Source organism: Genypterus blacodes, unplaced genomic scaffold (genome assembly GCF_046128005.1).
Source record: "Genypterus blacodes isolate CSIRO-AG114 ecotype Tasmania unplaced genomic scaffold, CSIRO-AGI_Gbla_v1 ptg000098l_1, whole genome shotgun sequence".
In the NCBI taxonomy this organism is placed as follows: domain Eukaryota; kingdom Metazoa; phylum Chordata; class Actinopteri; order Ophidiiformes; family Ophidiidae; genus Genypterus; species Genypterus blacodes.
The window spans coordinates 1168600-1310261 of record NW_027466902.1 but is presented as its reverse complement, the minus strand read 5'-3'; the positions used below and the strand labels follow the sequence as shown (position 1 = coordinate 1310261).

General features: G+C 43.7%; 8 protein-coding genes across 25 annotated transcripts; 2 read left to right on the top strand and 6 right to left on the bottom strand.

Moving 5' to 3' along the window:
- Window positions 1-5137: 5137 nt before the first annotated feature.
- scyl1 (SCY1-like, kinase-like 1) lies at window positions 5138-13081 on the top strand. Its single transcript, XM_076159554.1, has 18 exons — window positions 5138-5364; window positions 5890-6030; window positions 6829-6951; window positions 7101-7330; window positions 7433-7523; window positions 7770-7925; window positions 8112-8270; window positions 8714-8821; window positions 9074-9187; window positions 9292-9447; window positions 9585-9773; window positions 9887-9962; window positions 10063-10260; window positions 10365-10513; window positions 10630-10719; window positions 10917-11258; window positions 11453-11531; window positions 11829-13081. The coding sequence occupies exons 1-18, from the start codon at window positions 5257-5259 to the stop codon at window positions 11951-11953; spliced, it is 2634 nt and encodes an 877-aa protein (XP_076015669.1). The 5' UTR covers window positions 5138-5256; the 3' UTR covers window positions 11954-13081.
- A 1160-nt stretch (window positions 13082-14241) lies between these two features.
- LOC143008027 (phospholipase A and acyltransferase 3-like) lies at window positions 14242-22064 on the bottom strand. 5 transcript variants are annotated; one of them, XM_076159568.1, is made up of 5 exons: window positions 22026-22064; window positions 15731-15797; window positions 15361-15454; window positions 14734-14987; window positions 14242-14656 (listed from the first exon to the last, which is right to left on the bottom strand). In XM_076159568.1, exons 2-5 carry the CDS (start codon window positions 15743-15745, stop codon window positions 14537-14539), a joined length of 483 nt encoding a protein of 160 aa, XP_076015683.1. In that variant the 5' UTR covers window positions 15746-15797; window positions 22026-22064; the 3' UTR covers window positions 14242-14536. The 5 variants fall into 5 exon arrangements, with proteins under 5 accessions (XP_076015683.1, XP_076015682.1, XP_076015684.1 ...); XM_076159567.1 differs by lacking the exon at window positions 22026-22064 and adding an exon at window positions 21116-21352 and having other exon boundaries at window positions 15731-15788; XM_076159569.1 differs by lacking the exon at window positions 22026-22064 and adding an exon at window positions 17237-17579 and having other exon boundaries at window positions 14734-14981.
- Window positions 18774-27990, bottom strand: LOC143008026 (phospholipase A and acyltransferase 3-like). Of its 6 annotated transcripts, none has more exons than XM_076159560.1 (5): window positions 27621-27990; window positions 26541-26607; window positions 26171-26264; window positions 25544-25797; window positions 25056-25467 (listed from the first exon to the last, which is right to left on the bottom strand). In XM_076159560.1, the coding sequence occupies exons 2-5, from the start codon at window positions 26553-26555 to the stop codon at window positions 25345-25347; spliced, it is 486 nt and encodes a 161-aa protein (XP_076015675.1). In that variant the 5' UTR covers window positions 26556-26607; window positions 27621-27990; the 3' UTR covers window positions 25056-25344. The 6 variants fall into 6 exon arrangements, with proteins under 6 accessions (XP_076015679.1, XP_076015680.1, XP_076015675.1 ...); XM_076159559.1 differs by having other exon boundaries at window positions 26541-26914; window positions 27621-27989; XM_076159564.1 differs by lacking the exons at window positions 25056-25467; window positions 25544-25797; window positions 27621-27990 and adding exons at window positions 18774-19309; window positions 19456-19706 and having other exon boundaries at window positions 26541-27446.
- Window positions 27991-30651: 2661 nt separating this feature from the next.
- LOC143008041 (phospholipase A and acyltransferase 3-like) lies at window positions 30652-33742 on the bottom strand. 4 transcript variants are annotated; one of them, XM_076159593.1, is made up of 5 exons: window positions 33507-33742; window positions 32023-32089; window positions 31654-31747; window positions 31018-31271; window positions 30652-30940 (listed from the first exon to the last, which is right to left on the bottom strand). In XM_076159593.1, exons 2-5 carry the CDS (start codon window positions 32035-32037, stop codon window positions 30830-30832), a joined length of 474 nt encoding a protein of 157 aa, XP_076015708.1. In that variant the 5' UTR covers window positions 32038-32089; window positions 33507-33742; the 3' UTR covers window positions 30652-30829. The 4 variants fall into 4 exon arrangements, with proteins under 4 accessions (XP_076015708.1, XP_076015707.1, XP_076015710.1 ...); XM_076159592.1 differs by having other exon boundaries at window positions 32023-32080; XM_076159595.1 differs by having other exon boundaries at window positions 30652-30925; window positions 32023-32080.
- Window positions 33743-33870: 128 nt separating this feature from the next.
- Window positions 33871-36694, bottom strand: LOC143008040 (phospholipase A and acyltransferase 3-like). 4 transcript variants are annotated; one of them, XM_076159589.1, is made up of 5 exons: window positions 36611-36694; window positions 36230-36312; window positions 35565-35673; window positions 34927-35195; window positions 33871-34730 (listed from the first exon to the last, which is right to left on the bottom strand). In XM_076159589.1, the coding sequence occupies exons 2-5, from the start codon at window positions 36242-36244 to the stop codon at window positions 34608-34610; spliced, it is 516 nt and encodes a 171-aa protein (XP_076015704.1). In that variant the 5' UTR covers window positions 36245-36312; window positions 36611-36694; the 3' UTR covers window positions 33871-34607. The 4 variants fall into 4 exon arrangements, with proteins under 4 accessions (XP_076015704.1, XP_076015706.1, XP_076015705.1 ...); XM_076159591.1 differs by having other exon boundaries at window positions 36230-36309; window positions 36611-36671; XM_076159590.1 differs by having other exon boundaries at window positions 36230-36309; window positions 36550-36654.
- Window positions 36695-37444: 750 nt separating this feature from the next.
- Window positions 37445-42008, top strand: ints5 (integrator complex subunit 5). The gene is made up of 4 exons (XM_076159671.1): window positions 37445-37673; window positions 38257-38509; window positions 38731-40707; window positions 40844-42008. The coding sequence occupies exons 1-4, from the start codon at window positions 37579-37581 to the stop codon at window positions 41564-41566; spliced, it is 3048 nt and encodes a 1015-aa protein (XP_076015786.1). The 5' UTR covers window positions 37445-37578; the 3' UTR covers window positions 41567-42008.
- A 954-nt stretch (window positions 42009-42962) lies between these two features.
- Window positions 42963-48099, bottom strand: pmt (phosphoethanolamine methyltransferase). Of its 2 annotated transcripts, none has more exons than XM_076159607.1 (12): window positions 47943-48099; window positions 46448-46619; window positions 46153-46308; window positions 45645-45781; window positions 45262-45413; window positions 44910-45098; window positions 44670-44759; window positions 44483-44572; window positions 44181-44303; window positions 43962-44093; window positions 43625-43741; window positions 42963-43525 (listed from the first exon to the last, which is right to left on the bottom strand). In XM_076159607.1, the coding sequence occupies exons 1-12, from the start codon at window positions 47950-47952 to the stop codon at window positions 43415-43417; spliced, it is 1479 nt and encodes a 492-aa protein (XP_076015722.1). In that variant the 5' UTR covers window positions 47953-48099; the 3' UTR covers window positions 42963-43414. The 2 variants fall into 2 exon arrangements, with proteins under 2 accessions (XP_076015722.1, XP_076015723.1); XM_076159608.1 differs by having other exon boundaries at window positions 48046-48070.
- Window positions 48100-68772: 20673 nt separating this feature from the next.
- On the bottom strand, window positions 68773-136747 carry mid2 (midline 2). 2 transcript variants are annotated; one of them, XM_076159632.1, is made up of 11 exons: window positions 136445-136747; window positions 117265-118121; window positions 97861-97926; window positions 96628-96723; window positions 90457-90564; window positions 87176-87324; window positions 86024-86151; window positions 85562-85705; window positions 80714-80875; window positions 71757-71964; window positions 68773-71412 (listed from the first exon to the last, which is right to left on the bottom strand). In XM_076159632.1, the coding sequence occupies exons 2-11, from the start codon at window positions 118063-118065 to the stop codon at window positions 70992-70994; spliced, it is 2283 nt and encodes a 760-aa protein (XP_076015747.1). In that variant the 5' UTR covers window positions 118066-118121; window positions 136445-136747; the 3' UTR covers window positions 68773-70991. The 2 variants fall into 2 exon arrangements, with proteins under 2 accessions (XP_076015747.1, XP_076015748.1); XM_076159633.1 differs by lacking the exon at window positions 97861-97926 and having other exon boundaries at window positions 136445-136746.
- Window positions 136748-141662: the final 4915 nt, after the last annotated feature.

Sequence of the window (141662 nt, the reverse complement as noted above, 5' to 3'; positions counted from 1 at the left end):
TCCGGTCCCCTGTGCTCCGGTCCCCTGTGCGGCCGATGGATGAGTGTATGCAGCAGCCTTTTGGTGCAACGACAGCGCCCCCCCGTGGTACAGAGCAGCGACATCTGCCTTTTGTAATTGGTCAGTGAGTTTAATGCATGAAGTGTACATGTGGGTGTAACTATCCTGTACAGTGTTAAAGCATTAACTATACAGTGTTAACAACCAAACCAAATTTAATGCCAATGGTAATTAGTGGCTGGAAACCTTTGTGAGGGTGGGGGGGAATTGTAAAACGTGTGTCGAGTCTCTCTTTTCACAGGCCTTCCTCTTAAGCCAGCCGCCGAAAGAATCCCTCCATAGCTGCTGATAATCGATACGAGTTGAGCCCACCATGTTAACTATAGCACTTGGGATTGGAGTCGCGTGCATCTACTGATTTAAGAGATGTAGGAAGGTATTTCATGCTTTTTAAGTATGACAACTCCATCAGTTTCCCATTCTACATGTTTTAAAAGGGGCTCCTGTACATCTTTTGGAAATAAGGGGGGTGGGCTGGGGGGTGTTAATCAGTTTTTTCCTAGACTTCACAGCTCCATGTTATCCAACGCAAGAAACCCCAAACCGCTTCCTACGCAAGAGACCCCAAACCGCTTCAATAGGAAATGACCGGCCGTGCCCAACCGGACGCGAGCGGACATTTTGCCTTGCAGCGTAAACTTCCACATATGTAGCAAGAAGCTCTTTTCCCAGGGAGTGTGGTAACCAGTCTCTTTAATAGAAGTCATTGCAAATTTGAGCACACTTCACGTTGCATTTGTGGGGTTTTGGGAGGGGCTGTGTATTTGTCACTCTTGCAGATTAAGTTAAATGGCCTACTCCTCAAACGTAAATCTCCATTGAGGTCCTCACCTACAATCCATACGGGAGGAATCCTTCGCGCTCAGGCTTGTGGTATTTAAATGCTTCCTTCTGGAAAATTGCCCAAATTAATCAGTCATGCAGTTGTATTTGTAGTAGATTGTCTTAATGGCTGTAATCTTGTAGTCCTTGAAAGGCGTTTTATGTAGGGGTGGGTATTGTGTGGGAGAGGCTTTTTCCTTTGCATTTTTCAGTGTGCTGTGTCCTGTGTGCTTTCCAATGCCCGAGACCATCAGGAACTCTTCTAACTCATTGTATGTACAAGTTTCCTTGCACATCAAACATCACGTAAGGTCGCTAAATGTGTTCACGTTTTTCTTTAACATTCACTGTTTGGCAAAATGTCTCCATTGCAAATTCCTTTGCAATTAGTTACCATGCCTTGTATTGACAATACAATGAGTGAACTATCTGTAAAGGATTTTAATTATTGCATAATAAATGCATAGCCTGTTGTGATTGAATAGTTTTGGTATGCATTTGTTCTTTTGGGGGGTTGTTTTGGGAAGCTTTTCTTGTGCTTTTTCAGGTGTGATTAAAGCTGGGAGCTTTGTAGAGCATGGATGTGACCTGGGCTCGCTTGACAGCCTTTCAGAGCGGAAATTGAAGGCAGATAAGTCGATTCCATCAAATACTGATGTGTGAATTCAGAAAGTTCAACCCCAGAGGGGGGTCACTTATCTTTGTAATGGGCTCAGATGCCCCGATTGGTCTTGACATGAAAGCATCTTGCTATTCTTGACTGTAGAGATTGCAACGCTGCTCTTTCTTACAAGAAAATCTTGTGATAACACGAAGATTTGATGGACCCTCATTGATTCTGATGTTATCTTCAGTAAAGCATTTGGGTAAGGATAACAATAGTCAGTTCTATGATACTGTGGGGAACGGGTTTAGGGGTGTCTCTTGTTTGCCTCTTTGCTCTTGCAGAATTGCACAACTCCAAAGAAGAATTCATTCCACCTACACGGGAACGATCGTCCCCTGTGAAATCAACCCAGCTCACAGTTGAACAAATGGAGTCAGGTTTTCGCTGTCTAAAGTGATTATTTGAGCCCTCAGCTACTAGCCCTTGTGCAACTGTGCAAGTGGCAGGTTGATCACTGATTTGTTACATGAAATAATTCACAAATGCGCAACTGTGCAGTGTCAAAGGAAATTGTTAGTAGCTGAGGAAAGCTGTGCATAGTGCAGCCGTAATTTGGTCTAAAATTGCAGCGCAAATGTGTTGCCTTGGTGTTTTTTGTTGTACGTTGTTGTTGGGGCGTATCCCTGCACTTCTCTCTCTTCACAGAAATCAATGTGCAAGACTGGTTCGAGCACAAGTGAAGTCTTCTAACCTGGAGCACGTAGTAAGATGTTGGCTTCATGTATCAAATTAAACTTCTGCAATGTTGTAGTTTGCCAAAATGGACATCTTGGAACTGGCTTTATGTTAACCTAAAAATCAGTAACATTGAACAATGCTTTACTGGCACATTCTTCTCGGGGCCACAGAGCCCTGTTGCTTGGCATCTTAACAACTTGAGATGAGTAGAACGAATCCTTTGAGTTTTGTGTGGTGGGTGTGTGTGTGTGTTTTGTAGGTCACTCTTTGTTTCAGATCATTCCCGTCTGTCAACTGCGATTTCTCCTGCCTCTGAATGCAAAGCCATCTGTGGATGCTGTCAGCGAATATGAGTGTGGCCCCTGAATGACGTACCATCCCCTTGTGCGCTTGAGCTTAGATCTGATCCCCGACGTCCTTCGCAGAAGCCCCGCTCTCTGTGTTGTCTTGTGTGCATCTCTTTCCCTTTTGGTTTCTCAGGTCAAATTTCACAGCCTAAAAATCTTAATTTGGCGTCTGGGATGTCCTAACTGTGTGGAACACTGAGAATCCTGTCACATTAAGATCAAGAGCTGCAAGCTTGTCTCGCTAATACTGCATCACTTCCGTCTCATGGGTGCAAGTTAAGTGATTACGGTTTCCTTTTTTCTTTTAACAAAACATGGCTTTAGTGTGTAACTCAACGTTCTGCATGCACATGCGCTCTGCATAACATTTTGATTACATAATACACAGCATAATGTTCATAAGTCCTTGTCAAACATTGCAGTAGATTTGGTTGGGGAGATCAGGGGGGGGGCAACACTGTTCTTTCTTCCTTTCAGATTTCTCATTCAGCTTGTCACGCTACTGAGCCAGGACACTTAACGTCTGCAAGGAATCATGGGACTTGGTATATCCGACCTCTAGGGCGATCTCGCAAAATCTTCTCAGTTATTGAGCATCACAAAAGAAGAGTAGCCTGCTGTCGTATACGCTGCTACGTCGGTATCGGTAAACAAACGAATCATATTGGATGAGTAATGGAAATTCGTATGTGGTTATGTGGGAGGGGGGGGGGGGTTTAAATTGTCCTATTTTCTTTCCATTACAGCTGTAGACTTAACTGCCCCGCTTGACCGATCGTTTGACCAGTGAGTCCTGGTGAACGGCGTGCTTGGGGGGAAAAGCTGCTTTTAACTGTCAGCCAGAGAAGCTGGTGTCATGGCCTTCAAATGATCGAGTAAAGGATATGATGGAATCAAAACAGTCGTGTACCAATGCAGTGTCGTACTGGGAAATGCTGGGGTTTGGGGAAACCGCTTGTCTTTTTCTCTAGTTTCAGCCTCGAGACCCAAGTGAATTCAACAGGTGGTGACAGACAAATAGAACAGCCAGGCGTTGCAGGGGTTTTCTTTTCCTGGAGGAACAAACTTCAGGGTCTGTTCCTCCAGGTTTTGCTTTTTGCCCTTAATTACAGCAACAACAAAAAAGCAAAAGACTCCGGTGTCGGCACTCCTGACTTTGTTGGGACAGGGTTCAATTCCCTGCGGTGTCTTGCTTTTTTCCAGTTTGCTGAGTGGGGATCATTTTGTAGTAATTCTAGTGTATGTTTGCTGTACATCTTTTCAGCGTTTCTAAGTCCTGTCCTCCAAAATTCTAAGTCCTGTATCACTCGGTTGCAATATTAAACCATTAAATAGATTGTGGGCGTTGTATCACTTCTGAACAGGATGTCCTGGAATATAATGGTGTTGGTGAGGAAATTGGCAATAAAGTTTTTCCCCTCACAAACCTTGTCTTGCTCTGTTCATTCTTACATAGAAACTCATTGCTTTCCTATAGGAATCACACTTCATCACTTTATACCACTCCTAATGTTTCTGTTTTGGCCTTTTAAATCTCTTATTCAAGTAAATGTGCACAATATTCTATGAAAATGCACATGCAGGATTTGATATGCAGACAGACCTCAAATAACTGGTGTCCTGGTCAAATGTTGTGTAATCTCTAATGAATAAAAGGCACAATTGATGATCAATGAGGTAATGGACTCCAGTTAAAATTTGTATTTGATAAATGAATTCCTGACAGTGGTCACCATTTTGCACTAGGAATCCCACACATTACCCAGACAATGATATTATCACATACCAACACACATGTCTGGATTGAATGACTCAGAACCCTCCTTATACGTTTAGCTGCATTTTATTCAGCATTTTTGTCATTGAAGGATTTGCCTTCTCCAGCTAGACGCATTTTGCTTGTGACTACTCCACAATTGAATAAATTAGTACAGCTGATGGCCTCATTTATTATATAAAAAACCCACATATAAGTTGAGTAATGTAAATCCAAAAAAATTAAGTAGAAAGAGAACAAGCTAAATGACAAGAGGGAAAACATATTTTTTAACAGTGAGGAAAACTTATTGAGCAGAACAATAAGCAACAGAAACACCAGATATGTGCCAGGACTTAAAAAAAAAAAAACTTTTGCTACAATCATGGAACAAATTTGGAGATGTATCTGTAACCTGTGCAGTTTGGTGGAAGTGTGTCAGGAGATAACAAGAGACTTTGCATTATTAAGGTTAACAGGCTTGTGAATTGAGCCTGACAAGGAAAGTTCCTGCATTTCCATTAGTTGGAGGAAGAAGTCAAAAGGTTTATTTTGTCTTTTCTAAATGTCGGTGATGATACTAAAGGTCCGGAAACAATTTATCAGTGTGAAGTCATGACCCAGAATTCTGGATTGATGAAGATAAATAATCCCTTTCAAACAGGCTGCTGAATTTTACATGTCCAGTTTTAGAGCCACTGATAAAAAATAAAAATAAACACATTTAAAAGGCCGTGAACTGTATTCACTGGGCGGGGTTATCTCTGGTATCTCTTTAACTGGTGTCAACCCTTTGCGGAACCAATTTGAACAAACAAGGTTTTTTACGGAACCATTTACCGCCCGTCCCAGTAGCTAGCTAGGTATCACTTCAGTGTTTTTCTGCTTGTGTGTCGATACTTGATGAGGTGTGGAGCAAAGGGGAGATGTGGTCCTTTTTTGCCAGGGATCCTGTCAAAGACTTTGCTTATGAAATCCTACCAGACACCCAGGAAAAGTCCGGATTATGGACCCTTCACCGGGGGAAGCGAAAGGTAAAGAGATGCAGCAGACCCCCCCACTCCCGCTAGCTTGTTAGCTCGCTCCGGTTACGCGGCCTGCAGTTAGCCTTCTAACGTCAGCGTCCGTTTAATGTGTGTGTGAGCTGTTTTGTCATTTATTCGGTGTGTGTGTTCCTTTATCGTTAATGTCGCTGAATCGAACACACCAAATGCAATTATGTCACTTTTGTTGAGGCCGACGAAGTGTGAGCTCGGGCTTTGTTTACTCCGGGCGACAGACACGCATTTCTCGCCACGTCACCTCCCTTTAATCGAGTAAACGTCTGTTAATACAACGGTTAATAAACTAACGCCTCGTGAAATTAATAATGTCATTAATAACACTAACAACTACTGTCTTCATAATTTCATCTGTCTTTATTGAACTGTGCACTGTCGGATTCACTACAGACATCATGTGTAACAACTGAGATCATGTCGATTCGATTCTATTCGGTTAGTCGATTAAGTTTGATTATCCTACTTATGACGCGTTTCCATCCTGTCCTCTGTCTGCAGGCCAGTGGAGAGCCTGTGTCCGTGTTTGTGTACGAGGTTTCTCAGGGATCAGAGCAGCAGACTCAGCTGGCAAAAGCTGCTTTCAAACGCATGAAGACCCTGCGACATCCCAACATCCTGGCTTACGTAGATGGACTGGAGGTCAGTGAGTGTGTTAGTACACTTGAGTACACATTTCACGTCTCAATTGTGTGATTTGTGTCTCATTTCCATCTGTTCTTCTCTCCATCTTTGGCTTTTTCAGATAGAGGTAAGTTTGAACAAGCGACTGTAGGATTTAAGTGTTCAGGGTTTCATGTGTGTACAGTAGATGCACTTACTAGAAACAAGTTATGGGACATTTTGGAGAGCGTTTTTGATACAGAAAGAGGGGGTGGAGAGAGAGAGAGAGAAATGAAAGAGATGTTGATTGGGACAGGAGAGAAGAGAAGCTGAGAGATAGAAGGGAGAACTGGAACCCTGAAGAGAACAAGGCAATGTAATGAAAAAGTAAATTAAACAAACAGTGCGACAGCAGAGAGCCACGGCTGCTGAAGATTGTGTAAAAATGTCACGGTAGTGTGGACGCCGAGTCCTGGATGACATCAGGAGTGTCGGTTCGATGCGATAAAGAAACTGTTTGGTGTTCAAGTATTCAATCATTGCTCTGCAGTAGCCTGTAGATCTGTGAAATGGGAAAGACATGGATGCCATTTCTGGTAGAACTTGGAACGACTAGAGCTGACGTGTGAAAAACACACACACATATGAAATGGATGCAACTGTGCTGAGTACACTGCATCGGATATTCTTTTGCTAGAAGTAGTTTTTTGCACGAAAATGTTCATAATACAGGAAAAAAAGTACGTAGTCTTTCAACCTCACTTGAGAGTTTGTAAAAAGAAGAAAAGCCAACACCGTGACAAAATGGTAGTTAAGTTGTTTGTGTTTGTTTGACAGACAGAGAAGAGCCTGTACCTGGTGACTGAGCAGGTGACGCCCCTGGCAGCACACCTGAAGGCCCAGACTGAGAAGGGTGGAGCCGGGGAGCTGGAGGTCTCCTGGGGACTTCACCAGATAGTGGTGAGGGGAAGGATTTACGCACAGTTGATGCTTGTTTTGGATGTAACCACAGCCTGAGCCTTTTTCTCAAATTCTTCCACTGTAAGCTCTCTTCTCCTCCTCTCGTCTCACCGTTTTCCTCACTTCTGCTTCTTGCCTGCTTCCCACAGAAAGCCCTGAGTTTCCTTGTCAACGACTGCCACCTGCTCCACAACAATTTGGGGGTGTGGGCTGTTTTTGTGGACCGCGCCGGGGAGTGGAAGCTGGGAGCCTTGGACCATGTGGCCCCAGAGCAGGGCGACCCGAGCGGAGTCTCACTGCCAGCCCCCAAAGCAGTTTACCCAGACATGGAGAAATACGACCCACCGGAATCGCCAAACGGCAACAATGGAGAGAAATGGTGAGAGAGAGAACTGTGGAAAGGAAAGGATCAGAGGGAGATGGGAGAGGAGCAGGTCAGACTAAATGGATGCTTTTGTGTGTGTGTGTGTGTGTTTTGCAGGGCAGGGGAGGTGTGGCGGCTAGGCTGCCTGATCTGGGAGGTGTTCAACGGGTCGCTGCCACGCGCTGCCACACTCCGCTCACTGGGAAAGGTACGTCACTACAGAGAGTGCAGCGCTATTACATCGTCATTGGTTCTGTCGTATATTTGCTCGTCCACATTCAAAGGACAATTAAGGACTTTGCCGTGTTTTTAAGATTTAGTCTAGTTATCAGCAAAGGAGGATCTGCTAGTATTCCACATTTGAAACCGTTAGAGCGTGAATTGAACCTACAGTTGTTTGAGTGGAGCTGCAGTTGAATGGAAACGCAGGTTGTGCTTTGCCGTCTGTCCACAGATCCCCAAGGCCCTGGTCCCCCACTACTGTGAGTTGGTCGGGGCCAATCCCCGAGCTCGGCCCAACCCTGCCCGGTTCCTTCAGAATTGCAGAGCTCCCAGTGGCTTCCTCAGCAACAGCTTTGTGGAGAGCAACCTTTTCCTGGAAGAGATCCAGGTCCAACAGACTCAAAGTCATGACTGAAACATGCTTTTGTAAAGTCATAATTTCTTGTTTCTTAATCTATAACCCAACCTAGTCAACTTGTCAAAACGAGACACGGAAAACTGCACCGACTATTGTGTAAGTCGTTACTTGATCTGACGGTACGTGGTAGTAACGTAGAGCAACATGCATTTCCAGATCAAGGAGCCAGCCGAGAAGCAGCAGTTCTTCCAGGATCTAAGTGACAACCTGGACTCGTTCCCTGAGGACTTCTGTAAACACAAAGTCCTGCCGCAGCTGCTCACGGCCTTCGAATTTGGAAATGCCGGCGCCGTCGTCCTCACGCCACTCTTCAAGGTGAATCTTAAGCAGTTGTCACATCATAAAGAAAGTCAATTATATATCATTCAATCTCTTAACCTTTCCAGCAAACAAACCTGCCTCTGTAGTGCCTCCTACATTACATTACATTACATTACGAGCATGTGGCAGACGCTTTTATCCAAAGCGACTTACATGACATTACCACCCTTCGCAGAGGGGGGAGCAATTGAGGGTTCGGTGCCTTGCTCAGGGGCACCTCGGCAGGGGCTCGAACCGGTGACCCTCCGGTTCCCAAGCGGAAGCACTACCCACTGAGCCACTGCCTCCCTTATTATAAATAAATAATTGGGGAAAACGTCTGAGCCCACAAAATAGCACTGTTACGGGGGTTTGCTACCTCATTATGATTATGATGGAGCCATTCGAAGAGCAGGCTGACACATCTTTCCCTCTCGCACTCTTTGTTTGTTTGCCAGGTTGGAAAGTTCCTGTCAGCAGAAGAATACCAACAGAAGATCATCCCCGTCATCGTAAAGATGTTCTCCTCCACAGACCGAGCCATGAGGATACGGCTGCTGCAACAGGTACTCGCCACGCGAAGGCTTCCACCTCCCGTGCAGCAGAACAGACGAGCCCACTTCTGTGAAGCTAACCAACTGAAAAGACGAAAGACCAAATGATCCGGATGCTTTTGTTCCTAACTTCTAATACTTAGTTGGAAATGAGTAGCATGGTACAGAATTAAGAGTTTTCAGTGACGTGATGAGCCGAGAAAGAAGAAATTGACATTATGCACCCGTCTGCTTGTGTGCGTCTTCTCTCTGTCGCCCTCTCAGATGGAGCAGTTCATTCAGTATCTGAACGAGGCTGCAGTGAATTCCCAGATTTTCCCTCATGTTGTACACGGCTTCACAGACACCAACCCTGCCATCAGAGAACAGACCGTGAAGGTAGTTTGCACGCTCTGTAACAAACAGCGCCGCACGGCAGGAGACCTGTGTGCCGTAGCCGTTAACTGGCTTCTCTTTTTCGCTTTTCATCCGTCGCCCTGCAGTCTATGCTGCTGCTGGCCCCCAAGCTGAACGAGACCAACCTGAACCAGGAGCTGATGCGCCACTTTGCCAGGCTACAGGCCAGAGACGAACAAGGTCCAATACGCTGCAACACCACCGTCTGTCTGGGCAAGATCGCCTCTTACCTCAACACCGGGGTAACGCACACTTTCACTTCACCATTCACACTGCGTTAACTTGTGATGCAGGTTTTTTACAAACATTCTATAAATTCCACTTGACGGTTTTGTACTTGTGCCTCTTTCTTTCTCCGGTCACCCCTCTCTCTCTACAGGCTCGACAGCGGGTCCTGATTTCCGCCTTCTCGCGAGCCACGAAGGACCCTTTCCCGGCCTCGCGCTCCGCTGGTGTGCTGGGGTTCGCCGCCACACACAACTACTACAGTGTCACAGAAATCGCCGCCCGCATCCTGCCCACCCTGTGTGCAATCACCGTCGACCCCGATAAGAGCGTGAGGGACCAGGTAAGCATGAAGACTTTTGTTCACATGGAGTATCTCGTGGCCTTAACATTCAAAGTGATTTGTCAGGGGAAATTTGCTCAGCCCGTGTTCTCCCACCCTCTTCCCTGTGTCAGGCATTCAAAGCTATCAGAAGTTTCCTTTCCAAACTGGAGACGGTGTCAGAAGACCCGACCAAGCTGGCTGAAATAGGTATGCAGTATCAGTTATGGCGTACCGCATACGAATACAAACCGAGTTGGTTTCTGCTGAGTGTAATTTACTCACCTTGATGTTGTTTCCTGCGCTGCAGAGAAGGATGTTGCGTCGTGCGCTCAGCCCGCCGGCGCCTCTTCCAGCTGGACCGGCTGGGCGGTGACCGGTATGTCGTCGCTGACCTCTAAACTGATCCGCAACGCTCCGGGAGCAGAAGGGGAAGCACCAGCCGAGAACAACGGCCCTGCACATGCAACCACCCCCACGAGTGCCGCTGATGGAGCAGCTGCACCAGGTGTGTAGCGTGCGTAGGGTAGTAATCATCATCATCAGCCTCCCACTGACATGACCAGTATAGAAGTAAATAAACCAATATTGTCAAATGTTTTTCTCTCTCAGCTGCTGAAGCTAAAACCCCACAGGCCTCTCCGGCTCAGGACACTGCCGCGAGCAGAGCCGACCAATCGCAGGCTGTCCAAGTGACCGACAACGCTGACGAACCAATAGGAGAGCGCTGGGATGAAGAGGAAGACTGGGGAAGCTTGGAGGTTTGATTTCTGCGCTTTTGATTGACATGCTCATGATTCTCTTATTTAAAAGGACATTTTTCTAGAGGTTACATTTCAGTTTCCATAAACTGTTTCTGCTTTTCTTTTAAACTAAGGATCCAGAGAAAACTCGCACAGAGCCGGACGGCTGGAACACTGACTGGTCGGGGATGGCGTTGTCCAAAAAGAAGGCCAATGACCGAGGAGTATGCACTGTTTGGCTTGGATCCATCTTGTAGTATTTCCATTACAGCTGCTAATATTGCTCACATTGTTCGTGGTCTTACTGCTGTGACTAAATATGGTAGTTCCACTGTAGGCTCAGGTAACAGACCAGATATCTGCTTGTTGAATGGGCCATTTTGGGCCATTTCAAACCTTCCTGGTCTCCCCCTACACGTAGGCGGGCCGGTCTTCCTCTTCTGTGGCGGCGAAAAAGCAGAGCTCTGACTGGAGCAGTTCAGGCTGGGATGCGGATGACAGCTGGTCCAACGAGAAGGAGGGCCCGAGTCAGAGCTCTGCGGGCGAAGAAGGCTGGGGTAACGACTGGGCGGAGGAGGAAGAGGCTGCTGGGGAGGAGGCGGTGGCGGCCGATAAGACGCTCCAGCCCCTGCCTGACGGGGTGCGGTTAGCCAGCGAGTACGACTGGGACAGCAGCAGCAGCACAGCCAAGGGGCCCAGTCAGAGTCAAAATGACCTGTTCGCCAGCGTATCCCAGAGAAACACTGCCAGCACCGCCGCCACGGTGAGGATACGGACAAATAAGACGAAGGATATTTGCTATGTTGCGTTACGTGATAAGATTAAAATTGGATTTCAATTAATAAAAACGAGGCAATGAATCCATGTAAAACAAAAATGCATGTGTAACCAAATATGTCTTGGTCCCAGCACATTTAGTGTGTGTGTGTGTGTGTGTGTGTTTTCTTCCCCCGTCAGGCTGGTGATGGCTGGGGCTTGGAGCCAGCAGGGGACTGGGGTGCAGAGGAGAGCTGGGAGTCTGTGGATGAAAACCAGGGTAAGTCTCTCAGCGTAATGTCTTCACACTACAAGACAAGAATCCAGTCTTCCTTTCATTTTTGTTAGTCTGCCACAAAAATCCCAAGATTGTAGCCAACTCACGGCGCCTTCACGTCAACGACTCTCTCCACCTAGCAATGTGCGTTTGTTAGACTCGTCCCAGCTCACACTCGCCTTGTTTGACATGTGGCAGACTGTGTCTTCAGGCGTGCGCAGGTCTCTGATTGACACTGAAGACTTATAGCATGTTTGGCCATTATATAACACATGGCTGTGCTTTTTAATGGTCAACCAGGTCTCAGCAAGGCCGAGCTGTCAAAGAAGAAACGAGACGAGAGGAGAAAGGAACTGGAGGCTAAACGGGCAGAGCGCAAGGCTGCTAAGGGTCCTCTGAAACTGGGCGCACGCAAACTGGACTGAGTGGGACGGAACGAAAGCAACGAGAGTGAGGGACAATGAGGGCAGTGACTTGAACCTGAGACAGACATGGAGGTTTGACATTCCACAAGTAGAGAGAGGAGAAGATGGCAATGCTGTGATCCGGCCTCGAGGGGAGGCTGCTTGCTGGTTGAGCAGAGGGAAACTGTGTTGGTCCTCAATGTATGATAGTCGGCCACAGGGGGGCGGCAGAGCTGAATGAGTTCATCCAGAAAAGGTTTGGGGAAACGCAGAAATGGAATGGTCAAAATGAAACGGAGCCAGGAAGCCAAACAGAGAAGCACTTCCTGTAGTGGAAGGAAGTGCCCCCCCCTACACACACACAACAAACACACACACACACACACACTCTTTTTTTATACATAACTTGCACAGTTGCAGTTGTACACTAAATGTATATAAACGGAGCGTCTTATCTTAAAATGATATGAGGACATAACACATTTTTAAATGGATATATATATATCAGAATTTCACAATCAAAGATTTATTACACTCTCTTACAAACACACACACACACACACTCGAAGAATCAAGACTTTGCTGAAATCAGTCCATGCGTACACTTGTGTGTACTTATGTGGTCAAACAAAAACGTTCCATAACAATTTTAAATGTGTTCAGTTTACTTTGCTCATTGGCACCACAGTACTGTATTTTAAGTTGCTTTTCCTGTCAGTCATTAGGTGTGTGTGGCTGTGGTGGACGGTTCATAGAATGAAATTTGTTTTAAAATGAAAGGTGTCGACGGTCGTCTCATGCCTTTTTACTCAGCAATCCCACAATTTCAAATAAAACCCATCAAAAGTGATCCGAGGAAAGATTTACCATCAATAATGTTTAGTGAAATATGAATGGATAAGTTCATCCTCCTTTATTTGTGCCTTTATTTGATTACAGATATGATTTTGTAGATGCAACTCTGTCTGCAGTTACAGCAGTGTGATGAATTCCAACCTTCACGTCTATGGCGGCTTTGGTCGGGGGGGGGGGGAGGAAGGAAGGCTGCAAGGGCTTGAGTGAGCAGAGGAAGGTTGGAAGCATTATTTTACAGACAAATCATGTGTAGCATGTGAGCTATTCTGGAAATAAAATTTTTATTAATAAACACATTTCAATTTCTTCCTTGAATGTAAATGGCGCGTGTGTCGGGAAGACTTCTGTCTCCTGAATCATCGGTCAATATCCCAGGCTTTGTTGTTGTGTGGCTCGAGGAGCGCAGAGGACAATTACCAAGCTGCTAAACGGAACGCCCTTTCATTTCTGCATCATCCTGTGGTAGAGAAACCTTCCTCGGGCCAAATGCAGTTAGATCCCCTGTCCGAATGTTTATCTCGTAAAGCAATTGGCTTGAATTCCATTTCCTCACTCCTATTGAGGCTCTCAAACTAGGTTCCTCATCACATTTCCTCTAGACTTTTCCTGTTTCTCTGGACACCAGTGTTACACCTAACATCGCCATTACAGTGTGATCATATGTGGCGTTAAGCAGGACTTCTGTTTCTTGACTCCCAATTAAGGTTTTGAATCAATTTGTATAATTGAGATCAATCCTAAAAGTAATTTGAAAAAGTTATTAGTTATTTGTCTTTATTGCGTCATTGGATAAATACTGTTTTGGTTTGATCACAATGGTTTCTGGAGTTTAAATCTTACCTCAAGTAAAAGGACTTCTTGTTGTCATATTCATGTGTGTTTGAATTTGATCTGAAAAGTCACATTTTAAAAAGCATCCATGATTTGTCTAAATTTATGTCATCACTCTGGCATTAAATTTGGTTCACAGAACTTTGAATTGTGAAGGATTCAAAACTCCATTTAGTTTGAAACACATTCAGTGACAATTCATTATTAACTGAATAGATAAACAGCATAAATAAGCACATCATGAACTGTCGTGAGTGTGTTTTCCCAAAAAGTATCCATGAGGTAATATTCTCCATATCGAGGTTATTGTAGTCCTGAATCCACAGCATGAAATTCTGCAGCTCTGTGAAGAACTGGGATATTTTACTGATTTCTGAGGAAGATCATTGATATTTACTAAGCTTCACTGGTTTCATTAACCAATGGAGAAGAAGGAACCTCTCTTTCATTCGCCTCTCTCAAGGTTTCTTCCTTTCTCCTTATATGTTTGAGTTTTTCCTCGTCTTCCTATGAGCTTTGTGCTTGGTCGGGAACCTCCTGTTGTGTGGGCCCGTGAAGCCCTTTGCGTAGTTGTTTGTGATATTGTGTATGGTGTCAGGAAAGAAAGACAAGCTAACATAAAGTAGTGCAAAAACTTTTTTTGGTGGTTTTATTCTTCAGAAAAGCAACAGTGCATTCTGTTACAATAATCACAAAAGGCTTCTGTGATCGTCTTAGGACTGATGGATTTGAGTACAGTTTTCAAGTTCAATTGATTCATATATTTTGATCAATATAAAATCATCCATCCATTCTTTCATCTTACGGACGGGAAGGGGCAGACGCTGCTGTACTGGCCAGGGATGGGACAGACCCCATCAGTGTCGATGAGGCAGACACTGCTGCACTTCCCAGGGATGAGGCAGACCCCATCAGTGGCTATGGGGAAGACGCTGCACTTCCCAGGGATGAGGCAAACACTGCTGCACTTCCCAGGGGCCCCATCAGCCCAGCCAATACAACCTTCTTTACACCATCAACCACCTGCAAAGTGACCTTCTGGGTTAAAATAATCCACAAATGTGAGACAGATAGCTCTTGTAGCCAGGAAATGTACATCTTAAGTGTCCACTTACCTGCTGAGACACAGCCCTGCCATAGCGCATCTGGGTGGCAAAATGCTCACAGTTGTAAGTGGTGAGATTATATGTCACCGTCTCGCCCACCCAGGACAAGGCATCCTGCACAATCTGTGCAGCTGTACGAGGTTTGTTCTGTAGACCCTGGTCATTGTTGACTCTCCAGAAAGATTTCCCGCACACATCTTTAAGATGCTCTCGCCTCACTTCTCCCTCCGTGTCAGTCATCGCGTTGGTTACATCTACTTCAGCTAAAAATAAGATGATTGATAAGGCAAGAATGTTGAGATTTGTTAGACAGCTGTGCTGAAAATTACATCATCTTTAATGTTATGTCTCTAAGTGATAATCTTTAGTTTTGCAGGGGTTTTTGAACATCCAATGGGAGTTGGGGATACTAATGGCGGGTTGGCGAACGATAACTCCCATAGCAACTGTTGCAGCAAGGTGATCAGGTGTCACTCATTGACATGACAATTCATTCATTGCTGTGTCACCTATTGGGCTGGATACTAGTGGGATGAATTTTGTTCTTCAATAATGATCCATGGTGTTCTGCTTCAGGATTGGTCAGTATTTTGCATCACATGTTAGTCATGACAGATGAGTGAAGGAGTGACTTACTAAGTGCTACCAAGTGAACAACTTCACCATTTCCAATACACACAGCCCAGTGCTTGAACCTGACACGGTCGATTTCTATCAGGTCACCAGGCATCTGGGAGGAAAATAAAACAACAGTTTGGTTTCATTAGAAATTGTACAGTTTTTGTAAACAAAGCTGTCTACTTGACTTGACTATGACTGAGACTCACACAAGCATGTTACAGATAAAGGTACAGTTTAACCAAAGCCAAACATTTAGTTGTTTTCCCATGAACTGCTTTATTTATTTGGATTGGAAACAAATCTGTATTCTATAATTGCATATATAGATGTTGTATTGGTAATATAAAACAATTATCATATGAACTCTTTGAAATATTTTACCAACCAGAGGCTGATCCATAGCAGTTAAATTTGATTTCAACTTTCCAGAGAACTCTCAGCACCTAGAGGAACTAACAAAACAAAAAAAATTAAACAAAACATGACTTCCAATCCGTTTAATGAATTATCAAGATACTACAAAGTATTTCTGCTAAACAAATGGAAGAAGGTAATCAGGTAGACTTTGGCCTTGGTACTGGTAAGAACATATGAAAACTATGAATCTCAGCATTGTAGATTTCTTCTTTATTCTGTTTCCAACTTGTGATGTTTTTCTTCTTATCACTCTGGTCGGGAATGACAACAACATGACACAGTTTTTCAACTTTCCAGTACAGCTCGGCCTGGGGAGAGCATCTGCATATAGAAGTCATCCACCTACAACCAAAGCCTTCAGTGAGTCAAACACATCTCCCTGATGTGAGAGAGTAATAACTTGTGCCATTATCAATAATCCTTGACACTATTGTGCTATTTACTAGCACAGTAAGGGCGTGTGCATGTAGACGCTGAGTCGTTTAGAAACTTAAACTAGCACAAACACATAACTGCTTTGGGCTCATATATGACAGTAAATTGCAACATTTACATCAATGTAAATTGATTGAAATTACACTTTAGTACATTCCAAAATGTGTCCTTTTCTTTATAATTCAGTAGACTAGCAGAAATTTTGTAGTAAAATCTCCACTGGTTAGTGAAGTACTGGCACAGGATGGAGTCTATCATCATATTCCCCATTGCATTAATGGATTAGTTCAGATAATGTAACATTGACTAAAACGGTTAAAAACCAACACTATAATAACATCTTCATCAACCGTGTAAGAATCCTCAGCACAAATAAACTTCAAAGAAAGGAAACAATAACATGTCCGAAGAATTTCTATCTTTTCTGCTTCAAACATTTCCCTTTCTGCGTGAATGAGACGTTTAGGAAACTTCAGATTTCAGATAAATTCTTTGGTATTTATTGTGGTTGAGAGAACTCATTTAATACAGAAAGTGAAAGATAAGTTGTGCCTTTGTTAAGAATTCCCGAGACTTCCATGAAACTGCAATTCTGGTTTGGTTACTGAGGACAATAGACAAAGAAAAGCACCAATTATCTTTCACTTTCTGTAAAATATGAATCATTACTTAAAGTATAGCAGTTATGCGTTTATTCTTGTACTAGTTTCAGTTTCTAAATGACTTAAGTATACATAGTTAGAATACTATTTATATGATTTCATGAAATCCCCGAAAGGGCGGGGTCGGGAATTTTCCTGATGTGTCTGTAAAGCCCTTTGAGACATTGTATGTGATATTGGGCTGTACAAGTAAAACTGACTTGACTTAATAATTACATGTACAAAGATGTATTAAATGTACATTTCTCAATTTCCACTCTCAGCTTTAAGAGATCACCACTACAGACGGAAGGCAAACAACTTACTTATCATAGCAATCATATCATACAAAGTCTTACTTATCATAGCATGAATTCAAGCACTCAACCTTCCCTTACCGTAAACTCAGACGATGTGTGTGTGTTTGCAGCAGCTTTCCAAAGTCATTTAACTACTATCTGAGGAAAGAGGGTCTCCCACAGAACACATGCTTGTGGGTGTAAAACTGAAACAGAACTTTTAGTCCTCCTCTCTCTCTCTTCCGCGTAACCGTAATCGTAACAAGGTGGCCTCACTCCTATAAATCTGGTAGAGATCGCCATAGCAACAACCCTGTGACTGTGCGCTTCGAAATTTGCGGAGCTGACCTAACCCAACGCCCAGACGTTCCACACCCCTGCTTTAGGGAATAAACTGAGTAATGGGACATTGTGAAGTTTCCCGTAACTGTTCACTCACTGCCACGTCAAATGCTTGATCCCAAAGAAAGACCGCCCCCAAAAGTTGAAACTTGAAACTGGAATTTAAAGTGTAATGGAAAATGACTGTCCAAGCGTAGCATTAGTCTGTTAAGAGTACAAGGCAGAACTTTGAATGATTTAGGATTCAAAACTTCTCTGTGATTGAAACCCTTCAGTTTGAAAAGCATTCATAATGAACTGAACAAAGAAACAAAAACAATCATAAAGCCATAAAGCCCTTTGAGGAGTTGATTGTGATATTGTGCTCTACAAATAAACTTATTTACTCAGATATTTGACTTTTTTCCTAACAAATGACCAGGACAATGAAACATATTGAAAGGAATACAGTTTGTTCTTGCCTTGTCATTTAAAGAAATAAAGTTTAACATAAAATAGTGAACAAACCGCAAAGCCACAGTGCGTTCTGTTGCAAAAAAACACAAAAGGCTTATGTGATCATGTTAGAGCTGATGGATTTTAATACACATTTAATACACATTTTTCAAGTTCAAATGTTCATTCATCCACACTCTAAAAACAAAAGCATTGGCTCAACAAAAAAAATTAACGCAACAGTTTGCATCAATCTTTTTGAGTTACTACAACTTCTAATGAAATTATGTTTAACCAACAAACTACATTGAGTTAGGGGAATTAGCATTTCCGCTACAATCAAACGTATTTTAATTACCGCTTACTTAATAATTGGTAGCATTAACACAAGTTTTAAAGTTGATTACTCAAAAAATGTAGTTGCATCAACTAGTTTTTCCAAACTGTAAGTTGTATCACAATAGTAACCAAAGTCCAATTTACAATACAAATATCTCACCTAACATAGACATAAAAGCAACATTGGATGAAATGAGCAAATGAATTTGGATTACACAATGTAGTTGACAGTTACACAAATAAGCAATCAATCATGATTTTCCTCCCCACAGCACAAATGAAAAGCCCTCTCTAGCTGAGCAGATTTGTCAAATGAAACTTTATCATTCTTCACTGTTATGCTAAAATAAAGGGTTGGATGGCCAAATTACACTGCTAAATATGACTAGCGTTAGCTACATATAGTAGTACAACATATTCAATCAACTGTATTAGCAGGTGTAGCCTAACGTCTGTGCATGGGTCCACTATTGGTCATATTACAATTGAGAATATGCCCAAATACATTGCTTTAGTAGAATTTATTTGTAAATGAAATTATAGTCACCTTGAAAATGTCCTTTGTTACTTATTTCTTTAGCTACAGGTCCTCTAACACACAGTCTTAACTGTCTGAATCTCCAGGCATGTTACGTGGGGGGGAGGGGACTTGAACTCAAGGTGGAGAAAAATTAAGTTACCAAGCCAATTTCATTAAGTTACTACAACTTCAATTTTGTTTTGAATCAATTAACGCAGAAATTTGAGTCTAAATTACACACAATATTAAGTTGATGTAATTACCAACATTATTATGTAAACACAACTCATCAAAATAATGTTTGCAACTTAAAAAATTGATCTAAATCAATAAATTAGAATTTTTATCTTGCAACCATGCATCTAATTAATTGGTGGTAAAAGGTCCCCTGAATTACTTTTTAGAGTGCATATAAAATCATCCATCCATTCTTTTTACTTTTTTTTCCCCAATTGTGACCCTGCCATAGCTGAGAAAGACCCCACAACTGACGCTCCCAACAGGACTTTTCCAACGCCCTTTGCAGCCTCAACAACCTGCAAAGTGAAATCACACACATAGAATCTTAAATAACAAAATTTGGAAGGTGATGATCTTACATTAACATCTCCACTAATGTAAGACAGATCTCTCTGAGCTCTCTTTGCCAGGAAATGTACTTCTTAATCAAGTGTCCACTTACCTGCTGAGACTCTGCCGTGCCATAGCGCACCTCGTTGGCAAAGTGCTCACAGTTGTTACTGGTGAGATTATATGTCACCTTGCCCTCCCGGGACAAAGCAGTCTCCACAATCTTTGCAGGTGGGTGAGGTGTGTCTCTATCGTCTCGGCTGTTGTTGACTTTCCAGGTATCGTTTCCGACCACATGTTTAAGACTCTCTCGCCTCACTCCTCCCTCCATGTCAGACATCATCTGACTCGGACCTGGATGGCCTGAAAAAATAAGGTGTTTAATGAGGCAAGAATGATTTGATTTGTTTGACAGCTGTAATAATCATCTGTAATATTATGATCCATGATGTTCTGCTCCAGGAGTCACTATTTTGCATCACACGGCCATGGTCGATTTCTATCAGGTCACCAGGTTTTGGTTTCTTAGGAGGAAGAAAACAGTTTGGTTTCGTTAGAAATTGTACATTTTTTGTTTACCTGACTCGACTATGACAGAGTCACACAAGCACAAGCATGCTACAGATAAAAGTACAGTTTCAGTTCTTGCTTCCTATTGGAGTCGTTGTTAATTTGAGATTTGTTTCACACTTTAACACCCCTGGTGTCATAACCTGTCAAAGTTGTAATTAAGTGTTTCATTATCATCAAACTGGACTTCACTTGTTAGTTGTTATTGAAATATTTGACTTACCTGAGACTGGGCCATAGCAGTTAAGTTTGATTTCCACTTTCCTGAGAACTCTCAGCACCTAGAGGAACAAACAAAACAAAATATCACTTTGACCAATTCAAAGAATGAATGAAGTAAGTAAGTTAGGACCTCGACATCTAAACAAATCGCTATTCTGACAGGCTTGCTTGCAGTCTTCAAAGGGCATCACAAAGTTCCAGTCAAGCGGATGGTTGGTTGACCTGTTGGTGCTGCTTGTGAGTGGACCATGACAAAGGAGGTAGATATCTTTAGGGTTTTGACACCTGCATGCGTGCCATTGATCCATGTGATAGTAAATTATCTTTTAAAATATTTGTAAATCACACTATTTAGATCAATTCTTACTTGATTATTGTTGTTCTTCTACGCTTCTTTACCCTTATTTACTCTCCAATGTTTCCTTAATGCAAAGTAATTCATCTTCTACAGAAAGTGAAAGATAACTGGTGGTGGGTTTGCTTGTCACTGAGTCTATTGTCCTCAGTAACTGATGAACCAGAATTTCAGGCTTATGAAAATCTCTGGAATTCCTGGCAAAGGTTGGTAATCACACTATTTTTTCGTGCTGAGGATGCTTGCAGGGTCGGTGAAGATATTATCATTTTGTTGGTTCTAAACCGTTTTTTTTTGCTCTACTTTCAGTTTCTATATGACTCTCAGCACTTGCAAGTACATAGTTAATGGTCATTTATATGAATTCATTATATTCCTGAAAGTTGTTTATCTGCACAAGAATTCTGAATGATATGTTCAAAGATGTCAAAAAGGTACATTTAATTTTGAATGCACATTTTACATGTTCATCTCAGTTGACAATGTTGAACCATTTATCTCCACCAACAGCTTTAGGAGGTCATTACTAAAGAAAGAAGGCAAACAACTTACTTATCATAGCAATCAATATCATACAAACTCTTTCCTATCATAGCATGGGTTCTAACACTCAACCATCACTTACCGTAATGTCAGACGATGTGTGTGTGCAGCAGCTACACAAAGTGTGTCTGGGTAACTTCCTCGCCTCCTGTTTTCAACTTTACTTTGAGTCTGCTGGTGGGTGGGGCCATGTACAATAACGAAGCATGAACAAGACACATCCTTTAGACTTGAGGCTTTGTTTCATAGTAGTGTTGTTAATACAGAGCATTTGTAAGATTTCCTAAACGCTCTGCACCATAATGTACACAGACATTATGATTGATTCACTGACATTCATTACTTCTCAGTGATTAAGCTGGAGTGAAAACAACAAAAAAGGTTAGGGTGTCTCTGCGTGTGTATAAGGTGAAACTTGAAACTATAACCAAAATGTAGACCCTGGTCATTGTTGACTCTCCAGAAAGATTTCCCGCACACAACTTTAAGATGCTCTCGCCTCACTTCTCCCACCGTGCCAGTTATCGTGTTGGTTACACCTACTTCAGCTATAATTATAATTCAGTAGACTAGCAGAAATTTTGTAGTAAAATCTCCACTGGTTAGTGAAGTACTGGCACAGGATGGAGTTTATCATCATACTCCCCATTGCATTAATGGATTAGTTCAGATAATGTAACATTGACCAAAACGGTTAAAAACCAACACTATGATAACATCTTCATCAACCGTGTAAGAATCCTCAGCACAAATAAACTTCAAAGAAAGGAAACAATAACATGTCCGAAGAATTTCTATCTTTTCTGCTTCAAACATTTCCCTTTCTGCGTGAATGAGACGTTTAGGAAACTTCAGATTTAGGATAAATTCTTTGTTATTTATTGTGGTTGAGAGAACTCATTTAAACAATTATTACTTACTTATTATAGCAATCATATCATACAAAGTCTTACTTATCATAGCATGGATTCAAACACTCAACCTTCACTTACCATAAGCTCAGACGATGTGTGTGTGTTTGCAGCAGCTTCACAAAGTAATTTAACTACTATCTGAGGAAAGAGGGTCTCCCACAGAACACATGCTTGTGGGTGTAAACCGGAAACAGAACTTTTCGTCCTCTTTCTCTCTGCTTCTGCTTTCTTCCTCTCCTGTCAAATCCCTACATGGTCATGTTATCACACGGCCTCACTAGTATCACTATGGTAGAGAACACAACAACGCTATGATACACAGCCCAAGTGTACAGTCTTTCTTTCCCTTTGCCCTTCCTTTCTCGTTTCTTTCCTTATTCCTAAAGGGATTCAAAAAAAAACAATTTCAAACTGTTTTCCTGTATTTTTGTATGGTAGCCACACAAACACTTGACCGAAATGATACATTTATGCTTTTTGGATGTGCAGCTGTGGTCAACTGGGGTGAGAGAAGTGACAGTTGCAGGGCAGATTAGAGCAGGGCGTTACCCGGTAAAGAGTGTGAGACTGTTTTTGGTCTGATGAAGAGGAGGACTGGGGAAGCTTATATTTGGGTGTGGGATTTTTCCTCCTTACAGTTCTTGACCCCAATGTGATGCTCCACTGAGGCGCTCTGAAAATGATTTGGAAATTTTCTTTTCATCCTGCGTGAATAGATGAGTCTGTTTATATTTTGTTTGTACAGTGACGAAGGGAAGCTTATATTCATTAGGCTATAAGAGAGCAGAACGGATCAACATATCCTGAAAGTAGTTTATGTCTGACTTACAAAAGAATGACTCTGAATATTGTTATTGTCACATCCGTATGTATTTTAATTTGATCTGTAAAGCAAAATATAAAAAGCATGAAGCAAGAATTTATATTATCACTCTGGCACTAAATTTGGTAGACAGAACTTTAATTGGATTCAAAAACTTCTCTGTGAATGAAACCCTTCAGTTTGAAAAGCTTTCATAATGAACTGAACAAAGAAACAAAAACAATCATAAAGCCATAAAGCCCTTTGAGGAGTTGATTGTGATATTGTGCTCTACAAATAAACTTATTTACTCAGATATTTGACTTTTTTCCTAACAAATGACCAGGGCAATGAAACATATTGAAAGGAATACAGTTTGTTCTTGCCTTGTCATTTAAAGAAATAGGTTTAACATAAAATAGTGAACAAACCGCAAAGCCACAGTGCGTTCTGTTGCAAAAAACACAAAGGGCTTATGTGATCATCTTAGAGCTGAAAGATTTTAATACATATTTTCCAAGTTCCACTGGTTCATATATGCATATAACATCATCCATCCATTCTTATCACTTTTTTCCCCCCACTTGTAACCTAGCCTGAGCTGAGACAGACCCCAGAGCCGACACTCCAAACAGGATTATTCCAACGCCGCCTTGCAGCCTTAACCACCTGCAAAGTGAAACCACAGATCTAGAATCTTAAATAAGAACATTGGGAAGGTGATGATCTTACATTAACATCCCCACGAATATAAGACAGATAGCTCTCTTTGCCAAGAAAGCAATGAGGGTGGAGAAGGAGAGCGAAAGCACTGAGGGACAATGAGGGCAGTGGCTTGAACCTGAGACAGACATGGAGGTTTGACATTCCACAAGTAGAGAGAGGAGAAGATGGCAATGCTGTGATCCGGCCTCGAGGGGAGGCTGCTTGCTGGTTGAGCAGAGGGAAACTGTGTTGGTCCTCAATGTATGATAGTCGGCCACGGGGGGGCGGCAGAGCTGAATGAGTTCATCCAGAAAAGGTTTGGGGAAGTGCAGGAAGGCTGCACGGGCTTGAGTGAGCAGAGGCAGGTTGGAAGCATTATTTTACATATAATCATGTGAAGCATGTGAGCTATTCTGGAAATAAAATTTTTATTAAGAAACACATTTCAATTTCTTCCTTGAATGTAAATGTTGCGTGTGTAGGGAAGACTTCTGTCTCCTGAATCATCGGTCAAAATCCCAGGCTTTGTTGTTGTGTGGCTCGAGGAACGCAGAGGACAATTACCAAGCTGCTAAACGGAACGCCCTTTCATTTCTGCATCATCCTGTGGTAGAGAAACCTTCCTCGGGCCAAATGCAGTTAGATCCCCTGTCCGAATGTTTATCTCGTAAAGCAATTGGCTTGAATTCCATTTCCTCACTCCTATTGAGGCTCTCAAACTAGGTTCCTCATCACATTTCCTCTAGACTTTTCCTGTTTCTCTGGACACCAGTGTTACACCTAACATCGCCATTACAGTGTGATCATATGTGGCGTTAAGCAGGACTTCTGTTTCTTGACTCCCAATTAAGGTTTTGAATCAATTTGTATAATTGAGATCAATCCTAAAAGTAATTTGAAAAAGTTATCAGTTATTTGTCTTTATTGCGTCATTGGATAAATACTGTTTTGGTTTGATCACAATGGTTTCTGGAGTTTACATCTTACCTCAAGTAAAAGGACTTCTTGTTGTCATATTCATGTGTGTTTGAATTTGATCTGTAAAGTCACATTTTAAAAAGCATCCATGATTTGTCTAAATTTATGTCATCACTCTGGCATTAAATTTGGTTCACAAAACTTTGAATTGTGAAGGATTCAAAACTCCATTTAGTTTGAAACACATTCAGTGACAATTCATTATTAACTGAATAGATAAACAGCATAAATAAGCACATCATGAACTGTCGTGAGTGTGTTTTCCCAAAAAGTATCCATGAGGTAATATTCTCCATATCGAGGTTATAGTAGTCCTGAATCCACAGCATGAAATTCTGCAGCTTTGTGAAGAACTGAGATATTTTACTGATTTCTGAGGAAGATCATTGATATTTACTAAGCTTCACTGGTTTCATTAACCAATGGAGAAGAAGGAACCTCTCTTTCATTCGCCTCTCTCAAGGTTTCTTCCTTTCTCCTTATATGTTTGAGTTTTTCCTCGTCTTCCTATGAGCTTTGTGCTGGGTCGGGAACCTCCTGTTGTGTGGGCCCGTGAAGCCCTTTGCGTAGTTGTTTGCGATATTGTGTATGGTGTCAGGAAAGAAAGACAAGCTAACATAAAGTAGTGCAAAAACTTTTTTTGGTGGTTTTATTCTTCAGAAAAGCAACAGTGCATTCTGTTACAATAATCACAAAAGGCTTCTGTGATCGTCTTAGGTCTGATGGATTTGAGTACAGTTTTCAAGTTGAATTGATTCATATATTTTGATCAATATAAAATCATCCATCCATTCTTTCATCTTACGGACGGGAAGGGGCAGACGCTGCTGTACTTGCCAGGGATGGGACAGACCCCATCAGTGTCGAGGCAGACACTGCACTTCCCAGGGATGTGACAGACCCCATCAGTGGCTATGGGGAAGACGCTGCACTTCCCAGGGATGAGGCAGACACTGCTGCACTTCCCAGGGGCCCCATCAGCCCAGCCCATAATCCAACCTTCTTTACACTATCAACCACCTGCAAAGTGACCTTCTGGGTTAAAATAATCCACAAATGTGAGACAGATAGCTCTTGTAGCCAGGAAATGTACATTTAAGTGTCCACTTACCTGCTGAGACACAGCCCTGCCATAGCGCATCTGGGTGGCAAAATGCTCACAGTTGTAAGTGGCGAGATTATATGTCACCGTCTCGTCCACCCAGGACAAGGCATCCTGCACAATCTGTGCAGCTGTACGAGGTTTGTTCTGTAGACCCTGGTCATTGTTGACTCTCCAGAAAGATTTCCCGCACACATCTTTAAGATGCTCTCGCCTCACTTCTCCCTCCGTGTCAGTCATCGCGTTGGTTACATCTACTTCAGCTAAAAATAAGATGATTGATAAGGCAAGAATGTTGAGATTTGTTAGACAGCTGTGCTGAATATTACATCATCTTTAATGTTATGTCTCTAAGTGATAATCTTTAGTTTTGCAGGGGTTTTTGAACATCCAATGGGAGTTGGGGATACTAATGGCGGGTTGGCGAACGATAACTCCCATAGCAACTGTTGCAGCAAGGTGATCAGGTGTCACTCATTGACATGACAATTCATTCATTGCTGTGTCACCTATTGGGCTGGATACTAGTGGGATGAATTTTGTTCTTCAATAATGATCCATGGTGTTCTGCTTCAGGATTGGTCAGTATTTTGCATCACATGTTAGTCATGACAGATGAGTGAAGGAGTGACTTACTAAGTGCTACCAAGTGAACAACTTCACCATTTCCAATACACACAGCCCAGTGCTTGAACCTGACACGGTCGATTTCTATCAGGTCACCAGGCATCTGGGAGGAAAATAAAACAACAGTTTGGTTTCATTAGAAATTGTACAGTTTTTGTAAACAAAGCTGTCTACTTGACTTGACTATGACTGAGACTCACACAAGCATGTTACAGATAAAGGTACAGTTTAACCAAAGCCAAACATTTAGTTGTTTTCCCATGAACTGCTTTATTTATTTGGATTGGAAACAAATCTGTATTCTATAATTGCATATATAGATGTTGTATTAGTAATATAAAACAATTATCATATGAACTCTTTGAAATATTTTACCAACCAGAGGCTGATCCATAGCAGTTAAATTTGATTTCAACTTTCCAGAGAACTCTCAGCACCTAGAGGAACTAACAAAACAAAAAAAATTAAACAAAACATGACTTCCAATCCGTTTAATGAATTATCAAGATACTACAAAGTATTTCTGCTAAACAAATGGAAGAAGGTAATCAGGTAGACTTTGGCCTTGGTACTGGTAAGAACATATGAAAACTATGAATCTCAGCATTGTAGATTTCTTCTTTATTCTGTTTCCAACTAGTGATGTTTTTCTTCTTATCACTCTGGTCGGGAATGACAACAACATGACACAGTTTTTCAACTTTCCAGTACAGCTCGGCCTGGGGAGAGCATCTGCATATAGAAGTCATCCACCTACAACCAAAGCCTTCAGTGAGTCAAACACATCTCCCTGATGTGAGAGAGTAATAACTTGTGCCATTATCAATAATCCTTGACACTATTGTGCTATTTACTAGCACAGTAAGGGCGTGTGCATGTAGACGCTGAGTCATTTAGAAACTTAAACTAGCACAAACACATAACTGCTTTGGGCTCATATATGACAGTAAATTGCAACATTTACATCAATGTAAATTGATTGAAATTACACTTTAGTACATTCCAAAATGTGTCCTTTTCTTTATAATTCAGTAGACTAGCAGAAATTTTGTAGTAAAATCTCCACTGGTTAGTGAAGTACTGGCACAGGATGGAGTCTATCATCATATTCCCCATTGCATTAATGGATTAGTTCAGATAATGTAACATTGACCAAAACGGTTAAAAACCAACACTATAATAACATCTTCATCAACCGTGTAAGAATCCTCAGCACAAATAAACTTCAAAGAAAGGAAACAATAACATGTCCGAAGAATTTCTATCTTTTCTGCTTCAAACATTTCCCTTTCTGCGTGAATGAGACGTTTAGGAAACTTCAGATTTAGGATAAATTCTTTGGTATTTATTGTGGTTGAGAGAACTCATTTAAACAATTATTACTTACTTATTATAGCAATCATATCATACAAACTCTTACTTATCATAGCATGGATTCAAACACTCAACCTTCACTTACCATAAGCTCAGACGATGTGTGTGTGTTTGCAGCAGCTTCACAAAGTCATTTAACTACTATCTGAGGAAAGAGGGTCTCCCACAGAACACATGCTTGTGGGTGTAAACCAGAAACAGAACTTTTCGTCCTCTTTCTCTCTGCTTCTGCTTTCTTCCTCTCCTGTCAAATCCCTACATGGTCATGTTATCACACGGCCTCACTAGTATCACTATGGTAGAGAACACAACAACGCTATGATACACAGCCCAAGTGTACAGTCTTTCTTTCCCTTTGCCCTTCCTTTCTCGTTTCTTTCCTTATTCCTAAAGGGATTAAAAAAAAAACAATTTCAAACTGTTTTCCTGTATTTTTGTATGGTAGCCACACAAACACTTGACCGAAATGATACATTTATGCTTTTTGGATGTGCAGCTGGGGTCAACTGGGGTGAGAGAAGTGACAGTTGCAGGGCAGATTAGAGCAGGGCGTTACCCGGTAAAGAGTGTGAGACTGTTTTTGGTCTGATAAAGAGGAGGACTGGGGAAGCTTATATTTGGGTGTGGGATTTTTCCTCCTTACAGTTCTTGACCCCAATGTGATGCTCCACTGAGGCGCTCTGAAAATGATTTGGAAATTTTCTTTTCATCCTGCGTGAATAGATGAGTCTGTTTATATTTTGTTTGTACAGTGACGAAAGGAAGCTTATATTCATTAGGCTATAAGAGAGCAGAACGGATCAACATATCCTGAAAGTAGTTTATGTCTGACTTACAAAAGAATGACTCTGAATATTGTTATTGTCACATCCGTATGTATTTTAATTTGATCTGTAAAGCAAAATATAAAAAGCATGAAGCAAGAATTTATATTATCACTCTGGCACTAAATTTGGTAGACAGAACTTTAATTGGATTCAAAAACTTCTCTTTGAATGAAACCCTTCAGTTTGAAAAGCTTTCATAATGAACTGAACAAAGAAACAAAAACAATCATAAAGCCATAAAGCCCTTTGAGGAGTTGATTGTGATATTGTGCTCTACAAATAAACTTATTTACTCAGATATTTGACTTTTTTCCTAACAAATGACCAGGGCAATGAAACATATTGAAAGGAATACAGTTTGTTCTTGCCTTGTCATTTAAAGAAATAAAGTTTAACATAAAATAGTGAACAAACCGCAAAGCCACAGTGCATTCTGTTGCAAAAAACACAAAGGGCTTATGTGATCATCTTAGAGCTGAAAGATTTTAATACATATTTTCCAAGTTCCACTGGTTCATATATGCATATAACATGATCCATCCATTCTTATCACTTTTTTCCCCCCACTTGTAACCTAGCCTGAGCTGAGACAGACCCCAGAGCCGACACTCCAAACAGGATTATTCCAACGCCGCCTTGCAGCCTTAACCACCTGCAAAGTGAAACCACAATTCTAGAATCTTAAATAAGAACATTGGGAAGGTGATGATCTTACATTAACATCCCCTAGAATATAAGACAGATAGCTCTCTTTGCCAAGAAAGCAATGAGGGTGGAGAAGGAGAGCGAAAGCACTGAGGGACAATGAGGGCAGTGGCTTGAACCTGAGACAGACATGGAGGTTTGACATTCCACAAGTAGAGAGAGGAGAAGATGGCAATGCTGTGATCCGGCCTCGAGGGGAGGCTGCTTGCTGGTTGAGCAGAGGGAAACTGTGTTGGTCCTCAATGTATGATAGTCGGCCACGGGGGGGCGGCAGAGCTGAATGAGTTCATCCAGAAAAGGTTTGGGGAAGTGCAGGAAGGCTGCACGGGCTTGAGTGAGCAGAGGAAGGTTGGAAGCATTATTTTACATATAATCATGTGAAGCATGTGAGCTATTCTGGAAATAAAATTTTTATTAATAAACACATTTCAATTTCTTCCTTGAATGTAAATGTTGCGTGTGTAGGGAAGACTTCTGTCTCCTGAATCATCGGTCAAAATCCCAGGCTTTGTTGTTGTGTGGCTCGAGGAGCGCAGAGGACAATTACCAAGCTGCTAAACGGAACGCCCTTTCATTTCTGCATCATCCTGTGGTAGAGAAACCTTCCTCGGGCCAAATGCAGTTAGATCCCCTGTCCGAATGTTTATCTCGTAAAGCAATTGGCTTGAATTCCATTTCCTCACTCCTATTGAGGCTCTCAAACTAGGTTCCTCATCACATTTCCTCTAGACTTTTCCTGTTTCTCTGGACACCAGTGTTACACCTAACATCGCCATTACAGTGTGATCATATGTGGCGTTAAGCAGGACTTCTGTTTCTTGACTCCCAATTAAGGTTTTGAATCAATTTGTATAATTGAGATCAATCCTAAAAGTAATTTGAAAAAGTTATCAGTTATTTGTCTTTATTGCGTCATTGGATAAATACTGTTTTGGTTTGATCACAATGGTTTCTGGAGTTTACATCTTACCTCAAGTAAAAGGACTTCTTGTTGTCATATTCATGTGTGTTTGAATTTGATCTGTAAAGTCACATTTTAAAAAGCATCCATGATTTGTCTAAATTTATGTCATCACTGTGGCATTAAATTTGGTTCACAAAACTTTGAATTGTGAAGGATTCAAAACTCCATTTAGTTTGAAACACATTCAGTGACAATTCATTATTAACTGAATAGATAAACAGCATAAATAAGCACATCATGAACTGTCGTGAGTGTGTTTTCCCAAAAAGTATCCATGAGGTAATATTCTCCATATCGAGGTTATAGTAGTCCTGAATCCACAGCATGAAATTCTGCAGCTTTGTGAAGAACTGAGATATTTTACTGATTTCTGAGGAAGATCATTGATATTTACTAAGCTTCACTGGTTTCATTAACCAATGGAGAAGAAGGAACCTCTCTTTCATTCGCCTCTCTCAAGGTTTCTTCCTTTCTCCTTATATGTTTGAGTTTTTCCTCGTCTTCCTATGAGCTTTGTGCTGGGTCGGGAACCTCCTGTTGTGTGGGCCCGTGAAGCCCTTTGCGTAGTTGTTTGTGATATTGTGTATGGTGTCAGGAAAGAAAGACGAGCTAACATAAAGTAGTGCAAAAACTTTTTTTGGTGGTTTTATTCTTCAGAAAAGCAACAGTGCATTCTGTTTCAATAATCACAAAAGGCTTCTGTGATCGTCTTAGGACTGATGGATTTGAGTAAATTTTTCAAGTTGAATTGATTCATATATTTTGATCAATATAAAATCATCCATCCATTCTTTCATCTTACGGACGGGAAGGGGCAGACGCCGCTGAACCCAGGGCTGCGACAGACCCCACCAGCCCAGCCAATAATCCAACCTTCTTTACACCATCAACCACCTGCAAAGTGACCTTCTGGGTTAAAATAATCCACAAATGTGAGACAGATAGCTCTTGTAGCCAGGAAATGTACATCTTAAGTGTCCACTTACCTGCTGAGACACAGCCCTGCCATAGCGCATCTTGGTGGCAAAATGCTCACAGTTGTAAGTGGCGAGATTATATGTCACCGTCTCGCCCACCCAGGACAAGGCATCCTGCACAATCTGTGCAGCTGTACGAGGTTTGATCTGTAGACCCTGGTCATTGTTGACTCTCCAGAAAGATTTCCCGCACACATCTTTAAGATGCTCTCGCCTCACTTCTCCCTCCGTGTCAGTCATCGGGTTGGTTACACCTACTTCAGCTAAAAATAAGATGATTGATAAGGCAAGAATGTTGAGATTTGTTAGACAGCTGTGCTGAATATTACATCATCTTTAATGTTATGTCTCTAAGTGATAATCTTTAGTTTTGCAGGGGTTTTTGAACATCCAATGGGAGTTGGGGATACTAATGGTGGGTTGGCGAATGATAACTCCCATAGCAACTGTTGCAGCAAGGTGATCAGGTGTCACTCATTGACATGACAGTTGACACCTGTGTGTCATTGCTGTGTCACCTATTGGGCTGCATACTAGTGGGATGAATTTTGTTCTTCAATAATGATCCATGGTGTTCTGCTTCAGGATTGGTCAGTATTTTGCATCACATGTTAGTTATGACAGATGAGTGAAGGAGTGACTTACTAAGTGCTACCAAGTGTGCAACTTCACCGTTTCCAATACACACAGCCCAGTGCTTGTAGCTGACACGGTCGATTTCTATCAGGTCACCAGGCATCTGGGAGGAAAATAAAACAACAGTTTGGTTTCATTAGAAATTGTACATTTCTGTAAACAAAGCTGTCTACTTGACTTGACTATGACTGAGACTCACACAAGCATGTTACAGATAAAGGTACAGTTTAACCAAAGCCAAACATTTAGTTGTTTTCCCATGAACTGCTTTATTTATTTGGATTGGAAACAAATCTGTATTCTATAATTGCATATATAGATGTTGTATTAGTAATATAAAACAATTATCATATGAACTCTTTGAAATATTTTACCAACCAGAGGCTGATCCATAGCAGTTAAATTTGATTTCAACTTTCCAGAGAACTCTCAGCACCTAGAGGAACTAACAAAACAAAATATCACTTTGACCAATTCAAAGAATGAATGAAGTAAGTAAGTTAGGACCTCGACATCTAAACAAATCGCTATTCTGACAGGCTTGCTTGTTGTACACGCTGTAGAAGCAGAGTCTCAGTATGACATCATGTAGGGGGTCTTGACCCATCAGGATTTGTGTTAACATGGTGGTTGAGTGGCTAAAGTGCAGCAGTCTTCAAAGGGCATCACAAAGTTCCAGTCAAGCGGATGGTTGGTTGACCTGTTGGTGCTGCTTGTGAGTGGACCATGACAAAGGAGGTAGATATCTTAAGGGTTTTGACACCTGCATGTGTGCCATTGATCCATGTGATAGTAAATTATCTTTTAAAATATTTGTAAATCACACTATTTAGATCAATTCTTACTTGATTATTGTTGTTTTTCTACGCTTCTTTACCCTTATTTACTCTCCAATGTTTCCTTAATGCAAAGTAATTCATCTTCTACAGAAAGTGAAAGATAACTGGTGGTGGGTTTGCTTGTCACTGAGTCTATTGTCCTCAGTAATTGATGAACCAGAATTTCAGGCTTATGAAAATCTCTGGAATTCCTGGCAAAGGTTGGTAATCGAACTATTTTTTCGTGCTGAGGATGCTTGCAGGGTTGGTGAAGATATTATCATTTTGTTGGTTCTTAACCGTTTTGATCACTGAACTAAGCCACTAATGCATTGGGGATATGATGATATACTCTTTACTCTGCCAGGAGACTAACAGAACTAGTGGTTAATGACGTACTGGCACAATGTACAGTTAATCATCACCACATTCCTCTTTGCATTAGTCAGAATCTCTGTCAATCAAAGTCTAGTCGAGCCTAGAATCATAAACCTGAAATTCTGGTTCAGGAGTTACATGCACAATAATCTGAGAGACAAATAGAGCCTCCAGTTTGACTTCCTGTAAAAGATGGATCATTAAGTAAATGGCACATTTTGGCAAGTAACTAGGGGTAATAGGTGAAGAACCAGCAGTAATGAAATAAGATTGATTATTTACAATTATTTAAATGTTGAGATTGACTAACCACAGATCCCAAAGCAATTACATTTTTGCTCTACTTTCAGTTTCTATATGACTCTCAGCACTTGCAAGTACATAGTTAATGGTCATTTATATGAATTCATTATATTCCTGAAAGTTGTTTATCTGCACAAGAATTCTGAATGATATGTTCAAAGATGTCAAAAAGGTACATTTAATTTTGAATGCACATTTTACATGTTCATCTCAGTTGACAATGTTGAACCATTTATCTCCACCAACAGCTTTAGGAGGTCATTACTAAAGAAAGAAGGCAAACAACTTACTTATCATAGCAATCAATATCATACAAACTCTTTCCTATCATAGCATGGGTTCTAACACTCAACCATCACTTACCGTAATGTCAGACGATGTGTGTGTGCAGCAGCTACACAAAGTGTGTCTGGGTAACTTCCTCGCCTCCTGTTTTCAACTTTACTTTGAGTCTGCTGGTGGGTGGGGCCATGTACAATAACGAAGCATGAACAAGACACATCCTTTAGACTTGAGGCTTTGTTTCATAGTAGTGTTGTTAATACAGAGCATTTGTAAGATTTCCTAAACGCTCTGCACCATAATGTACACAGACATTATGATTGATTCACTGACATTCATTACTTCTCAGTGATTAAGCTGGAGTGAAAACAACAAAAAAGGTTGGGGTGTCTCTGCGTGTGTGTAAGGTGAAACTTGAAACTATAACCAAAATCTCCCATTAAGATTCACATAAATTCTTCTTTATTCAAAACAAGTACAACCATCAGCGGAAGATAGGATTATAAATTCTCATTAAACCATCATGTTATCACATTTGATAAGTTAATAACAAGGGTCTGAAACTCGATCTACCAAGACACGTCAAACACAATTGTTTAATGACATTAACTTGATATTAAATCCCATAGCCTTTCTTTGAGGCATAATATATCAATATTTGATGGTTTTTTGTTAGATCGCTTGTTGTAAATGTGATGCTGGTCAGCTGCAATACCCTTTGATTTTGTTTTACGATGTTAATATTATCTCATAATTATCAGCTGCTGTCCTATTTCCACATATTTATTATCCAGTCAAGGCATTATGAAGGGAGCCCAACACAGTGAGGCCCATTTAGTCACAATCAAGAATCCTACCATAACATTTACCCTGAATTCCATATTTAAACATGTCGTTTTGGCACAATGGATTTTACACGATGGAATCCTTGATACGTCTTCTATTGCATTGGTGCTCGTATGTGTTGTTTGTATACATTTTAAAAAGGCATGAAAAACATCAGGTTTTTGTCTCAGTTGTATCGGCAAGAAAAAACTTCATCAAAACCTCCAGCCACTAAATCACTAATGCTCACACGTGACTTGAGCCGGCTGTGCTACCGTGACTGTGAGTGGTTCAGTGTCAGTCATGTTATGCTGGTGGTGTTAATCAAGCCACTGAGCAGACGACCCTGGAAATCCATCACTGCTTGTTCTTCCTGTCTTTATCCTTGCCTCCAAACAGAGCTCCTATTAGAGCCACCAAGCCCAAACCCACGGCTGCAGCCACCGCCGCCACTGCCGCTACTTCTCCTGCCTTGCACACCTGTAGGGACACACATAATTAATTTAGACTGGTGAATCACAATGAGGACTGGGTGAATACAGCTTCATTTAAGCCTCCTGTTTCATTTTCAGATGACATCACAAAAGATATTTTTCCAAGCGCATTTATGGATTCTTATCAGGATCTAATGGAAATTTCAGCAAATTCTCTATGAAGTATACTTAAAAAGTCCTACCTGTCGAGACTCAGCTTTGCCATAGCGCATCTCATTGGAAAAGTGCTCACAGTTGTCCCGGAAGACACAGTAGGGCACCTCCTTGCCCACCATTGCACGGGCGTCCCTCACAATGTCCTCAGCGGGGCGCGGCTCGTACTTCTTGTCCAGGCTGTTGTTGATTTCCCACTTGTTGGTTCCGACCACATCCCACAGTTCCTGTCGCCTCACCAAAGCTTTCTCAGTTATGACAGACATCATGCTGCTGGAGCCTGCACCTGCAACCTCAGCTGAAGATGAAATGGAAAAAGAATTATGTTTCTACTTTTTAATCCCTATAGGGAAATTCATCCTCAGCATTTGACCCCTACTAACTACTAGGGGTGCTCTGGCTGGGGACCAAATCCAGATCTACAGTCCAGAGGGGGGGACTCAAGGGCACTGGCAGGAGCATTTACCTAACAGACATGTTTTGATAGTGAAACTGGAGTGGCTGGACGAAACACAGAGGGGCCTTATGTGTCATGTCCAGGGGTTTACTGAGTTTTGTGAATAATAATTTTGCCCTAATGGGTATTAGAAGAGTTAGGATGAGGTACAAATGTTGTTATGTTGTCAGAGGGATTAGCTCTGAATGGTTTTGTGAGGCAGTGACTTACAAGGGGGTACCATGTGAACAACGAAGCCATCGCCAATATACACAGCCCAGTGCTGATAGGACCCACGGAAGATTTCTATCAAGTCCCCAGGCTCTGGCTTCTCATCATACTTGGATTGAAAGAAAGAGAAAATAAATGCCTGACTGAACAGCAGATTGCAGAACATTTGATTTGACTAGGCTCTCTGACATAATCACAACTCAAACTAATTGTATGAGGGGCTGCTCAGGATTTAAATAGACACTCACACATACATGCATTATACTTACATACTAGATATATGAAATGCTTAAATTCATACAAGTATCTGAAACACTCATTCACATCTGAATACAAAAATCTGAATTACAAAAATAGAAAAAGTTTAGATACATGTGCAAGTGTTTCACATGTCTTTGTATAAAAGATTCAAATGTGTATGTTTGCGTTTTTCAGTTACATGTATGTGTGCTCTTACATGTAGGTGTGCGCGCTTCTCACGTGATTTACGAGACATTCTTTGTGGTTGAATATGTAGGTGTAACTTGTATATATTGTGATCAGTCTGCAGTCGTAATTGACAATCGCAATGACGTCATTGATGCCACCTGCACGCGGAGTCGGTTTTCAGCGCCTGAGTAAAGTATGTTGTAAGTGCCGTGAGTAAGTGATAAGGAATTTCTTACCAATGTTGGAGCCATCAGTGTGTTGTCGTCTTCAAGGTTTCCCTCTTTCTAAACGACACAGCGCCTGGGAGAGATCTTTTCTACTAGATAAAGAACAACAGAACAGCATGTTTATGAAGGAGAAATTGTTCTTACACATGGTCGATGAATGAGGACAGTGTCTAAATACATCAGAGCACACAACAGTTGAATTGTCACGAGTTTTTCCGACATTTCTCAGCCATTACAAACAAACAACCTCTACCCTGAGCGGTCAACATTACCAGCATGGCTTCAGTCAGCTTCACTAAACATCACTAAACAATGGAGGATGATCATACCTTTAGGATGGTGTTACAGTTGAACTATCGTTAAGTTTTAAGAGTGTCGTTTTTATTTTACCTTTTCAATGCTTAATGGAGAGCTTTGACAACACGAAAGAGACCGCGCCCCCAAATGTTACCGGCCACAGATCAGCTGATGGTGTAACGTCAACACTGCCCCCGAAAGCAAGCCTTCAGAATAAAATGAACGCACTCGCAGCTAATTTAATAAAACCACAACGTCAAAATCATGTTGCCAACTATGAGGTCGCCGGTAATTATGTCATGATGAATCATAGAAATCGGCTATATGACTGTTTCAATTCAGTCAGCTGTGTGTGTGCCTTAATTAAGTAAGAATCGGGACGTCTCGCCAGTGTATATGCATTTATTTTGTAATTCCAGTGTGTAGTTAATTGGTTGTGGAGTTTATTGTAATCCTGTACAGTTTTATTTTGTACATCTGTTTTACAAAAAACAAAACATTTGTTCATGAAAAACGTTGAGTTTGTAGGTATAATTTTATTTCCTCGTGTACATATGTATTCCTTCATGTACATACACTTCTACTTGCATTTCTCCAGATTCATTGCACATACCTGAACATTGTTGATTTTGTTTCTCTTATTTTTTATTCTATTACTAAAATGTACTAAATATATAATGTACTACATATATATATATATATATATATATTTCAATAATACAGGCGTAATATAAAATACTGTGCACTTCATTGCAGCACAGTGAATTCTTAGAATGTTTAAAAATACTTGGTTAATAAAGTAATGTTCACAATAGTTAATAATTCTGATTCTGACGGCTGTCCAGTAGATATGTAGACTTTAACAGTCAGTGCCACTAGATGTCGCCCGTGTCATCTTTGTTGGCCCTCTTTCTGAAACAGCGAAGAAGAAATCAACTTCCGGCTTTGGAGCGCCCTTTTGGTATTTTGTCCCGAAATTTGACAGAAAACACAACAATACGCTGCCATATTCATTCGTGCCGAAGGCCAAAGTGAAGAGGTGGATTTAATGTGACGTATTGATGTTGAAGGACCAAGCGATGTCTGTGGTGTTTGACGGGAGTCCTGTGAAAGCGATGCAGAGCTCACACACTCACACACCGCACAGTGCTCTGAGGTGAGAGGCTGGAGACAAAGTCAGCTCCACATGTCTTACATTTTCTTACATTTATGTGTTGTTTAAAGCTTATGCACCCATACAAATAAAAAAATACTTTAAAATTAACTTTTTTATAGTTTAGTTGACGAGAAGGCTGTGCACAAGAAGCTACAGATACTTTATTTGTAGTCGATGTGTAATGGGTGTTTTGTTTTGCCGGGTAGATTATAAAATGGCAATTCATAATTCACTCAATAGACTCGAATATCGAGAAGACAAAGAGAAACGGTAGGTCTGAAGCTGTAACCAGCACATACGGTGTATTTATAGAGAAATGATCACAATATTTAATTATATGTAAAAATTGCCAAGTCCCAGTAGAGGCACTGGACAATTAATCCACATTAAAAATGTATATTTAGAAATAAAACCTTAAAAACAATGGGAATTAAATTCATAAAAGTAAGTTAAAGATTAAGACCAAATAATAATATTAAATGTATCAGCAAAAGCTAGATAAAAAATGTAAAATGTGTAAAAAAAACAAACAAAAAAACCCAAAACAAAACATCTTCCTGCTTTCCCCCTCTCTCCCCTTCAGCACACAGGAGCTGTCCCAGGAGATCAAGTCGTTCATCAGTGGCGTGGACACCGTTCAGGGACGCAAACTCAGCGTCCGGGAACACGCCCGATGTGCCGTGCGCCTGCTGCGCTCCGTCCCGGCCTGTCGAGGTGCAGTGCTGGAGCATCTGAGGGGTGTGTACGATGAACACGTCTCTGCCTTTCTCCACAACCTGGAGACTGAGGGGGAAGCCAGGAGTGGGGGCGGCTCTAACCTGGAGGACATCATACAGGTGAGACGACATGGATAATATTAAAAAGTCCTCAGTTATAGAGGATATTCAGTATATTTATTTATTCATACCGAGTAATACAGAGCACTTGCTTTTAAATGTTTTCACACCAATACAAGGTTTTCTGTATTTAAATGGCACCATGATCATAAGCTCTAAAGTTGACATATTATGATACAGGATCACAGTTTTATTCTGTTTTTATTCTTGACTCTCTTTAGGAGGTTCATGGCGTGCTGTCTGAGTTCATCCGCCTCAATCCCCGGGCCTGGGCCCCTCTGGTTTCTGCCTGGGCGGTGGACTTACTGGGCCAGCTCAGCAGCAAGCATGCCGGCCGCAGGGTGGCTCCCCACTCCTCCAGCCTGAACGAGCTGCTCCAGCTGTGGATGTCCTGCGCTGCCACTCGTTCGTTGATGGAAGCCTATTCCCAGTGTTTGGCCGCCATGTTGGCATGGTGCCCTGACGCCTGTGTGGATGCGTTGCTGGACACCTCGGTGCAGCACTCACCTCATTTTGACTGGGTAGTCGCTCACATTGGTTCCGCTTTCCCAGGGACCATCATCAGCCGAGTCCTGGCCTGTGGCCTCAAGGACTTCTGCTCCCATGGAACGAAGGAGCAAAGTCTAGCAGCAATGGGAGGGGATAAAGGCAGCAGAGTGCCCAAAATCGGCTCAGTGGTGGGAATCCTAGGTCACCTTGCTGCACACCACTCAGACAGCATCCGGAAAGAGCTTCTCAGGATGTTCCAGGAGAGCCTGAGCCCATCCAGCCCTCTCTCTCCAACTTCATCCTCGTCCTCCTCCTGGGAGAGTTCCCCTCAGCTCCGTCGAGCTGCAGTACCATTTCTGGTCCAGCTGGCTGCGCTGTCTCCTAACCTCTTCAGCGCTGTATCTGCAGAGCTGGTGGAGCTGCTTAGGCCCCCTGTCCTGCTCCAGCTGCAGGCCTTGCTGCAGGGCCTCCCCAGGGACGAGCTGGACAACATGCTGGGGCTAGTTGTTCACCTTATTAGCCAGAGCCCAGCAGGTGGGGCCCGGGTTCTCCGCTTTCTGGCAGACACAGCGACCCCGGCCTCAGTCATCATTTCTGGCCCTACACCCTCCCCGCATGAAGGAGTCAGAGAAGCCTGCGACCGGTTACTCCAGATGCTACTTCTGCATCTCCATAAGCTGGTCTACAACCGCTCAGATGTGGAGAGCAATCCCCATCACAATGCCTCCTCCCAGCCACAGAGGGTCATCCCCTTTCTGGAGGAGCTGCAGAGTCACATAGCGGAGCTGTGTGCTGAAACGTTGAGGCTCGAGAGAAAGCGCCACCTCTGGCTGCACCAGCTGCTGTGTCTTCTGTCGGTGTACGGCGGCCCCAGTGTGGCAACAGAGGCCCTTTGTCAATTGCTCACCCAGGCACGCAACCCAGAAGAGCTAGCTTTGGCCTGGCAGCTCCACAACACGCTCTCTTCTTGCTTGGCGGGTCTCATTCCCGCAGCTGTAGTCCGTTGTGTGGCCCAGATCCACACTCATACCTTGGGGCCGCGGCAGCTGAGGCAACTGCTACTTAATCTGGCCGCTGCCATCCAGAGCCAGGATGAGGACAGAAGAGGAGCAGGAGTTGCTCAGTCCTCCATGGCCATCCAGGTGGGATCAACAGTTTCAGCACACCTCCATGATTTCGGTCCACTCCTCCTTCACGGTGACCCGGCCGTGTCCCACGCTGCGGTCCGTCTTCTATCTTCAAGCCCCCTCCCTCGCGCTTCCTCCCCAGCTCACCTGCTCTTGCTCTCCCGTGCAGCGGTCACTCACTTCTTCCTGACTCTTCGGAGGAGAGGAGAAGTGGGGAAGGTGGGCAGAGATGGGGGCCAAGCAACCGAGGCGGTGAACTGTTCGGTCCTGCTCCTGTCCCGTTTTGCGGCCTACTCTTCCCTGACTCTGAAGGCAGTGCTGCAACAGCTGGTTGAGGGAGCGCTGCATAAAGGCAACGCTGACCTGTTTGGAGGGCAGATTGCTGACATGGCAGGTGACTCGCTACTCTGTCCTTCCCCTTCTCCTGACCTCGGAGCCTCCCTAATGGATATCAATTTCCAGTTTGGTACCACCGTCAACTTTTCTGGCAGTGTATGGTCTGTGTTTCATGCCGGAATTATTGGCAAGGGGTTGAAGGTCCGCGGTACTACACCACTAACTGACCCATCTGGGGTCATCCAGGTGAGTCGCACAATTTGTATGCGGTCGATCACAGTTTGAAGCTAAACAGAGTTGTTTTTTTTTTATTATGGGTGGGCTTGAAAGAACAACAGAGCATAACGTAACATTTCCCACCATCATCATTTTCTCTCTACAGAATGTCCAGACTCTGTTGGCTGTGATCGTCCAGAGCTGCAGTTACTGTGGTCTCAACAGCTCCATCAACGGTTCGCGACATCCACAGTCCGATTCCGACGAGCCACCAGCCATCAACGCAGAGGCAGCCAAGATTGTCGCAGTCACACTGGTGGAAGGTGTGTGTCCGGATGTGGCCAACGGAGAGCTGTCATGGCCACCAGAGGAACATGCTCGCACCACCGTGGAGCGAGACATTCACATTCGCCGTTGCTTCGAGGCTCACCCTGTCCTCTTCCCTCTGCTTCACGTGGTGGCTGCTGGACGCCCGGCTCTGTGCTACTGCTCAGCGGTGCTCAGAGGCCTCCTGGCCACTCTGCTGGCCCACTGGGAGGCGTCCAGAGAGGTTTTGGCCACAGACTCACAGTGGCACCTACAGGCCTCCTGCCTCCTGGTGTCCTGCATGGGAGAAGGCCAGCTCCTGCCGCCAGTCCTCGCAAATGTCCACGAGGCTTTCCCTTACCTCACACCCTTCGAAGTGAGGCTTTTACTAGTGGCTGTGTGGGAATACGTGAGGGGCAATGGGCCTATGCCACAGAAGTTTGTCTTCAGTTCAGAGAAGGGACTCTTCTGCAGGGATTTCTCACGGGACGGAGATGTGTCAAGATATGTGGCACCAATTCACAGTGTCCTACATAAAAACATTGATAGATTGGGACACCTGTGCTGGAGGTTCCAGCTCTGAGATGCAGAGGGAAGAAAACTGAGAAGAGCAGGATGAAAGGGGCTAAAGACGGTCCAATAGACAGGATAGACAGTTGTATTGCTCCATGAATGGACTGCAACAAGATGCTGTCACTGTACTTAAGTTTCATACAAGTATACCAGTGTGTAAGTGTGTTTACCTTTTTGTACCATTCGGTTTTTTCACTTGATACTTTTCTAAGTATTTTTCTGTGAGAATGATAAAAAGGACAAACACATGTATGATATGTTGATAGAGTATTTGTCCCAAAATACAGCCCATACATAATTCGAAGTGTTAAGTCTGTATAGTTTTAGTATTGCCATAGATTGTCCTCTCAGATTAAATGGAATAAGATTGCTGCAGTGTTAAAATCATGCCTTCTAACTCTTGTTATATGAGCAAACTGTTGTTTAAACCACTTCACAAAATAAATATTTGGTCCTGAACTGTGTATTATGTCAGATTTTACATTATACAGTGGTTCTCAAAGCTTCTGAAGCAAGTTTCACTGATGAGTAAACCTAGACCTCTGAATACCAACACACCAAACAACTCCAAGAAGAAGAGTCACAGAAAAATCTTGCAGACATCTGTGTTGTACTGAACCAGCACGGGATGAACACACAAAGCTACCTACATCCAGATATCTTGGAAGTACATGAGATGGGTTGGACTTTTTTTAAAATATCTAACCTATTATGATTAGAGTTTGCAAATTATTAAGACCAGACTAATCTACCATAATAACATGACTCCTATTTTCGTGATTGTCTCTACAAATGTATCTTGTCATCTGGTGGACCACAAGCGCTGCTTCAAGTACCAGCGGAACCAGGAATTTCCTGAAGAAAACTCCAGAATGTAACCTGCAACAGTCTCAGCTTCTTCAGAGTGTGATGTGTCATAATGACTTGGATGGTGATAATGTGAACAGGATCACCAACGTTATGCCTCTCTAGATTGCTCGTAATACAATAGCAGTGTAGAGAGAGTAGTCCTGGGACTACTTACTAACGTACATAATAACGTCGTCCTTCAGAGCTGGAAATTGACGACAAGCAGTGATTAGTTTGGCGTGGGCGTCTAATTTGTCATTGCTTTGTCACACTGATTGGGCATTAAGAACTCCACTGTCCAGGCTCCTGCACAGTGAAAGGTATTTGCCTCAAAACTATCTCAAATGTGGCAAAGTGTGTGTACAGCATTATTTGCTACTGCAATTTCACATTCACATTGTATATGCAATTTGAAAGATTGTTCCATTTCATTGTTACAGCTGTTAGCAGTGTTTGATACCTGTTGATTACAAGCCGGAGGCGTCACAATAAGTTCATGTTCAGCGCTGGCAAGAAACAACACAAGAAACTACACCAGCCAACTGTGTGCAGACATGTTGATAGTAATCGAGGCAGTTTATTTAGATGAGTAGTGAATGTAATGCTGAGCAACCAGCCTTACCAGAACCATGGCACCCCTGCACTCCATTGGCGCTGTCACAGGTGGGTGAAATTCCAAATCAAACATCAATATTACAAAAAAACATTTCAAACAGACCAAATTGTAATATTTATGAGTCTCATTAAAGAAACGTTAGGGAGAAAACACATTTGTGGAAGCCTGAAGCAATGTAGGGATGGGAGTGTGATTCAATACTTTAAGAATCACTGTGACAAATATTGTTTACAGCTTTGATGTCTTACTGGATGATGAGTGATATTACACTGATACAAGTAGATACTTCAGACTGTATTGTTAAACATTACAACAAAGGCACTGTGTGGTGTAACAAGGCAGAGAGCGTCCCCTCTCCTATCTGCTCATCCTCTCTGTCCCTCATGCAGTCTCTCAGTCTCTCGTTGCGTAGAAGAGTCCCCATCGCTGGTCACCAGTGTTGCAGCGTGCCAGTTTTTCTCTCCAACCGTTTTCGATTGCTGTGTAGTCTTCCTCAGAAAACTCCTGCAGACAACAGAGTGTCGTTTTTTCTTAGTCATTGTTTGTTTAGAATCTGTATAATCTGTATATCAGTATAATTTAGGTGTCTGTGTGTGTTCTAACCTCAATAAACTGATCCTTGAGGGCCTCTGCTCGCTGCAGCTCTGTCTGAATCACTTCTATAAACTGAGCCGTCCGGTCCTCTGCCCGCACGTTGCAGAAACCTGCCTGCTCAATAAACTACAGGATGAGAGAGAAGGTGCGTAAATTCAGGGGAAATATTTGAGGTTGATTAAAAGTTGGAAGACTAAACAGCAAAAAACAGGCAAAGGAGAAAACTCTTGAGTGTGACAGCAGTGACTTTGATGCCAATTATCTCATCATGATTGCACAGACAGACAGTTGGCTGATCTTACCATAGTCCCTTGGCAGAATGTTACGTAATGAGGCTGTGTGTTACCTTGCCATACTGTGGTGGTGTGTAGAGGATGTAGCCTCTCTGTTTGACGTAGGTCTGGAACTGAGGCGTCCATGGCTTCTCTCCGCAGCAGTAGTCACTGATCAGCAGCTTTCCCCCTGGCTTCAACCATGACTGCACGAAAAGGGCAAGCAGACAAAGATGATGACAACGAGACGAGAACGGAGTCACAGCATGAGATGAAAATGGAAAGACACTCACATGGAAGCGTGTGAACATGGCCAGCTTGTCGTCTATGTGCAGGATGGTGTCTCTGCTGTAGATCACATCAAAAGAACCCTCCGGAAACAACCTCTTGGTGGCGTCTGCAACCTCAAAGTGGACCTAAAGTAGAGGATTTATTAATCAAACCATCTCCTTGAATCAATTCAAAGGTAAACCCAAAACAGAGAGATGGTTTCACAGATGTTGCAAAATATCGATTGTTGACATTATTGCAAACTGATAAATAACTCACGCAAGTTTTATGGAAATATTATAAAGAATGGAGGCTTTGGACGTACTGATGGCAGCTTCTCAGCAGTCGCCCTCTCTATGGCGATGTCCACCATGTTCTCAGATAGGTCCAAGCCAAGCACCTCCACGCCAAATGTCTAAAATGTGACATCATCATAATAAGGGATCATTTGGAACTACAAATCCATTTCCTGGAAAAAATGCAATGTGGATATGTCATATTTGGGGTTTTACCTTTGCCATGTAAAAGTCACCTCCACCGATGCCGCAGCCAATGTCCAGGACCCTCTGACCGGGCTTCAGGTTCAGCAGGTCCACAAACTCCTGTTAGTACAACGAAATTTGTTGAACAAAACCTTGTCAGGTCTTCCAGGGTTCAGCCTGAGTATTAAGGCTAGAATAAAGCAATGTTAAGTACAGGGAAGCTCCTCAGGCTTTGCCCAATGTTTGCTGCTGTCTGTACTGTATTCCTACCTTAGTGGTGCTTGGCCCTCCTGTGCTGACGTAACCAGCCCCGAACATCTTCTCGTAGCGTAGGATCCCACGGCGGGTGTACTGCTGGTTGTCCAAGAACTGCTGGAAGGTGGTAAAACTGCCCTGTGTGGCTGAGGAGCGGGGAGACTTCTCCAGCAGCCAGCAGATCTGATTCAGATTGTTTTTCATCTTTAAAGGGAAAGAAAAGATGAAGGTGTGAGGTGGACAGGAGCAAGGGAAGAATGGAGGACAACGATAAGACTGTACAGTGTGATAGATGCAGGACAGAAATGGTCTCACTCACACGGAGAAGACATTTAATTTTCTCCTATGTGATCACAAATAATGATACCTTAACATAGGTCAGAACCTTTTTCGTCAGCACAATGTCGAAGCCAAACTTTTCCGCCCCTTCCGCCTCCTCCACCTGCACCGATGTCATCAGGTGGCTGTACTGCCCTTGGTTGCGGTAATAGGTGGGGTTGAAGTCCCTCTTACAATCACCTTCGAGGAAAGCGTAGAGTTGAACGGCTGTATCTCTTACTCTTTATTTAACCTTGACCCTGCGTCCTCATATGTGGACATTACATTTTTCCTTCCGTACACCTGTTGTCCTCATATCTGGACATTTTCTACTGCCCCCTAGTGGTATAAATACCACTTTGGGTCACTAGAACTAAGTTGCTCATAGGGCCAAAATTCCTGAAACTTGTTTGACTGATGGAAGCTGAGTACCTGACTGGTGGTTGCAAGACTCCCTGAAGAAAAGAAAGCCGCCAGGCCTCAGCCAGCACAGCATGTTCTCTGTGAGGGCCTTCAGCTCCTTGTCGCTCAGGTACATCAGGAGCCAGTTGGAGAAAATAACATCGAGGCTGCCAGGGACCATAAAAGAGATCAGCCATCTTGGTTGAACATTAAGAGGTGAAATGCTGAGTGACTAATTAAAGGAAAACTGGTAGCAGAAGTAATACATGAACATATATAACAGCAATCCATTCAAAACAACTGTGGAAGAAATGTTTACATACCACTGTGGTTGTTTTGTCCATGTAGCTATCATAAGCACACAACAAGGTGCACAAATCAAGTTGCAACTGTTTGATCTGTTGTCTGTGCTGTGCTGTAACGTGTCTCTCTCAGTACACAACTTCAGGGTCACGCTAGTTGATGACCTCATCTCTATGTAAAAGCTACAAAACCAAAAAAAAAAAAGACAGAGCAGAAAAGTAATATCTTAGCACACCTGTTGTTGGGGACATCCAGCTTTGTGACATCGGCTTGGATGAAGGCAGCATTGCTATGGTGACCGTTCTCCTCTCTGTTCTTCTGCACAAAGCTCTCCATGAAGTCCACGGCTGTCACGTGTTCGGCTTTGCACAACAGTTCGCTGGTGAAGCGGCTGGAGAAGCACATGGGAGTGTCTTGTTGTAAAATCTTCAGTTTGAGCAATTACCAAACATAGACAAACACACACACACACACACACACACACACACACACACACACACACACACACACACACAAACACACACACACACCCAATTCCAGCTCCCAGTTCCAGCACCCTTTTCCCTGTCAGGCTGGGCAGCAGGGACAGGATCTCCGGCAGCTCGTGCAGGGTCAGCTGTCTGGCGTGCGAGTCCAGCATCATCTCCTCCACTGTGGCGGCCTTGGAATGTTCCTTCCAAAACTCTGTCATGTCGGTTCGAACTGTCAGACAGACAGGTTTCCAAAAATGTATCAAGTGGAAAGAGACCAAGTGTGTAAAGTACTACGTCACCTACAAGATGCCAACTACAAAGCTAGACAAATGTAAAGAGGACATATGGGCCTCTCAGTTGTCTTCTGAAGCAGTTTTGAAACCTTTTGGCATCTATTGAGCATGAAAAGATACTGACATGCATGTAAAATGTAATGTGTAAGAGTATGTCAGAGTATGCAGTATGCAGCGTGCACATGGGAAACATTCGGAAAAAAAAGGTTCGACACCTAAATACACACACACAGGCTGGAATAACTTCAGTAACGTTGTCGTTGGTTCCTGCAGACAATCAGGACTTCATGCTTTCATGCCCCATACATAAGATTCAAACAGGTGCATTTGCTGTAGGGTAAGTAAGTCTGTATTTCTGGTTCCTGGCTTCTCCTTGCTGCACGCCTTGTTCTAATAACAGCTCAGTTTTACAGACACACCTCGATTTGATATGAATATTTGATGTGACTACTGCTTTAAGCATATGCAGTGTTAAGATAATAATGAGATCATGTGTGAAGAAGAATCTCCAGAATGCCTCATAACTGCATGCTCATAGTCATGTCAAATGCTTTCTTCAATGAAAATATTCACAAAGATGATAATAAAGTAGAATGCCTCTAATGGGATGAGACCAAAATGAGCCATAACATGACTCTGGTTACTGCTTTAACTTTTAACTGACTTAAATATCTGCTGCCATCAACATCGCGAAATGATTATGTGAGATGTCAACATATTTCAATCAAGAGCCTGATAAACAACATTGGGAGCATCTACAGAGGTTTTGCTCTTTAAGTCAAGAATAAGGTCTGTTGGCCAGTATAGTAATATTGTGGTAATGCCACTTTAAGAGCTTAATAACACATTTAAATTTTTTTATCTAATTATCTCCGTAATCAGAAGACGAGAAACAGAAAATAGTATTTCATTTCAAAATGTACGTTTTCCAATAAATAGAAAAAGGGAAGTTCTCTGTCACCAGTCTGCAAGGAGCTTTGAAACAGCGTGAGTCACCTCAAGCCTGCAGCCAATCAGAAAATGCAAGGCAGGACGGGGTTCACACGTCCCAGACCACACAGGAAACAGCAGCGCGGCACTTTATCATACATGCATGTGCGCTGCAGGGCTCACTGACAGCTGACAGTAAATTCCAGCACAGCATTCACGGCAGAATGATCACAAAAAGCACTTAGCAGCCTCAAACAAGCAACAAACCCAAACTTAAGTTCTGTGACGTCAATCTAATCAAAAATCGCCCCTTTTTTTATTAGTCATACCTTTCTCCATGGTGATCTTTAGTTGATTTGTATTGATTGAAAAATGAATCAACCACTTCAAAAGCCCATGCGGTTAATTATGCGGGCGTTATAACAGATTCACCCTCCTGTGGCAGGACGCAGGTTCCAGGCCGCGGTGCTTAAATACCGGGACGTGGCGCAGAGGAGGTGGTTGCAAGGTGCGGATCGAACCATTGGGATAGGCCCAATGGAACGTAGGGGGTGTGTGTGTGTCGGGACAAGGGTTTGTAGATCAACACACGCACGCACACAGGCACACGCACACGCAAATATGCACACACGCTGTAGACTTATTTCATCATTTCGCACACAGGTAACACAGCTGCTGTGATTTGAGGTTTTGGTCTGTTTGGATTTGAAATGGCTCTAAATTGTGTATTTCGTGTGTGTGTGTGTTTGCGTGTGTGTGTGTGTGTGTGTGTGTGTGTGTGTGTGTGTGTGTGTTTGCGCGCGTGTGTGTGTGTGTGTGTGTGTGTGTGTGTGGGGGGCTCATCTCGGCTCATTTTTGTGCTGACACGTGGGAAATGTGCCGATTGCGCAACAATGTAGTTACAAACAGTGCTGCTCGTTCCGTTTCTGTTGGAGCACAGCGGCAGGGAGCGAAAACAGTTACACAGCTCATCACATCACAGCTTTGATGTGTAATCTGTTATTAGAAAGTTTACACGAGGTGTTGGAAATCATATCAGTTAGACACACAATTAAACAAAAAAAAAAGGGAACAAAATGTCTCAATGAAATCAAAAAAGAAAAGTCCAAGTTCAAATCCTTTCTCCTGGGTCATAACATTCTCTTAGCACTTAGTAATTAAGATTGGATGAACAAAGTATAAATCCAAAACATTTTCCCAGGCCCGAACAGCCCTGTGGCAGAGATGTTGTGTGCAGATAGACACGATACAAAGCAACAACTCTCTGCTCTTATATGGTGCAAACACAACACTGCAATAAAACGTTGCGTTCTTAGAAGAATTAAGCAACAATTGATCCAGATTCAAGAGTTAAGGCTCAATATGTGTTAACTCCATCGTGTTGTGAGACCTCCTGTATGTTACCTAGAAGTGTTTCCAAGGTGATAAAGAAATCAATTACTCCTTCAATGATGGATATTTGTGTGGTTTACACTGGAGCAAGAAGCTTGGCATAATGTGAAAATCTGCTGTTTTACTGTATATTGTTTTGGTATTTATTGTATGACATTAAGCCTAAATATGCTAAAATTGGATATAATCGTTTTAATTATCATTATTGCAGATGAATGTCTACTTAAATTCAACATTTAGGTCTGCAGTGGCATGATCATCTCTTCTGAGGGGGCTGTCTAGCTGCCTCAGGGTCTGGACGGCTTATACAGGGCAATGTCAGCGGAGCACGTGTTGGATGATGCAATATGACAACACTCCAAAACACACAAGAAAAACCAACAACGAACTGGTCGGGGAAAAAAAAAGAACTTCGTGTTCAAAATCTTAACCGTAACCGAAGTGAGAGGAGAACACCTCATGCATGACATCACTCAAAATATGAACGTCCAGGACAAAGTCTTCATATTTAATTTATTCGCAATGCATTTGATGTTTTTACGACTTGGATGAACATTTAATGTGCGTTGAAGAAATGTAGGTTTACTACAACTTTCTAATGTTCTAGGAGGGAGACACAAAAAAGACAGAGATCAGACGAAAGCAGAAGGCAGTCATGTCAATATGTAACCGTCATTGTAGTTCAACTTTGCACTGTTCCAGCGAAACCATGTGCAAAGTTCATCGTCAGGTCGGCCAGATGGAGGCAAACGGGGATTTCCGAGTATTTATGTAATAAAACTGACTGACACTGACCATAGTGTGGATGGTCATTCAGATATGTTGATCTCATGCCTCATCTCATGTCATGTAATCTCCATTTGTGAATAGTAGCATGATGGTGGTTATCCGATTATTGTTGTGAAATAGATGTGTAACTTGACTATGTGAAGCTGAATGGATGACCGATGCGATGACTGAGCCAACCAAAAACACATTTTGAACATTTCTTATTAACTGGACCAGGTTTCTTGACTTTCTTGAAGGTTAAAGTAGTAAATCCTGGAGGTAAACGCTGCTGCATCCGCCAAACCGAAGATAGAGAGCTGAATTCATGTTGCGGCTAAAAAATGTTTTTAGATGTGGTGCAGGGTAGTCACACTCATCCTGCAAATGCTGAAAGGCAGAAGGAGCCCATATTTGACAGGAGTATCCACCATCCCAAATCAATATCTAACAGAGTGTGTGGACAATGTGCACATGGGAAGGCAGATAGGGGAAATGATAGACCGAAAGAAATGGTAGAGATATGAAATTGGATTTAAAAAACAAAACAAAAGTAAATATCAAACTCAACACCCAAAGTCAAAACTAGGTCTGAGATACAGGAATCAAGACTATGAAGTAGAACACAATTAATTAGGAAAGGAGTGGATGGGGAGAGTGGATGGGTTAGTAATGGGAGGCAGGTGTGCAGAGTGGGAAGGTGAGATGAATGAGCCGTAATCAGCACAGAGCCATGGAGGCATAGTCAGCCATGACATCATCTGCATTCCAGTGCTACTTTGTGTTTGGAGTGTGTAGTTATGTGGCACCGGGGGCAGAATGAACCACACAGAGAATGTGCTGACGTGGTTTTGTACAACCAGCAGGGGGCGCACCACACCTATGGCCACTTGGTATAGACAACAAAACCTCACTTGGATATCAAAAGTAAGCAATTGAATATCTAAAATGTGTGGATATGTGCTCTGTTTATAAAGATACAGCCCTCCAAACCTGTCCAGATAACAGTTGAAAACAATTCCAGTCTTGTCCAGTAGATGTCAGTAAATGCACACAGACTGAATGCAGCAGTCTGTCTAGTAGTGGATGAGTGAGGGCTTGCTAAAGTTCATGTGGCGCTTTCAAAACAAACCAGTTTCATTGCGCCACTCAACAGGGCTACACAGTGTCGCCCTCTGCTGGGAGGTAGAGATCCTAACAGACTGTAGAGCACAAAGGCTGTTGCCAGTTTTCAGCAAATGTATCAGTAGTTGCTAGTTCATTGTGCCACATAAAGCAACTACATCCTGTTATTATTCTAGACTTTAATTTTTGTTTGGGTAATGGGACAACTTCTGCTTCTTTTTTTTTTTATAATTCAACTCTCTATTCACTGTTTTAGAAACAAAGGCTGTGGAGGATCAGACGTGTTTTATCTGGAACTCATGCATTTGTTACCATGAATGTAGGTGTGGTGAGACTGCTGTAATCGTCGATGAATATTCATGAGGCCTTTTATGTTGAGACAGTTTGTTTGGTTTTGTGCGTAGCTCTGCTCCAGAATTAGGACCTTCCCCCGAGACACAAGGGTATTTTTGTCCATTTCAGAAACAGGTTCGCCTAACCGAAAAACACAGGGAAAATGTCTGAGTGTCTGAGTGCTGCTGCTCCTATGGAGGGGGGGAGGGGGGAACTAAAATGTTGTGTTGTTTGTGTCTACGGTCGGATGAAATAAACAAAGACGTATTAAGCATGCTTGGTCCCATGGAGAAAATAAAGTAATTGTACTTCACTTGAACTGGAGTGCAGATGGGTCATCACCAGAGGACAAAAACATCTTTGCACATAAATGTTTAATTGAATTCTCGCAGACAACATCTCAGTTCTTCCAGGTTTCATATTCCCACGTGAGAAGGAAGGAAGCAGGAATGAAACATTAGCACGGAGAGCGAGTCAGAGAGGGAGAGAGAGAGAGCGAGAGAGAGAGAGAGAGAGAGAGAACATGTAACATTTATTGATTTCACCACTGGGGGTGAATTTCACATAGTGATTAAAGAGCATGTATGGGAATATACAGTACATCAGGCCCAACACTGCTCTCAAAACTCCATTTATCCTCTGTATCACAAGCTGTTCTGGGTCTCTATATATGCAATGGTTCAGCATGGTGCCTACACTTAATCATCACATCTAATCCTCCGTCGACGCATCCATCCATCCATCAGGCAATCCTTCCATCCATCCACAGCCCTGGGCTCTGGAGGCTCTGTGGCCTCAATATAGATTGCTCCCTGCATGAAGGCTCCGTGGCATCCATCCTTCTTTAAATCCCCTGTTTCTCATCTGGCAAAGACAAATTGGAGGCCAAATGAAGTTGTCAATATTCACTAATGCTTCCAGGAGAACGCTCTCTCTCTCACTTCAGCGCTCTGTTTGATGCACGTCATGTCATGCGTGAGTGTGGCTCAGACGGTGCGCTCCGAGATGTTGCTCAACTTTTCTGGAGAGTGCCATTAAAAGAAATGAATTTAAGGCCATTTTCTAGGCTCACTTAAGCTTTTTCGCTATGTACATCAGGGAATCTAATGAGGAGAAACAAATTAGACAGTGCCACCGCCTCGATCCATATGGGAGGGGATTTCTTTTCGAATCGAAACTATAGACCGACATCAGGCAGAACATGGTAAACACGCTTGGCTCTGGGCAACGTGTTAGAAGTGCAGTAACTTCACTGGACTCAGTCTATAATGCAAGACATTCTCTGTAGATTAGAAGTGGTGACCTCATTGAACCTGCTGGTGGGCAGAGCAGCTTGAGGCAGAATCGTGCCTACAGCGGTTCAACACCAGCATGTACTCGGCATGTACTTTTTACGTCTGTGGTTGTGTGACTGATGAAGAAGAGTGACCAGCTTGTAAGTGTATAAAGAAAAATTCAACTATTCATGAAGGAAAGAGTTGATTCATACCGTAACATTGTGGCCGTATTTGCTTCTCAAATACTGACACGTAAAACCAAACATGAATTTTGCACCCAACTGATGCAACCCGTGAGGTTCTATCAGGGTCAACGGTAGCAAGCAGAGGTGCAGTAGTGGGAATGTGTGTTGGGGGAAAAAAAGAGGCAGAAGTGTGAAGGCTGGTATGCTTTGTGAGCAGGATTCGATGCGTGGAATAGGTCTACCTGCTGCCGTTAATACGCACCGGACTAATCCGGCACTGTGGGATTTACACCATAGAAGGTGTGTGGCTGCGAGTGGGAGATTGTTGGTTCAAATGATGAGGAACAGCGTTGTAACGGGGCGACGTGAATACATCCGGCAGCAACGACTGTCAAGGTCCCCTTGAAAAAAAGTTACATGTAAAATATTCTTGTGGAATTTCTCAGTGAGCACCGGAATATATAATGTGGCAGCTAAGAATGTGAAGGAGAGACACGAGGAGGATCCCTGCTCCGTCTGTTCATTGGGTTTGATTGTGAAACCAAAATTGGAAAATGAATGGACTTGTGTCATTAAGTCTGGCAAATATAATAGAATAAAAGTCAAGATACTGGCACTCTAGATTCCACTAATTTACATTTAAAATGTGTAGGTATAAATAGAATTCCAACCATATTTCTACAAACCACTTTCTGTAAATTCCGTTTTGTTTCAGAAATGGAAATCCTATGAAAGGAAGGAAAATGTAATTACTCCAGGGAGCAGTGAGGCAGTGGCTCAGTGGGTAGTGCTACCGCTTGGGAACCGGAGGGTCGCCGGTTCGAGCCCCTGCTGAGGTGCCCCTGAGCAAGGCATCAAACCCTCAAGTGCTCCCCCCTCTGCGAAGGGTGGTAATGTAATGTAAGTCGCTTTGGATAAAAGCGTCTGCCAAATGATCGTAATGAGCAGTAGGGAAATACCCTGCAGCATTTTGTATTTGGAAAACAAAACATTTCTTCATAATCAAAAAGTCTGGAAACGTTATGTCCCTCAGATTTCCATAATCTCTATTTACACTCACAGTGATGGAGCTGGTAGGTACAGGTCATCACTGCTTTGTCCGGGGAGTTCGAATGCTAAATTCAATTTGCTGTTGTTGAGTACGTTTTTCATGTCAATCAACCGGGATGGCAGATACGGGATCCAAAAAATGTGCCAAAATATGCTTAACTATGCACAATACCACTGAAAATATATCAAACATGATTTTGGCTGACATGGGGGAAAGTATTGAATTTGGAAAACTGTCACAATCCAATCCATTTCCTTTAGTGACATTTCAAGCTTAAAGTATTATGACGTGACGAGGGTTCAATGACTGGTTAGGTTGACTTAAGTCCAACATCTCCACATTTGTAGAATAATTCTGCTGAATATTTATCAGCGCAGCATGAAGTAAAGCTTTAATTAAAAGCTTAGGGAGCAAAAGCCCTCAGACAAAAACACAATGGCCTTTCACTGCTGGATTTCAATAGAACAAATGAGATTCAGTGAGAGTGGGCGTATAGTAAAGCCACAACGCTGCTAGAAAATTAGAAAGTCTGTTCTTTCAAACACATCGATAATGTTACCTGCAGGTGCAAACGCGTCACAGGCTCTAAATTGGCCTGGATATCAATGGCGTTGCTTCAGTACTGATGTAGAATGCGTGGAAAAACACAGAAATTCTCAATTGTAATAACCTGCTTTAGGTCTTTGCGATCACAGATGCAGGCCAGGGCCACCGGGGCAAAAGTAATTACACAATCTGTTTAGGTGTCACCGAACATAATTTCTGCGGTCGCTCAGACATGAAGGAGACCTTGAGGTGTTTGTGTGCCTACCTGCGCATGTGTTTGTGTGTATTTTGCTCTGCTTGCATGCATACCTGTGTGTGTGTGGATGTGTTTATCCTCCCCGATTGGACCTGGTTAGCTGTCACAGTGTGGAACTGTAATAAGTATTGAAAGACTTTGTTGCAGATGCCCTTGCAAATAAGCTGGGTCAACGACACGCATATGCTACGGCTGCAGAGGATACGAGACGAGATGGACTCATTATACCAGTTAGACTGCATCTATGGATTAGTTTTAATTATCACAACAAATCCAAGCCTAAATATGTTGATGTGTTTGGAATATTACTCACAGTAAACCTACTACTGTTAAAGCTCATAATCCAAAAAGTGGTATTACTTTCAAAGTACATGGGGGAGATTTATGACTATGATTTCCCTCTTTGGGCCGCGGGGATTAAATGTGGACCGCACGCAATCTCTCCCTTTATGTGACAATCAATTTTTATCGCGTGTGTAGGAAATCTTTGTCACTCACAATTTATCAGTTCTCAATTTTTTAATCACATTTTCCCTGAGCAGTCGGATGAATTATTGCCTTTTATTGCAATTTATGGCCACTGAGAAAGTTTTGTACCAACAAACTGTAGCCTATACAGACGCAAGTTAAACGGCGTTGATCTCAATGTTCCCATAGATTCAAGGATAAAGTGCTCTCTCTCTCTCTCTCTCTCTCTCTCTCTCTCTCTCTCTCTCTCTCTCTCTCTCTCTCTCCTCTCTCTCTCTCTCCCTCTCAGACTAATGGCAGTTTTGAGTCGGGCTGCATTTCAGTGACATCAGACAGTGAGAAATGCGGGGCCGTGTTTTGATAAGAGGCAATGATAAAAAGCATTCTGTGTATTCCACCAGCAAACAAGCAAAGTGCTGCTATAATGTTGTTGTGGCCGACACACTGCCATAGCAATTCTGAACCTCGGTGATATTTCCACCTAACCTTTTTTAGGATTCATTTTAGATTAAAAAAGCAAAATCGGTGCACATAGGCCTGACATTTAAAAGCTGCCGCTGACCTGGACGCCGACTGCTTCTCCTGTTTTCTCCTTTCCTATGGTACGAGCCAGAACTCCTGCAGATTCTGTGTGGAAAAAGAACTTGGAGTCAGATATAAATCAGAATCCTCATTTAATCATTTCTATGTCTCCATCAGCTCTGAGATCAGTAGCTACCCTTGAGGTTTATTCCTGCCCACCGCCTCTCCACCTCCAGCATCTCTAACAGTATCAGTGTCGCTCTAACCCCGACGGCGGGCGAGCATCTAATCCCACTGAAGGCCCCACCAGGTCGGCAGAGTCGACTGTTTCCTGTAAATCACAGGGATCAACTAGGGATAGGGAGAGAGCTTTCCAAAAATGTTCCAGAGGGAGAGAAACAGACAGAGAAAAGAAAAGACGGTAAAAGATGAAAAGACGAGGATATGCTCAAGCATCAGGTAACGTCAATAAGTGAGCGTCGGATGGATTTAGGAGTCTTAGAAAGTTAATTGCGCTCCTGTGCTATGTCTGTGTATCGATGATGTCTTTCAAGTATGTGAGTTTGTAGCACCTGTGTGTAGATGGTAGAGGTGTGTGTTTTGTACGTAAGGATACATTGCACGTTCCTGCAGAGGCTTTGCAGGGCCTCAGTCCAAACCCAGAGAGACAGTTTAGTCACTGAAAACAATGGAAACACAACATATAGTCCAGACTTCTGCAGTCTTTGGAGCGATTGTTTCACGAGCCTTCGGGGCTGCTGCCCGGGTGATAAACCTACTCTCCAACTTTTACGACGCCCATTCCATCTAAACCCAACTTAAAGCATTTTATTGCTCGGTGCAATGCTGCAACCAAAGAAAAAAAGGAAAAAAAAAAACGCTGCAAGGTCCGTCTAAGTCACGGCCTCCTTTGAGATAAACCTTTAATTGGACAGCGCCATAAAAAGACGTCATGCTTTGCTTTGCCGTAAATAACGCGACATCTAATCTAAAGACCTTGATGACACAGCAAACTGTTCGGTACCAACAAATAATATTTACACCTGCTTTCCAAACCCTTTTTCTGACTCTGCTAAACCTTTGGATGGAACTTTAGTGAAATTGAATCTGACCTCTTATCAATAATGTCACATTCTTCAGTGCCACAGCAGGGGAGTAGTATTGTAAAAAAAGATGCAGGTGTCAAAGGTCGAGGTGTGTATGATTACGACCCATCCCATCAAATATTATTGGGTTGGTGATTTGATTTCTTGCATTTACTGCACTCAAAATCTTTGATGGCACCCTTGGGTGGCTGGGGGAGTGTTTGTCGTCATTGCAGAACATGGCAATCCAGGTGGTGTCATGACATGTTGAGGTCATTTTGGAACTGTAGGATGAAGAAATGAAGTTTAAAGCAGCAGCAGCAACTGGAAAACTGTTTATGCAGAGAAGAAGAGAGGCCAACACCTATTAACAAATGACCTTTCGGCAGACAAATCTCTATCTCTCGCTTTCTCTAACGCTCGCTCTCTAACGCTCGCTCTCTCGCTCGCTCTCTCTCCATTGTGAGAGCAGAAATAGCCGATGATGAGTACATAATGCATAAAAATGTTAAAGTAGACAAAACTGCCACTTCAGTCTGAAAATGTGACCTTTAAATTTCCATTTTTCCACAGGGCTGCACAGTGCTGCTCGGTGAATACTTTTCTCCATTACATGCAAAAACCGCAGGGAGTTAAACTTCTAATATTAGCTGTGTGTTTTAGAGTAAATTTGAATTTGCATTTTGCGGTGTGACTGTCCTCGGGCCCTTTGAGAGAGGTGTGAGGTGACAAAGGCCAATGTATTCTGTACTAGATGAGCAGAAACACTTCTTACTGGGGACAAACTGCATCATCTCCCGCTGCAAAGAAGTACAAAGTGTGCGTAGTGTGTAGTAACTGATAACATAGATAACACAGTAAACATTTTGATGGCGTTGGAGCTGAGCAGCATTGTTTTGCAGAGATATTTATTTAGATTAGTAGACATTTTTATGATATTTTTACATGGCAAGTCTCAGAAATAAAGAAATATATTGTAAAAATGCAGAAACTGGAAAGAAATAAAGACCAAGCACGTCAATGATTCCTTCACATTTAATTGAATTGAATCCAAGTATCTAAATGTTCTACCGCTAACTGCATCTCAAGCCTGGCAAACTGTACTAAAGTCTCGTGTTACTCATATATTCACATATTCCGCAGCTTTACTGACATTTGCTGCCATCATCTTTTACGTCTCGTCGTTATGTAACAAACTTTTCCATATTATGCCATCAATATAACCACATCTGCGTCAACATGGTGCTCTTCACTCCACAGACGCAACAGAACAGATTGGTGTTCAGAGCAAACACAATTTATATGAGTGTGTGTGAAGAATACAAGAGCTGTGTGTCATAAAAAAACAACAATTTTAAGCATCTGTGGCTTACAAAGTGTCATCATATATGCAACATGTGTCAGATTCACCATTCAAATGATTCTTCTGATTCTTCTTTCTGAAAAAAAAAAGGAATCCAAATGGCATGCAGGATATTTAGCCATGCCGTCAAATGACTGTAGAGTTTCAATGCATCATGATTTGATGCTTTTGTGGCAAAGTAAACAGTGACGCCCCGGGCCAGTGAAACATGATTTCTGACTCGTATATCAGTGACGCAGCTTTAATTCAGCCCACAGGAGGGTCGAGGCCAAAGCTGTGAGTCGTATATTCCTATATTGCGAGCTCTTAATTGATTTTGGCCTGCAGACAGAGCTTTAGATCAGGTATTGATTACCTGACCTACCTGTAAACTACAGCTCTCTGTGTGTGTGTGTGTGGTTGTGTGTGTGTGTGTGTTTCCCACTTCTAACTGAGAAGCTTCCAAGGAAAAGTTTTCAGATGCTGCTCAGATATTGAATGTGTTTATCACAGACATGGTGGTTTGATATACACATCAGCGTCACCTGGTTCTCATCCTGCACCACAGTAGGACGAAGGCCTGGATGTAGGAGAATAGAATCCATGATGTTAGAGAGGTTGTGTCACTGATAAGTAAAATAGATGGGAAATCATTTATTTTGCATTAAATTCATGTTTACGATTGTAATTCAATTAAGGGGTTGACATACGGCGAACATCATTGCCCGGTTTGATCAATTTTATGCACTTTAATCAGATGTAGATGAAAATCCTTTATATCCTTTATATCTCAGTAAAGAAAGGACACATTAACTCCAAAAGGAAACAATTCCCTGCATAATGAAAAGGCAAATAGCTTTCGAAAGTGCAAGGGAATAAAGTTCATGTGATGAATGCAGCAGCAGAATGGAGAAAGTGGAGACAGTGTAAGTTTTCAGGGTCTTTTCTGACAGCAGTAGAAATTTTGTTGAGCGTTGACCACATCACCATAAGCAGTACAGGGCCAAACCCAAAGCAGCAGCAGCAGCAGCAGCAGAAACAACAGCAGAGTCCAGGGCATGAGCTCGACCAACAAGACCCGACAGTGGCCTGGAGGGGGGGGAGATACGCTCCCAATTGAATGTGATGCTTGCAGGAGTTGGAGGAGGAAGGGGACGAGGAGGAGGAAGATGTGAAGAGAGTATGCAATCTACAGCGACTTAACAATATGGAGCATAGGACATCTTCATCTGCAACATATGAGATTATTACATCAACTGGTACATGTGAGTGTGCACACATACTGTACACACACACACACACACAGCGCAACGCGACATGACCTAGCCGCGTGTGGCTTTGAGAGTTGGCACGTTGTTTTTTCCTGCAGGGCGCTCGCAGCACATGTTGTCCTCCGGAATGCAACCATAAAACTAATTTCCCTTGACTTGTCAGGCCACATTATGTTAATTAGCAGAGAGGAATCATTTGAGCAAATCATTTCTGATATTTGAGTTGCCATCATACTTTCAGTTCAAATTGTTTTTAAAGTGTATTACAAGGAAACAAAACAAGGGACTTAGAAACTTAGAAGCTCATGCATTAACAGAGAAGTGACAATAATGCGAAAAGAAAATTGTGGGATTTTATATTTTCTTTCTTGCTGTGACCTTAATGCAGAATCAAGAGTATAAAATGTGTTTTCTCTTCAGATTACAATGGTTTCGTGATCGTCACACATTCTAGGTCACTTACCTTTAACCTGACCTCTGCCTCTAAATAGCATTTGCATCCTGTGGGAGTTTACAACAACACGCTGCAGAGAAACAGTGAAAGTAGAACTGAAAAATATACGGTATGCATTATGCAGTGTGTGTATCAGTAAAGTGAAAACTGCATTAGTGGAAGTGGTCTCTGAGGCTTACGTATTATGTCACTGTCTGCTGTCCTAAAGAAAATCCTGCTCATGTATGTTTTGCTTCGCTCCTTCATCATCCTCACAGTCTGCTCATTCACATGTTGCAGCATCAAGCGCTTTACACACACTCGTGAGAATACTAAGCAAAGGTGTCACAAACTGGCAAAGGAGACACACTTAATTCAAAAGGGAAACGGCCAAGCGCAAAAGAATAAGAGAGCAACTGTAAAAATGTGTGTGTGCCGTATTAATTGTGCCAAAGAGTGGAAGAGTGTGAAGCGTGGTGCGGGGGAGTTTCATGATGTGACATAACAACAACCCACAAATAAGGAGAAGTGTTTGAGTATGAAGCGAAAAGCTGGCACACACACACACACACACTGGCTACTTACCATCATATGCAGCACCGCTCATAGTTGGCAATGAAAACAGTAGGATACAAAATAGAACATCATTTATTCATGCATACATTAAGACAGTGGAGTGGATTGAAGTTTCCCTTTTTTATTTCCATTTAAATAGTATTATGTAACTCATTGTGAAAGCATATCCAGTCTGCTCGAGCGTATGAGAGCTCTGGTGAAGATGAGACCACTAAATGGCATCAATGATGGGAGGCAGCTGGGCTAAATGGTCCAAAAACAAATCAAACAAACCCGTCTTAGAATTTCAGGAGTGCTGATGACTTGCACTTTAATGTCTACACTGCCTGGGCTGCAGCAGGAGTGTGTGTTGGAGAAGTGAGTAGCTTCCCTTTTTGATGTGTGTGACGTGTGAGCGATGTCAAGGATGTCAGCAGGTCAGCGGGTCAGATCTCTCTCCCCGTGATCTTGATGCCCTCCTTTGCGCAGACTCTGTGATCAAAGAACCTCTCACTGACTCTGCTTCCATCTGTGCCAGTGGACCAACACATTTTTCTAAACAATATAAAATAGATTTTCTCCGAAACAGAATAAATCCATAAAACACGTTTAAAAATAATGAGCAACAATCAAAGACAGAAAAACAACAAACACAAATTCTGACCTGAAACTGAGTTATAAGTATTCAATGTCATCAAGGTGATTATTATGTTTTGGCAAATTGCACCTTGACTGATTATAGACTTACAGGTTTACTCACAGTTTCTCTCTCTGGAGCGACATCACATCCCACTCCCACTGCCTCCAACCTCATGCAGGTCCCAGTATAAACCACAGCCAATCAAAACACTCCCTCACAGTCACATTCATCCTTTCAGTTTCTGTCCCACTGAAGTTAACATCAAACTCCAGCTCCTCAAACTCATCAGAGAGGTTTTGATCGAACAGACAGATTGGCATTAGGTGGTTATTACTCATTAATAACACCGCCACTTTCTCCGCTCCAGCCTGTTATTTACTGTAAGTACTGCACCCATTGATTCATCTGTCCACCCTTTTTTCTACACCTCCTCATTTTCTCCCCAACTGCCAGCCTCCGGATCGCTATGCAATCTCAATCCTAAATCTCAGCGCTTCTCCATCTCCGATAAAATCGCCCTTTCTTCACACAGATGGGTTATGATTGACGGGAAATATGTTGCAGAGATCTCGCAGGTCATGGGGTGGGGGGGGAGGGGATGGGGGTGGGGGGCATTAGATACATGACTCACACTCGTATTGTGACATTTTAATGTTGGCTACGTTGAAATGTCAGCTCAATCACGGGCCCGCTTCCTCACCCCCACAGGCAGATTAGCAGAGAGGTACCATTTCACATTGTATCAGATAATCCTACATGTAATCTATACGTACCCTGCTGGTCTAATGTCCACAAACACAATGATACTTCTGGACCTTGTAGCTTGATTGTAGTCGAGCTGAACAAATGAGGTGGAACTTCGGGTGGCAAAATGTCTATTTCTATTCAGCTGTGTTTAACTAGTCAATATTTAAAGTCGATGCGGTGAACAATCCACCAGGCAGGGCAGAACTTTCAAGAGCAGGTTCATTATGATCAGAGTAAGAGGTTTCTCTATTTATAGGACATCAAAGGTAGATGTGTGTGTGTGTGTGTGTGTGTGTGAGAGAGAGAGAGGGGGGCATTGATGTAAAGCTGCCTGAGCACAACAACATCATCCCTGCTCGCACGACTCCTGCTGTTTGCGTCTCGCTGTGCAAGAAAAAGAGAGCGAGAGTGAGCAAACAAAAGTGTGGAGGCTGTAAATTACATGAAGGAGAAACATCTCACGACAGTTTGGCTTGGGTTTCTATATGCGTTCCCATTTTTCCACCGTATATTATTTACTTTAGGATAAACACTGGCAGACTTGACGTGTTGCTGTCATATGTTTGCCTTTAATGGAGTCCCAAATGAGACGGCAAATCTGGAGGAAGTGCTCACACCGAGCCGAGCAGCAGCTGGTGTGAAACTTTTGTTTTTCTGTAGAATATAGACATACACGGAAACAGACAGGCGCGTGTTGTCTTGTTCTTGTTATTAAAATGAAACAATGACAACAACTTATCTGCACAGTGACGTGTACAAAGTGTGAGAAATTTCAAAATAAGAGCTGGAAAGACCAAATAATAATAAGCAAATAAGAATTTAGTTTATTTAATCAGTGTTCCTCTTGAAATCAGGTCTGGACGGGAGCTGCAGAGTTGAACAAACTGGCTTTGACCTTTTTTTTAACCCATTACATGCTGTATATTCCATATATGTGTTAATAAAATGGTCCAGTAGGGGGCCACGTCATGCGATCTTGCTTGTGACCAGCAGCCATTACCTGCCGCTGTACGATACTCTTTCATCTAACACTTAGACTTAGACTTATACGCAAGTAAATTCCAATCCTCTTTGAGTGGATGGTCATGTTTTGAAAGCTTTAACGCTGATGACATCATTGCTCACGGTTAGCATTCACTATTACTGCCCTGCTCTCATACTGTCACCTTATTAGTCAACATCTATAATCCAGACAAGGCAGACACGCCGGTCAAGGACGGTTATTTATATTGCGAGCTGTATCCAATTAAGTCAACATGTCATCCTGAAACTGTCCCCCAGCTAATGGGGTTCCATCAGCATGAAAGACGGCTTGATAAATATCAAAGGGTACAAAAGACAACAGCAGAGACATCTTGATATTAACGATAATACAGAGGATCGTTTAGATGGAGATGGCTGTTCTCAAACAGCTTTGCCTGGATCAAAGAGTCAACATGGTTCACTTAACCAAATTATCAAGCCGCATTAATTTTGATGAGGATCCCTCCCTGGAGGTTGAGTTGTTGGGAGTTTAAGCAATCAATCACAATCTATTCACTGACGTTGTGATTATGATCCTGGTCCTACTGAGGCCTAACAACAGACTTCTTGCAGTTTTCTTGCTGCTGCTCGGTTAAAACTCTTCTGTGTACATTTCTGAAATCTGTCTTCAACGATTTTCAGGCCAAGGACCCCCCAAACTCACGGAGAGATGGAGCAGGGACCCCCTACTATATACTGTATATTGTATAAAATTGTGTTTTATATCAAACTGGGCCTAATGCCATGTATAAACATAGCTACCCTGTTATTGTGCATTCAATTCTAAGCTATTCAGTGACGTGCAGTGAGGTTCGCAGTGAGGTTCGTGGCTTGAGAGGCACTGACTCTTTCAAAGTCAGAATTACAAATATATGAATTCAACAGAGAGAAATGCGCTCCCTCAAATGCGATAAATTCAACCACATCTAGATGTAGTGGTTGAATGAAGATTTGGTTGAATTTGCCCCAAATTTGCAGCAATTGATCCTAGTGCCATCCAGATGATGTGGTTGAATTTCTAGAGGTCTCGCTCCTACCTTGAAGATAGAGGCCTTTCACAGAAATTACCCATTTTGTCTATGGTTACTATGAAGTGCCATATAGATGATACCATTGCAGCCTGGAGGCTGTGTCTGCAATGTCTTTTAGCCCTCTCACTCCTCTCATGTGCAAGATATGGGCTTTTCAAGTTTTCTCTTGTTTTCGAAAACGATGACCGCAGGGTAAACTTTTTCCGAATTTTCTCAATATTCCCCAATTTACCCCAAATTGATGCCATTGCAGCCTGGATGCTATTTTGGCCCTCTCACTCCTTCCTTTTCCAAGATATGGGCTTTTCTGGTTTTCTCTAGTTTAAGAAATCAATGACCAACCAATGGTCAACTTTTGCCCAATGTTGGAATTATGTTGATGTGTATTTAAAGGATCTTGGACAAGGAAGAAGCTAGAGAGCTAAAAAATCCACACTGGGGGCACGAGGATTCATTCACATGAGATGGAAGAAAATTTAAATTTTGCTCATTTTTTCAGAGGAGGTAAGGGGGGACCCTTATCCAATTTGAAGTTTTTTGAACGGGCCATATCTTGGCCTAGGAAACACACAAAAAGCCAAAAATTCACACACAACATCCCCATGGCAACAGGATTTTGGGGTGCAAGTTTGGAGTAATTTTGACAATTTTGACCCAATTCCAATTCCTTTAAAAGCCCATATCTTGGACAAGGAAGAAGCTAGAGAGCTAAAAAACACACAGCCTCTGGGGATTAATTGGCATGAGTTTGAAGAAAATTTTCAAATTTTGGTAATTTTTTCAGAAGAGGTAAGGGAGGCAGTTTCAACAAGGCAGGGTCAACTTTTTTCGAATATTTTCAATATTCCCCAACTTGCCCCAAATTCACACAAATTGATGCCATTTCTGCCTGAATGCTGCGTCTGACATGTTAGCTCTCTATCTCCTTCATTGTCCAAGATATGGGCTTTTCCAGTTTTCTGTAGTTTCAACAAACGATGACCCGCCGGTCAACGTTTTTCGAAAATTTTCAATATTCCCCAATCTGCCCCAAATTCACACAAATTGATGCCATTTCTGCCTGGATGCTGCCTCTGGGACCCTTATCCAATTTGAAGTTTTTTGGACGGGCCATATCTTGGCCAAGGAAACACACAAAAAGCCAAAAATTCCCACACAACATCCTCAGGGCACCACGATTCGTTGGTGCAAGTTTGGAGTAATTTTGACAATTTTGACCAAATTCCAATTCATTCATGAAAAAAATTTTTAATTAAAAAATATAAGAAATTGTGTTTTCAACCACAAATTTCAAGACCCCCCTGCATTACCTCCCCGGACCCCCTGTAGAAGACTTCTGCTTTAGTCCACAGCATCTCACAGAGGTTCTTTTGTACAGTGAGAGGATCATTCAACAATGCTCTGTGATCATTGACCATTCATCCTTCATTTGTAAAATTAGTACTTTTGCATTTCAGCCTTAAAAAAAACTTCAACAGAGGAAAAGTGAAATCTTTGGGGTTGTTTGGGCCAAAAAACAGGATTTGGAAATCTAGAAATAGCACATGGCATATTCACTGTGACTGAATATGCAATGATTCATACTCTCACATTTCCCAGTGAGCATATTTCTCCTGTGTATTTCCTCAACCCATTTACTCGTGTAAGTGGAAGGTAGAGAAGGATGAAGGCCTCCTCTGAGTCGCTCTCCACTTTAGTGAAGACAGATTGTTTCACCCTGACAGAATCGCTCCGTCTTGGCGACGGCTTGATCAAACCAGAGCCTGCCCTCCATAAGTAGAGCTGCAAACTTACACCGGCGGTAAGTGTTGTAGATAGATTTGAATTGATCCAATCATTTTCTCTCCTTTGGACGTTGCTTCTAAACCAATAGTGAAATAAGAGACACATACCACGCCTCTAGAATCATAATTTTTGTTACGCCTCAGGCGAAACAGACAGCAGGGAGAGTGCAACTGAACAAGTGAAGAGAGGGCCATTATATATTTGGAGATTCAATTATGGACGTGGAGCTCTCATTCATCCTCCCATGTTCCAACCCGAGTCTTAAAGATATTCTCCCCGAGTGTGTGTCAATGTGTCCATGATGGGAACATTATCTCCATAAATCTGACCTCCCGTCACCGCGGAGTGAAAGATGAAGCAGCAGAGATCCCCGCCGAGATCCTTTCCAAAGCACCGGGACGTATCGCTCTCTTTCAGCAGGACCATTGTGGCTCCGGGGCTCTATGAGACGCCACCGGGGCAGGTGATTGATTCCCTCCTCTGGGATTAATCTAGATAGAGACTGTGTGTGTGTGTGTGTGTGTGTGTGTGTGTGTGTGTGTGTGTGTGGGGGGGGGGGGGGTTGTCTGATAGAGACTTGTGTGATCTACAGCTTGTTTAGGTCCTCATTTCCCAGAGTTCATAGCACTCCTCCATCAATTCGCAGACAGGCAGCCAAGGTTTTTCTCTCTCTAGCCGCGGCAGTCTCTGGGGGAAGATAAAGACTTCCTCTGTCTGCCTCAGTACATTATCATCACTGTGATCTGTGCTCTTTGTTTGTATTATCTTCTCTCCATTCTGTTGATTAGATGCTGTTGCTTTTTTTTTTTTTTAATGCCTCGTGTACTCGAGCAGAAAATGGATCTCTTCCTCGCGCTGAGGTTAAATAGGTCAAAAATAAGCAAACAACCTTATTACCAGGAATGCAACCACCCGCGTGCATATGCAGGCAAAGGGCTTTACTGTGCACGGATTGGGCTAACTTGCACGTCCACACACACACAAACACAGACACACACAGTCCAACTCTCCCGTTTTACTAAAGGGAGCCTTCTAATTCAGTCAGACGCAACTGAAGTGGGCTGTCTTTCTCAAAACAGATGGCGGTAAAAAAGAAGCTTTTTGATATCACTCCACTGTGGGCAGGTCGGTGCAGCTGGAGCAGGTGCACGTCGATAAAACAAGCCAGGGCTGGAGGCAGATTCGCAGTTCATTACATCCAGCTGTGCATCCATAGCTTTGACAGAACTAAACAGCTACGACACCTCTCTGATGAACACAGATGGTCGACTACCACCGAAGACAAATGTGGTTGGAATCCATAGAGGGGGCCTTAGCGTTGTGTGGTGAGGGGAGCAGTAATGACAGAGTTTTATGTTTTATCATGACTGGCTCGTAGGCCATGATAAATAAATAGGGAGAAACGCAAAGAATTCTAACAGAAGTGCGCGTTAAGCCAGTGAAATCGGCGGCGTGTGTGTTGTGTGAAGAATATGGTGGATGAGAGCGCTTGGAAGCTATAAAACAAAAGAAACCAGGCGTATAAGGAAGAAAGAAATAAAGAAATAAGAAATTCCAATTCCATTAGAAGGGAGAGTTGCAGTGATGTGACAGAGAGGATCCACGCATATCTTTGTGAAGCGTCTGGTGCTGATGTTATTGGAATATGACCACCTAGTCCCCGGTGGAGACAGCTCTGTGTCAAACTGGAACTCCTGGACCACATCACCGCCTCCTACTTGTGATGAAAATAGCAGATAGAGAGCAAGTGAATTTGACTGACATCATTTATGGGTTACAACAGTATTTCTCCCAGGAAAAGAGCCCACAGCAGTGCGTCGAGTCAAACTTTGCCAAAATGACGTAATCTGCTGTGTTTTTAAATGTGTTTGGATGTGAAACACAGCGATCGGCGAGGGGAACTGCAGGCCAAGGCTAGGAGTGAAACCATGTCGAGTTTCAGCATAATTAGAGTGTTGTTGTATGCTACATTAGAGGCTTCAGTGACAAATGACTTAACGAGCTACACAGGGAGTCCTAATTATTCCGCAATTAGAAATGTAATTACGGGCTGCTCCGATGGCTCCAGCGCTATCTGGCTAGCCGTGCGGGCCGGCAGAGACAGAGTGAACTTCAGATTTAGCTGCCAGCTAATCTGTCACATGTGGAAGGGAAGATTACCCTCCAATCAGAGCCTCACTAAATAAAATTGTGGACTGCGCTGAACGGTTCCAGCTCTGTTATCCATCACTGCTGAGACACACTGGTTTAAAATCTCCTACAGGCACAAAAAACGCCTTTTGGGTCTATTTGTCTGCTCAACTGTGTCCATCCAGTGTCAGACGACTCTTCAGCAGAATGTTCTTCCTTGATTAGATCATCACGCTGTACCTGTTTATGGATTTCTCCCAATCTCTGCTGTGTGAGATAAAATAAACAACGATACTGATGGCGGTAATTTGGAACCGAAGAGTTGATGAAGCTGTAATCCATCACAGGGTTACATCACCGGGGTTACATTTACTGTATCTCCCTTGACGACGCAATCTGTCCTATCACACAGGGATCTGAAGGCAACATCAATTGGTGTTTCCAAACTCTTTGGCGTGAAAGGGTGAATCCGCGTCCTTAGGGAGATCATAAGCTTTGTTCGTACTATCCAAGGTCATAGGATTCAGTGTCTTGTCATTGCAGGACAGATTCACAGCTCACTACAGGCATTAAAGCGTCAATATACTATACTTACTGCAAACTTGATTTAGGTGAAGAGTGAAGATCGATCCTCGTCCTTTAAAAGAAGCCCAACACAACCAGTGAGCGTATCGTCCATTGTTTTTGTGCTCAGTGTGCATGCCAGGCGGTGCTGGAGCTCCACAGCAATGAGCCGCGGTAGAGCTCAGAGGGTAAGGAACCTCTCTGAAGACACCCGGAACCCTTCTGAGGTTGGAGTCTTCAGGGCGCATATTGGTCTCCACACTGGAAGAAGAACTGTGATGGTAATTTATGGATCTTCACTGCACAAACTCCGAGATATCCTGAAAATGGAATATTCCAGTTTCCATCCTTTGTACTTTGTGAGCGAATTAGAAAGAAATAAAAGGCAGCCCAGGCAACACGACACAAACAATTTGGGATCAGACTTTTTTAATTGGACTTAAATTCACATAAATAACATTGGTTCGTATATATTTTGTATATTATACAATTTTATATAATATATATTTCCCCCCCCCGCCCCACCTATAATTTACATTCCTCGCTAAAGTTATCTTTGCTATATCTATTGAAACAGAAAGCCTTGCGGGAATGCAATGCTGCTTTTTTTTGTGCTGTTTATTTAGGTCCAAATACCAAAAAGGAGAGGAGGCCAGTAAAAAAAAAAAAAAAATCTTCCAAGGTAACACAAATGGAAAAGCAAAACCCAGAAGCTACTGCATGGCCTCTAAGATACTACACGGCACTACGAGGAGTGGAAATCATTCACCGTATATATATATATTGTTTTACTGTATTGATCTGTGACACTGAAAAAAGAAAGACCACTGCAAACGAGCTGATATGCTTAGCGATGAGAATTGCGTGTCTGAATGTTCTTGTCACCGCTTATTTTCTGTAAAGCAAAGAAAAGAAAGGAGGAAATATGCAATCTGCAGTAAAACCCCCACATGAGATATGGAGAGAGTTCTGAAATTCGCCGCGAGGTCACGTAATCATGCAGTGACCCCCCGGGGCTGCAGATGAGTTGAGCTTGTCAGTTCGGATCACAAATCAACGCGCGGCCATTTCTAGCGTGTGGCTGACGTTATTCACCAGGATGTCAGGGAGTCGGGGACCCGTGGATCATCTGTGCTGTCTGAGCTCTGTAGGCGATCGATGAGAGAATCGATTAATCACGACTGCAGCCGCCATATTTTCTGCTTTATTCTTGTGTTTTTTATTTTGTCTCCCTCTTTTCGCCGACTCGTCTTGAATCGATGTCGGCTTGCAGCGATTTGAAGGATTTGTAATTCGTTCTCAGGCTTTTTTACAGGTCAAATCCAACAAACACCAATCTTGCATTTCCGTCAAACAAAACGTCACGTGTCACTGTACGCCCCCTCCCCGTCCCCCCTCGCTCTGTTCCCTCCCTAAAGCGTCTTCATCCCTTCAAACACTTTGATTGTCTGAGTATCGAATTCGAGAGACGGTGTCGACCGGCACGAGGCCTTCAAATCTCAAACTAAGATCAGGAAACCCTGGAATCTGGCCCAGCCTCAGCTTTTACTTCGACGAATGCGGCGTTTGAGGTCAGGCGGGATGAAAGTTCATCGCGATGAGGATTTGGCTTCATGCACTATCACAACGAGGTCAGCCGGAAAACAAAACCCTGACAAGTATGTGTGTTTGCTGGTACGTGTGTGTGTGAATGTGTGTGTGTGTGTTTGTGTGTGTTAACAAATCACAGAGAGAAACACAACCATGCCATGACATTGCAACACACAGACAGCAAGTTAAAGTGTTAACCCCCTCCTTCCCTGAATCATCAACATAGTGAACTGATGTAAGCTCATGATTAAAAAATAAACCTAAAATCACATAAATATCATCTTCATCCCTTTTTAGTTAAATTTACTTTATGCTATAGAAAAGAGCAAACGGGGAGCAATAGTGAGTTGGGATTACTCTGCAGTAGTGCTAGTTGTCACATTCCCTCGCCATCGTCATCACCCTGACACATCCTTCATTCTCAGCGAGGGGGGAATGACGTTAAAGAAAAAGTGCGTCATGAACACGTTGAGATTAATAGTAAGTAAACCATCTTGTCTTCTCATAAATAATCAACACGTTTTCCTCTAATATTCAATAAACCTCTTATTATACAAGCTGAGTAGTCAACATGATGCAAGTCTTGCCTCCCACCACCTTCCTTCCCTGTTTGTCGGCCTGGGAGGAGCGCCGCGCTTCCGGCCATTAGGAAGCCGAGACCCGTTGAGGAAAAAGAGAGGTCGCAGGGTCAAATCTAGGAGAGAGGCTGAGGAAAGGACGAGTTTGTCACAGCCGGTCTCAGCGACGTAAAAACGAAGTTATCATACGTGAGCGATCTTCATAATTGCCGTTGACGTTTTTTTACTTTGCAAAACCACTTTTTTATTTTTAGTTGCTTAGTCTTGTTAATTGCATGCACAAAATGCATCCACACGCTATTGTTTGGAACTCTGAAATGCTGCGACAAAAACGTTCCCTCCTTTGCTCTTCCGCCTAGGGTCAAAAAGAGGAAGATAAATTAAAAGGGGAGACCGCAACTGGCCGGGGAAGCCAGGAGTCCGGCCCTGCCCAGTGACAGACCAAAGCCGTCTTCCTCAGGAGACCTTGTTCCATTCACCGATGGACTCTAAAAGCAAAGGATGGCTTCAGAGTGAACGGACAGACACTTTCCAGACCGCTGTGCATATTTCCAACACTTTCCATATCTATAAGAAAGTAACTAGTTCACACTCAAACAGTATTCCGCCACTGCGACGCTGTCCATCAGCTCCAAATCAAGCTGCAGTCAGGTGTCCACTGTCAGGCCATCAGTGGGCCTTTGCTCAGTGCAACGTCTTCAACCCGGTCAAGTATGGAGACTCCTGGCGGCAGAGGCCCATCTGCTGCTGCTGCAGCTCTTGATCTGGTGACAAGCTATCAACAAAGTCGGGGACGGGAAGCCCTGAGAGGATCATGACTGACTTGTTCCAAATCATGAAAGTGGGAACAACCGGGAGGAGGAAGGAGATGTCGAAGGTGTGAATGTGCTGGGAGTTCATGGCGTCGTAGAAAGACAGCGTGTTGTTGTCGTAGTCCAGCAGGACGCCCAGGCGTCTCAGCTGCAAGCTGGCCTCCACCAGGAGCTCCTTACCGTCGTGGCGCACCACAAAGTTGTTGTTGCAGCGCGAGAACACCCATGAGGATGAGTTCTTACCGCTCCATTCGTTTTTTGGGGCAGACTTGTAAGCCACGCCGACGGCATACCTGTGAGGGAGAGGACATTTTGGAATGCATTAGTGAAGTGAAACCGGTGTCTTAATGAATTGACTTGCTGAGTCAAGCAACCTCATGCTGAGGACGCGCAAGATAAGGACAGGCCCTGAGGGTCCTTCCTGCATAAGAGGGTCGACTCTACAGCCAATTAGTGAAAAGAATATAATTAGGATAAAGTGTGTGTGTGTGTGTGTGTCTGTGGAGTTTTAATCAAGGCTGTTATGAACTCGAATCCAAAGAAGGTTCTGATGCTGGGTTACACTTATACAAGGCACTCCTTCATCACTCATGTGTGTGTGTGTGTGTGTGTGCGTGTGTGTGTGTGTGCGTCTCACCATGTGGATGCTCCCAGCAGCACCTCCCAGTAGTGACACCCACTGTCAATAAAGACGTTGCCTGCGGCGCCGTAGGATCCCGTGCCACTGAAGCGCTCGGGGGTGTGGCTCTTCTTCAGCGAGCTCTCGTCCTTCTCCATGGTCAGGCAGTCGTTGGACAGCCGCAGCTTCTTGTGGGCCGTCTTTGGGTCCAGCTTGAAGGGCTGACCTGGGAGAAGAAAGAACGTGGGTTATTATTCATTTACATTATCATCATCATCATTTTTGCTTGTAGTACCAATCTAAAGTATTACAAACTAGTTCAGAGACATGAAAGTGTTGGTTTAGTCGTAGTTTGTTGCTTCAGCAATGGTACAGTATCAAAAATGAACAAGGTATTTTTGAAGTGAAACTCCTGCTGTGATGCGTTCAAGGGTAGAAACGGCAGAAGATGACACAAACATCAAGACGTGAAAGAGGAGAATCAGAATACAGAAACAGGAGGAAGGTTAGAAATGCAGCAAACAGAGAATTCACAGCAGAAGGAATCCTGGAGAAACTATAAACTTCAAAGCAGTTTGGCGTTTGGTGAAAGTGTTCGGTGAATGACGGGAGCCGCCCCGGTGTTCTCCTCTGCGTCTTCCATCAAACAGACTCGGAAATTAGCTGAAGAAATCGCCTCCACTTCAACAACAGCAGCCAGCAGTTAGGCCATTTAGTGGAAATGCTGCTGTCTGGACGCAACAATTCAATTTGTAGAGACACCTGCTATTTGGACGTAATGGCTGGAGAACTGAGACGGCAAAACAAGGTGAGTGACAGAGGAAGGAGTGAGGAGGAGAATGACTCCAGAGGATAGAATGAGGCTGGTGTGGAACATTTCTCATCTCTATCTCTCTCTGTGTGTGTCTGTGTGTGTGTGTGTTTTGGTTACTTGGAGGTCATCCACGTCCCGCCCAGGCCTGACATTTAACTCTGACACCTCTCATCTCGTCTCTCAGCCTCCCTGAGCCTCGCATGGCTTAATGAGCAACACAATGACGACCCCCAACTCCTCTCCCTCCGCAACCCCCCCCTTATCTGCCCTTCCCTTCGTCTCTCTTCGCCCAGTTCTCTTTCTCATCCTCTCTATCCTTTCTCCCCTCTCGCACGCTCCGTTCCAATAATCGTCATGGCGAGTGTGTGTTACTGCATGTGGATATAAGACGATGAGGCCAATGTGCTGCTGGCAGCCAATTACATTAATGCGCTCTCTTCTTTGAACTGCTTATCACTGCCAGCGCAGCCATTTCCAAACACTGGGGCTTTGTCATGTCTTTCCAGGGGAAGGCTCCTGAGAGCCTGGGCCGGGCCCGAGGTTGGGGAACGAACGAAACGGGCTAAGGACAAACACGCGTACACAAACACTATCCGCTCAGTCCTTCACACAAGTAGACCTCAGTGGCAAAGTGGAAACGCTGAAAATGAGCAGGATACTTGTAAATGGAAACTGTGCACATCACCACTGTCAAGCATTTTACTCTGTGCTGCTTTTGAAGAGGCTGAATGCCGCTTCATCTTACATTTAATTCCAATGCATTCCAAGGTCAGGTTATTTTCTTATTCTTTATTTCTTAATGGCAGCTGAACGTACCTGTGTCACATCGCCCAGCTGCTGTATCTTGTATCACTAAGAGCAGCTTGCCAGTCATCCTAACTCCCTGCAAACTGGCATTGCAGACACAACATTAACATAGCATCCTAAAAGCTGTCCTGGAATTCTGTATTTTGCATCTCACAACTAATGGAAATGTGCAATTGCGATTTTTCAGGGCGGTCCGATCACCAAGGTGCGGCTTTGTGTCATGTCACGATCTTTCTGTTAACAATACATTATCTCCTACATATAATATACAATACAACAAACAATTCAACGAAATCTGTGATCTCCATGAGCGTGCTGGTATTTGCCTCGAGTGCTGTATTGGATTGGACGGCAGTCGGAGCTAAATGTGAATAATGTTGGCGCTTATTGCTGGCAAAGTGTAAAGAACCAATCTGCAGAGTGAGATAACAGCTAGAATGGAGTCAAGTTTAAAATAAAGAAGATGTGTAGCTGGATTTTTATCAGCAAAACCTAATTAACATTAATTCCACCAGTTGCCTGACTGCTTCTGTGGCCAAAGTGCTCTCTGCATGCTGCTGTGAGCGCCGCTCCACTTAGAAATAAAACCGTATTATACTTTATTCTGCTATTCAAATGAATTGCACGTCTTTATTCTCTTCTCCCGAATACAACCTTGTACATGAAGGAGTCGTGGGGCTTTGAGGAGTCGTGGGAGGTTTGAGTGTTTGTCTCGTTACGTGCAACAGACAGACATTTACACACATTGAACTCACAAACACATGGTTAGATTCAAGCAGCATCTCACACAGATTGCAACTTGTTACTGTGCTGACTGCTGAAATACTAATTAGAGATGATTGCAAACGTCTGATGAGGTGATAACTGTCCTCTTTCTTCCTGCCTTGAAGCTCGGCATTATTACAAACCGAGAAGACTTTAATGGAAACGTGTAAAGCACAAAAAGAAGCAGCGTCAGGAATAAAGAGAGAGGGAACAAAGCGGCGAGCGATGGGGGAAGTGTAAAACGGGATATTCGGGTCCTTGGTCAGTTGAAAGACTTAAACGAGGTGAGTAATCGACTTTATTTCCACATTTCCCTTGCCTTACATTTTTGCTCAGGGTTATACTGAGCTGCCCATCTAATGAAAGTTATCAATGCGACTGCTTAACTGATAAGTAAGCGAATGTGAAATAGAGACGCTGCTTCCCGTCCATTCCTCTCTACGCCCACGTAACACACGCTAATTATTCCATCCCATTAAAATGCACCACGGGATGCTGCACGGCTTCTAATCGCCTGAACCATATGTAACATGTAAGTCAACCACGCTGACAGACTGTGGGTGAAAACATGAGATTTTACACTGATTGGACTCGGAATTCATTAATCATTTAGATGCACAGTAATTACAACTTCCAACTCGTATCGCATCTCATCCCTCAGCGACTTTCCAGAACACACCCAGATAATCAGAAAAACTCTTCTTTCCTCTATTAAAGGAAACAAGTTAAGTTAACAAGTCTTGTTCCTCTCCGAATTCACACTCTAATGAACTCGGCGATGTGCTGACACCGATGTTAGCTCGGCGAAAGTGTTGTTGGGGTCCACTTAATAGTTCTTTGTGGTTAAGGAAGCGCTTGGGAAAGTAAGTTGTCATTGGTTCATTAGAGTAAAATCGAGGAAAAGAAAGTTTACTTAGGTTTCCCCTTTAACAGTCACACAGAGATTGCTGGTGTGTTTATCAACTGATCATGTCAATGTGAGCAAGATCGTGGTTTGTTTCAGGGAGTTTTTGGGTTCTTCCTAAATCCTGGCCTGTGTCCGGCACATTAACCACACCTATCCTCCTTTTCTTCCCTCCCGCTCCTTCTCGTCAGTTACTCTCCGCATTCCTCTCTACCATCAGCTCCTCTTCCGTCCTCTCCTCTCCACCTCCCAGTGTTTACTTCAGGGGCGATGTGCTAACTTGAGGGCTGTCATAAGAATGCATGTTGGGTAAATATTATTGCAGGTCTTTTCACACGAAGTAAAGATGTATGTGTACCCCTGGGGCGCCTTGATAGGATATTTTCAGCTTTAACTGCTTACACAATGTAGCGACCGGAATCAGGGAATTGCACACATTCAAGCACTCGCTGCTCACACACACACACACACACACAGCTGCCGCCTTTAAGAGCGCCAATCACCCTGTTCAGAATATCTTTTATTTTGACACACACAATATGCATAATCCAAATTTACCAACAGCTAAAACAGAACTGCTACACAAAGACATATTTAAGCCTGGATTATTGCCGTTCTGGGTTTTCTGTTTTATATCATGTAGCAGCACGAAATTAAAAATGTAAACAATGAATGTTGATGATTGAGGCTTTGCCCTTATTGGAGAGGAGTAAATGTGAAACAAAGGCGCTGCTGTTTTGAGCAGATTGTGCCAAACATGCTCAAAAGATAGGAATGATTCTTTATAGCACCCTTTAAAAATAACATTTAAGAGTCCTGGAGCCCTGCTGTGTGTGTACAATTAAGTGAAAATAGAAAGACACAGCATGCTGCTTCGCTCGTTTCCAGCAAAGCAAAAAGGGTTCTGGAATGCAGCGAAAGCTTTGATTGGTCCTTTGCCTCCATAACACATTTAAACGTACCTGCCTTAACGAATGGTTGGATATAGACACAAAGTGTGACTTCAAAGTGAGTGTATGGCCGTGCTGCCTGTACATAAAACCGCGTGGTTCACTCAATGTGCACAGTAGAGCTGCAAATAAGAGACGCAGCTCAACCACAGGATCTTGGTTGGACTCTTTGAATGTAAAAAAGAGGCCTATTCTTAGAAATATGTCATAAATACAGCACTTTTAAAGCTTTTACCATATCTATAATGTGTGTAAAGGCAACATCCTCCCTAGTGACTTAAAATATTGATTTACACACTGTAAATGGATTGGGGAAATAATTGTGTCCATCTCTCTCTCTGTGTGTGTGTGTGTGTGTGTGTGTGTGTGTGTTGCTGAGGCCTGAACTTAACTAAACAGTAAAGAGCAAAAAAGTGGACCGAGGGCACTCAGGTCCGCACACACTCCTTCCTGCAAAGAGCTATTCGATGTCACCATCTCTCAATCTGTCACTTTCCATCCGCCTCCATACTATTTCTCTCTGTGTTGCTGTACGTTCCACTCTTTGCTTTAGGAATCAGTCATGTAGGAACGTGGTCACAGTTCGTCGAGGGGAAAATGCAGAAATGCGGTAATAGCAGCAAGACGTCCTCACACACACACACACACACACACACACACACACGAACACACACCTATCTACGCACACTACTTAACCCCCTTCTGAAGGACATCATACTTAATTCATACGTGTTTCAAGCTCCTGGAAGTTGATTCTCATGTTGGCAGCGAATGTCGAAGCTCAGTGAAACTAATAGTAAATCCTACCTGCTTCTGTGTCGCTTTCAGCTGCTCGTGTTCCAATGAGAAAAAAATATTCAAATATGAATTTGGACTGATTTCAAAAGCTTGTGAAAGCCTTACGACTCTATAATGTCATTCTAAATGTCAAAGCAAATCCAGCCAGCCAACAGAGGAGCACCGCAGGGCTGCAGCAGCATGGATAGGAAGGGCTACTGTGTTGTGCCTACAGCTGAATAGAAGATGGGATTTTGACATGTCTGTGAAATCTTTTCAGGCTTTTCCTCCCCAAAAATATGATATGTTTTTATGACAGCATGCGTTAAAGACTTTGATAAGGAGATTTGTACAGATCTTGAAGGACACAGGGGTCATCTCAGCTGTCTCTGGTCCAATCACCTGCACTGTTTGGCAAGGGTTTGTCTACTGTAGCAAACTCGGCATTGCTTGGTTGCTTTGTGTGTGTAACTTGAGCGTGTATCGATTACAAAAACAATACTCCCTCGTAATCTGTGTCCACAGAAAGTAAAAATGGGAGATTAGCGTTGCCTCTGGGATGGATGGACAGATGGCATAGAGCAACCAAAGAAAGAGGAGGAGATCACATGCATCGCCAGAAGAAAGCCAGAGGGGTCACAGAGGGAGACTGAAGGTCAGAAGAAGAGAAGTTACTAAGGAATCTGAACGTCCAGCAGAGGAAAGCAAAGCAGGAGCCTCAGTCTCTGTACCTTTGACTATTTATTCCCCTACACTATCGTCCCTACAACCTTAAGCAGAGCCGGATGTTCTTACCTTTTCTGGATTCTTTGTGTTCAAGGAGGTCCAACTACAGTGATCTATACAGTCAATGTGAGAGTTGACATTTTAAGGTCACAGTCTTCGATTTGGGGCATCAGTTTTCTTATAGATGAATAAAATCACAGAAAAACTGGCAGGGGACCTCACGCTTACTTATGCGCTGCTACACCGACACAGTTGGCTGCATTCAAATTCGTTTCACACACACTTTGGGACTACTAAGAGCTATTTGAATAGACACGCTTGTAATGTGTGACTTTCCAGTATCTGTGTTACTTGTCACTGCCTTCTGTGCTTTGCAAGCCTTTGCTAGAAATATGATGAGCTTAGGCTAAAAGCCCCGAGAGCCTCTCATCCTAAAAAATGTGACAGCCAAAAGCCTCCAATCGAGCCACAGACAGAACAAGAGGATTCCACAGCCTGGAAAGAAGTTGTGCTTCTCAGCTAAAAAAGAAAAAGAAACTGCTTAAGAATTAGTCTGCAGCGGGGAAAATAAGCACGTCAGAGGGAGAAATTCATGATCAGTTTGGTTGTGACCTATTTTAACCGCGAAAACACTGCACTCAGCTTCAGTAGAATTGGATCAGTGAAGAGCTTCAGTGTGAATGCATATTTCACTGAAACAATGAAGATGAGAGAGTGACTAGAGAGACTAGACTTGAAGAGCAAAGCGCAAGGGACAGAGAGAGACAGAGACAGACACACGCTGCAGGTGTCCCCGTGCACACCAGCCACTGTGCTAAAAATATTGAATGTTTTTTTTTGTTTGTTGTTTTTTTGGTCGAGCTTGTCTGGACCCTCGCAACGGAGAAAAATGCCGGTTGCCAATCACAGGGCCCACAACAATCTCAGCCAAACTGGGCTGTGGGTGGACAAGCCCCCCCCCCCAGATAACACTGACTGCCAGCACAAATAAGAGGAGGAAAAGAGGGGCGAGTGCCAGAGAGTGGGAGAACAGGGGGGACCACGGGGAGTGGAGTGTGTGAGAGACGGACGATGAGAAGGAGATTGTCTTTCAGCATTAGACGAGTAAACGAGCCTGACCACCACTAGGATGGAACAACTGGTAATCAACGTGAGAGGAGAGAGAGAGAGACAGACAGACAGACAACAGATTATATTAAAAATAACTACTTCTATATTGTCAGAAGAGAGTGAGACAGGCTGTGACAGTGAGACGCATTGCCGTCTGCGGATACCCTGCGCCTCACCTCTAAAGCCCCTGAACATCATGTCACCCTCACATCACACTGAGGCTGTAATCCACTCTAATGCCATAAGGACGGAGTTAAAGGGCCGCCGCGCTCAATTTTCCACGGGTCCACTTAAGCGAGGGAGAGGGAGGGAGAGGGAGAGAGAGATCATCATGCCTGGAGCACTGCAGCTGCCTATATACCTGTTTTACCCAGCAGAGTGTGTCCAGATTGCAGTTAATCCAAAATGCCTCCGCCAGAATCCTGACAGCAGTTAAGAGAAACTGACAAGTCATCTCAATTTAACTCTGGCTTCTCTAATACTGCAATTTAAGACCGATTCTCTACGTCGTCGAGGAACATTTTGAGGGAGCTGATCTCAGCCGCCACTTTATTAGGTACAAGTCGGTGCAATCCAACACAATGGGCTTCTTTCATCCCTGAGGTCACACCAGTACGTCAAAGGATAAGATATTACAAACACCTTGAGTGGAAAATGACGTAGAGACGGAGAGGTCTATCTTTCTATAACACAGCTAAGTCTTTAACATCGAAACCTCCCTCCCTACTCTGATAAACAACTGTGATTTGGGAAGAAAAGAGGACATCAATACTCCGGCAGCTCATAAAACGATCCACAGCTTATGTGTTTTGGCACTTGAGACGTCTGCATTATACAGGCTCTTCCTGGAAAAGACTACAACAGGCATCGATTCGCGCTTAGAGATAGAGAGTGAGACGTAAATGTCACGTATTGTGTTTGCCATTTCTTAGAAGCCAATACACTTTATTGATAGGGAAAGAAAAGAGGATGATGACATAAGAGATGTGTATAAAGCACGAGGAAAATGTCAGAACAGAGTGAAAAAGCTCTTCCACCCTCGAGTCCAAGAATGCAGGCCAGAAGTAGTCCAAGGTTACCGGACTTGTTTAGTCTGGAAGTCATTTTGCCAACCACCCAACTGGCTTCTTCAGGTCTCTGAGGGGTGAGTCGCCCGGTCACATGAGTCATATGAGGGTCAGTGAAGTTAAGAGTCTCAAAAGAGTCGCTGGTGGTGTTTGAACACGTAAAAGCCACGTGTACTCAAAAGGCACAAAAGCGTCTTTCAAATGAATCAACGTGAACAGAAAAATTAATTTGATTCAAACTCTATTAAGTTACACAATGTGCCTGTACTCTCACTTTGCTACAGATCTACTCCGCTGGCTGAAAAGTTTCCTATGATGACGTGCGGAGCTGAACACACACATTATGCTTCTATGTCCTTCTGACTGACCTAAATCTTTAAATGCATAATGGCTGTTTTTACATTCAGAGTAGAATTATTGCGATGAGCCTAAGGGCCCGAGCTAAATTATTGATAGGAGAATCTTTTATTTCAAAGTTGACCCGGTACCTTATAAAGCCTGACTAATAATAAGACGACATTCACATCAGTCAGTACAATCCTGGCAAATGTGCGTCTGTTCAGTTTAACACCAGCCATCTCAGGGAATATAAAACTTAACAATACTGAATGAAACTATACTGTTATACTATACTGTGTTCACTTTGGCAACAGGGTGTCTACAAATCATCTTGATTCATTGTTCTCATTCTGTAAAATATATATAGTGAGACAGATGAAATGACTAAAGGTAATTATTTACTAAAATCACAGTCCTGTGAATCACTAAATGGGAAAAACAGTGAATCAGTTGTTTCAGGTGCTTCTAACAATTAATTCTGAAAAACTTTGCTGCCCTCTGTCCAGACGTTAAACAACCAGGATGGAAACCAAAGCATCTCAAATCAAAATCTGATATCTAATCCCATAACTCTGCCTCTGATTGCACACATGATATAAACAGAAGACAGCATGTGGTTCTTAAATTGTACAGAGCATCAAAAGTGAGAGTAACAAGCCTTGTAAATGTTCACAGAAAAGTAGGCTCAGCTGCCACACGGGCGCACGGGTACTTACTGTTGGTTTTGAGGCGGGCCGGCTCGCTGTTGCGGCTCCCCGCCTGGTTTATCGCCTTGACAAAGAAGATATAGCGGGTGCCACTCTGCAGGCCGTGCACTGTGTAATGGTTCTGCTTGATGTTCGGTACAATCATCCAGCTGTCCGCTGAGTTGTACAAACCTGGCAGAGGCACAGACACACACACAGGCAGAGAGCATGAGTAACCAAAGAGTGCTTTTGGTTTAAGTAACAAAATCTCTACAGGACGTGTGAAAAACAACAACAACACACACTGAGATATAACACAACTGACAGTAGATGTGCTTCAACATTAATGCTAACATGCTGATCCATCCCATTACCTTCCCATCAGATGTATAATGGCATGCTTGCCCCGGGGCCACTTGGTGTGCTCACTAAGCTGAATCTATATCCTGTTAAGAACAAGGTGTTTACACAGTGTGATGCCACAGTGTCTGTGGTGAGTGCCTCGGGGGGAAAAAGAGTGTGATACGCATCAGACGTGTTCAAATGTATGGAAACTGTGGCGATGTTCTTGTAATGTGACCCCATTTGGTGGGTGCTTTAATCCAAACACTCTCAGTAGAGGATTAGTGATGGCTGGTTTCGCTCTGTGGCAACCTTCAAACGCACACGCATCAGTGTGTGTGTGAGCTGTAGCACCCGCTGTGAGAGTTCAAGTAAAACTCTCAGCTGAAGGTTTGGAAAAGGATCGTAGCGAACTGAATTTACACATTTACACCTACTGGATGTTTGACTCAAAATGCTGTTTATGGCTTTGAACCATTCTGAAATCAACTTCAACCTTCAGAAAATGTAGAATACACTCAAATAAACACAAAATAAAAATAGAATCTGGTAGTAAGATTAGATCTGAGGTTTATCTGTGTACAGTTAATGGAGTCAATGTATCATCTTTCCCGTGTGCCTCTGTAGAATTGTCACTGTGTGAAATGTGAAAGAGCTCTTAAGGCCGTGCCGTGTCCCTTCTGGCAAAGATGCGTCATAAATCATTGAGCAAGATGGCAACAGCATACATAAGTAATAGCTGAGAGTCTGCTTGTAAATATAAATACTTCACAGAACGCAAATAAGGCCTTTAAAAGGGAGCCATTTTTAAGTATGAATGAGAGGAGGATGAGGAGGATGAGGAGGATGAGGAGGAGGAGGGCGCACTTAAAGAGTGAAAGTCGGAGTCTTTACTGGAATGTTGAGTTTCACGAGCAACTGAGACAACTAAAAAACTTGAGCGTGATCTATCCTCTCTCAGGGAAGAGTGTGTGTGCGTCATACCAGCCTGCAATCTCAAATGTACATTCACTATCTACATGAAAGATTACGCAAATCCACTTGTCAGGCCGCATTTGTCGAAAAGAAAGGAAGATATAATGTTGTGATGGTCTTTCAGAGACAGCAGACAGAAACTTCATGCTGCATTCCATTTTAAAGCTTTTTGATCTCCACGCCTCCTTTCCTTTTTTCCTTAGATCAAATTAGGTCAGTACACAGCCGTACGCTGGCACACACTGGCACCGGTGGAGGGAAGGGGGCTCCCTGACTCTGCTGCTTTGGCTCACACTGGTGACTTCAAAGCCAAGTGGATGAGTAAGTGAAAGTGAAGAAAGAGGAAGAAACCTGAAGCGGAGAGCAAATAGAGCGAGATGAGTCTTGCATCCAGATACAAGTGTGTGTGTGTGTGTGTGTGTGTGTGTGTGTGTGTGTGTGTGTGTGTATACAGTTGGTGATGCAGACAGATGAAAATGGAATAGAAACAAAATGTGTCATGGGAGCGGAAGAGGGGTCTGTCTCCAATAATGCAATGCGGCGTTAATAGTGACAGTGTGTATGTGTGGTTTTGTGTGAACCGGCACTTCTCTATTCATCTATTCTGGAAGCTTATGCTGTGCGTTGGTGTGTGTGTGTGTGTGTGTCTGTGTGTGTGAGTGCGTGTGTTGCTGGCCTCGTTGCCTCTGATGAGTTTTCAGCGATGACACAAACCTCACGGCCCTTTCATTAAACAGATGAATTAAATCTTGCCACAAAGAGAAAACCCTGCAGATTCCTTGGGACACACACACACACACACACACACACACACACACACACACACACAATCAAGACACAAAGAGCGACGCGTTTTAGAAACGCTCTCCTGACGCCCGCTGGGATTCTGCTTCTCATCTGTGATCATCATCTTAAAACCTCAACCCAGGCCAGTTCCGAAGAATGCGCTTGAAAGACAAACGTGCCAATCGGAATCAGCAGGCAGAGGTGACGCCATTAAGGTTATAGCTATGAGACGACATCATACTGGGGATTTCCAATCAAATCTTTATAATCACTTTGTTGTCACTGGCGGGGAAACTCTTAAACAAGCCGACAAACACACAGTCCTGACATATCAGTGCCTGTGTTGTTATGGCTGCTTATGTGTTTCACAAACAGGGAGCTATGGTTGCAATTCATTAGCCATGTTTAAACTATACAAGATGTGACAGAAAAGCCCACAAAGCATATTCAGCATTAAATTAAATCTGCATCAGGGACACATCTCTGGAGGCCATCATTAGCTGTTAGTGCTATCTTATTGATGAAACTATTAGCGTGTAGCATTTGATTAATTAGGGACGTAACAGCGACATCAAAAGCACCACTGTGACTGAACCAAGGTCTAAACGGAAGACGGATCACGTTGTTTCTTTGTAGATCAGTGAATCACTTCCTCCATTGCACTTTTGCTATTCTGTCTTTATCTGGAGCTTCCCTGCAGGCATTGGCGTTCGAAAACAAAAGCTGACACACAATGAAAAAATCCGACTGCGGCCTCATCGAAAAGAATATAAGAATCATCCGGAATGCGAGTGAATAGAATATTAACTGCCAATCATGTGCGAGCAGAATACATAAACAAACGAACAAATGAAGTGAACGAGTGGATGTTTAGTTGGAAAAAGGTAGGAATGGGTTATTGCCTGATGAAGCGCAGTTAGATACGTACATGCAGTTACAGTACAAGCTGCCTTTTCTCTGCCTGGCTATTACATTGCTTACATTTCTCTGCGGTATTTGCTTTCGCTCGCTGATTCTATTTTCTGCTGCTGTGCTTGTACGATGCTTCAGAGGGTTCACAAGGCCTTGAAACCCTCTCACGCTTCTCATAGGGGGATAGGGCTGAGGATGATACCGCGTGAGGGAGAGAGAGAGAGAGAGAGAGAGAGAGAGAGAGAGAGAGAGAGAGAGAGAGAGAGAGAGAGAGAGAGAGAGAGAGAGAGAGAGAGAGAGAGAGAGAAAGAGATGGCTCTCAAGTGGGAGCATTTAACCGCTTGGAAAGTTGGAGACAAATACAGTGGTAAAAACTCAAGTGGCGTTTCAGGCTAAATGGGTTTCTCTCTTTCTCAGTTTCTCCTGCGACTCTCTGAGGACTCTGTGGCTGCACACACAGCTGAATATCTGAGTCGCTCGGTCTATCGAAGCTGAAATATACCCCTGTGCCTCAAATGGCTGAGGCACTTGAGCCGCGACTGGTGAGATGGAGAAATGTCACGGTGCACAAAGGAGAGGAGATGAAATGGATCAAAGAGGGAAGGGAAGGAGATATGCACAAGTCTGTGTGTGTGTGCGTGTGTGTGTGTGTGCACATTATCCTCCTCACATCCGTTAGTGGGATCCCCCTCCCTGCAGGTAGCCATTATCCACACCCTCTGTTTCTCATCTGTTCTCTCACAACTTTCCATCCATAGCAACTTTAAACTCTCCCTTCCTCACCTTCCTTCACCTCATCTACAAACTTTTTGTTAACTTTTCACCTCTGTGGTGTTGGAATGTGCAAATAGTCCACTCTGTTTGCATCAAGCTAAGCGTTTCTTTCCCAGCGGACGGTCGTGTTACTCTAGACTCTAGAGGTCTTCATGGGTCCACTTGGTTCATCCCGAGTCAGGATGTTTCCACATTACAGTCCAGGAAGTACTGCACTGTTGCTGTGGGTCTTTGTTTGTGTATCAGCGGGGTAATTCCCCACACAACCAAGTCCTCAAGTCTGTTGGACTCAAGTGTCAGCCACCAGATGGCGTTACTAATTCTATTCCGGACTTCCAACAAATAGTAACTGTAATCATGTTGCCAATCCTTCTGTTCCTCACTACAATGAAAAGGACACTCCATTCCAAATGTCCAGACCAAAATAACACAATCATCAGACAGAATCCAATTTGTTGTCCTATTCAGTTCAAAATTGCAGTCTAACAAATTCATTTTTAACAAAATAAGTGCTAGTAGGATTGGAGTCCCTCGCCACAGCAGCGTTACACACGGACATCCACAAACGAGTGTGAGAAAGCGTTTGGCAGACTCTCCGATCCAACACGCCCTCCTTCAGTCACTCTATTAAAATACATCCAAACTATCCAAATCTTCATAATCTCACCACCTTAACAAGAAATACAGCAGGCTGAGAGCAGATTGGCAGTGATTCTACATTCTCCCCTTTTGTCCTTGTAGGATGTTCAAACTGCTTTAAAAATGCAAAAACAAGAAGAAGAAGAAGAAGAAGCGTCCCCTGGTGATACAAACTATATGTCCTATTTTTACAACCAGCAGTCTTGATAACAGAGCTCTATTTATAAATACAAGTATGGAGGACAACAAAGACTGAAGCGGGACAAAAAAATGTAGGTTATATAACACGGGTGAGTACAAAATATTGGCAATATGAATTCTTTGTGTGTGTGTGTGTGTGTGTGTCTGTAAGATGACAACACACAAACACGATCTTGTTTACCCCCTGATTCTGATCTACAGTTTTGATTCCTCATGCTTCTATGTGTGTGTTCACCGGTGCGGACTTACTGATGAAATTAGTTTGGCCCGTGTAGATGGTGTACTGCAGCTCGTAGGAGGTGACGCTGAACTCGTCCTCCGACGTCCAGTGGACGGTGATGGTGTCGTGGGAGGCGGTGCACAGCTCGTCTCTTATGGACGGCGGGGTGGGAGCTGTGTGTGGGGGGACACAACAACACCATTCACACTGAAAACAAATCCACCGTGTGGGCAGCAGTGCAGTCATCCCCAACCTGCTTGTGTTAATACTATGGAACTACTTTTTTCAAAATAAAATGCGTCACCTCAAGGTTACCATGGTTTCTCGGTGTATGTGTTGGGTTTTTACAGCCTTCTGATGCTATTAAACTGTATAAAATAGACCAGAGCAACGTGGGAGTAAGGAATTAGCAAATTACTTCGATAAGCCTGAGTGGAATTTTGTATCTCGTCAAAACATGACAACACACAGAGTAAACAAACAGCTCCTACCTGTTAAGTAATCTAGTCCTTCCAGTATCTTCTTCTCCCGGGAAAAGTCCAGGGCAAAGTTGTCAAATGCTTCGTTAAGGTTGACATCAGGAATTAACACCTGGGAGGAGGCGGTCGCCATGGCTACCCTAAAAAGCAGCAGTGATTGGTGAGCGGGGAAAGCAAATGTCAGGAGGTGGGTGGAGGGGGCGGAGGAATGGAGGACAAAGGAAGGTGGAGGGAGAAAGAGAGAGAGAATGTCTTTTATAATTGTTTATAATTAATTGGCATTCATGAATTGTACACTGCTTTCAAAGAACCGATCACACACACACACACACACACACACACACACACACACACACACACACACACACTCACACACACACACACACACACACACACACACACACACACTGATTCCACGTCTGTCAGGGAAGGCTCTGTGGAAACTTTGGTCCCGTGACAGTAGCCAGTCTGAACCGCAGGCTGGCAGGTTTACAGGCCGACCAAAAGGCAAGTCCTTGAAAAATTTCTGTTCTCCAGTGAAGCAAAACTGGTCCATCAATAAAGAGCTGGGCCAGGTGTTGGAACGCAGCGCAGGCCGGGGCCAAAAAGAGAATGTGCACAGATTGTCCTTCCAACTGCTGAGGCTGAAAATCTCCCGGCTTAGAATGGATGGGTCAGACAGAGGAAGAGGGAGGGAGAGGAAGAGGAGGGGATGACAGAGTTATGAAGAAGTGCAAAGAGTCTGAATGATGAAGGACGCTGAGCTGAAGATCTTGATTTAAGGTGGACGGCTTTGCTCCAAACTCTGATACTGGACTGAACTCTCAAATTAGCTGCCATGTCGACTTGTAATCCTTTTTTTCCCCCTTTTCCTGCACAATTCCGTCTGCAGGAAGCACGACAGAGATTGAGATTGAGCTTCTGCTCCTGGGAGCAAACTGAGTGTGAGTGTTTCTTCACTTCTGTGGAATCTGTGGTAACAGTTTGTATACCTAGAAAGGACAACAAGCCATCCGTAGTCGCTGGGCGGAGGCTGTTAGGTCACTTTCTCCGACCTGTGTGTGTGTGTGTGTGTGTGTGTGTGTGTGTGTGTGTGTGTGTGTGTGTGTGTGTGTGTGTGTGTGAGTGTGTGGGTGGGTGTGTGTGTGTGTGCGTGTTGCCCACCTCTCGGCCACATTGCGGGCGGTCTGGAGAAAGCGGGCGTGGTCGTTCTCCTTCAGGCTCTGCTCAGCCTGGGTGATGAGGGCGCTGGAACGCTCCAGACACTGGCGGCAGTTGGCGATCTGCTGGGCCAGCTTACGTAGTTTCATCACCTAACACACACACACACACACACACACACACACACGATAAGATGCATTTATGGTTTGTTTGTCTTCAAGCAAACTTTGTATCTGCTTGTGTTGCTTCCTCCCTCCGCCACCTCCAACAGGCCACGCCTCCCTGGTCCGGTTCAGCGCGAAGGCATTCATCATTATAACAATCTAATCTACCAATGTCTCCAACAGTTCCATAAAACAGAATCAGCATTGCTAATAGTCCCCTCAGGTTATTCTGCTTCGAAGTCAGCAAAAAAGTGCCTGGGAACATGAGAGAGAGTTGGAGGAATAATGGATGCATCAGGATATTTATCAACTTTACTGTTGCTGGTGGAAAGTTTGAAGTCTCTACAATTAATGAACTAAAGACATTACCAAAGTTTATGTGTGGATCTTGATGAAAGAGGGGGTGTGAATATATACTAGTTCATATATATGCTACTCTAGGCAGAAATGGAATGCTGTAGAAACAAACGCACAGGCGGATGCACACGCATGTATAGGCGCAGGCAGGAAAACACGTGTAGACAGGAAGTGAAAGTAGACGGCAGAAAGGCGAGAGGTTGGGGTCGGTGAGATGGAGAGAGGCCATCGGCTCGTTGTTTCCATGGTGCGCTTATGTACGGTGTGTGTGTGTGTGTGTGTGTGTGTGTGTGTGTTGCGTAACGGAAGGGTGGAGGTGATGAACACATGTCCTATTGTCAGCTGCTATCAAGACCAGACAGAGAAAGACAGGAATGCTACTCTGGGGTAAACACGTGCAAGTGTGTGTGTGTGTGTGAGTGTGTGTGTCTAATGCAAGACACACCGAGGGAAAGATTTTGGAAAATGTTCTGGAAACTGCTGTTTTTGCAGGATGCGTCGTCCTTAACCTGACCAGAGGATCCATTGTTCTGTGTGAGTGTGTGTGTGTGTGTGTGCTAATCCGTCTTCATCACCACGTATTTCAGATGTCAGTCAGACTACACATGTGCTTCTTCAACCTGCGTCATCCACAGACACACACACACACACACACACAGACACAGACACACACACACACACACATACACACACACACACACATACACACACATACACACACACACACACACACACACACACACACAGGCTCTTTGAAACTGAACTCATCGATTTATCTTCATTACCGCTCATATCCTGCTCATACAAATGAAACGACTTGAGTGAAATCTGAAAAAGCACAAGCGGCATTCGAGCCCGGAGACGGACGACTTAATGCGAGCGGCGGAATCAAACACAGAGCCGCGCTTATAAGATCAAATCAAATGATAGTGAACTTCTAAATGTCAAACCAGGAAAAGTGCTGCAGCTCCAGTCTGCTTTCAGGACTCGTCTCTAAAGTCTCTAAAGGATTACTCTTCTTATATTTTCACATAATTCCGCATGCTGGGCTGGAATTACCTAAATTAGAAATGTGGAACAATAACAAGGCAGTAATCAAAAGCTGTCGGTAATCTGAGGATTTCAAGTTTCAATAGATTGAGCTGCTGTTCTGCTGAGGCTGCTGACATGTGAGCCGTCCTTTGACACGCAGTCTTGGTTAGAAGAACAATCAGACAAGAGAGTGAGTGGAAGATTTGTTGAAAATCTGCCCAAATCGTGTCAAAGTAACGCCCATAATACAGAGAGAGAGAGAGATAAGAGACATCAGAGGGAAGACAGGGAAGTCCAAGCTGTAGCCTGCATGAATCTCCCCTCCTCTGTGTATGTGCGTGTGTGTGTGTGTCTGCGCATCTCGCTCGGTAAAGTCCGTCTCAACTAAAGCTGCAATAAAAACAGCTTATTTAATCATGGTTTAAATATTTCATTGCCCGCCAGTCTGTGTTTTAGTGTGTTCTTCGACGCTCTGTGGGGTCGTGAACTAAGGGCGGTAACTTTCCTCTAAAGCTGCGTCGCGTTCGTTAAATCTTTTATTTCTCACTGTAAAGCGAAAATGTGAGTCTTTACGCTCAGCTGTCAGCCTGTTAACATAAACCCAGGACGACATTGATTGTGAAACATAAAGGGGGTTTTAGATGGAAAATTAACCATTTTGGGGGAAAAAACTGAGAGAGGGAGAGAGAGAAAGGGAGATAGAGGGAGAGAGAAAGAGAGGGAGAGAGAAAGAGAGCGAGATAAGGGGGAGAGAGAGACAGGGAGAGAGAGGGAGAGGGGGAGAGAGAAGGAGGAGAGAGAGAGGGAGAGAGAGGGGGAAAGAAAATGGGAAAGAATGAGAGGGGGGAAGAGAGGGAGAGAGGTAGAGAGAAAGAGAGAGAGAAAGGGAGAGAGAGGCTCTGCTCACAGCGATCAAACTGTATAATCCTGTTAAGCACTGTATTCCTTTACTTTCCCTCTCCTTGATCCTTGCTTCCTTCCTTCTCACTCGAGTGACTTAAGGTGCGTTTGATTTCATCTTGACCACTGCACAGCCTCAGACATGAACACTGCAAGCTCCACTGCAAGCTGACGTCCATCAAGCGCTCCTCCTGTGTTTCACCTGCCTGTCGCCTTGTTTCACCCCTCTGTTTTCTGCCGACGTTACACAGACACACAGACGCACGTGTGGAAGCCTCACACTCGATGCCGACACAATCTGACACACGTCCACCACTCACACACTGACACACACACACACACACACACACACACACACACACACGTCTATGTCAGTTCAGCGTTGAGTGTTTGGAAATCCCTCTTCTCTCAACAAAGCCTATTTCACTGACGTAGAGAATCTTCCACATTCACTTAGAACCTTCACTTTCACCTCTGGTTGTGGAGGATTTAGCATCTCAAGGACAGACAAACCACCCATACACACATGCGCATGTTGACACACACATATTGGATGAATACAGCAAGTGTTGGACTTTACAGATGAAGGTTCTGAGCGCCTTGTGTTATTTCTGAGGTTTGGTTGCCTGCATGTGGGAGGACAGCTGCTTTTCTGTTTCTCCTGCAGCGTTGTGCGTTCGAGTAAACAAGCAGGCAGCTACAGGCACATACAAGGACAAATCAATGCAGCAGACACAGCTGCCCCAGCCGTGCTCGTTCCCCTGACCGGCACCACGACAAACAAACACGTATTTGGGATGCAGCGAGCGCGGAGGCATGCTGGGAATCTACCTTGGACTCCTTGATCTTCACAGCGATGATCTGCTTCCTCTGGCGGATGATCTCCACCAGCTCATCACACTCCTCCACCAGCTTGGCTTCATGCATGGCCGTGTTCACCTGGAGACACACATATGTACATACATGAAACATTGGAGCTCATGAACGCTGCTGCTCTGTTATTTAACATTAAAAGGCCGGAAGATGCTGAGGCAAAGTTCATTGAAATTCCGTGAACATGGATCGTTCATTATGCACGAGAAATGGGATGTGTTTGTGTTCATGCTTAATTCAAAAGATCACCTTATTCAAGCTTTTGTAGACACTAATTTATTCATTTAGTACACAAACCTCAAACTTCAGTATGTGGGTGTTTGCGGAGTTATCTAAGTTGTGATGTCATGGAGATCATGTCAGACAAATGAACGTGGCGAACTCACTGAATCTCCACAAGGACTGTGAGGAAATCTTCAACAAATTAAAGTTCTAGAATGAAATCCTCTGATTCACACAAAATAAGTGCAAATTCAGGGCAAATGTGAGAAACGACCCGCAGACGTCTTAATGAGTATCGGCCCTTTGATGAGAGATCACATTTGACTTTTTGTTTGTGTGATCTCTCATTCCTTCAGTCGCTACCCAGGGGTTACGACCATATGTGGCGAGTGAAATGAAGTCTGCTCTGTTACACTTCACTCCACTTCACCGTGACAATCCAGTCCTGCAGCATTTTGCTTCACTCCTAGTGGATTTCCTTCCCGTATTTCTTTCCATCGAATATATCACGAGATTACACATCACAAAAATGCGAGTAATCTTGAAATTACACAATGTGTCGACTCTCTTTCACGCTGTGAACTATCAAAGTACTAACAGCAAAAACACTCATCACTCAGCAAAGCTCATTACAACGCGCGGATCACTTAAGCTTCATTACTCAAACACACCCACACATGCCTGCACACACTCGCTCCATTCTACAAGGAGCCACCGTGTGACTGCAGGTTACTAATTAAACAGGATAAATGCAGTCGCCCAGGATCACAACTCAATAACAGCTGAGCTACTTGGCAACAGATTTAGAGACAATCTTAATCTCCCACCCTCTTCCTCTTTCAACTCCATCCTTCTCCTCCTCCTCCTCCTCCTCCTCCTCTCCTGCTGACATTATCATCCTCAACCTGCTGCACAAACACCGTCACCTACAGCGCTCCTGCCCATTCATCACGCTCCCTCGCAGATTCGCTTGACATCGCTGTGCCAGCCGCGTGTTAAAGCGCGGCGCTGTTGTCGGAGTTGTGCGAGAAACAAGCTCCGGCAAGATTGAACCCCTGCTTAACTGTCAATCAAGTTTTCCGTAAAGGAAAACGCTTGGAATCAGTCAGACTGCTGCCGTAGCTTATACTGCCAGAAAGTGTAATAAAATCATCTTTCAAATGATCTAAGGCTTAAGTTTGATAACGATGCTGATGACAATATTTAGCAAACTAATAGAGATTATCATTTCCTACAGAGCTCGCTAACAACTAAGCCAAGAAGATTTGTCAGATCTTATCGCATTCATCCACTTTCTTTGTGCTTATCTTCTCTGCGGTGCATTCATTCTAATACGCATCTGACATTTAAGTGTGCCAGTCGGTGTCATCCAAACTTTATTTCATGACGCCAAAATGCAGAAAAGAAAACAAGCTTTAGGAAAATATCAGACGATGTGATGGGATCAGCAATAACAATAAGAATCTGCGGTGAATAATAGGAGGAATAGAAAAGCAGGAGGTGTCTAAAATCAGTCAAGTGCATTGTATATCACAGTGGATATGCAACAACAACAACAACAACAACAAAAAGGCCTCACCACATGTCATCCATCTGCACAGGTTTATCCATGAGGGTAATGGCAGCAGTTAAAATGTGTAATTATGGGCATAAATTTTGTCCGATAATGTGATTCAACAATACACCAGCTGAATAAATTACAATGTTTAGTGAAGCTGCAGATTTATTCCAATCAATTCATTCATTTCATAATGATGATTAATAATAATGATTTATAATAGTGTTTTCTCTTTTATCAGATCAGAGCTGTTTCCTGATCACTATAACTGCACTGTAGTTCATCATGTGGACAAACGTGGACAGACAGCTGGACACTGAGTCAAAATGACCGAGTCCGGCCCGACGCAGCTCCTTTTTCTCAAACTAACTGCGGACTGTTCCAGGTTCTGAACGGCTGTTAACCTCTCGCTGACACTGACCATCAGCCATCTTGAAGCAATTCCGTGCTCATTCCCCTCACATCCTGTCCTGCCTCCTGTCCTCTTTTCTTCTCTTGCTCTCCCTCGCGTCTCTCTCCTGACTCGGACTGGTTCCCATTCCGCACACACCTCGTCCTCCTCCTCCCGGACCAATTCAATTTCTCCTCTCCTGCCCACCCCTCCTCCACCTCCTCCTCTTCCTCCTCTTCTTCCTTCCATCCACCATCTCTGCAAAACAGATAGAGGGATTCAGTCTGCCCAGCTTTAATTTGATGCTGTCCACACACACTGTCGGGGTAATTCCCAGAGATTTACAGCACCCAAGTGGCACCTGGCTCTCAAACCAGGGAGATTGGCTTTATGGGTGCAACAGAGGGGAAAAATTTAACCGTGACTCATATATCACGAATATTCTGTCACAAAGTGGTGATTATTGGAACAGCTCCATGGGCGATGAATTTGACTGACCTTATAGGTTGGCACAGTGTTTGTTTGAGCTTTTATAAGCAAACTAGATTTATTCTATTCATTTCACGGTACATTTAATTTGTTTGAAATTGTTTCCACCCCCCCCCCCCTTTTCATTTTCATCAGAAGCCGCAAACATAAAGTTACATAATCCTTGATCACGCCACAGATTAGAGTGTGTGACCATGTGTGTGTGTTTTTGGGCTGATGAAGAGGTTTTGAGAGGGAAGAATGACTGCACGAGGGAAAGCACATAAAAGGGAAGAGGGAAGTTATGATGATTTGTAATAACATGTTGTGTCTTCCTGTTAAAAATCGACAAATAAGTGATGACATTCCGTTCTGGGTTGGATCTCTGCTTGTGCCGTTATCGCACCGCACTCCTGTCCTTGCCGACTGCATATGAAGAGCATATCTACAAATGGAAATGCAAATGGATTTAACTGCAAAAAAAAAGGAAGTGGACTGTTTCATCTCTCTGATGCTCCGGTAAAAAAGAAAAAGGTAGAAGCAGGATAAGACCCGATGCACAGGCTGAGGCAGCGCTACAGCCCATTCACATTCTGCCCACAGCAGGAGCAGGTTCAGTGTACATAAACCCAAACAAGTCTCTGCAAATGGCTAATCAGGGACAAATCTGAGCACTAAACCCAAGGAGACTATCTTCGTCTTCTTTTTTTTAATATCAGTTCTAACATAAACACATTTCCGTGTGCACACAGCTTTAACGCTGAGCTAATTTATTTTTCTCCCAGGTAGCAACACAATTCGAGAGGTCGGACATATTGAGCTGCTTCCTTAACCATTTCTCCAAATTAGGTTTCGCCCTGGCAGACGCGACCCCGCTGTGAGATAAAGTCGTCCGGCTCGGCAGCGTCGGCACCGGGCTTTGTTAAGGAGCTCGTCCTCGTTAAAGAGCTGCCAGCAAACAAGTCTAATCACGGCACTGATCTCAGCTTTCATCAGCGTGAGGCGGCCAAACACCTGAGCGAGCGGAGAGAGAGAGGGAGACGAAGATGAGAGAAGGGAAATCTTCCTATTTCACACTATCCTCACCTGGTCCTGTTGGCTTGACATGTATGAAACTAGACTTCAGGCCTCTGTCCCTCTAAGGCAGAACACAAAGGGGCTCCGGGTACAGAACCATGTAACCGGGTTCCATTCAGACATCGGATAAGCTTGAAAGCAATCTGCATAACATATAGTCTGCAAATCACATTATGTTTACCAGATTTGTCTCAGTTAATTAAGGACATAAGAATATATAATGACTCGCCCATATGACGTCCATTTGATGAAGAAAAAACCTGTTTGATGACTATAATTACGTCTATTCTGAAATGTACGCAATAAGGCAAATGAAGCGGCTCCTCATCCGAGAGCGACTGCAATCTGTCAAACACGTCCACGGCGGCTCAGACTCGTAATAATAAGAGGATAAAAGGAGTGGCATAATGAGGCTGCTAATGAATTGATTTGGAGATGATTGTCCTGTTCTCTGTTGAACTGTTGCAGAGGAGGGAAATGACAGCCCGTGTGTGTGTGTGTGTGTGTGTGTGTGTGTGTGTGTGTGCATCAAAGAGAGCTGCTGATTGTTGCGAGGGAGAATATCCAGCTGGGATAATGTGCAGGAGGCACAGAGGAGCACATCAACCCAAATCAGCACAAACGGAGATAATATGATAATTTAGCACGATGAAACGTTTATTCTTTTAAAAGCTTTGGGGTAAAAAAGAGCGCAGGTGCGGCAGCCATAGTGTCAACATTTACTAAACTGTGTATTGGAGGTGAATACTAATTTTCGTCATTAAGTGGCATTAATCGACTAACCTTGGCATGTTCTAACCCCATATTAGCTACAAGAAAGTGCCCAGGAATCACGCCATCACACCATCACGCCATCATGCATCAGGCACGCTGCACCTGATCCAGGAAGTTATCAGGCCCCACGTGTTCAAAATCAATAACAGGCATCTGGGTGGAGAAACAGTGCGGCCACGAGTGAATGTATTGTGTCCGATGAAAAGGTAACTCCACAAAGTAAACCCCCCGGGGGAAGACGCCGGCACCTCTGACACGCCGGAAGCCGATTCAGCCGGCGTTTGATATCGCACCTTCCTGCATCAATATGGGAGGAAGAGGGAAGGAATTCAGGTCAGGACTCAAACCCCTTTCAAAGAATTCTTGTACTTCACCAGATCTCAGCTTTCTCTCTCTTTTCTACCATGTATCCACCTTCATTGTCCCTTTCCTTCTTCTCATTTGTCCTCCATTCCCTCCCTCTATTGGCACATTAACCAGAGAACATCACGCCGCTCCGCTCCTGCTGTCAATCACCCAACCAGCCTTCTGACATTGACTTAACTAAAGGGAGAAGAGTGCAAACTAGGGCGGGCAAATGTATGGTTTCTCTTATTAATTTGCTTAACAGTTAATGGAGCGTGTGCGTTTGTATGCGTTTGTGTGTGTGTGCCATCGCTTTTCATTTCATTTTGATGAATAAGTGATGAGATGCTGTCGCCGCTGCTGCTGTTGTTGTTGTGAGCACACACTCCACATTGGTATGCAGAGAAAGAAAGTTTTTTACAGCGCGCCTCGTAGTTAATGAATCACGGTGTTGGTTTAATTCGATTGGTTGAACGACTGCATTAGCTACGTTCGTGGACCCTCAGAGTGACTCTGAGAAAATGGAGTCAGACCTGGTTAATAAGAAATGAAGTGATGGCAGCGGTGGAGTGCGTTTGTCCTCTGCGGCCATTAACGTCAAAACACGGAGAAATGATTGCGGTTATTAAGGAGGGAGCGTGTTAAGACAAAGTGTGTGTGTGTGTGTGTGTGTCTGTGTAAATGTTAGTGATGCACTCGACAGCGAAGCATTATGACTCTCCAGTTGGTTTCACCGCGCTAACTCCATTTAATCACAGTGCGAGCCTAAAACGGTAGAGGTCAACGCTGACAGGGTGAGCAATGGTTTTCTGCTGACAGGTGCAGGTTCCGGCCAGGACGCCTGGGCGCAGGGTGTCACAAAAATTGAACAGGGTGAGCCGGGGGAAACATTATTGGCTTGTGACAAGAGAAATAAAGTTTCCACATTCAAAGATTTATACCGTTTGACTGATAATCTTATCTGCTTTGACCCGGGAGCATAAATTTTCCTGGACGGGTGGCGGCGTTGGAAATTAAATAGCCGAGTAAAGCTCCACTCTAGTCTGCAATCAAATCAAACACACCCAAAGTTAAAAGCAGCGTCTCACTTTTACGAGATAGACGTGAGACTTTGAGAGGTGCCAAAGCTTGACTTATGTGGTGGCAAAGTGAAGTGGGGGACAAACACACACACACACATGCTCACACGCAACACATCCACAGGGGAGAGGCCAAGAAGCCAACCCTGACCTCTGACCTCAGGTATTACACGTCTGAAAGTAAGAATGCGCCTGAACTGCGAGCTGAAGCGTACCTCCACCTGCTGGCAGATCTGGATCAGCTTGGCCATTTGGTTCTCCAGCTCGCTGTTCCTCTTCACCAGGTTGGTCAGGTTGTTCTCCAGGGTTTGCTGTGGTGAGAAGAGGAAGGAGCGGAGAGGAGGAGGAGGAGACAAGACTGCGCGTTAGACTATAGCTCATGGGAGAAAGCGTGACATGCTTTATGATGCTTTGGTATGAGACTTTACAGCCACATGCTTTCCTTCATTAATATTTACTTTTAAACCAAAAGCAGAATGAGTAAATGTGTCGAACCACCAAATAACCTTCTTTCTTTAACTGCCAATGTTTCCTGCGTCTTATTGGCTCTCAAGTCTCTTAACTCTTAAGTTCAGACGAAAAAATGGTTGATGAATTTTGTCTCAGATCATCTTAATCAAAACACGCATCTCCATATTTGGCGAGTTCAACATCAATGCACTTATAAAATGTTTATCAGCCAGATCAAATCACAAGAACGTCTGTAAGCTGACAGTCTGCAGATGCATGTTTTTGTGACCTCATTAGAACTGGAGAGATAATAACTACTGTATAGAAGAAAGTTCTTTTCTTTTGTAGCAAGATAATGATGTAACCCTGAATAGCGCCATGAGAACGGACATCAAAATCAAACCTCTGTGATGGTTTCAATCATCAAACAAACATAATTATTAGTCCTAAATGATGACTGTTGGTAATAAATCACACACACACGCACACTCACACTGGCAGGCAAACACGTACAATGAGATGTTAATGAAAACAAGTGAGCGGCGAGCCATGAATGGAGCGAATCAAAGATGACAGCGACGAGAACCGGCATTACCAAACAACGGCCGACCGCAGCTGCAGAGACGGAGGCACAAAGCGGCGGTTTTGAAGGGGCTCGGCTCATGCAAGTGAAAGCAGCACGAGCACCTGTCCGTGCCTGACTGTCTGACTCCCTTTGTCTTGTCTGTCAGGCAGCACCTCCAAACACGCTCCCGCTCTGCCTGTCACTCAGCCTGATGTCCTCTGCCCGTCGTCTATTAGACTTTTTTGCGGCCCGATAATTGATCTGTCTGCCTGCTTATCCACCCCCACGACCACCTAATCCATCAAGGTGTCGTCTACCTGTTTGCCTTTCTATGTCTGTGTGTTGAAGCGGTACGGATGGGGGGTGAGGGGAGGATGGCGAGGGAGAGGAGGGTGTTAAAAAGCAGCGAGGGGAGGGGGGGGGGGGAACTCACCGCAGCACTCGTCTTTGAAGCCTCCATTACTGCATCTGACACTCTGCCCGGGCTCACCTGATAAGCCTACAAATGCACGCACGCACACACGCACGCACCCACACACACAGAAACACACACACACACACAGAAACAAACACACCTTACTGGCAGGATCACACACCAGCAGCCACCTTCATGTACAGCAGTGCAGGAGCAGCACGTCTCAAACAAACAGCAAACGAGACGTGTGTGTGGCACTACCTCCGTTGCACACTCGAGTCACGTCGGGCGAGCCAGCGTTCGGGCATCGAGTCATAGTCGTGCATACGTGTGTGAGTGTGTGCAAAGGAGGTTGTTTGAAGTGGAACATTAGTAATAGGGGACAGATGGGCCGTTAATTTGCAAGCTGGAGGCAGAGATGATTAATACATCAGAACACAGCTGCGTCCCACGAGACAGTAGTGACACAACACCTATGTCCAGGATGTGAGTGTGTGTGTATGTGTGTGTGTGTGTGTGAGTAGATACGTGACAATTAATACATGCATTCATTCACTTTGTAGGTGATTATGTGCATGCTCTTTGTGTATCTGCCTTTAAAGTGACCAGGTATACATGTGGATGTGTGCTCTCTCTCTCTCTCTCTCCCCCTCTGTGTCTGTGTGTGTGTGTGTGTGTCGCTGTCCATAAGTAGGTTGTCATGTGGCTTCATCCTGGCAGGCAGGATTAGAGGCAGAGAGAAGGAAGAAGCCGTGCAACCATCCACAACAAACTCATTACAGCATGCCCAGACATCAAAGATGGAGATGGAGAGAGAGAGAGAGAGAGAGAGAGAGAGAGAGAGAGAGAGAGAGAGAGAGAGAGAGAGAGAGAGAGAGAGAGAGAGAGCGAGAGAGAGCGAGACAGAGAGAGAGAGAGAGAGAGAGAGAGAGAGAGAGAGAGAGAGAGAGAGAGAGAGAGAGAGTCACAGTCAAAAATCGTATTACAGCAGCTTTGGAAACTGAGAGGTTTCTACTAGTTCCTGTCAATTTATCAACCAAACCAGACGATAAATACATTAAGGACAGAGGAAATGATGGAGAGAGACTGAGCTAAAAGGAGAAGTGAAAGAGGAGTGGAATGGCTGAAGTGGAGAACAGAATAAGAGGAAAACATGTGAGGATGAAGGAGGGAGGAGGAGATAACAGTCACGCTGTAATAACCACTTAGTAGCTTGAGGCACAGGATGAGGGCATTAGCATGACATCATAATCATCCGTTCACTCGTTTTGGCGTTGGGTGTGCTGCGTCATGAGAGTGACAGAGAGAGCGAGACGGAGACAGAGACAGAGACGGAGACGGAGACAGAGGGGGGTTGATGGGATGGAAACGGGCACAAGTGTCGTGCTGAGAGGGACAGCTTGGCAGAGTGGCTCAAGTCAGGCCTTTAATTCAGCCCTGCCGCTTCCTTTCCCCATGTTATCACTTTTTCTGTCATCCTCCCTCTCCTCTACATCTCCTCCCTCCTCTGACCTCACTCTCTCTCTCTCTCTCTCTCCTCCCTCGCCTCGCTCTACCCCTCTCGCTGCTTCAGACCTTATTCTGTCCGTCTCTGAGAAGTCACAATTGGAGCTGCCGACAGCCCATCAGCTTGGGTTACATCATGACCCCCTGACAGGAGTTTATTGTGTGCAAGGGCTTCTCTGTCTCGTTATTTTACATTTTCCAATTTGAGACCAAAAAAAGAAGAGACAGATTCCTATTTGTGCTGCTGCAGCTACAGGGACTGGGTCGGAAAAACAGAAATCCTTTCCAAATTATTCACAGCTTCAGCATTCGGAAAAGTCCGCCCCAATGCACAAATGCAAGACAAAAACACATTTGCAAAAATAGAGACACGAGCCAGGGTCCAAAGGAAAGTCGGAAACTAAATAATAATAATTATACCTCATCCAAAACAAGGTCCATCCTAATAAACAACTAATTACTGAGCAGCTTTTCTTTCAGCTGTGATTATGACCATGTGAGCAACGCTGATACATTTGGGTATAAGACATATTAACACACACGCTTGCAGCAACAGACCAGGACCATTTGGACCTGGTGCATTCAAGTCCTGGGTCAAGTGTATCAGTGTCAATCTCTATCCAAACACTGCTAACAATTCGATGCATTCAAAGAGGCGTGGAAATTAAACTACTATCTATAATGTCCACTCAAGACGCTTTCATCTTATTTCTTCAAATGTGTCTCATGTTCAGACCTGAGTGCTTCTGTCAGTTACTGACAGCTGCCGGCTGCTTCTGAAGTGAAACTACACTCATCCTATTACAGTGTCATGTGGTGCTTCCACAAACCCCGACGCTTGGCTATGAGGTCATTGTTACTTTCCAACAGGAACATGAAATGGATTTTATCTCGGGTCAAATTCAAGTTCAAGAGCGCAAGCTTCAGAAAAGTGTTATAAAATCCCATCGCATTGGACAGACTGCTCTTTTTGTTTGAAATATTAAGATGGTTTGCCCCCGGGGGAAATGCTGCTGCTGTTTTATAACAGCGTGAGATTGTCCAGTGGCTAATCTCTGGGTCATTAGGACAACATAACAACAACAACAGAGCTTCCACTGCTGCAACAAAAATTAAACAGAATGCCTGGAGGCCAAGTGTCTGACTTCAAAGTCGTTCTTCTTTTAATTAATTTGAGATCTTCCCCATGCACGACAGAAATAAAGACAGAGAGCGAGAGAGAGAGAGAGAGAGAGAGAGAGAGAGAGAGAGAGAGAGAGAGAGAGAGAGAGAGAGAGAGAGAGAAATGGACAGGAGATTTAACTAGAGAAAGAAGATTTAGAATTTAGGCCGCTCAGGCTCACTTTACAGCTGTTGTTAACAAGAGGCTTTTCAGACACTGGATGTGACAGTAACACAAGCCTTCTGGGAAACAGGCTTTTTGTCTGAGTATAATATTCCATAGGGCAACACTACAGAGGCCGGCGCATTGGTAGCACAGAAGGACAATTGGCGAGTCACACTTGTCTCATAACCCGCTGGCTGAGTCCCAATTAACGGGAGAGACCGGGATGCTTAAAAGAAGCTCAAAAGTTTAAACTGTGTTTCACCGTGCATGATGATCACTCATTAACCAAGAGAGGTCATTTAAGGAAAGAGAGTCTCTGCATTAACAATTCAAAGTTGTACTGTATAGTTCCTGGATAAAGTCCACCGAAACAGTTCTACAAATGTTGAAACTCCAGCGACCTTCAGGCGTGAATGTTCAAAGGGATCTCAAAGCAGCAGGGGTGGCAAATGACGGAGAGGAGAAGAAGAAGAAGAAGAAGAGGAGCAGGGAGAGGAGATGACAGACAGCTGAAAGATGCTTCTTTTATTTTTAGTTCGGCAGAGGAATCGCAATGAAGTCTCTTGGCAAGAACAGCAGAAGGATGTGGGAAAAGGGTAAAAAGTCTCCCACCACACTCAGCCTCTCCCAGCAATCAGCTCCCCTTAAATGTAATGGCTGCAAATCCAATAATAATTCCAATTTTACCCACATGATGGAATTAGGATGAAAAAAAAAGAAGTTCTCTGCACATTTATAAGGGAACGATGAATGATTAAGGAAAAATCAGCCAGCACAAGCTGGCAATTGCTTTTTTGGAACAAAACTTGCAAAAATCAATGTCTGCTTTCAGCCCTGCCAGTATTGGCTTAGGTCAGGGACGAAATCACCTCGAGGCCATTAAAACAAGAAGAATGCACAGTGGGAGTTAAGAATTATAAAAATCCTACAGCAATAGGCGCACATGAAGTAAACCCACATCTGTCAGCCATATTAGATTACAGGCTGAGGAATGTTGTGATATTTGAATGCAAAGAGATGGGAATTCTGCAGGTTAAAGATGACATGAAGAAATGAGGAAAGTGTCTTCAAACCATTGTGACTAAATTTCACAAAATCCTAAAATCTTCCAATGCTGCCTACAAATGCTCTCCGGAATATCGTCATTACCAGTTTAGTAGATGGTGGAGACTATGGATGTACTTGTTTTGTTTTAGTTTAAGTTTTGTTTTAGTTTTTTTAGGTGTTTTAGTTTGTTCAATTTAATCGAATATTGATTTCTTACATGTGTGGTGGACGTGTTCTCCTGTGATCCATAAGCCTTTAGAAGCTGTTTGTTAAAAGGCCCATTGTATAACATTTGTGATTAATGCAAAGTCACTCCTTATTTTAATGAAAATCTAAAATCTACACAATCGTTGTTAAAAAAACATATTTCAAAACTGACAATTTGAGTACTCACCTTCTTTCTTTAACTGCAAATGTTCACAATTGTCCTGTATCTTATACTGTACTAGTTTCTCCACTATTGCTCCTTATGATGCTTTATCTGTTTACACTAATTCCACTAATGTGTCGTGATCAATGCAGTATTGATTTCAAGCAGTGGAATTCCACTGCTCAGCTTAAGTAGAACAGAGTGGAGATCACATGAACAGAGTAAACAGACCCGCGAGTTCTAGCTGCATGAGCGATGACTGAAAATAGAACGGACAACATAGATGGTAACACTGGATAATAAGCATCACACGATCTGTGTTTCAAATAAATACAGAGGATATGTCATTGAGATGCACTCGATATTTCTGTCTCAATAATCCAACCCTCACTCTCTTTGACAATCTGTTTGAGCAGCTTGTCAATGTGGAATCTTCATCTCTCGGCTGATTTATGAACTCTTCCTATCTGCCTGACACTGGAACCCACAGCATAAATCAGCAGGTATGAATGGAAATCTTTTTTCTTTTTTTTTTTGTTAGACGCTGTGCTGCACATAGCAAATTCTTGTTATCTGCGTCCAGCTAGCCACAGTCGATGATATCATTAGGCCGGTGTGAGGAGCTGTGGCCTAGATAAGGAACGTTCTCAGGGCCGACCACTGCGACTCTTTAGGAAAGTCATTACCGTCGCGGCTCTGCTTGGCTGATTTGTTCAGAGGAAGAACGATAGTGCAGCTTTGTCAGAGCAACAACACGGTTTTGAATAGAACAACAACATATATGGTGACAAATAATGATAATAATAATGATATAATAATAATAATATGCGCATGATTAAGTGTATTGCTAGGATAAGGTAATAGAAACAGGGGACACAGGTATGCTTCTGTTCCAGTACAACATTGAAAAGATGAAATGGCAATATGACACACCTCCTTTTACTAATTCTAATATACTGCCCGCCAAATCTTAGTTATCCCTGCTGAGAATTAGGCAAAGACAATAAAAGTCTAATAATAACAATAATCCAGCACAAGGCACAACGTAGTTCTACGGCACTTCCAGCTAAACACCAATAACTATGAGATTTCACAAAGGAAGAACTATTGCCTCTTTCTAAAGCCATTTTCGTCTCATGTTGATAAATCTTACAGAAGAAATTGATTGTAGAAAAAGGTCAACACAGCATTTTTCCCACTGATAGGGGCTTCAGAAGTCCAGAAATCAATGCAGCCACAAAAAGCAGAATTAGCTTTGAGCAGAAGCATGGCTGCAACTGCAAATCCTTCAACGCCTGTAAAGTGGGCAACCTGACTGGTTTCACAGCAGGTTACTGGACAGCCTTCTGGAAAAAGTAGGAAATCACAGTCTAAAGTGGAATTACACATGGCAGGCTGAGAGAAGGTGGATGTAAGTGAATGTTGTCATCATTTGGTGGTAAGGATTAAAGTAGTATAATGTTGTAGAATCTTTCCCCAACATCGTTCTGTGCGTCTGCCTGTGCTTGAGTGGGTGACTCAGAGACAGAACAAGAATAGGATGGCGGTAAACAGAAGAAGAACAGGGTGAATCCCCTGCTTAGCTTGAAGCAAAATTGCCCCAAAACATGTGCTGCTGTGAGGTGAAATGCCTGTTTTAAAGTGAGGCAAGGAATTTATGCTTTTTATGTTTTTCTTCACTGAAACGAGGAAGGGCACTTAGGGTTCAAAGACACAATAAGGAGAAAGCCCTTGCTAGTTCTCCTTGCCTGTAATCTCATGCATCGACTACGGCAAAGCCTCACTTGCAGGTCTGCCAGGGTGTACGCTCGAACCCTGCCGCCGCTCTTTAACCAGGGAAAAAAGCCAAAATGTCACTCCACTTTTCGACTTTCCACTGGATCATACCAAGGTCAAGTCCTACATCCTGAAGAGAACATCACCAACCTTCCTAAACCCTCTCATTCCTTTCAACTCTGCTTATGAACAGTGTCTCGTGTTGAGTCTCCACCAAGCTCAGTTCCTCCATTTTATCCTCTTTAAAAAGGTCGAGACCAAACGATCCCACAGACGCCTCCAAATTTCAGCCTTGGTACGCACAATTGAGCTGGTACTCTGCTCTGCGTGACTTATTCTTCATGTTCCCCCCCCCCTTGATCAGGTCGATGCTCATGCTGTATTACACCTCATTTGTATGCATTAGAGGCTTTTTCAATCTCTCACCTGTCTGGCTTCAAACAAGCGCCACAATAAAAGGTCTGCCTGCTTGTTGCCTCGATTTTTGGAAGATTTGGAGTTGGTAGCAGATGCGGCAGCGTGTGAGTCGGAACACGGGCAAACTTATTAGGCAGCATGCGCGTCATTTGTCAGCGAACACCTGTCCTCTGTGTGTACCTCCCACCGCACCAGCACAGAGCAGCCTACAGCGCAGCAGACTTGACTAACTCCTTCTCCTGCTGATTAGTCCATTGCAAATAGTTCTAATACTCACAAATTAATTTGGCCACAATCCCTGCTTAGCCCCCCTTGCATGCAAAAGCAGACAAAAAGGAGTAAGAGTAAAAGAACAGTCAGAGTAAACCAGGCAGACAGACGAGCAGCACGCGCTTACATTTCATTGGATGTAATGCAATTATCCGGCGGGAGGCTGGTTGGTATATTCATATGACATGGTTATTCATTTTGCCTTATTTGCTAAAATGCAATAACAGCGAGAGCAATGTGTTGCTCCTAAGTCATTCTGACTGATGGGAACCCAGAGGCTGTTGTTTGGGCTCCATGTTTGTTTCTGAAACCCCTGAGTCATTTGTGTAATGAAAAATATCGATGTCATCTCCACCAAGCACAGCTATGATTTTCAGCTTATTTGGTCTCAGAAGCAAATACCATGAAAAGAGTGATATTAATCTAGTTCAGAATAAGCTCCCGTCTCTTTAAAATATTCCCTGTGTTAAATTAACATGAATGATGAAGCAAGCAGCCACACGTTAAGAATGCAAGATGTGTGAAAGACAAAGTATGTTTGTTCAATTAACAGATTATCAACAGAAATATCATGAATTTACAAATCTTTGAGGGATGCACAGTGGAACAATGCGAGGCGATTGATTTGGCTGCGACTTCATGCTACATTAAGTGTGTGATTAAACTGAAAAAAAGAGTTTATGCACAGATCTGCACACAAATAACACGGCGTAATGAGAAGTGCGGCTTGACACGCAGGGACGAGTGATTGCTGCTGCGGGAGGAGTTTGTTAAGACGACCGATCGGGCAGCAAAAAACCCGAGATGAAGCGCAGAAGTCGTGCATCTGTAAACAATACCGACGTGTGCATAAGCGTAATAATATTCTGCTACAGGAGCCAAAAGCGATTCAATTTCCGTTTGCTGCACAAATCTAATTTCATTTCTGTTACTTAATCATTGTAATCCTGATTAAAACGACCAGGCTTGTAAAAGAGACAGACGCAGCAGTGTGTGTGTGTGTGTGTGTGTGTGTGGTGCCCTTGAGCCTTAAAGTGTCATGACGACCACACTGAGAGAGACAGAGGGGGAATCAACCCAGCAAAGAAAGGGGAAAGTGGAGCGAGCAGAAATTTGGAATTGACAAATGATCACTGACTTGTTTGACAATGAAGTGATGTCATATCAAGTGTTGATATGATTTCTAAATGTTAGAGTGAGAAAATGTCATATTCTGAGACATTTCCAAAGCTGTTACCTTGTATTCTGTCATACTGTATTTCTTAAGTTTTATGTCTCCTCTTAGATTTTACCCTTAAAAGCGTAAAACTTAAGTCTCGGGAACATTTTGAAACACTGGCAGAGAACATTCGGCAGGTTATTCTCCTGAGATCCAGGGATTTCCGAGCTGGTGTGTGCAGCCTTGCCTGTGACGACTCGGTGAGTAACTGACATGACAGTTTCCGAGTTTCTCATCACAGCCCCTCAGCTTTGAGAGCCATTGACAGTGTTGTGGCAAATCGCTTTTGGCAAAGTGAAATGCCGCGTAACCTCACTTGTGACTGACACAGGGCACGCAGGACCGTTGCACTTTACGTGCGCTTGACAAACATTGGAATTGCTGGGATTTCTTTGTTTCAGCTGGTTTGTGTATGTTTCTCACTCTCTCTCCGCAGGGATTTCTCATCTACCGATAACGAATAGAGGACTAGTTCCGGTTTATTGGAATTTGCAGTGGGATGCAGCTGTCACACTATAGATGCCACCTGCTTTAATTTCCATAAAGTTGTTTTCAGAATAAATGAGGTCGGCACGAAGATGAAACCATCCGAGATATTGACTTTTACTTTACCCATTGAACTGTGCCGACAGCTGTCTGTAGGTTTGCCAGGGGGATTTCTCTCATGTTTAATCTCTCGTCCTTTCCTACAATGTCACCTGTCCCGTCTCCCTTAACTCTGACCTTCATCGTCTTGTTCTCGGCTTCTCTCTCTATTCTTTACCAAACTAATCCGCCCCCTTTGTCACTTTCAAAGCCTGCTGTTGGGAGGGACCGTCTCCCACCTGGTAATCGCACAAGAGGGACAACTGAAGCTATCCAACGTATCATCTTCCTTTTAAAATCTCATAAAGTTCATATGAGCTGACACTGTAGGTTATGGGAGGTTCAAATCAGCTGTAAACACACTGGCAGACACATGCAGGAACACGTGTCAAGGTGTGTGCTTAAGCACGTCTACATGCCAAATAACCATCAGTACGGACGCATGAGTTCAGGGGAAAAAACAGCAGGTGCTGTGCACAGAAGGCTCTGACATAACGCAGGTGTGGCTGTAAGCTACTTCCTTTCTTTCAGCTTCTGTTCACCTCAAACAGCTTTCCTGCCTCGACTACACCTCAACTTCAATCACATTATCTGGAGAATCCAGATTCCCAGCAGTTAAGGGCCTAATTCATTGGCATTTTGAATGATTTGCTTCAACTCTGTGCACCAGGAGGGTAAACGCTTGAAAAGGACTCACCTGGGCATAACTGTAAGAAACAGAAAGAAGCAGAATTGGTGTCACGAAAGGGACACAGCGGTTATGTTATGTTTGCTGCTGTGGTGAGAGTGATAGAAGATAATGCCACCCTGAGACCTGTTAGAGGGACACGGTGAGATTTCCCCCCCTGAAGCTTTTTATCTCGCCTGCCACATTGTGACCCCCCCTGGGGCTCTGCAGGCTTTCAGTTGTACAACCCGAGACGAAAAAAGGGCCCGGCTCTCATCTGAACAGACACACACACACACACACCTACAACATAAACATGCAAAAAGGTAACCACATGAGACACATCTGCACAAACTCAAAGAAACATGAACTTTGAGATACACGGACACAACACACTCCCAAACTCCTCCCGCCCACACACACACACTCATACTGTCTGTGGTCAGTGACAAGACGGAGTGTCTCTATTAGTGTCAAAGCTGCTGTGTCCACTGTAACAGATGGCTCAGTGTCTTCCGAGGGTGCCAATGCAATTTATTCTAACTATAGTGGACACTACTGTACTTTCCCTCAACTAATTAGACCACCGGGCGCAGAAGGCAGGTCAATACATCACGTCACTATCATGTACATATATACTGTATATACTGTATATTTATATATATTTATGTATGTATAGATATATATATACGATGAGGTCATGTCACACAGTGCTGATGGTAGGGACATAACATCTATATATGAACCTTGTTACTGTGCCAGCTGCTGGCAGGATGCCAAGGAGACGAGACGGACACGGCAGCAAGAGGAGGACGACGGGAAAGACGAAGAGAGAGGGAGAGCGAGAGCGCCAGTAAAGGAGAGAGGAAGTGACAATGACTGAAGAGAAACAGTGATTATCTCTGTACTCATAGAGATTCTGACATCCGCAGACATATTGCTTTGACTCTGGCTGTGACAACTTATAACACCGCCGACGCTTCATGCTGAGAATCCCCCCGGCAGCTTCGTTCAAAGTGTGGAAATGAAAAAACCTTCAGGGATGACAGCCTAAGTGCAAAATCACATAACCCCCAGCCGAGGTATCAAGTTCCTCTGTTAGATTTTCCTGATTAGGCCAGACGCTGGAGTTATAGAGCGGGGAAGCGTTCTGGACAGTGTCTGTGACAGTAACGGGGCCTGGCTGCAAATAGGAGAGACACATTCCCTGCGTTCTTGCAATTCTGCACGCTCGGCTCTTCGGCCAGACATTCCTCCAAAGTGCGACTCCCCGGGGCGCTTCACTTCCTTTTCATAACCCAATCCAAACAAAAATTTCCAGTAATGTTCTGGCTGCCGGCTAACGTCATAATCAGGATCAGCACTGTGATATTTCTCTACACCAAACATAGCAAACGGAACCTTACATCCTTTATTAGAATCTGGTACGTAAATGCGACGCCCCCACCTGCTCACTGAAAGGTCATGCATGTCAGGGTCGCTAAAATCCAGCCAGCACTTGCAGATTTGTAGAAATGAAACCTTGAAACAGATATCATTTTAATATTTCTTCTCACCGAGGTGTGGCTATAAGAATGAAGGACTCGGCAATGAAAAAGAAATGAAACCGCAACAGCTCGGCAGCTTTTACGAGTGCTGATGGCGGGATTATTCTGAGGGGACGTTATAAAAGAGGGCCACAGAACCGCCTGGCAAACACCCAACGTGCCACTGACCAAAAGAGTGTGTGTGTGTGTGTTGCCTAGAAGCAAATATGGGGCAGGCAGATATGGTTTGACCTGACTTATGAATTCAAGAAAGAGTAAATATTTAAACCAAAGATTCTATCCATTTAAGAAATGGAAAGCGCGTGTGTGCGTGTGTGTTCTGTATGCATGCGTTCACACACACACGTCTGTGTGTGCCTTTCCTTTGGTGGGGACTGGGGTGCTTCCTGCCTGCTCCTGTCGCTGCCGCACTGGACACAGAGAATAAGTGATGTGTCCCTTTTTTAGAACCCATAAAAGAAGCCGTGCGTGCTATAAAGCATGCATCAGCGCCTCGATCTCTCTCATCAGCTTTAAGAGAGAGACGTTGGAGCGCAGCGCTGTTAACCTGTGTTCTCAATCTCTCTGTCACATGAAATGAACAACCACCTGGGTAAATTAAGTTTGCAAAGTCAATTCACGGTCACATTCCCCTGCTGCTTTCTCTGCTTTTTACTCTTGAAGCGGGATTCTGCCTGCGACCTTGTGGGTCTGATTAAATTGTACATTTTGGACCAGCGCTCTGTCTCTGGCTCGTTAGATGTCTGGTTTTACTCGCAAGAGACCCACGTCCATTTGTGGATTTTGGTGAGCACAGAGAAAGGTGATATCACTCAGACGAAACAGAGAGTCTAGCTGCGTAACCTTAATCAGTGCAATTCTGTTTTTGCCCCAAAATTGACTGCGTGAACCTTAATTTTCCGGTTCATCTTGTGTGATGCTTTGACTGTAAATGGACTGTAAGCTTTTATCCAAAGCACTTTACATTAACCTTTACATTCACCCACTCATGCAATGATGGCAGGGCCCTATCATGCAAGGAGCCAACCTGCACAGGAGCAGTTAGGGTCTCAGTGTCTTTCTCAAGAACACTTACACTAACATCCCGGAATCCAACCAGGAACATTCCAATCCCTAGACGACCGCTGCACCTTCCTGAGCCACAAGTGTTTGTCAGGCTGCCTGTGTCACCCAAATGTCGCCTGCGTCCCTTAATCATGTCAATGCAACTGCATCAGAGAAAAGTTTCACACGAATGGAATGCACTGTGGAACATTTCTGTTCAAAGCCGCCGGGAGATGGATGAGAAAATTCTCCTCAGCTGGTCAAAACAACACGAAGATGCTCTGGAATTCACCTCACATACATAACACATTCCCTATTTGGAGTACCTGTGATAGGATGATTGTACTATGGATGAAATACACCACAGCGATGAGACAAGGGAGCCCTAAATCAGATCGAACCTCTTCGGTAATGTCAATGTAAAGCAGTCTTGGGAAGCATCCAAACTAAGAAATGTTTATCCTACTTATCCCTTAACCATTGCTCCAAATAACCAATCTTTAGTTCTCACATTACTAAAGAATATCTGTAACCTCTTTTTTCCTCTTTATTAATCTGCCACTGCCTCTGTGTGATCTAATTCTTTTGCTCCTTTAACTCCTACAGGTTTGCACCAGGCCGACAAATTGCTGACTGCATTTTCCTCACTGGTTATAATGTTTGCCTATGCAGCTTCAGAGTCAATAATAGCAAAAACCCGACCCAAAACTGAGCAATGTAACACCAAAATTTACGAGATGATGTTCATTAAAGTGTAGTAAACGCAGACGGGCAATATTGGTTTTTCATTAACATCTGTAGCTACGCTTGTCATGGCCCATATCCAATTCTACAACAACACCCGGGGTCAGTCAGCAGTTTTTCAGAATAAATTCCTCAGAAGTGAAGTTGTAATAAATGGGAACAGCTGTCTGGGAGCCAAAACCTAAAGTGGACATATTCATTACTTTGAGCAGAGGCAGGAGCCAAATAAAACTTCAACAGAAAGTTTTATGCTGTTTTTACAATATGTTAATTTTATAATATGAAACATTATGTCGCTTGAGTTTAAAAGACTGTATTACAATCTCATAGCTGCAGTTTGCACTCAGTGTCTGCGTTATGATCGGGCACCTGGTCAGCATGATATGTTATGGCTTTAATTAGAGCCAGGGAGGTAGGAGGACATTTGGGATGTGAGGGTTCTATTGGACTTCTGTCAGCGTTTGGTTTTGGCTTGAAACTCATTCAAATGACTTCAATCCACTCCTCAGCTTTTTACGAGATACTGATGATTCCACAGAACCCCTCGAAACCATTAGCTATAATTATTGTTCCCACAGCACGGCTCACAGATAACTAAGCATTGTTCTATTTTCGTGTAACGGATGAATCAGACGTCCCCGTTGTCCTCAGCTCACTGCTGTCACTGCTTCAAACTATGCACCTTCCCATGGGCGACACACTGCGTCTGCCTGGTGGACGTCATAGCATGATGCAGAGTTTATCACAGACACAGCAAAACACAACGTAATACATAATACTCCCTCATCCTTTGTGCATTTAGACATGTATGCATATGTGTTGTATGATCTTATATGTATGTCAGCTTTGCTCATTTATTTTAACTGAAAACGCCACTCTGTGATTAACATCGTTCCGTTTCATTACATCTCCACAATCCTTCTTAAATCCCTCAAGACGCTAGAATGCAATTTCTAAATTAACTGCTGTATTAATGTTCATGAACTGCACGTGTCATCAGTTTGCTTCCCTTTCCACTCGTATCAAATGAGCTGTCCCACGGATTATTGCAGATTAATACTGGAAAGTGTGTGCTCATCACGCTTTCTGGGTAAATAATTTGGCACTATATCAAACACTGGAACCATAATGCTTGGAAGAGGGTTGGAAAGTAATACCAGCAGGGCAAGATGAGTTTCCAGTGTTGATTAATATGTCAAATCGTCTTAGGTAAAGGAGCTGGTGTGGCGTGTTCCTGCCGATAATCTGACCAAAATACATAGTAATGACTTTATGCCCTACAGTGCATTGTGGGATACCGTGTGATACGCAGCGTCCCAACAGAGATAATGAAATAGGGTATATCACACATTCTAATAACAGACACACACACATGAAACTCATTAAAACATAGATGAATGCACTGTAAGCACAGGAGTGTGTTTGGTAGAGACACGGAGCAAATGTGCATTTACCTGCTTCTCAGTCACAGTGAGTCTCCGTGAGTTAACAAAGTTTCAGATGCTCAGCTCAGCTTTGCCACTTTTGCTGCTTCTCATAGTTTTACACTCAAATACACGAAGTACACACACACACACACCTTCAAGTGCCTGAGTGCCAGTTTTCAACCTTTTAAAAGGCAAGAAAGGAAAACTCAAGGCAGTGAAGTAAGGTAGGTTGGTTCCGCCGCCGTAAATACTGAGGGCAAATACAGTTTTACTCTTTTTACAGCAGGATAGGACATTTTTTTAAATTATAATCCCAGAAAATTCTCAGGGTTCAGAAATAGTTTTTTGGCTTCAAATGTAGCACATGGCACTAAAACGCCACATGAATGAAATCATTTAAAGTCTCCAGCTTTGGAATAAAGGCAACCAGCACATGTATTTAATGGCCACATTAAGGACAGGTTGTATTTAGCTCTGGTCACCCAACTAACTATAGTGCTGATGAATTTGATTCATGATTAAATTGCCTGAACTGAGGATGACCATGATCCAGAGGCACACGGTGTCCTTGATGGAAAAAGATGAGGAGGGATATGAGCAGAATGAAACATTTTCGTGTCTGTTTTTACATGCGGTGTGGATGATCCTCAGAGATTACATGCATAACACTGTATCAGTGCTGACTCCTAAGCTCTTAAAAGCTTTCCACTTTCTCTCTGAATAAATTGTGCATATGCACGTTGCAGTGGCTCTGGGTGATTTGATGACAAGCTGTTTTTTTTATCACACACTCAATTTTACGACGGGTTAGCGTGAAACGTTTGCGCAATGCATACATGATGCATCGACAGGGGAGCGCCTGTGTGCACAGTGAAGTTCTCGCACTTATATCTGAAAGAAAAACACACACGCGCACGTGCATACACATCTGATAATAACATTAAATGTACACAGAAGCGGGGCACAGCTACTAAAAGCCTTGTGCTACATCCCCTGATGGTCCTATCTGTGAACGTTCTCCAGACTGAGCTGTGATTCCCCCTGGCATCACACACTCAGCTCCCAATCACTCCACACATGTTAGACCTAATAGCGCCCGCTTCCACACATACGCACACCCACACGTGCTTGCAGGCAAACACACACCTGTGAATGTGACACACGAGCACGCATATTTGCAGGAAGCCATGTGCCCTCCTACACACAACACTGTAGGTGTGTGAGCCTCTCTAGCAATGTGCTGCAGTGTAGAGGGAAGGATGCAGGAGGAGAGAGAGAGAGCAAAGTGACAGAGAAGAGGTGAGAAGTAATATATTAGCTAAATAAATATAAATACATATTGCCAAAACATTGTCAAATGTGATACAAAAGCTGTTAGAAGTACATTTTATGAATAAGCACTAGTGTTTGGAACCATTCCCTACTTCTTTAACGGTAGATGGAGACATCATTGTGTTGCTCTAATCTAGCAGAAAGCCAAAGACTCCTGAATAACACTGATGGCGGATGTTATTATAATACTGAGTAATGAGAAAGTACTGGTGTATGAATGCGAGAGAGGAAAATGTGTGTTTATGTGTACAGGGGGGAGGAAAGGAGAAGTTGGGTGTAGAGGAGGAGAGGAAGGACGGTAATAGGGATTATGTGTGGTTGAATACTTGACATTCCCACCTTTATAATTCCCCCCCAAAGCATTTTTACTGTGTGTTGCCAATGCACGCACACATACACACTCGCATATCTGTGTTAACAGCAGCAAAATGGCATAAATGCAGCAAGAGCGGAGTCAGCTGCAGAAGCATACATGACGCACACACCACACAGAAAGGAGTAGGGCCGAGCCTTAAGGAGCTTAGATGAGGGAGAGGGAAAAGATATGAGGGTTGAGGGGGGTTGGGGGGGTGGTGGAAGAAGAAACGCTTTAAGGCTGAGGAGCAGGGAAGAGGGCTGAAGAAAGAGATGGAGGGGAGGAGAGAGGCAGGGAGGGAGGGAGGAGAGCTGGTGTCAGTACGACTCCTGCAAAAGAGAATTTAATCCAGTAATCACTTCTTGCATATTTCTCCTCGTGTCACCTGTCATGACCTTGGGGAGACACACACACACACACACACACACACACACACACACACACACACACACACACACACACACACACACACTTCCTCTCTTCAAATTGCACTGCTGTAGGCCTGCCGTACATATGATGCCGCCAAGTGTGACTGGAGCTTCTTATGTTTATCTGCCACTTACTTCGACCGCGCTCTCTGCTTGACTGTCACATATGTCAGCAGCTCTGCTCCGAGCTTTGCTGCCGCTTCAGCTCATCAGCCCTCCATGCAAAAAAGCACAGAGTTCAAACCTTTACTGGAGAGAGTCTGAGAAGTAAAGGATTACTCCGTTGCTACTAAGTGTAAAGTGACAGCAGACATTTTGCCTTGCACGGTCCATTTAAGCTCCTCATCTCTTCTCCCCAGTTCTCCCTGACCTCCCATACAATGTGTTTGTCAGAATTCTGTTTTGTTGCATTCCTCGAAAACAATACGCCTGTCCTCTTTAACTCCCGGGGAACAAATAGTGCTGCATGGTTACTATACAGAATGTCTCACTAATCAGCTCACAAGGGACCATTGTCGGCACAAAAGAGAGCGACTCAATCTGGTAGCAGTGGAAATGACTGAGTGATTCTTACTCCGTGTGCTGTCTGCAGACACTGATGTGCCTCTAATGGCCATTCGAGGCCAAAGAGGCAAACAACGAAGGGATGAAGTTACTTTCCAAGAGGCGCTTTACTGGAAGTAACTTAGCTTAGCAACACCTGGATTCTCCATGTAGCCACTGTGTCTCAAAGCTGAACAAGCTTTAATTTGGTTTCCCAGAGAAACAAAGAGCAAAGAGATGATAGCTGTATGTGACGTAAAGACAGATGAGAAAGTGTGTATCATGAGTAAAAACATGACTCCATAAAGAGATATTTGCATTCAGAAAAAGCTACCGCGGGTTGTATTTCATGCTAGTAATTGAAATGTTAGGCTAGTAGCCAAATGACATTCATAGCTAATGGTTACCTTCAGACGTAGCAAACAATGAGCTAGAGACAGGTGTCTTTGTCTACCAGTCGCTGAAAGGGAATGTTAGTTTGCCAAAATGCACTGAAATGACTTTGCTGTCAGGCAGCGAAACGAACCTCAAAAAGCTCTTTCACTGTAGCAAAACAATGTCAGCTTCCAATAAATCTAATTGTGCCAAAAGAAATCTCATGTTAAGCGACAGCCTTTTAAGCATTATCAGTGTAAAGAGCTATTACCAAAGTCTGCCAATTACCTGAAACAAATGACTTTGAGCTCTGCTTAACAGCTGCAGGGGGAATTAGCTCACTTCCAAATGCTTTCACAGTGTCCCATTCTGTCTTTTACTATGGTGACAGTTGGCATTTTCTCCCTCTTCTGAAAATATCCACCCTGCCTGCCCAGGGGGAGCGAATCTTCCTCTCCTAATGCGTGAAAAATCATTTAGCAGCAGTCTGGTCGAGTGCAAGAAATAATGTGAAGGGTGAAGCAGAGGTCAAAGATCATACTTTGAAGGAGGCGGTATGAAAACAGAGGCAGCAGAGTGCAATTGTCACTGATCCATGGTCACCAAGGGTAGTTTGACTGGGTGGTATGCAGAAGTCTGATGAATAACGACATTGACTAACATACGACTACAAACAACAGTGTTTGCAATCAGGCACATCCCGCTTTGACCAGCGTGTTCTGTGATCAGCGATGCACGAAGTCACAGTCCTCTCCTGCGCCTTGACGTGAGTGAGAGGAAGATTATAAGTTCACTGCCACAGCCGCCAAAGAACTGAGCTGGTCTCCTCCCAGATTTGGGGTAGACTGCGGATTTCAAAGTCAGGGGAGTTCAAAGCTTTGCACTGGGGAGCGTTCAAAAGAACCACAGCCAGTCACGAGGTAGAGAGGAAGGGGAGAGACTGAGCCACTTAAACTTTTCCACAGTCTCTGCTGAGTTTGAGGTGGCAGGAAGGGGAGGGGAAAATGTCTAAAAAGGGCAAATGCTGGTGGAAAAAAACTTTCTGCTGCTGAGGGTTAAGACGATATGAGATGCTGAGCAGGTGGAATTTTGCTGCTACGCTGGTGCAAAAAACAAAAGTGACAGAATAAGTTTTTTTTTTGGAGCCACAAATCATGAATAATGCAAAGTGTAGTGCTACATTTCCACCGAGCACCGTTATTGTGCTCACCATGGAGACGGAAGAGAATGGATTTTTAGTTGCACATTGAATGTCATCAATGTCACAACAATGTCGGTTCGAGAGTTGATAAGATTTTGTTTTGCCTGCACAGCTGCAGCGTACAGTGACAAAAAATTACTTAACATTTTATTTAGAATGAGACCAGCAACCTACAAACTTGGACAAACCACGTACACTGTTCTTCCCCACAGATGAAGCCATGAGACTGCCGACATTGTGCTTTCTCAGGTATTCGCTCCACACAATGCCATTCAACAGGGACAATCAAACCACGGGAACACCCATGCACCCTGGGGACAGCAAGCATCAATGGAATGTCCTTGATCCAGGTGGAACAAAGACGCATAAAATGGGAAGGATCATATGGTCAGATTTCTAAATAGCTATATGATTTACATATGGACATGTAGGGCTGAAAGCTGAAGGCTGAATAATTGTGTTTTCAACTATTTGTATACATTTTGACACTTCAAATGATGTCTGTTCGGTTCATTTACTGCGGCCTTAAAAAGCCTACATTGTCCAAAGGCCTTGCTATTGCCTCATCCCAGCACAGAGTCACACACACAGGCACACATGTTCCACACACACACACACACACACTCTCTACTCAGTCATATGCACGCCACACATTGATGGTGAAAGTTTGAGGCCAGCTGGTGTTGGCAGGCCGGTTTAGCTCTTTAGTGTTGGAATTGGCTGCAGCCAGTGCCTCCCTCTGTTGTTTTTCAGCCTGATTCAGCAGTCCTTCTCTTTAGAGCCAGTCAGCACAGAGCGCAGAGCCTCTGAAAGCTCAATGGCCACAGGGAATGCCAGCTCATCGACTATTATAATGACGACCTCGCCCTATTTCACTCTGCCTGTCCTTTTTCTGTCTCTCTCTGAACAAAAGCTGGCATGATGGCTGTGTACAGTATGATGGAAATGTGATGAAAGGCCCAGAATAAATATGACCAAAGTAGGAATGGATGGACAACATTTTTTGGCAAACTCTGTTTTGACAAACTCCACACCACAGGGTAAAAATGAGAAGGTCTTTGAGAGAAGGAGAACAGCCTTAAGCTAAACAGTGAATCATTCTTTCTCAGTGCTAAGCTGCACCTGACCTTACTTACCGTGTTATACTGTTTACACAAAAATAGGGGCAGTACACAGAAATAACTGTTGCTGATACCATCTTATCACCTGCTTTGTAAACTAGAAAGGAAAGGACAAACTCACCTTGAGCTTGTCAAAGCGTTCTGTGAGCGAGGAGACCTGGTGATCTCGATGGCGTCCCACTAGCTTGCAGAGGGCACAAATGAGCTGGTCATCCACCATGCAGTACATGTTGACCTTCTCATTCTCGTGCTCCAGGCAGGTCAGGCCACGGAGGTGAGTGTCTGGCACCGGCTCCACCAGACGGTGGCTGGTGAAGGGCTTCTTGTTTGGGTGTGTCGCACGAAGGCAGCGGTCACAATACGATACCTCACATGTCACACACGTCTTGACAGCCTCACGTGGAGGGTCCTGCTCACAAAACTGGCAGCTGATGCGCGGGTCCATTTTGGAGACCACTGCCGGGTTGTGGTTGGAGTTGGTGTGGTTGGCGTGGGGGTGCGAGAGGGTGGAAGTGGCCGGACTACCGCGCGCGCTGCTTCCACTTGTGCCGCCGCTGCCGCTGCTGCTGCCAATCGTTCCTGCTATCGTGCCACTGTAGGGCCGCGGCGGCTGTAGGCGTCGGCTCTCGGTGGGTGAGTTAGGGCCGCTGAGGGAGGCCTTTTGGAACCGGTCAATTATATTCTGAAGAGTCACATTGCGCTTGAGGCCCTCCAGCCCGCGGTGGTTCAGTGTGATGACGTAGCGACAGGTGGGGCACTGGAAGGCCGAGATGGACTCGAGGGGCTTGCTGGTGGAGCAGTGAGACACCAGGATGCGGTGGGCGCAGTTAAAGCAAAGGCTGTGGGCGCAGGGCAACAGTAGTGGATCTTCAAACAACTCCAGGCAGATAGGACAGGTCAGCTCAGACTCCAGTGTTTCCATTTTCAATTGAACCAATCTGTAGGTGACATCAAATCCCACAGAAGCTGGTCAGTTACCTGCAAGACAGATGAAGGATTGGCATGAGACACGTGCACAGTTTGTAACATCAGCCATGAGATATTCATTTTGGGGGCATTTCCTTGCAGACCTCTGTACGCACATCTTGAGACTTTGCCCCCTTGTTTCAACCCATGACATCATTCTAACTCTACTGGCATATGGGGACTGACTGCATGAGCGTGGAGGATCAAGAAAGTGTGCAACTGAGAGAGGCAGAAATCACTCGAGCGGAAAGAATGAGAGAGAAAAACAGAGAGACAGACAAGCAGCAGAGAAGAAGAGCGAAAGACGACATTGTGGAAAACAGTTTATATCTATATTTCTCTCTCAGCATCCTCATTTGTACAGTTGTTTCCTTGCTCCTTTCCATTTTTTTCTCCTTTTGAGCAGCTTGACTCCTCAAACTGTATTCACACTCAAACCGAAGTACCTTCTAACTTTGAAAGCACAGTCCAAACAAGAACTTCCAAGGGCAACAGTGAAAACAATACTAGACCAAATTGATTTCAGATCCTCCCTCTCCTGCTCTGAGCCCTACAATTCTAAGCACCTTGCAGACTGCATATCAAGCTGTCTCCCTTGGGTGGCCTTAAAACTACTGACATGAGAAATCACCAATAAAGCCACTGCCCAACCCCCCCTGCCTCCCCCAAACCCCCTCCAGTGGCACTCCGCCCGGTAGCTCTCCTTTGCTTTAAAGAAACAAAGCAAGCACCGTGAAACTGCGATATTAAACCGGACGACCCCGCAGCTGACGGTGACAATTTCATTAAGCGGGGTCGCTCCTGAAAGACTGCTCGCTCGCTCGGCGTTAGTCATGCAGGAATTACTAATGACTGAATTATAGTGGTTATGACAAGTTAAAAAGCAGTTTCATCACAGGGACAGGATCTCCACTCCTGCAGAGCTTAGTTCATTTTATGCATGAATATCGCTTCTTCATAGGGAATTCAAGGTGGAGGCAACTCTCATTAACTCACTGGTAAAGGCGGGTATGTAGAAAGGTGCATGCTAACGTGCTGGGATATAATAGAGATAAATTCAAAGACTCATTTTTGCTCATTTAAACATTTACTTTAACACAGGGTTTGGTGGGCTTTCATGGTGGATGAAAGTCGAAAGAGTCACACACATTCAAAATGAGATTCTATTCCATTTAAGGCAAGACTTTTGTTTTTCAAATGTCATTGAAACACCATAGTTAGATTTGAATCTGCACGAACTGACATTGAACGCCATGTTGTCTACCTTTACATAGCTTATCCCACATAAAGAAACTTGAAATGATGTCTGACTGAACAGGCTTTGTAAGTGTGTTGTCTCAAAAAGTGTTTCCTTTCCAAAAATCAAAATCACAACATGTGCTGTGCAGCCAAGAATGTGTTGGTTATGTTACAGCTGTGGCCATAATTAGATAGTCGTGACTCCAGATGGACAACAAAGCTTGCAGGCTTTTCCCAAAAAATCATGCTGAAGTATTACAGCATTACCTTCCCTATCCATTTAATTCACCATATTAATGAACGACTTTGGCCTTAAGTTGTTTCCTCCTTCCTCATCAGCTCAATAATGTAAAATTTAAATTTTGATGTGACACCGTTCTATTGTTACATTAACCCAGGAGTGAGTATTAAATCACACTGTGAACTTAGCACGCCCTTACACCGCAGCCAATAATCGGGGAGAAGCAGCCGAAGACGAGCTCATCGCAGGACAATAAGCAAAGCTCAAAGGCTCAAACTCATTTGCACTGAGTAAAGTCTCCTCCCCTGAGCTGCACCGTGCACAACAATCGCATTGAGCTGTGTTGAAAGTAAACATGATTTGAGCAGCGGCTAAGTGCTTAGGAAAGGCACTCGACTGAGGAACGTACCTAAATGTATGCAGCAGCCTTATTGCTAAATTCATTATTTGGGAAATAAATAAATTACGGCTCACAGGCAATCATGCAGACATTACACTGATAAAAGGCAAAGGCTGTTATGTGTGTCTGTGTGTGAAGCTGTAACACTGTGCATGTGCTTTTGTCTAAGAGAAGGTACCAAGCGTGTGAGTATTCATCTCTCCTCATGCTTCTGTGTACAAAAGCACACATTGCCCTTCAGCGGTACTCACCTTGACTGCTATTTATCAGATACTTGATGTAGTTGTTATCACAAAGTCTGTTTAGGAGAGAGAGCTCAGAGACGGGCTGCATCTGAGCGAGCGAGCGAGAGTTTCAGCTCCATCAGAGGTGCAATAGGTAGAATTTATCTTCTCTGTATCAGCTGGGGCATAACCAGAGGCAGACAGATGGAGATAAAGACAGACGCAGGATGTGTGTGTGTGTGTGTGTGTGTGTATGTGTGTGGCCAGTGACCTTTCAATGTCACTGGCCACCTGTCTTGTCAAGACTGAAGACAGAAAAATGTAATTATCTTTATGAATCTTTACCCTTTATATGCAATTATCTTCCATTCATTTTCATTTGTCAAGATATTTTGCGTCTCATCTGACACTTGTTGCCTTATACTTCATGACATTAACAAACAAATGAAATGACGCTGGTTGATGTTGGCCGCAGTACAAATCCATAAACACACTTAAAGGGTCCAACTGTGGAAAGATGCCTCCAAGTGTAAAGTTTAAAGTGTGCAATGCTCCCGGATTTCAATCAGCGAGTGCAAAAAAAAAAATTATTTCCCACATGAACGCATTTCTTTGTCGTTTAGAGCCGCAGTGACTGAGCGACCTCATGACTGCTGCATCATTCAGGTATGTCAACGGACAAAAAGGCAGACATTCATCCAGCTTCTGCAGATAAACAGTGATTCAGCGCCATCAGATCACATCGTACGACCAACTTCAGTCTGGTGAAATCAGGAACTTTATGACTCTCATCAACACAAATAATAATCTAATAAAAGCCCTTGACCCGGGGCCTTCGATTGATCGTATTTAACCAAAAAGTCACATAAATCTCCGCGTCAGCAGGGATGAGTGCGTGACCCTTGTCGCTGCCTTTTACAATTGTCCAGTTGAAGCGTTAGCAGAGTCAGCAGTCACACTCCACTCATTATGACAGAGCTCAACTGTGCTGCTTATGCTGATACTAAATGTGAGTGTGTTTAACAGTGCATGGTGTTATAATTAACACCAAGCTTTAACACACCATCAACAGGCCCATTAAGCTTCAGCTATGTCACTCTGGGGAAACAATGCTGATATGATGTGAGCCACTTAGGGAGCAAATCGCGAGCTTCAGGAAGAGGGCAGACACACACACAAGCGTGCAAACAAACACACACAGCCAGAAATGATCGTGTAGGAGTGCAACAAACTCTCTTTGTCTGGTCTCTTCATCTGCCGCTGTTGTTAAGGTAAAGTCTCCCATCTGGAAGGACAAATGCTTGTGCTGATGCCTGAGAAAACACACACACACATTCTCATGCAGTCGCACACAGTCAAAACCAAGCAAACATACACAGACAAAAAGCTCTGAGGTGCTCACTCTGATGTATTGTTGAGCTGATTACCATTGGAAAGGGTTTTTTTTTCTCCCTTTCTCAGTCAGAGCTTTTAGTGAGCCGCAGATAAAACAGGGACATCAGTGATGATTCATTAGTCTGTCTGAAGAGCCGAGGCTACACACAGCTTTAGCCCGTACACAAATAAACCCTCACAGACAATGAATAATCATTTTCATATGCTTTATAGGTTTGCTTCTGACACCTTTAACAAGCCCGACCGGCCCTGGCGCTCTTTTCAAAGGGTTCGGTGGGGATACGGTATAACAGCTAATGAACTTCGACAGCTGTCAGGTACACCGATTGTTATTCAAGTTGATGAATAACGACTGAGACAGTAATGAGTTCCGCTCTCGCCACGTGAGACAAAGGTGACTCCCTCAAAGTATCCCATGTTGATGCCGCAGCTTCTACTGCTTTTGTCCCACCAGTGAATCTTATATGAAAGGATGCCGCAGATGGGTTGGGTATTTAAAACGCCACCTGTTCAGATTCATTCGTTTGCATCGATCCTCTATGCAGGTTTAACTGTGTCCATGAGGAACAATGGATACAGTGGATATTCCAGTTATGTCACTGATCTATAAAATGTAATCACACAACCGTAGAGACAAACTCCAGCTGAAAGTGATGAAGGGGTGAAACTAAAACAATTGACTGCATTTTGACTGCTCTGAATCAGTGTGTTCAGTCATTTCTGCTAAATATGTCTTGTATTTCTTGTACAACTAATCTATTTTGTCTTAATGGCGATACATGAAATTGAAATTCATCCAAGCTCCGTTTCCCCTTTTAATATTCCCGGCTCGTTTTAAGACAGTGCTGCTCTTGTCTTCCCGCCCTCTCTCTCTTTCTCTCTCTCTCGTGACTCGTACATCTGGCCTGTTACAGAGTAAGCAAAGCTCAGACTGTCAGGCATGTCGTAGTGATCGGATGTCACCCTCTCAGCTGAAAGGTTGTGCCCACAGTTGCTGGGGGAAAGTGCAGAAGCAAGGCCTGCACAGAGGAAGCCATATATTTGACAGATCGGACGGGGTGCAACCGGAGCCAGATGTTGGACATCTATCAACCAGATCTGACCAACATCTCAGAGCTCCTTCCTGGGCCCCAGACGCTCTCTGTGAATCTATTCGTTTAGGAGGAAACTGTCAATCACGGGCTTATCGCAGTAAAGTAAGAAGCGCAGAAAATCATGCGGTTGAAGTTTAAAGGCTCCAGAGAGCAAGATTACAGTAAACAAAAGCAGCGGGGAGTCAGCGAGTCATCCTCCCGCCGCTGCTTTTGGATAACGCGGCCTGAGACGTAGCCATGTTTATCCCTGTGGGACGCCGCGGTAACAACAAACAAAATATATAAACACAAAAAAATGTTATTTCTTGTCATAATGTGAATATTTTGATGAAATGAACTGGTATGACACAGGAGGGATTAACATAATTATATACTTCACTTGTAAAATACTGTAATGTAACAGCTAAAGAATCAGATTTCCAAAAATATGATCATAAATTTACCAAATAATGACCATTTACTTAGGAGCAACTCCTGTAGGTAAGCAGAGGCTGTTGTTGTCCTGAGGTTTCAGGAATCTTCAGGAAGTGAGGAATCTATTCAGCAACTCATGAGGAACCAGGATCTATTTTTGACTCTTGACCAGACATCCCCCAGACGCAAATTAGCACACAACCAGCATATTTACTCGCATTTGCACAGAGCGAAACAACTGTGCCACTGCGCTGATCAAAACTGAGAATTACTCTAAATATGTAGCAGTGCCAAGACTTTTTTTTTCAATAATTAAAAAAAAGGAAAATCAGCGCTGAGAATAATCAAAGAGGCCCCGACAAACGTAGCAGCGGGCGGTACGACACGATGGGTGTTGTTCTGGGACGTCGACCAGCAGACTTTGATACCGGCTATATCAAAGAGTCGGTGATGTCTTTGTAGCTACATTAGACGTCAGCGCGGTCCCTCAGGAAGTTGCCAGAATGTAAAGTTGTGTATTTGTGTATGTGGAAAAGACACGTGTGCCTCAGCGTCCACATCATTTCCTGCTAGTTTCATGTGGGTTCTGTCCAGTGGCGAGTTGATTGATCCTCACAGAGACCAAAGACCGAAATTAAGGTAAATATGTGATTGCTCAGGTGGTTAGGGCAACACACTGACATTGGCAGAGACGTCAGCCTGATCTCTCTCTGTGGGTCTCTCTTTCATTATTTTATGATGTCACTTAAAACCACAGCTGAAACCATCATTAGCCTTTTTCTGATTGTGCGATGTTGGTAAATTACAGAGCCTAACACGTTTTGATGAGTCACTGGTACTAATCATTAAAATGACTCATGAACCAACGTAACCCAACACCGCCATGTGACTGCTTTAATGAGCAACGGACTCAGCAGATATAAGTTCTCAAACATAATATTTTCCCCTAATCACCACGGCTGAGTATTCAAACTGAGCAGAAAGCGGCATTGAGTGGATCAGGTGGAATTCTGTTGCATAAGTGTACTGAAATGCCGGCAATTTTTTGTGTGGAGGGCAAGTCATTTTACAGGGTTAAAAATACCCAGAGGCAGAGGAGATATGTCAGGACAAAGCAGTACTGAGCTTAGCCAGATGCGAGAACAACCGCGGCTCCTCTGTGTTTCGGTCCCCAGATGAGAGTCCTCCGTTTGACCAGAGCACACCCAACCTGTACGTACGATTACATATGAGCGGGATCAAGTTGCACATTAAACCTGCCATGTTACATTTCCGTGACAGGAGCTGCAGGTCCTGAAGCAGTGGGATTAAAAATGAATATTTAAACGCATGAGAAACGAGCTCGTCCTTCTCCCGCCGCCCGCTTTTCACACTCTGTTTCCCTTCATCTTTTCCTCTTCCTCTGCTCTCACTTTCTTCCTTTCTTCCCAGTCCTCCACCACACACACACACACACACGCCTGGCTTTCTCTGTCCGTCTTTTCCGGCCTTTCTGTGGCCCGCAAAGCAGGCCGGTCCCATCAAACATGTGATTCCTATTCATAGAATGTAAACAGTACTGCAGCCAAGCCGGTGTTTCCATTTCACATTCAGCACAGTTCAGCAGGCCGGCTCGTAGCTCAACCCTTTCACTGCCTCACCGGCGAGCTCTTATACAAAGCGAATGTCCAAATAAGCCTTTATACAATACGCTGCATCTTGTCACAGTCACAAAATATAATGTTGTTTATACAGGATATCAAGTTAGTTTCCCACTAATGAATTGTTATCATCATTATAAAAGTTAACTTGCTGTTCAGGGCATAGCGATTGCACTATGATTCAGGGTATTAGACATCTTGTCTGTAAGCGTCTTGATAAGGGACATATTTCGCATTTTTGGGATATTTTCACCAAAATCCACTTCAGTTCAGCAAAACCCCTCTGACAGGCTTCAGCGTCCGTGCGGGGGCCTCCACCACATCTAGCGAGAAGATGAAACAAGCCGAGCAGACAGAGCCATGACTCACCGCGCCAATTAGCTTCCTCATTCCCCTGTTACCGCTGTTAACGATATTGATTGAGAAAGCATTCAGGAAAACATGTCGGAGAGAGGTGGCGTGTCTATACCTGCACAGGATGCCCGGACTGGAAAGTGAGGCAGAAAAGAGAGGAAAAGTGAGACGAAGTGAGCACGACTGTTTGGGTTTGTCTGTTTCAGAAATCAACAGATTTTGTCCGACGGGAGGTTTGAGACGATCCATTATCATTCGTATTAGCTTTCAATAAATTCCCATGTGTTGACATCACAGGTTGAGGGTGTGTTGTGTGAATTTAATATGAATTTAATGCTGGAGAAATAGCTATCATATTTTTAAATATTTAAAAACCCAATCTTCCCATTATTTGTTTTTTCAATGTGTTCCTATTGTCAAAATGTGAACCAGGGCAAACTGAAGACGCTCCTTATAGCGTTACTGTATAATTTGATGCACGTCAGAGTAAAAGTGCCTTGTTGCAGATTCCTCTATACGGCCCTGTATCTGTATCTGCTAACACATATTTAGATGAGCTTTTGAGTGCTGCTGTCTTGAGTGGATCCTGTATACAATCCGCAACGTGTAGATTTGGCGTAATGTGTTGGCTTCATTTACGTCTCCTTGACTTTGACATGTGAACTTCATGCGTATGTGTGTGGGATGTGACCACAGTTGTGTCCTTATTGTCCCAAACCGCAGCTTCTAAATTCTTCAGGATAAGAAACAGTTTTGGATTCCTCTCAGCATCCCTACCCGAGCGGTATTCGTTGTCTCCATATGTTCCCGTTGCAGGTGTGTCAGGTAGTAGACACGGCAACCCTCCATATGTGTACATTCTTACTATAGGTGCTCCCGGAAAGTGTGTTTCGCATCTGTACTTGTTTTCACCTGCCTGTCAGCGGCATCGACAAAATAAAATAATCAATTCCCGCCAAAAGCTGAGCCATGCCATACTTACTAATTGGTTTAATAGAGCAACACGTGAAGGCAGAAGGAAATGAGCGTTTCACAGGGTATTGACAGTGGGAAGAAAACCTCCTCTCTCTCTCTCTCTCTCACTTAACACTCTTGCCTGTTACAGCTTGGCAGTGTGTGGGTAATAAAGTAAATATCGTCAGACGCCTTCTCCTCAGCTCTCAGGCTCTTTTTGCAGAGGCGGAGTCTTATCAGGCCTCAGCACAACACTGTGTTGAAAGCGCGCCCCTCCGACCTGGTGTCACTGTGGTATCATTATACGTGCTGATTTGCAGGTGAGGAACAAACCTCCCGCAGAACTGATGCTACTTCAAAGAAGCCGTTTGGAACACACCACTGATTGTCAACAAGGGCAAAACACAGTATTATCAATAAGTAGGCGCTGTTGGATGCATAATTGGAAAGTTGTAGCGTAAATCTAACAACACCAAATCGAGCTGATTCCAGAACAAAGCCACGGCTCCCTCACTCTGCAAGTGTGTTATCTACGTAGAACACCCACACAATCCTTAACGGGATCGTTCCAAATTCCATCTCCTCCTGCACTGGATCAGGCGTTCTCAGCGAATTAAGAACCAAAATACATCTGATTTTGCTAACCATGGGTGGATAGAAGAGGAAAAGGCAAGGATGCGATCCCATTTAAGTAGGCCGGCCAAAGGGTCTTATGTTTGCAAAGTCTTTGGTGCAGGTAATTTAACTCACAGGCGTTTGTTGTGTCCACACTTGTAAACCCAATACAACATCACTAAACATGTCTAAAAGATGTTACTATAGAATAGAATCAATGACTTCATTTCAGTGTCAACACAGGCTGCACAGCTTTAGCTCCACTGGGGCAGGATGCATTGTACAGTACGTACAGGATAAACAGGGCCGGGCATATCATTTCTTCTTAAGCCTCAGTGTTGCAGCTGGAGCCGATAAAAGGCTGAAACCAAAGAACAAACACATTCAAAGCTACTTCACCTTGAACAATGTCTGAGAGCAGGAACGTTGACTCTGTTTCATTTTCTGAGTCCACAAAAGCCAGAAGAAACTAATATCATGGAGCATCACGATCCGCCTGGATGCATTCATGAATACATGCTGAGGCGAAATAAGACTGAAAAAGCACACCGGGCAAAACTACAAATCTGTAGTTTTGCTTATGTTGACAGTTGACAGCAACACGGCTTCAATTCTTCTTCTCCTGCATTTCTATCTGAGCAAAATAAGCGTGTTTATGTATATGTAGATACAGTATATACGTAGATGTGTGGAGGATCATGGTGCCAAGTTAATGGCTTACCTTTTACTGGAATTTTCCATAAATATGCAAATGTACTCCACACCGTGTGAAAAAGCAATTTACCCACCACATAAATGGTGGTTTGAGTTTCCAAATGGAGGATCTTTTCAGTGGGAAATTGCATTCCCGGCTCTGCGCACCTACATAAGCCCGGGAAGCCTGGCAAGGAAACAATCCGCCCCTATATGAAGACTGACGACATATTCCTGAAAGGTTATCACACCGGAAAACAATAGCTGACAATTCTAAATGCATTGTATTCCTTTTTATAAATGAGCAGGCTAACTGATCCGTAAGGTGCCCGTTACCTTTATCAATAACTTGCCAAACTGCATCAGCAAACCATGTTGCTGAAATGGAGTTATTGATCTCAGAGAAGGAAAAATGCTCAGATCAGGCGAGAGCATCAACAATCCTGAATGTTAATGTCAGTTGTGCCTAATGAAAAACACATCTGTGTGGTATTACTATTCTGGAATTATACCCAACTGAGATTGAGAGAAGGATTATTCCTCCTCTCTGCCGTCTTTAGAAAAGGTAAAAATGGAAATGCTTTACAAACAGAAAAAAAACCATCTTCTTCCTCTCTTCTGGCTAAAGATTCAGTTAGTGTTTGCAGTGTGTGTGTGCGTGTGTGTTTCTGAAACAAAGAGAGAAAGAGAATACGCGCGTCCGCGTGTGTGTGTGTGTGTGTGTGTGTGTGTAAGGATCCACGCTGTTTCCCTAAATCTGCCTACGCTGGCAGCTGAGCTTCAATCTTCCGAGCAGCACAACCTGCCAGCTCGGGAGAAATGCATTTATATGTGCGATACAAAAGATAGCACAGATGAAACACTTGTTGGGAGTACTCTCAGATGAATCATCCGTAACCCCATTACGCGCAGTCAGAACAACTAACCTCGTTTTTGGGGAGTATACTGCCTCCCTTCTTCATTTGTGAATAGAGCTCTGAGAGATGAAAAAATGATTAGAAATGGCAAAATGAAATCGCCAATTCCATATCAAAACCTGAGATGGATTTTCCATTTCATTGCAGCAATTCCTGCTGCACGTTTCGGGACCGTGTGCTCCCAGCCGACATACACAAACTTTATTTACCCAGACGCAATGGGAAATCTCAACATAACCGTTACATCAAACTGTACGCTGCTGAGCTGTCAGCAGTGAGAATAGACCGACCGCCTGGATGTGGCCGGGCCAAAACTAACAAACCCAAGCTACTACACTCACCACGGGGTCAAAGTCCATGCACTTTCTCAGGCGTGATACGTCTTGAAGGGCCATTTGCCACTTGGGCTGTACAGTGTGCTGCCATTAATAGGACAGTAGGTGTTTGTGAGGTGTCACTAGGCTGCTCAGTAATTCATGGCGAGTGAGTGTCAGCGTAAGAGAGAGAGCGAGAGAGCAGAAAGAAGCAGAGGAAGGTGGTGAGGTCAAGAGAGAATCGTCACAAAAATAGATCACACGCAGAGAGAAAAACAAAGAGAGCAGTAAAGAGTGAGGGAAGGGAGAGGAGGGAGACCTTGCAGTCCGTGTGACCCCAGGGAGGGGGTTCCTGTCCTCTACCCCCTCTCTCGCTCTACAAAGTCAGAGCCTTCTATTTATATAGGACTGTAATGTTTGGCATTTCCTCTGAGGGGGAGACGATGAGCCATTGTTTTCCTTGGCTGCTGTTCGATCGGCCCAGCAGGCTCTGTGCACAGAAATGTCATCTGTGTTCGTTTGCATTTACCCGATTTGTTTGACTTATCTCTAAGAAATGGTATTTTTGTTTCTTGAAATGTAGCAAACTCGCTATGCAGTCGTTGCAGAGGAAGCGACATGGGGAGGATGTGGCGTCGGATGTTGAAATAATGATGTCAAATAACGATGAATAATGTGCAATGTCTTGCTCGGTCCAGTGCAAGGTCAGGCAAAGTCATTTCTCCCGTTGGGTGACGTCAGCAGCAACTTCCTGTCGCCCACTACATATATGTGCACTTTATCCAAAATGCGGCGTAAGACGCATATTTGGATGGAATGCATTAGATTGAGTCGTTAAAAGATTAGACTCAATGAAGAAATCGAAGTTGAGGCCAAACAAAATTTGTCTTCATTTTGAACTCACAATGGCTGAAAACACCAACAACTCAGCACTGACCTTATATTATATAAGAAATGCCACATATGCTGGTTTTACCACTTTATCAAACTAGAGAGCTCAGTTATAGAAAGCATCAACTTTAATGTGAACTTAAGTAATGCACAGTCACAAAGGCTGAACGTAATCAGTTCAAGATCTCCTCAATGGAGCACCTATCTCTTGAACGCTGAATAATGTCTGAGAACACAAACACACTCTCCTCGCACTCTCACTGCTCCAGCCCCGTAACCAAAGCCAACACAAATCAATAGGTTGTTACTTAAACAATAGCCGCTCCAAGTTCGCCGCATTTTAAAAATAGCCACTCCCTAGGGCGTCGCAAAACCAAAAGGGAATAATTGTGAAGGTTAACAATGCCTACTGCTATATCAATACAGCGCTGAACTGATGGCCCGCAGGCTGTGAATAGAGATTAGTCCAAAGGCGTTTTGTTGGAAGCAGGTTCACACACCTCCTCCTCCTGACCATGGGCAGGTCTCCATAACGCTGCCAAACACAGTTGAGTAATTGCACAATCGACGCAGCGGACGAGTGTTACAACATCACCTGCCGCAGACGAGGATGAGAGCAGCACCACTCTGAGCGGAGATGGCTGCAATGTACACGCATTTTAGGGCGTAGGTGTTCCTTAGAAAGGCCCGCTGAGTATGAGGAGAGAGTGTGTGTGTGAGTGAGAGTGAGTCATGGAGTGAACCGTGCTATTCATTCCTCTCTCCAGTATGCGCTCCTTCCTCTGACTCGATGACTTTTTGTCTTTGCTCTCTGCTTTGTATCCGTTCCTAACCATCCTTAGAATCTACCAAAGCATAAAGCTCAGATGTTTTCTTTTGTTCTATCCTGCTCTTGTTCACACTGACCCTCTCTATCCGTCTTTCCTTATAAATATTGGTTTTCTATACCCACTCAAACCATTGTTTGTCGAAAGTGCATCCTTGCCTGTGCTGACATACTCAAACCTGGGTATTGATTATAGCGAGCGCAGCGCCTTGTTAAATGGCCTCGAATCAAAGAGACGGACAGTAACATTCCACTGCTGTACGTTTGCTTTTGCTACAAGGAGAAATCTTCATAAAAACCTAAATCTACCGCAGTACTGCAGTTAAGATTACATTTTGATACAGTATATTTCCCTTAAAGAGACTGAACATCTATTTTCCCCACATCCTCTTTGCCAGACAGGGGAAGCGTGGCCCGCTGTAACCCATGAGAGAGGCTCCTGGGGTGGGCTGCACGACACCCGAGCCGGTCTTGATCCCGGGCTCCTGGTGCCAGCAGGTGAGATCATGGGAAACACGTGCGTCGCTGTTGGGAGTGCACACCGGCAGCTGGCTGTTAACAAGCATGGCAAGATGCTGGCAGGCTCCTCGGCTTCAGCTGCTGCTGCTGTGTAAGGCTCAGGGCACAGACGCTCCCTCTCCCCTCCCGTGTGGGTGGGACCTTCTTTTTGTTTAGTCCAGTGGTGTTTGCGATCTTCGCCGTGCGCTCAGACCTTAAAAGCGATATGATCGAATGTTTCCTCTTTTAATCGTTCCCTCCTGAAGTTTTCCCACAATGTCGTCTTCTCTAATTCACAGCTAACTATCTATCTTTCATCTTACTATTTATCTTTCAGAAATATAGAAATATATCACCACCAGTGTCTCCATTTCATGAATCTGCAGTTGGATGCATGAAAGAAGCTCATTTATTTCAAATTGATCCCTCTTTATCACATCAAGCACCGTTACAGATATTGAGCTCTTTGCACTCCTTTCTGAAATTTACCTGCTGCCTCAATTTGCTGGAAACCGAACTGGATTTATTTTCATTTCAACAGACTTCAGCTAGGGGAGCAATTATTTTTTGGTGTCCCTTTACCTTGGCGTCGTCATGCTTTTACACAGCCTTTATCACAGGGGGCCACAGCCAACAGGTGTAAGCAATGTGCTGTATGTGTTACACAGTATATAATGTATATGTCTGACAGGGTGTAATGAATTTGGAAAGTACTTGGGTTGGAGGGCACAGTAAGATGAAACAGTGAGTTTACTGTGGCTCTTGTGTGCTTCAGAGTGATGGCTCCCACTCTTTGCTTCTCTGTTCCATTCAAAGGGATTTCAGAGGGCAACCGGAGCCCCGGCAGTGGGAAGCCCGGGGGTCCGTCTGTACCTTGGCGGCTTTCACTAGCATATTTTTTGGAGGCTGAACCCTGACAAGCCCTTGCGTTTCCCTCATGTAACCTTTTGAAAGTGGCAATTCCACAGAAATTTCTTGTTCATATATTAACTCTCTTTTGCTGGAAACCTGGCATATCGCTAAATTTCCCATGTGGAGATAATTTGATATGGACACAATCCACCTTCTTCTTCTTTGCTTTGCTCTGAAATAGTCTGGAAAACATCCACTGACGATGAGACGAGCCAAGCAGCTGATAGGTGGACCAATCAGCAAAGCACGGAAAGGGGATTAGAGGATGATGAGTTCGGAGAGCCCCAAATTCGTAACTTGAATTCAGCGTCACATTTGATTTGCAGTGCCGGCCGGTGGCACACTGACTTGATTGAACGGCACTGATGATGCCCCTGAAAGAATTACGTTGAAAAATCCAGAGACAGACCGGCTTTGCTTCCAGAGCATTGAGCATAGACGCCTCTAACAACTCTATCACCTTCGTCCGGTACATTTGCTTCATTTTCATGCAGGTTTCCACTCGTCCAGGTAAACATGATGTAGGTGGACTGGCATGGACATTTGTTCTGTTTAACCAACACAGCTATAAAACCTATCAATATCGTTTTGGCCACGAGGAGAATAGAGACAAAGTGCATCACGTCATATTTTGAACACCCAGTTCAACACGAGGTAAAACAGCCAGCACGAATCATTGCAACCAAGCAGGGAATCAGCTAAGAGAGAGAGAGACATTAACCTTGCGCCTAACGGAGAGGAGCCGGATTTTAGGAGCCTGTTCCCCGTCTTGGCCTTCCACGTCTTCGAGGAATGATCCCACAGGGCCAAAGAAACTGGGGTAACTTCTGCACTGTGACTACTACAGAAGTAAACTCTGTCAGGGTGCTTTAGCCTTGATTTACAGCAACACAGTAACCCTTAAATTGACAGTGCGGTAACATATTTGACTTAACTGTGAGAAACGCCTGCTGCTGTAAACATAAGCAGTGTGAGAATCCTTCAGTTTCCTGTTGCTTCCCAAAGGCAACTCGCAACTTATTGCTCGGCTCCACTTATCTTCCTTGTGGGCTCGTTTTTATTTATCAGAACGTTTTCATTTCTGTGCACTCAAATAGCAGAGCAAAATAAGAAAGAAGTGCAATCGTACAATACAAGTCTAAGGACAACGAGAACATGGTGACGCCGTTTCTATTGTAAAGTGGTGTGTGAGTACGAATGTCGGGGCCACATTGGGCTTCTCTTGTCTGGGGCCAGCTATGATTGGACCAATGAAAAGATTGTAAAGGTGTTGGAGACAAGAACAGGAAGTAATCTGCTACACTATATGGTGCGTTCATGGCCTCTCAATCCCGTCATTCATTACTTAGATTTGTTCTGTACAGCAGCAACGCTGTCCTATATCATAGTGAACTCTTCAATTCTGTCAGATGAGTTCAGTTTCTATACATTCCATAATTACCACTGCTTCCACAGATACATTCCATGAATAATTTCCGCTTTCACTGGAATTCAATTTCATGTGGTCATTGTGTGGCCGAGCATGAAGACATTTCCCTGTTTCTGTTCCTGTGTCAGGGCCGGTCAGGGGGTGAGGATTGAGGGAAGGTAAACTGGCGTGCGATTTAATGTGACTAGCTGGAAACAGGGAGAGTTGAGCGCGGGGCCAGTTACCCGTGATGTACCTCACGCTGTTGTAGGAAATACGATTAATCTTTGGAACGGATGCAAATGTTTTTCATCCATAATGTATGACTGTCAAGAGAACGGCTCACAGCAGATTATGACGCAGGAGAGAACTTCAACGGCTCCCAGTGTTGGAGCAGTTTAATCCAATTGTTTAGGGTATTAAGTTAACTTTTCAGAAAACCTTCATTTGTGGCCTTAAAATACAGAGCCTGAAGCTAAGTGAAGAGAGACTTCACATTTTCACAAAAAGCTGTAATTCATTATTCTTCTACCAGGCTATCAAAGTGTCACATTGTACTTAAACTGTGAATGTCGACAATGTTTCACCTCTGCTTATTTCTGGCATTATGCATCAATAAATCTGCTTTCTTGGGGAATTATTCTATTATTTTTTCAAATATTCAGGTCTGTCTGTGTAATATATGAAAAATCGCCTTCAGTCAGTTCACATGCGTCTGGCAACTGCTCCATAAAAGGAGGATTCATTGCTGTGATGCTTGCTTTGACGGCACAAACACATCACTGTCTCACCCACCATAAAGCCATGTCCTCTTGGGCATTATTGGTATTATAAAACAGGCAAAAGAAAAGCCTTTCACCCTGCCACAGTGAAAAATAGCCCAGACGGAGACCTAACAACACATTTAATCTAAAGCACTCATGCACTGATTTAACATTTGCCGATACAGAAGGCTGTTCTCAGCTCATTTACTGTCCTTATGCGCCCGAGCAGCAAGGGTTGAGGGAGGAAAACGCACAAGCACACTGATATCTCTGTGTGAGCTCCGCCTAGATGATTTATATGAACCTTTGAGGAGAATTAGTGGAATTGCAGAGGTCTGGATTTGTCCGTCGAGAGCTCGGACGCTGTGACGAATGCTGAGGCGTAGAGTGGAATGCAGGGATTTTAAAACATCAGGGGTGCAGATTCATAGCTTCTCTTGGAATGTGCATCTGTTACATGACATCAGACACCCGAGTCCAAATAAATAAACACACACACACACACACACACACACACACACACACACACACACACACACACACACACACACACACACAAAGACCAAGGTGTCTCCAGGTCTTTTGTCGTTCCCTTGGTCAGCTTCAAAACTGTCTGCTGTCAGCTTTAAACTTTTACAAAGGCCAATGGGGCAAATAATCATTTTAAAGACCTTTTTAAATGCCACTCAGAATTAAAAAAGCAAGACTTGTGTCACCAGTGGAATGAAGATAAAACATCAAACGACCTCTGAGAACATCTGTCTGCTTGACAGTCTGCACTGATTTCTCACCAAGCAGCATCTCAAGCTCTATTTTCCACAAACCAAACTGCACAGCTTTGCCACAAATTAAGCTTTTTGCATTTTTAATCATTACTTAATCAAAACATCAAATATCAAAAGATTCATTTTAGAGCATCCAAATCAACAGGAGCAGACTGAGGTTTTTATAAATGTACACAATTTACTACCACTTTCCCTTCACCCCCTGGGTATGCTTGTTAAATCTAAAAATCTTTGAACAAACGCGTTGCAAGCGGCCAAAAACAGACACAAGACTCAGGCGTGAGCCTGGCCACGTGCCACTGAGCAACGGCAAGGAACGGCAGCCACTATTCCTCAGAGGGGGGAGGACAGGACAGGGAGAAGGGACGGAGGGTCGAGGTAGAGGAGACAGATGATGGAAGCACGGGGGAAACTAAGAGAAGGCAAAACAGAGAGACTGAGGAAGATAAAGAGACGGACAGCGAGGGAGGGTGACAGAGAGATGGAGAGAGAGGCCACGGGGAAATAACCCAAACTATACAAAGACAGGTAGACGAATGTACGGCTTTCCCAGGTCTTGACTGTTTGCTTGAATCGAGAGCCATCCAAAGATCTCAAACACACTCATCAGGCTTGTGCTGATAATCCGCTTTATCTCTACTGTATAACAGCATGCTCTGGAGGAGGGACAGTGGATGAAAACACAAGTTCAGATGACTCAACGGACCTGATCCCTGCATGGCAGAGAGATCCAAATATCAGTGTAAAGCTTTCATTACTTCACTTACTTCACACCAGGCTCCTCGACTGAGCTCAGGCAGGATTGACAGTCAGCACTGCTTGAGTTGTGACACTTAAACATTCTCCTGACAACTGCATGTCACCGCAATTTGAACGGGGGAATTAAGTTAAGTAGAGACGTCTAAAGTAGCACATGTACAGTTCAACGCTACAGAAGCCTGGTTTTTGATTGTGAATGACTCAATTGCTGGTATGTGAGATTGTAAAAAGAACAGCGAACAATCTTTAAGTTCAATTATCAGCTCTGGGGGGGGGGGGGGGGGAAATCTTGTATAACAACATTTTACAACAGCAACAAATATCTCTTTCAAATCACAGCTTATCACAGCGATTGCTTCAAGCAGTCAAACTAGACAGTCAACGCTATTCTCAGAGGACATAAGGACATAATATTCCAAACATGGACTAGATCAAACATATATCTGAAGTGTCAGTGTGTTGGGGGCAGCACAGCACCTCCACTGAGCCCCAGCAAAGCCTAAAATAAGCGGGGTGGGAAACACAACTGCCCCACATGTTTGGCGTGACAGCAAAAACACAGATGCCTCGTTCAACAGGGTGGGGGTGCCCAAAGTAAGGTCCGGGGCCACCCTGTGCTCCCGGGGCATAATACATTCGTCGATTCAATTACACCCTCACACACACACACGCACGCACGCACACATTTCCTCGTGTGTGGGATTGAACTCAGGCGTTAAATCAAAATACAGGACAAACACTTTCAATACCAAACTGCCTAAGTGCCCTAAGTTCCATGATCCTTTTCCAGCCTACCTCACACATGTTCGAGAAATCTTTAGGAAACCAGCTTTCGAAATTCCCTTTACGGGTGTTGGAAAAACAAAACAACCGCCGAGTTACGGTCTTCTATCCACCCCGAGCGCGCTGCTCACCGCCCGGCGCGTCGGGGAGCTCCGGAGCCCCAGACGGCAGCGGAGAGGAGGGCAAGAGGAGAGCAAGGGGGGTCAGACACCTACCAGCTTTACGTGCCGAACACTCTTTTCTTCTGTCATCTTGAAAGTAGGGGGGGGAAAAACCCAAGTTGGGAAGAACCGTTGTGGTCCGGGGTTGAACCGGCGGGGGCGCGGCGGGATAGAGAGACTCCTTCCCCCCCGAGCCCAGGGGTCTCCACGCGGCGCGGCGCGGCGCGGCACAGCCCGGCGCGTCGCGGTGCGGAGCAAAACAAACGGCCCCCAAAAAATATTGCAAGCAAACCCGGCGCGCTCCGGTAGCGACAGCTCAGAAGCAAAGGGGAATATTCAAGTTTGGAGAATGAGAGAGAGAAGGAGAGAGAGGGAGAGAGAGGGAGGGAGGGAGAGAGAGGCAGACAATCACAGGAAAGCGGCTCCTCCTCCCCGCACAGCACCAGGAGCTGAAGCCAGCAAGCTCGGCCGTCAAACAGCTACATGGCGCGCTGCTCCCAAACTGTTTATTACTCATTTCACAAGCACAAATCTCATCATTTTTCTTTTTTTAATCTTCTGTTCTTTAACACTGACACGCAATTTACTGGAGGCTCAATTCCACCTGAAACAATGAGGTGACAACGACTTTAGTGGAAGATGAAAAAAGAACACATCTCCTTCAAACTCTCGTCACAGACCCACAGTCATCCACCTCAGCACAGCAGATCTGCTGATGGAAGGACACATGGCAGGAGATTTCCCAGCACTGGATGATGAATCAATTCATGATAACAATCGCCCTTAGTTGGCTTATTCCGGAAAATGATGCAACGGCGGGTAATTACAGCAAAGCTCGGGTATTATAAGAGAGAGAGAGAGAGGTGATAACTTCTTCACTTAAAGACGAGGATTAGACAATGAGTAGTTAATAATTAAGAGATTGAGTGATACCTCTTGATACCTCTTTTTACTTTCTTAGATTAATTAGCCAACATGATTACAGTACACATCCATCCGTGTGTGTGTGTGTGTGTGTGTGTGTGTGTGTGTGTGTGTGTGTGCATACTCTAACAAACAACTTGTCATCAAAATATTCTTATCATTACTCTGTGGGATATCACACAAACGTATACCGCAGATATACCGCAGATTGTTAATTATAGAATAGCTAATTTCTTTTGTGTGTGTGTGTGTGTGTACAGGTGTGTTTGGAAAAAGTGCAGAGGTTAACAGCTTTGGCAGAGCTTTCCAGCAGACGCCTCTGGAGCGGCGGTGCTCCTCTTACAGCCTGTGTCCTGCACCGGTTTGACCTAAGCGTTCTTGTAATACCTCGTCCCTCCCAGAGCACCACAACGCCGCTGCTCTCTCCATGAGGGCCATACAGGCACTGTGTGTGTGTGTGTATGTGTGTGTGTGTGTGTGTGTGTGTCCAAATGTAACACACAGGCAAATACCAGGACTGTGTGTCACCTGTCCATATGCACATGCAGTGTGTTTCTCTGATAAGCTACAGCAACAAAACAAAACCAGGAAGCAAAAGCGGTGTTACCTGACAAACAGGTAGAAAGGTATTTAAAGCTCGCTGGAGAAATAAGATGCAGCAAGTACAACACGTTGTACACCAACCCAGAGTGTGTGTGTGTCTTGTTTCTTCTCTTTTCTACAGTGTAAGGTTATTATTTTGCAAACACACAAGCCATGACTGAAGTATATAATGTATACTATCAGGTTTAGTAGTACAACTCCGGTCTGAAATACTTCAACAAATACTTTATGGCGATTGCTGTATATCATTATATAAATATGTTTGGCTCATCGTAATTGTCTGTTTATAGGAATTGCAACTTATTTTCCCTGCAGGTATTTGATTGGTGCGTAACAGTAAAGCGGTTATTTCAGCAGATGGTTTCAGTTACTTACAAGTGAATTATTAAGTCATTAAATTCCATAAAGTTAAATTCCCTGAAGGGATATTTTGAACTTTAATAGGTCATTTACCCTTCTGAGCCCGACAGAGGAGTTGGATGATTGACGGCAGACTTAGCCTTGATCCGGCCCCGGGCATCCATTACTGCTGTCTTCAGTCATATTTGCTCAGTGACCACGTGGAATTTTAAATGAATGATCCAGATGATTGGCGGTTTTCTGACCCGATGAGGCTTTTTTAGCGAATGGCCTCAGCACTATTTTATGCTGGAAAGTTTTAATATACAGCCTGTTTACTTAAAGTGTTTATAAAGCAACTCTTCGCTGCTGTGCCCCGATCGATCGGCGGATCGCTTTCATATTTCATTGCAGCTTGAGCCACCGAGGCAAAGTTTCACCCGCAACATGAGATGACTTAAAATGTGGTCCTGATGGGTTTTACAGATTAGGAAAAATTGAAGTGCCAAAGAAATAAATGTGCACTTTGCATGAACACACTGCACCCAGAATGCAATGCACACTCTACACATTCTTGATCAGATCTCAGTCAATACAATCCACACAGCTGTGAGATCAAATCTTGTCACTCCAGCGTCTCTTCCATCTCGCTCTTTTAATAAAGTTATCATGAATCCAGACTTGTAACTTTCCATAAACAGGACCTTTAGTACCAAGTGTAAAAGTGTCCGTATAGTGTACACCAGATACCATACACAGTCTTGTATACTTAACAAACATCCTTGCACAGTTTGACATGATTAAGTGTCAAAAAGCAATCTGAATGAGGAGTATTGGTTCTGGACACGGCCTCATCTGCCCCAGCGCCCAAAAATAAATCTTAAAGGGATAATTTATTTGGGTGACAGTTAATTTACTTTGGGAGACTGCTCAGATGTTAACGTTAAATGGAAAGCATTGGGACTCGTAAAGACAGATAGGAATACATAGTCATTTTATGGAGGTCTAGAGTGAAAATTACCTGGCATGAACTGACTGATGTGATATTGGGAGCAGCATTTATTGGATGTATTAAAAATAGCCACGAACTCCACGCTTTTGTGGACAACGGGAGGGGAAATTGTGATGAATATTTATGCAAAACTACAGTAAAAATCAGTGACAGATTGAGGGTAGTGGTCATTACACACACACACACACACACACACACACACACACACACACACACACACACACACACACACACACACACACACACACACACACACACACACACACACACACACACACACACACACACACACACACACACACACACACACACACACACAGGCTGGAGATTGAGTCTCACTCAGTTGCTGCTGAGGCCCAGGCATGCGGGACATTACAAAGTAAATTGGATTTACATTGTTTAAGAGTGTGCCATGTAAGAGAAAAGACAAAGAAGTACACATATTAATCACTGCCACAAAGTGTGTGTCTGTGTGTGTGTGTCCAGAGGAAAAGAATCAGCTCATGTCTTCCTATTTTCTTGTCCCAGCCCTCAGCCGATGAAGGAATTATTGCACAACGCAAGTCTACCTGTGCACTGCACCAATACAAAGCAACTGGGAAAACACACACACAAACACACACACACAAGCCGTAGAGACATGCTCACTACAGAAAAACAGACTGTGTGTGAACAGTAACCCCCATGAGTGACAGTGTTCGTATTCGGTGCCTGCATACATTTCTTTTTTAAACCTCAGTGGGTTATTATACACGCTGCACCGTAGCCATGGCGATCAATTTCTCTCATTCTGCCTTTTTTCATTACTATCAGCCATTGTTAACCTTGCGAGATAACAGGGCGGTGTTATACAGTGCTGTGAACATTTGGAGCTGTCTCACTTTCATCAGGCAACAAATGTACCAGTAATCTAATAGTGTTTCATAGAGAAGCTCCATAATAGCCTCGTAACTCTGACAACTTATATTTCATCATTACACCAGAGTGATAAAGCGCCGCAGCATGATTGTAGCAATTTTTTTTTAAAAGGTGGTGGAATCTTCTGAACGTCCTTTTGCCCATTTTGAAATTGATACCCTCATAAACAGATCAATAAAACACTCAGATGGCATAAACAAACATGTCTCTGGGTGGGCGGCGCTCTATCAGCTTTTCCATTAGTCTCGCCGCCTCAAATTGGACATTTTTCAAAGACGGCGTCAAGCTACAGGCGTCTTGTTTTCATCTCCTCCTTGGAAAAAGCGATCCAAACATTTAAGCCCTCAGTATGAAGTAGATCAAGTTCAACAGTCCGATTTCAGACTAAAGATGATCCAACACACACTTCATTCGACATGTACTCTTATAAAGGCTTTCATAGAGGAGGAAGAGAACGCAAGTGGTTGAATACTGGAGAACTGAAAGAAAGAAGAGCAGAAAGTTCATCTATTCATATAAAAAGCCACTGTTCGACCATTTGTTGCAGTTTGAACTTGTGGGATGTATAGCAGGAAGTTTGTTAGTAAGTGTCAGGGATGTCACTGTTAGACACTCGGCCTTGTGCGGAAAAGCCAAATACATAAGACTTCCCGTGACCCAGACAGTGAATGCATGCCAACCGTTTATTGGCGTGCATATTTAGACGGTGAATAGGTCAGATCGATGTGGCGTTGAAAGATCAAATTTGAGCTGGCAGTGTGAGCCAAAGTTGAGACACGGTGACCCTGACCTCTCTCTGATGAAATAATGCGAGGCCTGTGTAGGTTGCATGCGTATGAGTGTGTGTGTGTGTGTGTGTGTGTGTGTGTGTGTGTGCGTGTGTGCTCAGCTGAGGGAATGCGCAGCCTTTCTTATCATGTCGCATTGCCTTCTTCACCCTTTGGCTCCAAACCAAGACAGGCTGGAGCCGAGCAGAGAGCTGAGAGCTGAGCGCAGAGACAGAGCCAACGTTAAACAAAACTACAAGAGGGAAAAAAACCAAACAAGGGAACAAACTGAACTCAACTGTTCTCTTAATTTTCCAAACGGTGACACTTTCTCTATAAGACCATGGTGGAGGACAAGCAGTGATCCATCACCTTAATGCACAATTGTCTCCTGCTATAGGAGCCCTATACATTATTGAAAGAAATAAGACAGAAACAACTCCAAGATAAGGCGAGATAACACATTATTGATCTGCAGAGGGGGAATTCAGGTGTTACAGCGGCATGAGGCAGGCAAAGCTTCCTGTGTGGTATACATGTGCAGTATGTGCAGTGCAGTTTGAGTATTTCAGCCTCTATAATACAGTTAAACCGATTGAACTAAATTGTTCCTCAGCAGTGGCGTCTTTGGAGGAAACATTAACCGACAAAGTATCATCTCACATGTACCATACAGCTATAAACATGGACACAATAAAAATAGTCTAAT

What these genes read in the sequence shown, in the direction of transcription:
- LOC143008041 (XM_076159593.1), bottom strand. An exon ending in TGCACACTTGGTAGCACTTA is followed by an intron (nt 31,272 to 31,653) that starts GTAAGTCACTCC and finishes TCTTATTTTTAG; the next exon opens with CTGAAGTAGGTGTAACCAAC. An exon ending in GCAGGGCTGTGTCTCAGCAG is followed by an intron (nt 30,941 to 31,017) that starts GTAAGTGGACAC and finishes ATTTTAACCCAG; the next exon opens with AAGGTCACTTTGCAGGTGGT.
- LOC143008026 (XM_076159560.1), bottom strand. An exon ending in TGTTCACTTGGTAGCACTTA is followed by an intron (nt 25,798 to 26,170) that starts GTAAGTCACTCC and finishes TCTTATTTTTAG; the next exon opens with CTGAAGTAGATGTAACCAAC. An exon ending in GCAGGGCTGTGTCTCAGCAG is followed by an intron (nt 25,468 to 25,543) that starts GTAAGTGGACAC and finishes ATTTTAACCCAG; the next exon opens with AAGGTCACTTTGCAGGTGGT.
- mid2 (XM_076159632.1), bottom strand. Translation starts at nt 118,065, where the DNA reads ATGGAAACACTGGAGTCTGAGCTGACCTGTCCTATCTGCCTGGAGTTG. An exon ending in AACGCTTTGACAAGCTCAAG is followed by an intron (nt 97,927 to 117,264) that starts GTGAGTTTGTCC and finishes GTGCATTTGTAG; the next exon opens with GCTTATCAGGTGAGCCCGGG. An exon ending in TGAAGATCAAGGAGTCCAAG is followed by an intron (nt 87,325 to 90,456) that starts GTAGATTCCCAG and finishes TGTGTGTGTTAG; the next exon opens with GTGATGAAACTACGTAAGCT.
- LOC143008040 (XM_076159589.1), bottom strand. An exon ending in TGTTCACATGGTACCCCCTT is followed by an intron (nt 35,196 to 35,564) that starts GTAAGTCACTGC and finishes TTTCATCTTCAG; the next exon opens with CTGAGGTTGCAGGTGCAGGC. An exon ending in GCAAAGCTGAGTCTCGACAG is followed by an intron (nt 34,731 to 34,926) that starts GTAGGACTTTTT and finishes GTGTCCCTACAG; the next exon opens with GTGTGCAAGGCAGGAGAAGT.
- ints5 (XM_076159671.1), top strand. Translation starts at nt 37,579, where the DNA reads ATGTTGAAGGACCAAGCGATGTCTGTGGTGTTTGACGGGAGTCCTGTG. An exon ending in ACACCGCACAGTGCTCTGAG is followed by an intron (nt 37,674 to 38,256) that starts GTGAGAGGCTGG and finishes TCTCCCCTTCAG; the next exon opens with CACACAGGAGCTGTCCCAGG. An exon ending in ACCTGGAGGACATCATACAG is followed by an intron (nt 38,510 to 38,730) that starts GTGAGACGACAT and finishes GACTCTCTTTAG; the next exon opens with GAGGTTCATGGCGTGCTGTC.
- scyl1 (XM_076159554.1), top strand. Translation starts at nt 5,257, where the DNA reads ATGTGGTCCTTTTTTGCCAGGGATCCTGTCAAAGACTTTGCTTATGAA. An exon ending in ATAAGAGCGTGAGGGACCAG is followed by an intron (nt 9,774 to 9,886) that starts GTAAGCATGAAG and finishes TCCCTGTGTCAG; the next exon opens with GCATTCAAAGCTATCAGAAG. An exon ending in CTGCCAGCACCGCCGCCACG is followed by an intron (nt 11,259 to 11,452) that starts GTGAGGATACGG and finishes TTCCCCCGTCAG; the next exon opens with GCTGGTGATGGCTGGGGCTT.
- LOC143008027 (XM_076159568.1), bottom strand. An exon ending in TGTTCACTTGGTAGCACTTA is followed by an intron (nt 14,988 to 15,360) that starts GTAAGTCACTCC and finishes TCTTATTTTTAG; the next exon opens with CTGAAGTAGATGTAACCAAC. An exon ending in GCAGGGCTGTGTCTCAGCAG is followed by an intron (nt 14,657 to 14,733) that starts GTAAGTGGACAC and finishes ATTTTAACCCAG; the next exon opens with AAGGTCACTTTGCAGGTGGT.
- pmt (XM_076159607.1), bottom strand. An exon ending in GAACTGGGAGCTGGAATTGG is followed by an intron (nt 46,309 to 46,447) that starts GTGTGTGTGTGT and finishes GTGCTTCTCCAG; the next exon opens with CCGCTTCACCAGCGAACTGT. An exon ending in GAGGGCCAAGCACCACTAAG is followed by an intron (nt 44,760 to 44,909) that starts GTAGGAATACAG and finishes TTGTACTAACAG; the next exon opens with GAGTTTGTGGACCTGCTGAA.